Raw genomic sequence first — 144179 nt, forward strand, 5'->3', positions numbered from 1 at the left:
CTGGAGATAATGTAGCCCAAAAAACTAATTCTCTGTACAGCGAACTCACATTTCTCCAGCTTAGCAAAAAGCGAATTGTCCATTAATAACTGTAATACCTCACGCACGCTCCGCCAATGAGACTCCAGATCTGGCGAATAAATCAAAATGTCATCCAAATACACAACCACATTTTTACCGATCAAAGGTCTAAGGATGTCATTAATCAGATTCTGAAAAAATGCAGGAGCATTAGTAAGACCAAAAGGCATAACCAGATTCTCAAAATGACCCACAGGAGTGTTAAAAGCAGTCTTCCATTCATCACCCTCCTTCATGCGCAACAGATTGTATGCCCCCTTAAGGTCAATTTTAGAGAACCACTTGGCCCCCAATAACTGGTTAAACAGATCAGGAATCAATGGCAGTGGGTAAGGATTGCGTACCGTAATTTTGTTAATCTCACGAAAATCCAGACAAGGACGTAAACCGCCGTCCTTTTTTTTTACAAAAAAAAATCCAACCGCCACAGGAGACTTAGAGGGCCTAATGTGACCGGCGGCCAAACTTGTCTGTATGTATTCCTCCAAAGCCTTCCTCTCAGGAATAGTAAGGTTAAATAAACGACTTTTAGGAAGAGTCGCTCCAGGGACAAATTCAATAGAACAATCATAGTCTCTATGGGGAGGCAAAACCTGCGATTCTTTCTCAGAAAAAACTCTCCAAAAATCCTGAATAGGAACAGGCAATTCTCCCCTATCCAAAGCTGCAATACGCCCATTACAACACTTGTCATAACATTTATGGCTCCAGGATTTAATTTCACTGGTAGACCAATCCAGTACAGGATTGTGAAATTTTAACCAGGGCAAACCCAATATTACTGGAGAAGGCAAGTTATTCAACACTACCAAATCCAATTTCTCATGGTGAACACCATTAATAGTGAGAGGAAATTCACTGACCTTGAGAGTAATATTCTTCAAAGGGGAACCATCCACAGAAACCACAGCAATGGGGGATGATAAAGGTTCAGGTTTTAAATTGAGTTTTTCCACGAATCCCCCATCAATAACATTCAGTGTAGACCCGCAATCAACAAACACCCGAAATTCCATTAATTTTTCCTGAGCAATCGTGGAAGCAGCTAAAAATATACCCTTGGAATTTAAACAGGCAATACGGGCGTGACTGACCATTTTTTTTTCTTTCTTCATACGAAGCTCACAGCCTTTAATCAAATGACCAGATTTTCCACAATAGAAACACAAGCCTTCTGAAAAACGACGGTGTTTTTCTTGAGAGCGAGGTGCCACCGATCCAATCTCCATCGGTTCACCACTGTTAGTACACACATTATCATAACCAGAAACTGACATAGCAGAGGATTTGCTCTCATTAACCCTAGCACGCAGTCTTCTGTCCACCCGTATAGCTAATTGCATAGCCTGTTGCAAATCCTCAGGTGTAGGATAAGCAATTAGCAGGTCTTTAACCTTTTCACTGAGCCCAGCAAGAAATAGACTTTTCAGAGCAGAATCGTTCCACCCTGTTTGAGTGGACCAACGACGAAAATGTGTACAATATTTTTCCATATTACCTGATCCTTGTTTTAAACGTCTCAACTCAGTCTCAGCTGATGCCACACGGTCAGGATCATCATATAATAGTCCTAAAGCAGAAAAAAAACTATCCACTGATCTGAAGCATGTATCACTAGGTTGCAAAGAAAAGGCCCACTCCTGAGGCTCTTTGCGCAAAAGTGACATTATGAACCCTACGCGCTGGGATTCATCCCCAGAGGACTTGGGTCTCAAACGAAAATACAATAAGCAAGCATTTTTAAATGAAAAAAATTCTCGATGTTCACCAAAAAATAAATCCGGCAAACATACCTTAGGCTCCAAGAAATATGCTCCAGGACAGTTACTCACGTGCTGACGGAGCTCGGCCACTTCCAGAGAGAGTCCCTGCAGGTGTTTAGCCAAATCCTGAACCGACACCATGATGGAACCAAAAAAAAATCTTTCCTTAGAGAATTTACAGGCTGGACTTACTGTTATGTTCTGCTACCAAAGCTAAGGAAAGAGAGGAGATCTGTCCCTACTATAAGACTCAGCTGAATCCCTACGATGTAACAGGGAACCTGATCCTGCGATCAGACCTGCTAAAGTCCTAATCTAGTCTGTACGGAGACCTATAGATTTGGGGAGGGAATCCCTACAAGTACTAAGGACTGGGAGGAATATGGGACACCTCCAAACAGAAATAGCAGCAGACAGACGAACAAACAAAATAGATAGAACCTAGAGGTCCGTAGACCAAGCAAACTAACAGAGTTAGATACAGAGCACAGGCTAGCTAGAAAGTAGATATACAATGAAGTCCAGCAAAGCCAGAAGGGCGGAGCAGGATTAAATAGGCCAACAAGGTCATGTGACCAGCAAAGGAAAAAAAACCTAACAGCAAGGTTCTAACATCTGCAATGGAGTGACACAGCACAAAACTGAAAAGAGTGGCAGAATCAGGGGAGCTCAGGGATTTTTACAAGTTGTTTAATTCATTTTTTGGGGGAGCAAGTGACAAGTTCTCTTTAAGTCAATAAAAAACTATACAAGTTTGGTATTGCTGTAATCGTACTGATCTGAAGAATCATGTTACTGCTCATTTGAATCACACAATGATGTGGTAAGAGAGTGTGCTGTAGAACAGGGTTCCCCAACGCCAGTCCTCAAGGCCCACCAACAGGTCATGTTTTCAGGATTTCCTTAGTTTTGCTCAGGTGATGGAATTATTGCCTGTGCAGGTGATGGAATCACCTGTGCAATACTAAGGAAATCCTGAAAACATTGCCTGTTGGTGGGCCTTGAGGACTGGAGTTGGGGAACCCTGCTGTAGAAGATAAGATTCCCCAGTCCTGTGCGGCAATTGTGTCTGGAGACTGCCACCTATTGTCCAAGCAGAACCCTGTGGAACCAACAAGAAGGGGAAGAGTTTCGGGAAGGAGGAGTCTAGACGGAGCACTGGGTCAGGTGACCTTCGTGATGCAGTTCCTCAATATGAGACAAGAGTAACAAGGTGGGAAGAGATTTGGCTCCAACCAGTGAGACCAGCAGGATGTGTGCTGAGAGGGGCGCCGAGGCTGAGACACCGTGACATGCTAGGAAGGCCGAACCACCGGGTTGTTGTACGCCTACGAGCGGGATCCAGATGACACCAGTCAAGATCTGTGGACCAGACCTCGCCAGTCAAGGTCTGCAAACCAGACCAAGCTGGTCAAGACCTGAGGCCCAGACCCACGCCAGTCAAGGTCCACGAACCAGACCATGTCGGGCAAGACCCGAGGCCCAGCCCTCGTTCGACCAGGCCCGATAGACAACCATAACAGGTCAAGCACTGGAGACCTGGAGAGGGCCCCCATCGAGAGGAGGATGTCCGCAGCGGTGAAAAGGAGGCGTGAGTGACCTCCAGCACTGACGTAAGGTACAAGGTACAGTCTTGGGTGGTACAACAGACGAGATGGGGGCCAGCCAGTGTGAGAGAGGCCCAGAGAGCACTGCTTGACTTTGTCAGAAGGACTTGTGGCCTAGCGGGAAGAACCGGAGACCATCGCTAGGGTCTGTAATCTACAGGAGAGCATTGTAGTGACACCCTTAGTACTGTGACTATTGCCTTCATTAGGAATTTGCCAGAGAGGTAACTCGCTGCAAAAGTTAAAGTGTGTTTGATCACTTATTGTATATGGCACAATGCTCTTATAAGATCTACTTCCTGTCAACACAACCCCTTCTTACACCTGTGTTAGGAAAACAGTTACTTCCGCCTTGTCCTCGTCTGCGTGATGCATCCAGTAACCTGATTATAACGTCATAAACAAAATTTAAATAGAAAAAATGGCGGAATTGTGTTTTTTCGTTCACTATTTCACTCCAGTTGGAATTTTTTCCCTTCTTCCTTTTTTTTTTAGTACCATTTTATAAGATAAAATGAAGGATGTCATTCAAAACTACAACTCGTCTTGCATAAAACGAGCTATAACAGCACTGTGCTGATGGAAAGGTAAAAAGTCATGGCTCTTGGAAGAGGAGGAAAAACTTTAATAGAAAAAATAGAAATTGAATGCGTACTTAAGGGGTTAAAAACACTTTTTCCGGACTCTGAGCACCAAAGCCCTTGGAAGCAGATGATCTGCAGCGATCGCCGATGTGATAGTCATGGTCTGCAGTGTAGCTGCAATTTCACATTATACTTTGTACTTCAGTTCCTCACCATTTGCCAGATTTGCTCGTTCCCACTAAATACAACTCGCTATAAACTACCAGTTTACAAGCTGTCGCTAGGCAGCAGCCGAGAATCACAGAATGCAACACAATCTGATCGCAGCTGCCGATGACTGTCATCTGTCACCGATATCCGGCGACCAATCACCGCCTGTCACTAGCTCCAGAGCAGGAGAGACAGCCTACTTTGCATAAACATTACTATTGGCTACCACTTAGGGGGTGTGTTGCGGTTTAGTATTTCAATTGGTTATAAGTGACAGCGGTAATAACAAATAAGCGCCTCCTATTTTGTTTAGGTCACCTGACACAATTTGATCCAATCACAGTGAGCAACTTGTTCGGCACGTAGACGCCTGCGCCATTTTGTCGTAGCTTGTTTCCCCGCCGCAATGTGGTGACTCCAAGAAAATGTCTGGTGTAGTGGAGACACAATGGTGAAGAGTCATAAAGCGCTCAGGGGAGGGGCGCTGAGTGATGTCAGCGGGTGTCGGAAGTGTTGCAGTCAGTGAGTAGCAGGGCGGCCGGCCCCTCCATAGCTGCAGGTATCAGGTGCGTATCAGCGGCTCAGCCTCCCCCGCTGTATGTGTAGCATCGAGCTGCTGTTACCTGCAGGACGGAGCTCCTCCTGACAGAAGTGTCTGCATACGCTCTGCACAAGGCTCGCATGTTCCTATGTGTTTGCATTGTTGCACCATGATTCATTATTCTGGGACTTGTAGTACTTGACATACTCCCTAAAAGCCACCACTAACTCTAATATTCCAATATTTAAAGGGATTGTCGAAGATTGGAAAAATCACTTTAACTGAAATAAAGTGCCGCACACATCCCTGGTTGTTGTCCGTTATTTCAGCTCAGCTCCATTCACTGCACAGGAGTCGTGCTGCAATACCGGACACAACCTGTGGGGAGGGGTGGCGCTGTTTTTCTGATGCTTTGAAATCCCATCTGTTCCTGGGAAAGCTGGGTGACAGACCTGGCCGCCATTACAGCGCACATCCAGGTGTCGTCCTGCTTGTCTAGAATGCTGGATGCCATGCGATCTGATTATTGGAGGCGGGTGCCTGGACGATCCCATGTCAGGAGACGACTGATAGAAATGTTGGATGTCTTACTACATTACTGGAAAGCTCAGTGATTGGATAAACAGATTAGGACGACCCGGCGACTAATATTTAAGGGAATATTTGTAATTTTTGGAATAACTGCCCTTTAAGCAGTGGTCGCAGTGTTCAGCTCCCGCGTCTCGCATGTCAGCCTGATGAAGGTCAGGGTATGACGCTGCATCTGCCTAGAGCCGGGCATTGCGCTGACAGATCTGTCACTTTCCTAAAATAACCCCGCACTTTGATGCCTGAGCCGTGTAATACTACACCCCCAATCATACTACACCCCCAATCACAGATCACGCCGTCATTGCTGAGGACTAATGTGGCCGTACATACTGGATCGTTGTCTGAGCTCATGCACATATACATGCACACTCGCCTCAGCCGAGCGTCCATGTAAGTGGGGAGTAAGGCAGCGCTGGACTCTTCTCTTCTGTAAGAACAAGAGATTGAGCATGTTGAAAGCCAACAGCCCCATCCTACTTTCCTCCAACATCTATTGGAGATCGGGGGACCCCCACATACGCATTAATGATTGATTGCTCTCAGGCCTCGTTCAGACGTCCGTGTTGCATCATGTATGTGTTCAATTTGTGTTGTTGTTTTTTTTTAATTAAAAATCTATTTGTGCCCATTGTAATCTATACTGCTCGTCACACGTCTTGTTTTTTTCCTGGCAGCACAGATTAACAGTGCCAATACAAGTCTATTGGTCCATGAACATCACGGAGAGCACATAGATGATTCAGTGAGCGCTCCGTGATTAACACTGCATTTAATGCGAGAAGTTATCCAAACGTGAAAAACGCTGACGCTCAGATCCAAAACACTGATGACACCAATACAATTTTTATGCTTACGTGAAAAACAGACGTCTGAATGAGACTGTATGAGGGCTGCATTCACACACACGTGACAAAAACCTGTTCTGTCAGTTTTTTGTTTCTTTTATCGGACCGCAGACGGACCCCTAGTTTAATTGATCCATACACACGTTAAAAACGGATCCGTGAGACTCGGAGCAGGTTCTATTCTTGACCATTAAAGTCTATGGGGATCTGTGTAAAACGGATGAAACACGGAAGACAAACTGTACTTCAGTTTTCTATCGGAGTTTCATCCGTTTTTTTACTGATTTATTGGTAATAGTTAATTGATATAAAAAAAAGAAAAAAAAAAGTTCACACTGTCCACCTCTGCTTCAATGAGAAAAAAACAGATGCAACTGGCATGAGAAAAAGACCATTTCCTCCCGGCAATGGGGGTCTAAGTGCAGGCGCCGGGCAGATTCACAGCACTATTATCCCCATTTCTGTAGGTTAATAGCTTTTTTTTTAACGTGACAGGTTCCCTTTAAAAAGCTTGTGGTAGAAGCTGAGGAAAAGAAGGACGGAGCATGTTGGATTTCAACATGCCCAATTCTTGTAGGCAATATTCAATATGCAAATTGCCTCTTCAGAGAAAAAGAGGACTTGTACTCTATAGCGCCACCTATTGAAAGTAGCAATCCTACAAGTCACAATCAACCCTTTAACGTGCAATATGACTTAGGATAAAAGCCAAATCAGAATCTCAATTTGCAGACATGGTGTTTCGGGCTTTTGGCCCTCGTCAGTGCAAAGTATGAGAACTGATTTGGCTAGATGAGAGGCTCTGGACTGAGGTCTAAGGGGTAATGTTTCTCCTTGTGCAGAGTGACATATCGGCTCTGACACGTCAAGGTAAGGAGGCTTATTCGCCATGCAATGCTCCTCTGGGAAATTTAATATGCAAATTGCCTCTTCAGAGAAAGAGGACTTGTACTCTATAGCGCCACCTATTGACCTTAGACTTCAGTCCAGAGCCTCTCACCTAGCGAAATCAGTTCTCATACTTTGCACTGACGAGGGCCAACAGCCCGAAACACTGTCTGCAAAATGAGATTCTGTTTTGGCTTTTATCCCAAGTCATATTGCACGACTCGTTAAAGGGTTGGTTGTGACTTGTAGGATTGCTGCTTCCAATAGGTGGCGCTATAGAATACAAGTCCTCTTTTTCTCTGAAGAGGCAATTTGCATATTAAATTTCCCAGAGGAGCATTGCATGGCTAATGAGCCTCCTTACCTTGACGTGCCAAAGCTGGTGTCACTCTCCATTAGGAGAAACGCTACCCCTTAGGCAATATTCACACATTCATGTGTCCCCATCTGAGTGGAACTAAACAAATGTATTCTTCCTGTCAGCGTTCGGCTTCCAGTCATGGGGGTGATGCCAGCGTGGGTGCAGTCACTGCTCTGTGTATAGAGAGTGGCGGCTGTAGCTGCATCCCCAACATTGATAGTCGGCCCTAATGCTGCGCTGCTGTCAGTCAGTGCTGGGGGCACGATTACAGCCGCCGCTCTCCATACACAGAGCGGTGACTGAACCCCAAATACTGTCGCAGTGAATAAAGTTAATTTTGTCCCGACTAAGTGCAGGTGCCGGGCAGATTCAGAACAAGATTAGCTTGCAGATTAACCCCATATATGCAGGGTTGTGTATTTTCATGTGACAGGTTCCCTTTAAATTGTTGGGCAGTCCCAGTAGGTTTCTTCATCTGTCTATAGCCAACCTATAACTGCCTAGGAGTTGGCCGGTCGGCCAGCATGGACTCTCCTGACTCGCCCATTCCCCTGAATTGTACATGTATTTTGAATAGACAGGAGATGGCGGCTGCCAGACATCCCTGGCAGCAGCTTATCTACCCTGAAAATAAAAGGATCGGGTAACTTCTCTTAGAGAAGTCAGGAGGCCCCATTCACATCAGTTGATGGTCCGGTGGGTTTGTCCAACTTCCTTCTATATGGGTGATCTGAGCATTGGTGGGTCCGGACTGCTGCCCCTTTAATTCGTACAAGAGTAGGGGTTAACGTTGGGTACACCCGATGGGCGCAGCATTGTGCCCTTCCATGCTTTGTAAATACTGAAGCCATCTTTGCTTCCATTACCCAAGTTAAGGAACGGCTCCATCTGAACAGTCCTCTTGGCTAAGGACAGATACCCAATAAGTGCATAGCAGCTCATTATGGTTTAGGGGTCTTTGCCAACAGTGATCCAATGTGTCCAAGCCAGAGATGGGGGGGCTGTACTGTCAGGTTCCATAGTATGACTCTTCATTGAAGAGGTGATTCCAAATTTTCATTGATTTCCTCAAGAAAAAGTTTTTTCTCAGCTGTGTGAGATTCTGCTTTAATCTTTGTAGAAAAGGGTCAAAGTGAGTAACGCGACCTTCACTCCATAGGGACGAGAGCAGGACCTTGAGCTTTGTCCTACCTGATTATTGAAAAGTTGGGTGATGTTAATCAATGATCAATGCTGGTCCCATGGGTGGTCACCCAGCTTTTCCACATCCCACTGGAGGCAGATTTGCCTTTCAGGACTCCAGGAAAGCTGCAGTCTGTACAGGAGCTGTAGTACTGGTGGTCCCCCAGCTTCTCCTGCAGCTCTTGAGGTCGTGTGAAGGACACTTGCAGTCGCTGGTGGCTGTGCGATCCATGGTGGATGTGTGCTCTGCAATGTTGCTGTGTAGGAAGCCTCTGTGGCCTCCTCTGGCATGTGTGAGCCTGTGGTTGGCTGGTTGGCAGTGGGTGGCAGCTGGGATGGATCTGCAGGAGGCGGGCTGGATTTCCCCCATTACACTGGAATGCACTGGCCTTGCTGTGTACTGATCAGATGCAATGGAGGCTAGTGTATACCACCAGTGTGGTGCAGGGATGGTGTGTGCAGGACGTGAGTGTCCTCTGGGCTGTACAGTATACAGTGCATACATTACTCAGAGGAGGAGGAGGAGGAAGGACAGTACGTGCCCTGTGTGTCTATGGTCCTCTGGGCTGTCACATGCCATGTCAGGCACTCCCACTCCCATTGATGAAATGTGCATGTCGAGTGCTCAGCCCTGCACAGTGCATCATCACAGGAGCTGCACACACGGAGGGGGCACCGGTGCCAGTGAACTTTCCCTGCCTGCACCCCATCTGTGGGGGAGGAGAACATCCCCCGCTGTACAGGAATTTGTTTGCGTCTCCTCCTCCTTGGAAGCCAATATTAATGCCTGCTGATTGGTGCCACTTCCTAATTGACTCTAGTGTCAGCCGTCTACATTAGCCCTAACAGTGTCCGTACATTGCCCAAGATTATTACCACCATGTCGTCTCTGGCAAATGGTAAGTGCACTCTGCATTCACCTCCTAGGTAAGTGCTGCCTTGTGGTAGCTGAGGGGTTAACGGAATCTGCCAGGTAACCTGTGTATGGGGCTGGGGTCATTGGGAGAGGATAGGGCAGCGAGATGTGACAGCGGCGGCAGTGCATGGGGTTAATAATGTACAGTATTTTGGAGCCATTAACCTGTCGTAGTGCTGAGCTGGGGACATGGTCTGGATCTCCTGATTCCCGGCTTGTGAAATAGCAGGCACTAGTCCTCAGGATCTGGAGGTCGGAGCTGGAGCTGCATTGCTGTTACTGTGGGATCATGCATGTATGCACATGCTCTGCCTGCTCGCTGCCTGGGCACCCCATGCATCTCCTGGATGCCCACTGTCTGCCCTGGGCATGCATACTGAAGACCGGTCTTTACATGGACATTATAATCCTGCGATTCCAAAAGATTAGCATGAAAATAATATAAAACTGATTATTGTCATGCTAATGTATTGATATCGCAAGATTATAATGTCCACGTAAAGACCGGTGTTCAGTACAAACGCCCATGGCAGACAGCGTGCGTCCAGGAGATGCATATTATATTCAATTATCAATAATATTATGTTCTCGTTGATGGATTAATTATGACTGCGACTATATGATTACATGCTGTAAGCTGTGATGTGAGCCGGACATATATCTATGCGCAGGTCTGTAGCTGTAGTCACCCCATGACATTGAGACAGATTGCTGAGCGTAGAAATGTGGATCCTGCACAATCTCCTCCTGTGTCCAGTACAATGGTCGTCTCTTAGGTTCCTTGGATAACTTCAGGAACTTCTCTGTGGTTCTTGAAGGCATTTTTCATTCATATCTATAATCCACCATTAGAGGAGACCACCACCGCTCATGTACTGGAATCTCTGACACCGCTCTTCTTTGGAAGAATCATTTATTTTAGTGCTCTCTGGGTAGAAATCCTGGCTCCATAGATGTCACCAGTGCTATGTCGATCCATACAAAGCGACTCCTCCTTCCCCCAATACCTGTGCACATTCGCCAGAGGTCCGTGTACTCACTTAGCCCAATTCATCTTGATCTTAGAACCATTTTTACTCCTGGGGGGGAAAAAAGGTGGAAATTGTGAATTCATTATTTTCTCCTTATTCATTAATTAATTTGCACTTTTTTTATTTACTTTACTAGGTTTTGTCTTTTTTTTTGTAAGTGTTGTTGTGGTGTTTATTATCCATGGGATTTAGCCTAATTCATTATTTCTGACTTTTCAAAATGTCGCAAAAAATCTATCACAATTGTATATAGCTTTAGTGACATAGTATGTATAATTAGTGAAGAAAGGTTGAACTTGGTGGACCCGAGTCTTTTTTTTTTTTTTTTCTCAACCTATGTAATACAAAATCTGACTAAATTGTTATTTTTGCGCAGTGAAAAACTTTTGTGCAATATTTTAGAGGATCAAAGAAGTTGTTGCTCTGAAAAGAAAAAATTAATTGACACGCGTGTGCCGGTTTGGACAATTTGCACACAAAAAAATACTGCATCAGACACCACTGGACTAAAGAAAAATCATAAAAAAAACAGCAAATAATGAACAAATTGATCACACATGCTGAAATTCAATATGCCTGACCCCCTTATTTCCAAAAGCAAGTAGATTCCATTTGATTGGACCCACAGAAATTTGACTTCATAGTATCAGAATAATGAAAATGGCAGAAGTGCCAGATTCTTGCTTCTATGGACACCAGCAGAGCTGACAGACCCCATTGGTTATATCGGCGTTGTTCGGTATTCTGTTACGACAGCCTTCATTTTACTTGTCAAAGTAAAGCAATACGCTGTGATATTGGGTCTGGTATTTTTGGCGCGATCTGTGACTGAGGCTCAAAATGAAGTCTCTAGCTCAAATGTGAACAGTGACTAATGTGTATGGCCCCCTTGGCTGTCCTAAGTTCTGCTGATATGGAGCTTGTGACAAGTCTGCATTGTGATTTATTGACACATGGGGTCTAACTAATCTCTGGGTGCTCTGTCCAGCTACGTACACGGCCCTGGGGATCGGTTTCTGGTTTTCGGCACAATGTAGCCTTTTTCATTAGGCAATAACACTGTTAATACTGCAATTTTGATGAAGAAATCTGCTAGTGTTTAATTGCCCAACATAAGCCTTTTAGTAACCTGAGGCAAACGGAATATCAGGATTATTTCAGTCTTTCAAAAGCAAAATTCTGGGAGAAGAAATGAACCGGGCTGAAATTTTCAGGGCCATCCAATTCTCTCCCCATCAGTGGGATTTTCGGGCATGATATGAAACTAATGGCTTTATTCAGATCTTTGGCTTCGTCAGCCATCCATAAGGATAAGCCACATATTTCTAAAAGCCCTGAGAAAATAATCTTGTGGTCCTGGAAGAAATGGACGACCGTGACCATATGGCTTTGTCAACCCTTCTTACTGGCTGAGCCGGAGCCCCCTCTCTGGCCTCCATGTACTCTTAAGTAGGCATATGGACAGGGGTCAACATCGAGAGAGTAACTACCGTATTTGAATCTATTGAGTATTTACTGCTCGCACCCCCCCTTCCCCTTAACTACCCCCCCACCAAAAAAATGACTAAATAAAAAAAAAAAAAATTAAACTTTTATTTATTTTTTTTGCATAGGATAATCTTTCCAGTTGTGACGGAGCTGAGGGGAAATCTGAGTCGCGGATCCTTTACTATGGCTCTGTGTCCCTAAAGATTTGTATTGGAGTCCATGGGTACAACTGTGGGGCAGCACACGCTTTCCTAGAAACCACGCGTTTAGTAGAGCATACCTGTGCAATACAGCATGCAATGGTAAAAACACCTGCATGACTCCATGATGAGCACCAGGTTACAGACCATGTATATCATACAAGACAAACACTGGCCCATGGGCCAAATCTGGCCCACAGGGTGGTTATATTTGGCCCACGATACCAGAACCGCCACCCCTATGTGGGGGCCCATTATTCTGTGTGGGGGCCCATTATTCTGTACTAGATGGTGGCCCCGATTCTAGCGCATCGGGTATTCTAGAATATGTATGCAGCTGACTGGGCACGACTAATCAGCGAAGCAGTGTTTAAATGGGTTGTGCACTACTTTAAATTAACCCCCCAATGTATCCCCCGGGGCCCCTAATGAATTTTGTAATTAGGCTGCTGGTTGGGGTACTTCTGCTGCGAGCAGCCGGGAGATGACCGGCTAGCACCAGTCATCTCACGGCTGCGTCGCCGCTGATCTCCCGACGGTGGCCTGCGTGTTTCAAATCCGGCGCCAATTCGCGGCCGGGCTGCGCCAGTCGCTGATTGGTCGCGGCCAGCCGTGTTTTAAATTTCGCGCCAATATCGCTGATTCGTTGCGACCAATCAGCGAACCGTGTTAGTGAGGACCAGGGAGCGGCGCTGCCTGTGCGGGTACTTCCGCTGCGAGATGACAGGCTAGCGCCGGTCATCTCCCGGCTGCATCGCCGCTTACCTCCGTGAGGCAGATAAGCCGCTAACGGCCGCCATCTTGTTCTGAAATCCCGCGTTGCTGATTGGCCGCGGCCGGACCAATCGGCGACGCGGGATTTCCTGGACGGACAGACAGACTATGTGGGGGCCCATTATTCTATATGGAGGACTATGTGGGGGCCCATTATTCTATATGGAGGACTATGTGGGGGCCCATTATTCTATATGGAGGACTATGTGGGGGCCCATTATTCTATATGGAGGACTATGTGGGGGCCCATTATTCTATATGGAGGACTATGTGGGGGCCCATTATTCTATATGGAGGACTATGTGGGGGCCCATTATTCTATATGGAGGACTATGTGGGGGCCCATTATTCTGTATGGAGGACTATGTGGGGGCCCATTATTCTGTATGGAGGACTATGTGGGGGCCCATTATTCTGTATGGAGGACTGTGTGGGGGCCCATTATTCTGTATGGAGGACTGTGTGGGGGCCCATTATTCTGTATGGAGGACTGTGTGGGGGCCCATTATTCTGTATGGAGGACTGTGTGGGGGCCCATTATTCTGTATGGAGGACTGTGTGGGGGCCCATTATTCTGTATGGAGGACTGTGTGGGGGCCCATTATTCTGTATGGAGGACTATGTGGGGGCCCATTATTCTGTATGGAGGACTATGTGGGGGCCCATTATTCTGTATGGAGGACTATGTGGGGGCCCATTATTCTGTATGGAGGACTATGTGGGGGCCCACTATTACTCAAATGCATGTATTTTGGGTTAAAAATCATTTTTGCATCTGGGTTTAATTAAAGCTTATGCGCCATTTGGCTTTCACAGATTCTGTATTTCCCTGCACACCACCGACCACAGAATAAGTTAACGGAGAATCCCAGTCGATTTCTTCTGTTTGCAACTTTTATCTGTCCATTTTTCTGAGCGCCTATCAGCTGAACAAAGACCACATCAAAGTTCAACTCAACTTTGTGCTGAAGGAGTGTTGAAAAAGATGGATGAAAGCGTTTCACACTCACCTGTCAGAACGAGCTGACGGACTGATTCTTTCCAGTCACTGTGCAGGGCGCTGCAATCATCCGTTGTGAATTGGTCAGGAGAATTGGAGCTGACACTTATGAAATCCGGAGATCTACAGGCCTCCGTACACATTAGATTACAATTGACGGATAATCTAATGTGTATGGGAGCCTCTTAACAGATATTGATGGAGTAGAGAAGGATCGGGGAGTTGACGTTCCCACAACTTACTTTTGTCCTCGGAGTCTGGCAGCGACTTACTCCTCTCTCCCAATAGAGAACACTCGGATGAGCGGAGTGTGGTCTTGTCTGACTTTTCGGACCCCAGGGATCAAACATTTAGTACTTTAAGCCATATCACATTGACATCCTATAAATGTTGTGACAAAACCCCTCTTTATCTCCGTGATGGGATGAATTTTACAGAATTTAGAAACTCGCTAGATGAATCCGTGAACCAGAACCACAGTCTTGGTGGTCAACCACATGAGAACTTCAGAGACGTCAATGGAAAAACACATTTTCCATTGGTTTCTATTTCAATGTGCATTAATTTCCTGGTTCATATGACTGCACATACAGTGTTGAATTGATTAATGATATCCCGCTTAATGTACACAGCACCTATGCAGACTGGTGTCTCCTCGGTTATGGGCTACAAATGCACCTTGTTGTTTTCCTCCTCTTGCAGTCCCGGGCTGCCATGGATGGAGTTGTTCTAGTCTCGGCACTACAAGAGCAGTCTGATCAGCAGGAAGGGATTAATAATTTCCTGGTAGGAGTTTTATCCTTCCTGTAGAGTTTAGTAAGAATAATCAAGGTTCAGATCAATGTCTTTTGGCTTTTGGCCCAGGAAAAACCTTTCAAAACTACTGAGCCTACTGGATACATGGCACTTGTTTGCGGGCTGAGCACCAGGACACTTGTATGGCTGTATATTATCCATTGCCCTCATGGATTACTAACCCCCTCCACTCCTTGATAAGAGTATATACTTTTAGGAAAAAAAATCCCCGTGTAATACTGCTTTCTGACGAGCGTATCACACACCCCGTATGTGGACCTCAGTGTTCAGACCGGTTACTGGTCTCCTGCCCCGAACTACAGGCTTATGATGCCGATAGTTTGGGTCAGGATACCTGCGTACGGTCCGGCCATTGGGGTCCAGATATGGGGCGCGAAATGCGCTAGTCAGAAAGCGGTCTTACACGGGATACGTCTTATCGCAGCTACAAAGGGCTTGTATGAACCTAACCTACAGTTTTAAGGAGTTTTTTTCTAGAGTCAACATTTTCACCTATCCACAGATTAGGAAAAAAATGTCTCTAAATTGGGGACCCCCACCCAACATGAGAACTGGGGTTCTCTGTCCTCCATCCCTCCTCACCACATGACTATGGCTTGGCATAGAGGGCAGTCGACCATGTTTCCTGCTGCTCCATTCATATGCCTATGGGTCTGATGGGCCCCGCCGTTCCATAGACACTAGATGGAGCGGCGGTGGGTGTCTGCACTTGACCACCGCTCTATACAAACTTCCGTCTGTTTGCTATAACTGGGCACAGAGAATAGACCTCCTCCATTCCTTTTCTAGCTTTGTATCACTAATATAACCCCTTATAGGATACGGCCATGTTGTGGTCGTAGACCCTGAGGCTGTACATTGAGTTTGTAAGTCTGTTCTACTGACCAGTAGTCTTAGTAATGCATTTTGGGGGGAGAATAATCCCATAATCAGGCATACGATGGTCCATACCACTATCTGTGGCCTATGAATTAAGAAAAACCTTTTGTTCATGGACGTACGGAAGGCGATATAATAACGTTGACACATAACACTAATCCGTCACACTGCCATGTGCATGATGTTCTTCTAACCACTTCTCACTACCCATAAAGAATGACCTATGTGCGACCTACCCATATATATATTTCTTTTAATATATATTCTTTAATGACATTTTTCTTTAGTTTGTAAATTCCCCAGTGTAAAAATACATTTGCATGAAGACAGGATGGCCCCGTGTAACAAGTGTTCTTGCGACCTCTGGTATTTGTAGAGGAGGAGTAGTGTTACAGCGTGAAAGTACAATATGTCCCCGAGGGGATTTCACATTGTAGTTTAGGCTGCGGGGCTGATATGTCCAGTGCCCCCCCACAGCTAGATGTAGTCCTCTCCATAGCTTACTAGTAGGTATGGATTGTGTAGATTTTTGATAAGAAACATTTGTGTAAGGAGACTCTTATCAATGGCGCGGTTGTATCTCTGCACATGTGGATTTGGCCTCACTTCTACTGACTTAATTATCTAAAGTTAGCAAGCCTTCTCCAAAATTTGATTCTAATTGATTCTAAATGTCATGTCTCGAATTTTGGGTTTCTGTAAGAAAAAAAAAAAAGCATTGCATTGTCAATTTTCTGAAATTTTGGCTCCACGCACAAAAGCAATCTTCAGCCAGAGCCAAAGATTATAGCCGTTTTCTGAGAACCCTTGAGATTGAATACTCAGGGGGCGGCCAGTGAACTCAGTAGGTATCAGGTTGAAAAGTTTGAGATCAAGACTATTTGCTCGTTTTTGGGATTGCGCTATACACTTCTCCACTAGAAAAGGATAGAAAGGAACTGTGGATACTGATAAAGCTTTGGGGTAGTCATGTAAAACATGGATGACTGAAGACTGGCACTATCAAAAGGGACACCAGAAGGAGGAACACTTCCTTTTTTTTTTTAAAGACATTTTTATGTCTTAAAAAATCACCTTTGCTTGTGAGCCCCCACTGAGTCAGAGCGTAAAGCCCCTTTCTGTAGCACAACTGATTATGCAAACCTGCGGGCACATCTGGGAACAGTTGTGTTTTTTTTTTTATTTTTTTTTTATTTCTATTGCTTAATTACATGCATTTGGGGCTAAAATGACACTTGCAATTGGATTCATTAAACGTTTTGAATTGTTTAGCTGATAGTCATGGCAAATAGTGTTGGCACCCTTGAAATTGTTGCAGAAAATGAAGTATTTCTCCCAGAAAATAAAGGAAATACATGTGTATAACAAAACGTGTAATTGCAGTTGTGTGTATTGAAGCAACACAAAATATAGGGAAAAAAGGCAAATTGGACATTTCACACACAACCCTAAAAATGGGTCGGACAAAGTTGTGAGTAAACGACTTTGTTTCAAGCATGTGATGCTCGTTCAAACTCACCTGTGGCAAGTAACAGGTGAGGGCGATGATATGAAAATCACACCTGAAACCAGATAAAAAGGTGCGAAGTTGACTTAAACAGTGAAACAATTATCAGAATTCAATTTGTACACTTTATTAGCTGCCTAGCCCCTGATGAGTCAAGGCAATGACATAGTACTGATGAAACACATAGGGCTTTTAGTGGCATAGAGTACGAGTATGACCAAAACTTAAAAGGACACGGAGGCACTAAATAACAGTGCAACTCTATTATCAGTGTGAGTGATGGTCAGATAGACAACAGTTGGTGTACTCTATGCTGTATAGGTGATCAGTAGGAGGTGTTTACAGTATATAAAGTGATCCATTTGATTGGAACCTACTGAATAACAGAGTGGCAGATTTACAATTATTGGTAATATGACGACACGAAATTGAGTAAAGCTAGCAATCGCCAATTTCAGTAGCGATAAGTTAATTTAGAGAGGAGCACGATAATTGGTGCCGTTGTATATGACCATTTGATATTTTTAATAATTTACATATGTGGTTGTTTTTTTTATTATAAATAGATAATAAAAGTTATATTTCTCCAATTGGATTATACAGTGAATCTAGTTAATTATTTATTGGGGATACCTAGACCTATAACTGTGAACTAGGGTTGTCCACTACTGGTAATAATTGGCAATTGTATTTTCTCCTTCCCCCATGACGGCACCACGGAGAGAGGGGATCCGCCCTTCAAGGACCGGAAACATACAGATAAAAGGGCGATACCTCTCTCCCGCATCAGTTGGTTTCCTGTCCTTGACGGGATCCTACAGTTCCTGAGGAGGCATACCTGCGGGGTGCCAGAAGATGATTGTCGTGGGATTCCAGGCCCGACCAGTCCGATCCAGGCAGCGGGGGTTCCCTGCCTCGGCTGGTGCGGTGCCCTGATGCGCCACATCTGGGATCAGTGGGCCTCTAGGGTGTGCGGGGGGGTCCAGAAGAAGAGGACTGAGCCTGCCGGGGCCTGCTGAGGGAGGCCATTTCACTATCGTACTCCTCACGTGTAGAAGCTGCCCCGGAGAAACTGAAGGCCCACTCAACGAGAGCGGTGGCAGCCTCCTGGGCGGAGAAGGCCGGTGCTATGATAGAGCAGATATGTAGAGCGGCAACCTGGTCTTCCCCTCTACCTTCTTTAATCACTACCGGCTAGACTTAACCTCTTCTTCGGACCTTGCTTTCGGGAGAAGGGTTCTGGAAGCTGTGGTCCCTAACCCCCCCCCCACCCCCTAATAAGTCACTTCTCTGTAATTCTCTCTGTGGTGCAGTCATGGGGGAAGGAGAAAGACGCAGTTACTTACCGGTAACGGGATTTCTCAGAGCCCATGACGGCACCCGTACATTCCCTCCCTTCAAGTGTGGGTGCGCACACTTATTAGTTACTTATTGTAGCCACGTGGTGACTCTGACGAGTTCTTAATTTGTAAAATTTCGTGTTACTAACCTGGTGGTCCTCTCATGCTCTGTAAACAACTGATGCGGGAGAGAGGTACCGCCCTTTTATCTGTAGGTTTCCTGTCCTTGAAGGGCGGATCCCCTCTCTCCGTGGTGCCGTCATGGGCTCTGAGAAATCCCATTACCGGTAAGTAACTACGTCTTTTATGTTGAAAATAAGTATCTTTGTAAATACCTTGCTTTGCAGTTACTGCCTGTGAGCGGCGCTATCACGTGACCCCTGGCTGCGGCCGGCTCTGACATCCGCTGATGTCACGTCAAGTTCTGGCTACAGCCGGGGGTCCCTCTTCTGCATTCCAGGTGGATGCCAGGCTGTGGGCGGGGTTACCCCGCACGTCACACCCGGCATCCACCGCGCGCTCTGCCTCTCCTCATTCATTGGGAAAGCGTGCGGTGGATGCTGGGTATGACACGCGGGGTAACCCCGCCCAAAGCACAGCATCCACCGCTTGTACCGCGTCACTGATGTCATGCCTCACTTGACATAACATCAGTGGCGGGTCACGTGATGCCTGTGAGCGGCCAAGGATAGCGCCGCTCACAGGCAGTAGCTGCAAAGCAAGGTATCTACAAAGATACTTATTTTCAACATAAAAATAGAATGGCCAAATATTAAAAGTAGTGGACAATCCATTTAATCTTTTGCATTGTGTCTGTGTGCGCCACGCTAAGCTTAAACATGGAGAACAGAAAGCGGAGAAGAGAACTGTCTGAGGTCTTGAGAACTAAAATTGTTGAAAAATATCAACAATCTCAAGATTACAAGTCTGTCTCCAGAGATCTTGATGTTCCTTTGTCCACGGTGCACAACATAATCAAGACATTCACAACCCATGGCACTGTAGCTCTGCTCCTAGGATGTGGACGGCAGAGAAAAATTGATGAAAGGTTGCAATGAAGGATTGTCTGGTTTATGGATAAGCAGCCCCAATCAAGTTCCAAAGAAATTCAAGCTGTCCTTCAGGCTCAAGGTGCATCAGTGTCAGCGCAACCTATCTATCGACATTTGAATGAAATGCTATGGCAGGAGGATCCCACTGCTGACAGACAAAAAGCTAGACCGCAGTTTGCCAAAATCCTTCTGGGGAAGCATCTCGTGGACAGGTGAGACCAAGATAGAGCTTTTTGGTGAAGAACATCATTCTACTGTTTGCCGAAAACAGAATGAGGCCTACAAAGAAAAGAACACAGTACCTACGGTAAAATATGGTGGAGGTTCAAAGATGTTTTGGGTCGTTTTGTTGCCTCTGGCATTTGGTGCCTTGACTGTGTGCAAGTGGCGGACAAAATACAGTTCTTTTGTTTAGAGGCGACTTTTACGTTTCGGCCTGTTCCTGGGCCTTTCTCACATAGTCCCTCTGGGGAAGGCTGTGATGGTCCAAACCGTATGAGAGAAATCCCTGTGGGGATGTACATATAGTTGAATCCTTATGGGTAATGGTAGTAAGGGTGCAGGAGCACCCCTACTGCCAGATTTTTCTAAATATCATTAAACCTTTTGCATTGAATCTCCTGAGTGTGCGGTGAAAATTTCTATACTCTAGTGATTGTGGAGTCTGGAGCTTCCTTCCACCTGCAACTCGCTCTATAGCTGTGTGCACGCCATTTTTTTTAAATCTTTGACTGTGTGCAAGGCATCATGAAATCTGAAGATTGCCAAAGGATTTGGGGTCACAATGTAGTGCCCAGGGTCAGAAAGCTGGGTTTGCGTCTTAGGTCATGGGTCTTCCAGAAGGACAATGACCCCAAACATACTTCAAGAAGCTCCCAGAAATGGATGGAAACAAAGAGCTGGAGAGGTCTGAAGTGGCCAGTGATAAGTCCAGATCTAAATCCTATTGAACATCTGTGGAGAAATCTTAAAAATTGCTGTTTTGAGAAGGTGCCTCCAAATAGGAGAGACCGGGAGCAGTTTGCAAAAGAATAGTGGTCCAAATTCCAGTTGAGAGGTGTAAGAAGCTCGTTGATGGTTACAGGAAGAGATTGAAATTGCAATAATTTTCTGGGAGAAATACTTCATTTTCTGGAACAATTTCAAGGGTGCCAACACTTTCCGCCATGACTGTATCTCAGTAGTTAACATTAATTGGTGTTGTGTTATAAAGTCTCCATATAGCCCAGACGTTAGTGTTTGTGTATTGTGTGGTGTAATTTCACATTTCCCCCTTACAACCATACGTACATTTGTGGTTAGCAGATGACCGAGTTTTCATCCTGGAATGAGTGTATAAGATGAGACATCTCGCTTCTCCTTCAATAATATGCTGTAACTTGGGCTAAGGAGAAGTGGTAAGAACCAGGTCTATACATAATGTTTTTAATTTTTTTATTTTACGGACATCAGGTGGCGTCTTATCTCTGCTTGGTTACTATGGGAATATACCCTACTCAAAAAAATAAAGGGAACACTCAAATAACACATCCTAGATCTGAATGAATGAAATATTCTCATTGAATACTTTGTTCTGTACAAAGTTGAATGTGCTGACAACAAAATCACACAAAAATCATCAATGGAAATCAAATTTATTAAGCAATGGAGGCCTGGATTTGGAGTCGCCACCAAAATTACAGTGGAAAAACACACTACAGGCTGATCCAACTTTGATGTAATGTCCTTAAAACAAGTCAAAATGAGGCTCAGTATTGTGTGTGGCCTCCACGTGCCTGTATGACCTCCCTACAACGCCTGGGCATGCTCCTGATGAGGTTCCGGATGGTTTTCTGTGGGATCTCCTCCCAGACCTGGACTAAAGCATCCGCCAACTCCTGGACAGTCTGTGGTGCAACGTGACTTTGGTGGATGGAGCGAGACATGATGTCCCAGATGTGCTCAATCGGATTCAGGTCTGGGGAACGGGTAGGCCAGTCCATAGCTTCAATGCCTTCATCTTGCAGGAACTGCTGACACACTCCAGCCACATGAGGTCTGGCATTGTCCTGCATTAGGCGGAACCCAGGGCCAACCACACCAGCATATGGTCTCACAAGGGGTCTGAGGATCTCATCTCGGTACCTGATGGCGGTCAGGCTACCTCTGGCGAGCACGTGGAGGGCTGTGCGGCCCTCCAAAGAAATGCCACCCCACACCATTACTGACCCACTGCCAAACCGGTCATGCTGAAGGATGTTGCAGGCAGCAGATCGCTCTCCACGGCGTCTCCAGACTCTGTCACGTCTGTCACATGTGCTCAGTGTGAACCTGCTTTCATCTGTGAAGAGCACAGGGCGCCAGTGGCGACTTTGCCAATCCTGGTGTTCTGTGGCAAATGCCAAGTGTCCTGCACGGTGTTGGGCTGTGAGCACAACCCCCATCTGTGGACATCGGGCCCTCACACCACCCTCATGGAGTCGGTTTCTAACAGTTTGTGCCGACACATGCACATTTATGGCCTGCTGGAGGTCAGTTGCAGGGCTCTGGCAGTGCTCCTCCTGTTCCTCCTTGCACAAAGGCGGAGGTAGTGGTCCTGCTGCTGGGTTGTTGCCCTTCTACGGCCCCCTCCACGTCTCCTGGTGTACTGGCATGTCTCCTGGTAGCGCCTCCAGCCTCTGGACACTACTCTGACAGACACTGCAAACCTTCTTGCCACAGCTTGCATTGATGTGCCATCCTGGATGAGCTGCACTACCTGAGCAACTTCTGTGGGTTGTAGAGTCCGTCTCATGCTACCATGAGTGTGAAAGCACAACCAACATTCAAAAGTGACCAAAACATCAGCCAGAAAGCATTGGTACTGAGATGTGGTCTGTGGTCCCCACCTGCAGAACCACTCCTTTATTGAGTGGGTCTTGATAATTGCCAATAATTTCCATCTATTGTCTGTTCCATTTGCACAACAGCATGTGAAATTGATTGTCAATCAGTGTGGCTTCCTAAGTGGACAGTTTGATCTCACAGAAGTTTGATTTACTTGGAGTTATATTCTGTTGTTTAAGTGTTCCCTTTATTTTTTGAGCAGTGTATATCTAATGAGCCGTAATTAACCAAGCCAAAATGAAAGAAAAAAATACTTTTGATTTAGTTCGCAACAAATAAAATCAACACCGTGAAGAGGGTGTGAATCGTTTCTCGGTACCACGTCGCCTTAAAAGTTTTTAATTAGTGTGCCGAAAAACATCCCTGTGAACGAGATCCCTCGTTAGCAAGTCTGCAATTAAAATGATAAGCCACAGATTACAGGCAAAGACAAAATTTTCTTTAGTTACAGCATAACAAAATGAGTTCCAGTCACACATTCGGAGGCAGTTGAGAACGTGCGGAGCGGTCACACCAGCCTTCATTAGCGTTAAATGTAAGCCGAAAAATGCCTAATAAGTTCTGCATATAACGCTCGCTAATGTTTGTTTAAAGCGCTCTCCACCTTCATTGCAATTCTCGTGTTGGAGCAAACAAAAATCTTGGTAGGAAAGCTACTGAAATCCAAAAAGGGCAAGTTCACCTAGACTTTGAGTTTTTTGAATGGAGACTGAGTGGAAACACGAAGTTTTCGTGGAGGATTTCTTAATGAAAAAAAAAAAGTGTGCACATACCCTTAGGCAGGTTGCTCTATTTCTATTTTATCATCTATTGTAAAAAGTTTAATCTGAATTGACTTTACAACTATTTTTTGTTTGGGTTGCCTCATGATCATAAACAGGTAAATATTAGCAATTTTGCAAAAAAACAAACATTTTATTAAAATTCTCCATTCTCAATAAGAGGTGTTTGTTTACTGCTTGTTGCCTAGGTTACCAGCCACCTCTGCAGTCTTATCAGCAGTAGTTGGTCTCCTTGACAACATATACAGCGTTTACAAGCTCTTTACTATACAACTTGCAAGTGCTTCTTTGAGACATTTTAAAATGGTAAACTCGCTGGTAATTAATGGAATGATTGTCTGAAGCCCCCTGACAATCCTCTGTGTGGTGGGGTAACTAAGGCGATTTCCCTTCCTCTCTACCTCATTTAAACCCCCTTACAAGATGTTAATGTACTTTGAAATGGGGGGTGTATAATTAGGGGCTGTTGTAAAACTACAACTCACAGCATACCCTGGCAATCTCCAGCTGTCGTGCAATTACAAGTTAGAGATTGTTGCTTTAGTTTCCAAGAGATAAAAAAAAAAATTAAAGTCTATCTCAAAATAAATTAATACTAAGAAGTTTTGAGAATTCAGACCATATGTCTGCCCATCTGTCTATAGCTATTGAAGCTGCGATCAGACATCATTTATGGGGATAGGAGAAATCGTTATTTTGCAAAATTTCTCAGTTCTGGTAACTAAGCCCAAAAATATTAACACTTCTACATCTCCTGCTAAGATTGTCAAAAAAACATTGGCTCAATCATTTTTCTGTGTGTATTATATATGCGTGTGATATACATACATACATACATACATACATACATACATACATACATACATACATACATATTCAATCACTCACTCACTCCAAACGATAGCCGGCTCTCACATCTTCAAGAATTGCTTTATTGATCCAGCAGTATAAAATGCACAAAAAATGGTTGAACACAACAGCAACATGTTTCAGACCTGCATGGTCCTCGACAAAGGACCATGCAGATCTGAAACATGTTGCCTGGGAGCGCAGTGGATATTTTTCCGCCTTTTTGATTTTTTTGTGCTGTTGAGTTCAACCATTTTTTTGTGCCTTTTTTATACTACTGGATCAATAAAGCAATTCTTTGTGGAAGATGTGAGCGCCGGCTATCGTTTGGACTGTTATTACTTTGCCGTACACCTGGACAAGGGAGCTGTATGCTCCTTTTTCGTATGTATATGTGTGTGTGGAAAAGGAGCAATCAGATCCCTTGTCCAGGTGTACGGCAAAATAGTTCAGTAACAGTCCAAATATATATTTTATTTATATTAGATTTTATATTATATATCTCCCACTAGCTAAAAATGGTCTTGTCCGGCATGTTACATTTTCCTTATGTCCTTCCCTATGGAGACCTCTCGGGGCTTCTGGAGGTGACCCTGATGTATATGTGACCTTGGCAGTGAGTATTCTTAGCTGGCAGCTTTGTGTCCCGGATAGCCGAGCATATAGCATTGATGATCCGATGTCATTGTAGTTCTACTGATTAGCGCAGCTTGTAGATTCATTATAGTAATCTGGATGAAGCTATGGATTTAGGATGCATGATGGGGAAAATGTGGAGGAAATCTTGCAGTTTTCCTCAGCATTTTTTTTTTATTACATGTGCATATTTTACATAAATAGTGTCTTCAGATGAAGAATATTATAGTTGGAAATCGGCAAGCGAAAAATAGTGCCGCGTTTTCTTGAACGTTTTTTTTTTTTATTAGTTAATAAAGAATTCCTTCGGTTCTGTTCACACTATTGTCGTGACTTCCATTCCTTACACAACATGTTCTGAAGGAGCGAAGTTCAAATGACTGCTATTGACTTTTAACCAGGGGTTCTCAGGAATAGTTGTGCAGATTATTCTGTGACCCTTATCGAGACACAGGGCTAATGTGAACAGAGCCTTAGGCATTTTTCTCTTTCTAGAAACTTGGCAGATCCCTTTGGGCTCATTCAGATTCTTGTGTTTCAGTTCTGAGTGTTTTTCATGGACAGAACACGGACCCATTACAGTCTGTGGCATTTCACATGTGCATTTGATCCTTGTTAAAGATTAAACTCCCCCATTCAAGTCTATGGGTCGGGCTGCACACTGCTTTCTTGTCCTACAAAGTCATCAGCAATTTTTTTTTTTTAAGAGAAGAAAAAATAATGAAATATAAAACCTGCCCAAACACTGATGAAAATCTGATCCACAACACTGATGTAACTTTTTTTTTTTTCGACTACTTGCTCTCAGGGTGTGAACGGCGCCCAAGGATTACATTTTTTTTATTTTATATTTTTTTTAATTTGATTTGCTTTGTCTATTTTTTGCTTATTATAGGAAACCAATCTGCAGATTTTATATTTTTTTTATGTAATCTGACAGCAGCTTGGGTAGGGGCTGAGACCCTGATTCCAGCGGTGTATCACAAGGTACTGCAGCAAACACCACTAATTACGAGGGCACCATCTATTGTTCGGGATCTACCCCTAGCATATCAAAATATAGTACACATGTCAATGAAAGAAAAAAGGGAGATATGCTTACTAGCGGTGATCACCCAAATAATCAACAATGAATAATTTACCATAAATATATAGCAATTTATTCAAAACATATAAATCCTGACACACATATACAGAAGAATATACCGACCGACAATTTAAAACACCATAAAAAATAGTGGACAAAAGCCACTGCTAGGGGAGCCAGCTATAGCAAAGTACCTTCCTATATTTTGGTGGAATATAATGCATAGTACTGCACGTAAGTAAGTAAGAAATAGGATAACAATTGCACAGGCTGCAACGGGGTATCTGTGATGGTCAATATTCCCCAAACTCTATATTGCACATACCCAAATAGAAAATCTCATGAGGCATACAGAACACAAAAATGATTAGGTGAGAATATATAAATGTGTATACATAACCTCAGAAACCTATCGGTAGCTAGAGATGAGTCCCATATCATACGGGTGCTCGCCATGTGCCCTGTGAATATCGTGCCCTTGTAAAGAATTGCCATCCTTACATGTATGTTTTCTTCACAGTGTCTCTATATTGTGATGAGAGTCTAATCCAACTATTGTGCCTTTTTTTGGCAGATTGGAGTTGTTATTACATTGACCACTCTGTGTTAGATAAGGACATAAGGGGACGGACGGTGATACTCAAGAATTTTATTTGCGTTATGTTTGTGTGTGGCTTATGACACTCACACGTGGGCATGGGTCACTATGGGAACGTTTGACATTTTTCTTGTTTAGGGCACGTGGTATGATGATGTACTGTGTGTAGAGGGGAGGGCTTTGGTCTTCATCACATGCACTTCCGCTTCTCTTGTGTCTGCTGACACGCAGTGGTTCATCTGCTATCTGCGCATGCGCTGGTGATTCGGGTATGGGACGCCATAGCAACGCAGGATGCCGGTAACTCTATAGTTGCGTGCTTCCGGCTTTGCAGCGTGGACTTCCGCTTCACGATGAATGGAGCCCCGGTGTCTACAGACACGCAGCTGTCTCCTGGTAAATTTTACAATTATACAATTAAGCGGCTATTATATTAACTGACACGATGGACTATACCTCACATGCCCCTGATGAAGCCACCTTGAGTGGCGACACGCGTTGGGCACGGGAGCTTCAGCTATACCTTCCCATGCACAGGCTGTATCTTTGTAGCACTTATCTACCCTAGGTCTCAATGCATATTTGGTTGTCCTACAAGCTTCAGGGGCTGATTTAGCCACTGATATTGTACATATGTTTGCATTTGTGGGGTAAAAGGTGGGGCATGGGCAATATATATACTTTTCTATATTTATTGTTATTTGGTGCCCCATATATGATGATTCTCATCTCTAGCTACCGATAGGTTTCTGAGGTTATGTATACACATTTATATATTCTCACCTAATCATTTTTGTGTTCTGTATGCCTCATGAGATTTTCTATTTGGGTATGTGCAATATAGAGTTTGGGGAATATTGACCATCACAGATACCCCGTTTCAGCCTGTGCAATTGTTATCCTATTTCTTACTTACTTACGTGCAGTACTATGCATTATATTCCACCAAAATATAGGAAGGTACTTTGCTATAGCTGGCTCCCCTAGCAGTGGCTTTTGTCCACTATTTTTTATGGTGTTTTAAATTGTCGGTCGGTATATTCTTCTGTATATGTGTGTCAGGATTTATATGTTTTGAATAAATTGCTATATATTTATGGTAAATTATTCATTGTTGATTATTTGGGTGATCACCGCTAGTAAGCATATCTCCCTTTTTTCTTTCATTGACATGTGTATCACAAGGTACTGCAGTTATGAAACTCAGTTTTGTCAGCTGCAAAGCTCAATTGTTTTGTATATAACACTGCCCACTTCACAGCTTTGTGTACATTGTATAGTGACAGAGCTGCTAACCAGAGCTGGGGGTGTGATTGGACTAGGAAGCAGGAGACCAGTTGTCCTGTAGTGATAATCTCCTGCTGATAAAACACTGGTTGTATGGAAACAGCAAAACGCAGCTCAGTAAGTGATACATCTCAGTAATCAGGGTCTCAGTCCCTAACTCATGCGTATCTCAGATTACATGACAAAAACCTGCTGACAGATTCCCTTTTAAAATATGAATGACTTCTAGCAGAGAAGAGAAGACTAGCAAAAAGTTGGAGCTAAATTCCTGTTTTTCCCAGTACTTTTTTTTTTTTTTTTTTTTTCCTGCTACTGATTTCCACACCCTGCTTCATTGACTTGTGGACTTTTTTCCTTTGAGGGGGGATACAGTTAGAAACCAGCAGAAGTCGTACTGGATATCCAGATGGTGACTTTTAATAACTGTATAATTTGGTGGAATTTCTTAGCGATGCTGACACAATGGCTCCTTCTTTGAGAGATCCATCCTTCCTAGTATTTCTGATTTATGGCAGCAGTTTATTTGCTCACTACGTGTATAATCCAACTATTTGGCATCTCTCCTATGTAACTCCCTTACAGCAAAAATGTGGCTCCGTGTAGGACTAAGGGGCTATTTATGAGATCCCTCAAAAGTGTGTTGTGTACCAAAGGTGCATGTAGTAGTCAGATGGTTAGGAGGTGAATGGGGTGTACTGTAGTCCTACTTGTGACAGGTCGTCCTGTAATAACCGGTCTCACTCCAGAGACTCAAATGTACCCTCTGATCTAATAGTTAGAAGATACATGTCAAAATCTGGCCCGCCGGATGGTTTTATTTGGCTCCCGACACCAGAACCACCAACCCTATGTGAGAGGCCATTATTCTGTATGGAGGACTATGTGGGGCCCATTATACTGTATGGAGGACTATGTGGGGCCCATTATACTGTATGGAGCACTATGTGGGGCCATTATTCTGTATGGAGGACTGTATGTGGGCCCCATTATTCTGTATGGAGGACTATGTGGGGCCAATTATACTGTATGGAGGACTGTATGTGGGCCCCATTATACTGTATGGAGGACTGTATGTGGGCCCCATTATACTGTATGGAGGACTGTATGTGGGCCCCATTATACTGTATGGAGGACTGTATGTGGGCCCCATTATACTGTATGGAGGACTGTATGTGGGCCCCATTATTCTGTATGGAGGACTGTATGTGGGCCCCATTATTCTGTATGGAGGACTGTATGTGGGCCCCATTATTCTGTATGGAGGACTGTATGTGGGCCCCATTATTCTGTATGGAGGACTGTATGTGGGCCCCATTATTCTGTATGGAGGACTGTATGTGGGCCCCATTATTCTGTATGGAGGACTGTATGTGGGCCCCATTATTCTGTATGGAGGACTGTGTGGGGCCCCATTATTCTGTATGGAGGACTGTGTGGGGCCCCATTATTCTGTATGGAGGACTGTGTGGGGCCCCATTATTCTGTATGGAGGACTGTGTGGGGCCCCATTATTCTGTATGGAGGACTGTGTGGGGCCCCATTATTCTGTATACTGGTTAGCCTCTGATTTTGTCCAAGTTTTTCATTTTGGCCCTTTGTGTATTTGAGTTTGACATCCCTGAGTTAGAGCTAGGAATATATGGAGTAACAAAGCCATAATGGGCATGTAAGTGTATGATAAAAGGAAATCGTGAGTACATGTAAGGGGTTCTCCCCTTTGAACAAACCACAATTAGATGGGTCCCTTAGGCTGAATTCAGACTTTAGACCATGATGCACGGACTAGCATCAGGTCTCCTGACCCTATGGGCACAATCGGATGGCTATGTAACTCTGACGAGGATTGCAGCACAGTGCTTGGAGTGATCATCGGCTCTCCTGACATGAGCGTGACCTGAGCATGTATTTCTTTGCAGCTGTCAGGAGAGCCGCCAGCTAGACCGAGCACTGCATTGCGATCCTCATCCGAGTTATACGGCCGTCTGACTCTTCCCTAATAAACATATATGAGGCTGTCACGTTCCGGTCAGGAGACCTGCGGCCAGTCCGTGCAGCATGGTCCGACGCCTGAATTCAACCTTAGGGTTCTTTTACATATCCTGATATTTCTGGTACCGGAGATGTCCGTGTACACCTGTATGGCACACGTGTGCCACATCAGGAGCACATGTACTGGCGCCTGGGAATCCGCGATCAGCACCAGCAGGGAATAATAATGATGATGGTAGTAGCAGGGCTGTGGAGTCGACTCCTCAATTTCCATGACACCGGACTCCGACTCCCTCATCCATGGCTCATGTTTAAGTGATAAATTTACTGTAGCACAGATTCATCTCAGCTAAAAGTCTAGACCCTTAGATCAGAAATAGGACAGACATTTATAGGACATTTCATAACTTTCCCAAATTCTTATGAGTAAATTATTCCCCACACACTGCATTGAACTACTGTACCCGATTTATTATATATTTTAGGAGTTGGAGTCGTTCCATTTTATACCGATTCCGACTCCACCAAAATGGACACCGACTCCACAGCCCTGGGTAGTATTCTGCTCCCGGTGTCTCCACCTGTAAAAATAAGAATAAAATTAAAAAATCCTTTTACTCACCTGTCCCAAGTGTCCCCCGCTGTAATCCATGCAACCGATCACGCCGAGGGAGAGTGACTCGCTCCGGGGCTCGCTCGCTGCAGGAGTCATTCTCCCCCGGCTCCTCTTCGTGAGCAGTTAGATGGATTACAGCGGGGGACACTTGGGACAGGTGAGTATAAGGATTTTTTAATTTTATTCTTATTTTTAAAGGTGTGGACACCGGGATCAGACTATTACTATCATCATTATCCCTTGCTGGTGCTGATTGCAGCGCCGGCAGGGGACTATGATGAGGGCAGCATTCAGCACCCAGCACTTGGGAACAGCGCTAACTGTAGCGCTGATTCCCAGGCGCCGGTACGTGTCACACAGATGGCATCCGTGTGCCGTACGTGTTTACACAGACTCATTGACTTGAATGGGTCCTTGTGATCCGTGCTGCCCGCCAAAAGCGAACATGTCTACGTGTGTCAGTGTCACCACTTGTACTGGAGACATTGACGTGTGAAAGAGGCCTTACAATAGATGGATCACTGCCAGGACTTGCAGCGATCAGCTGTAATCTGCGGGGGAACCTGGCAGTAAGGGTATGTTCACACTAGGTCTCTTTCTGCAGAATAGTCCTCCGTGCAGAATAATGGGCCCCCACATAGTCCTCCGCCAAGAATAATGGGCCCCCACATAGTCCTCCGCCCAGAATAATGGGCCCCCACATTGGGGTGGCAGTTCTGATGTTGAGGGCCAAATAAAACCAGCCTTTGGGCCAGAGTTTCACACGTGTTGTCTAATGAAACTTTTTTCAAACTTTTTAGGCTTTGAAAGTCTAAGAAGTGACCTGCCTATTCTTCAGGTGTTTTCTGCTGGGAAGACCCTCAATTCCTTAAAATAGAAGTCGATGTGAAGTCTAAAAATTCACCCGGGCGTCTTTATTAGCGTCAAAAAATGGGAGCATTTTCCTTTTTTTTTTTTTAAATTGTTTAATACATAAAAAAAAAACATGTTTAGATAACTCCAATTAGCGCCCAAGAAATGCTGGAAAAAAAAAAAGCTGTCCAAAAAAAGCCGGCTGAAATGTCTTCTGCTTAAAAAATGAATGTTTTTGACTGTCTGAAAAACATGCAGTGTGAACATACCCTAAGTCAGGGGTCCCCAACCTGTAGCTCGAGAGCCACATGTGGCTCATGGGCCCATGATGTGTGGCTCGTGGCTGTCTGCTACATCTTGTGCTATTGCACCAAGCTGGTAAACTGCTATTAAAGGAGTTGTCTGGTCCAAATCGATAAGTCTGCAGTCACTCTTTGTGACTACAGACTTATGAATCCCCCCAGAGCACGCACTGTGCACTGCGGGGATTTGCCTTTTTCTGAGCCAGGAGGGTATGTAGCAGTCAAACATACTCCTGGCCAGTGCCCGTCTAGTGATGCAGTAAGTGTGGCAGACTACAGGGCGCGGCCTTACTCAATACAAGTGTATGTAAGCGAGGCTGTGCCCACTGGTCGGGAGTATGTATAGCTCATACATACCCTCCGATCCTGGGTCAGAAACCGGTGAATCCCCACAGTGCACTGGGAGGATGCTTAGGTCTGCAGACTTAATGATTTCCATCGGACAACCCCTTTAAGAGCAGATCTGTAGATGGTGACTTGCGTGCAGCCCGGCACAGAAGAGCAGATCGGAATGGGGGGGGGGGGGTAAGATGGGAAACCCTGGAGCTTGGCATTCTGCCTTGGTGGGATTTCAGTGGAAAAGCTTTGGCTGTCATTATACTGGTAATGGGGGCTCTGGGTGTCACTACTGTGAGTGGGGCTGGAGCTGGATGTGGCTCTCAAGGTCAGAAAGGTTGGGGACCTCTGCCCTAAGTGTTCAGTTTCCCTGCAGCACCACCACAGGAGAAATTAAGTATTGCATGATACTCTTTGTGACCACTCTTCTCTATCCAAGAGGATCGTACACAGTGGACCCTCCAGTAACTCAGAATTCAAAAGTAGCCCCCTCCCCCCTTTGGGCTTCAGCCCCCCGATTAGGCATGTATCAGAGGCTTCCCAGTCCACAGCATGGCGTGGGTCTCGTAGGTTATTAGTAGCCCTGTGTCTTGCCCTTTTTGTACCTCTGTATTTTTTGTGACTATGGAATGATCCTGTAGCGAGGGCTCGGTGCCAGCAGCGCTTGTAATTCTAAGACGCTGACATTATTCTACCACTTACAACATCAGAGAAGCATCGATAGCAGCTGTCTGGTTTTGGCTCTGTAAATATGGATGTGCTTTCATAGGAAGAAAAAAGTTTGAGAAAATGTAATATATTCTTGGCAGCTTGGATAACAATATCCAGAGGAGAGAAAAGGGGAATATTGTACTAAAATGTACAAAAAATACTTAAAGTAAACTGTTTACTTTATCTGCTCAATAATGAAGTCCGCACGCTCCAGTCCTAGTAGTGCACAACGTCCACCATTGTTATCATTGGTCGGTCCGAGGAGTGAGAAGGACAATAGTTACCTTAGGGGTTTCTAATAAATAACCTTTATGATATGTAAATCAGACAGTGTTTGGTCTCCACCAATTCCAAGAGCAAAAGGTCGGAATCTTGTTTATTTCATGTTTTTATAACCATAGGAGATCTAGTAAAAGCAAAGTCGGCCGTAAGGACAATGCCCCATCCTTTGTTTGATGCAGATAGGTATTGCCAAATATTTGCTCCCCTCCCTTCCTCCATAGATATGTTTGGCATGTTGTGGGGACAGGGTGGTGAAGTCTGTAAACTAGTTTTCCACCCTTGACTCCAGCCCAGACTACTCCTCCTTCATAAGTGGCTCAAACAGAATAATCAGTAACTACAAATTTACTATAGAGAATGTGGACCTGAGATTGATAGAACATACGATAAATTTTGCATTTAAAATTTCTCAACTTTTCCTATATATTTAATAAATTATGCAATTTTAAAGGGGCTTTCCAGCAAATCTTTTACGACCTGTAGTCCTGTTAAAGCCTCATTCCTCTGCCAGGCTTTCCATACTAGGCCCTAGGTATCTTGCTTCCGGTTTGGTGCTCAACACGGGACAGTGACTTAAGGGGACTTACTGACTGCTCATTTCCGTAATTAATTCAGACTTTTCTCTGTACGTCGGAAAAGGGGGCTGGCTCAACTAATATAACAAGAGTCGACTCGGTACATTTGATTACGCCAACGCGGGTGGGGAGATAAAGCTGTTGGTTGAATCCCCCTTAGCCGCCAACAGCTACAATGCGTTATGTCTGTGGATCTGCTTTACTGTAAAGAATACCTCCATGTATGGATGCTCAATGCACTTGAAGGGGTTTTCCCATGAACAAAAGTTTATTTTAATCAATAGATCTTGGAATAATAATCAGTTCCACAATTGGATGTGTTTAAATAAAATGTTCCTGTGCCGAGATAATCTTATAAATGTGCCCCTGCTGTGTACTGTGTAATCGCTGTGTCTGACCGTACAGGAACATAGTCTGATCATACCACATCTCCTGGGCGGGGGAGGAAGCAAAAGAGTATACAGACATTACAGCAGGGGATCACAGCTGATTCTTTATTTGAAGTAAAAGATTGTTTAAAAACAGGCAGTGAAATGTTTCCCCTCAAATAAAAAAAAAAAATTAGCTGTGATCCCCTGCTGTAATGTCTGTATACTCTTTCGCTCCCCCCTCTGCCCAGGAGCTGTGGTATGATCAGACTATGTTCTGTACACGGTCAGACACAGTCATTACACAGTACACAGCAGGGGCACATTTATAAGATTATCTCAGGAACATTTTATGTAAATACATTCAATTGTAGAAGTTATTCTTATTCCAAGATTTATTGATTTAAAATTAACTTTAGTTCGTGGGACAACATCTCTTAACTTTTCTGTCTGGATTCTCCTTTCTCCGACATCTCTGAGGCTTTTCCATTTGCACAGAATATCTGTTCTCTATTAAACTGTTGCAAAGTCAACTAAACCATGGCTGCGCAGAAGAGCACATAACTCCTCTCTTGTTACAGCTGGGCCTCTCGCCACTTCGGGGGCTTTACCGTCCGCCCCGATCCAGACACATGTGCATTAGGCGTACAGAGTGCTCCAGCCAGCACAGGGCAGCATTAGACTTCAGCCTTTCAGAAGTCCTGAGGGGTTTGTAATGGCTTATGTCTGGACTAGATGTAGAAGAGCGAGTGTCTCAGGTGCAATGTGCTGATATTGTCGTCAAATGCTGTCATCTTTTAACGATAAATATAACCGCGACGTACGAGGAATGTTGCTAAACTAGGTCGGCCGCCCCGTGCAGTTTTGTGGTTACTTTGCTGGTGTTGTTCTAACTCTGGGTCGCTGCCGCTTATCGGCCTAATCTGATGGGAATCAATCACAAGTTTGTTCTTGTATCTTATTCTTTATGTAGATCAAAGTTTACAAATGAGTTTTGTTACAAAGCAGAAGTAAAAGATGTCTAGGCCTCAGACTAATTTTGAGCTTACTGAGTATGTAAAGCGTCTCCTCCAAGAGGAAGGAAGCTTCTTTATAGCTTCTTCTAGAAGAGGCGGCTACCCTAAAAGTCAACGGACGAAGTTTAGTCAAGATATGTAGTCGTGTGGCAAGGCTCATTAAATGAGTTACACTTTCAGGGAAGAGGACCCCAAACCATGTAAAATACCTAGAAAAACAAACTGATTAGGTACTTGCCCTTCCCTGGTGCCAGGCCACCTTCCTGGGACCATTGCCGGCTCCCTGATGCTGTTTGGGTCTCGGTGTTTTGGTTACAGCGGTGATGTGACATCACTTTCTGAAAGTGGAAAAACCCTTTAAAATCGCTTTGTAGGGGTCTCAGTTGTGTCAGCCATTGACTCTTAGGGTAGCTGCCTTCTGTTAGTAGAATCAGAAAGCCACCTTTCTACTTCGAGGAGAGCTAATTTGCATCGCCTGGTCTTATGAGTCTTCCTTTGACAACTTGGCAGTCTCCACAAGGAGAAACACTACCCCATAGACTCTATGGCATAGAGTAATAATTCACAACTGTTAATCAAAAGATAGTTTGTCCTCTCATTTATTAGTAAGGTCAGGCTGAGGTCTCAGCTGAGGTCTATTCATACCCATAGGCACTCTTGTATTCTCCATTTGAAGCAATGCTACTTGAGGATGATACTTACGTTATAAATCAAGTTTGGGTCCACAGAAGTCTATGGGTAACATATTACTAACAACTCAGATTGTGCATACCAAGCGTAATATCTTAAAGTGGTTTTCTCAAATTTTGTGTTCAGGAGCACACTGCTCACCTGCCTCCCAGCTTCCTTCTTGCCGGGGGGAAAGTGTGCTCCTGATGATTCACAGTTTGTACCAGCAGTATGGGTCAGCTGCTGGCCTGAGTTTTGCTCTCTCCCATGCTGCAAACAGAGATATTTTACCACTGCAGGATCACAGGAGCCCAGGGACACTGAAGCTGGTTAAATCCAGCAATTCTACCATCTTCAGGGCATCGCTTTTGGAGACTGACTGCAACTGATAGACCGTACAGGTGACCAGTAAACGAAAGTAGTGAAAATTCATCTGCTCTTTAGTATTTTTAATAAAATGCAAATTGCAAAGTTCCTTATTTTTGCAAGCACTTTACAATTATACCCATTTAAGATGAGAAAATCCCTTTAACACGTCAAGGAATGATGCCGCAGTCTTATTTTACCACTTATCTTTGAACTTACCTAGTTTTGCTTTCCTTGACCGAACAACTTTAATTGGTTAGTAAGAATAGATACTGACCCATTTACTAAGCAGAACTCCCCCTGAGGATTCTGGAGAGAATTCTGGGATGCGTGAAGCACAATCTGATATCAGTAAGTTTTGTGATGTGAGCCTCCGTCCTCTGTTCTTCTGCGCCTTCTGAACAAACGTCAACCGATTTCACATGTCACAGCCCAATGTACACTAACTGCGGTAAAACTACTGGTAAGAATACACTTTTACAATGTTATATTTATGTGTACACATCTACATGCTTACATACATGTAAGTCTGTATATTTAGGAGTTTTAAACCGTGCCCCCAAAATATGACTTTTAGTTAAAATTTGCGTAAATCTTGCCCTTTTTGTGATCCAGTTTGTTCTCCTAAAATCAGGACTGTTGGCATATATGAAATTATAGACAGCTGGTATCAACGATTGCTTCTCTCTTCTGGTGCAAATTAATATGCAAACCTGGTCTAATGACCACATTGATAATCATTGGCCGTGGAGCAGGACCCCTGTGAATCGCCTCTTACCTGACTGCATCTGCATCTCCCATTTTTATTTGCCAGCCTGGCGCAGCGTTATCATTGCGCTATGACCCACATGTGATGTTGCGCCAGGCTGGCAAATCAAAAGAGCCGCGGACTATGACAGGAGGCTTTTCTCAGGGCTTCCATCTGGCGGCCAGACATTACTGACGTCGCTGCTGGACCAGATCCCGTGAACCGATTCACATCAACTCTAGAAGGACCTAAGGTCCAAGGACCTGATGTGACAGCACCCATAAAGTGTAAGTGTATAATAGTGGAATACCTGGACAAATCCCTGGCAACGAGTAGAAAATGTAGTGAGATTGCTTACTTTGTTGTCGTCAGTCATAAAGCTGTAAAATTCTTCACCATAAATATTACATTCATATTAATTAAACTTCTATTAGATTATGACTAAGCAACTTAATTAATATAAAACCGGCTGACCTTTACTCTCTGAAGAGCTGAGATGTCGCCATTAGAAAGTCTTCACATTCTGCAGTTTCATCTCTGAAGAAGGCAGAATTTTCCGAGAGCATCTGCTTCCTGAGTGATGAGCGGGGCTGGAATCTGTGCATTGCCCCGAGGGATTCTCCAGATGTAGAGCGCTTGCTTAGCTCCTGAACCGGTCCCTGGGTATTTCTAGTTTTTCCAGCTACACAGAAAAGGAAGGAGGCCTAACCTATGAAACAATCAATGGCGGAACAGCTCCACTAGCTCATAAATGTTTAGCCGAAAACGTATGAGTTTTTACAAATGATAGTGGAAGATAGGGCACATTCTCTCATCTGTATTCCCAGTCAATGTAGAATATACTAAAAAGTACAAAAATAAAATACATTTCATTTTCTTATCTGCTGTATGATAGTAGTGCACAATGTCCACCATTGTCATCGGTCGGGCTGTCCGAGGAGTGAGAGGCACCAGAAAGACAATAGTTATCTTTAGGGGTTTCTAATAAATAACCTTTATGATATGTAATCAGTGTTTGGTCTGCACCCAACTGCAAGATCAAAAGGTTCGCAATCTTGTTTCATTTATAAAACAATGGGAGATCTAGAAAAAGCAAAGTCGGCTGTGAGGACACTTGTCCCATCCTTTGTTTTAGGTAGATGGGTATTTCCAAATACTTGCTCCTCTCCCTTCCTCCATAGATATGGTATGTTTGTGTGTTATTGGGGCAGTGGGGGAGGCACAGTTTTGAAGTCTGTAAACCAACTTTCCACACTCTTGACTCGGGCCCAGACTACTCCTCCTCAAGTGGCTGATGCTAAATAATGAGTAACTACAAATTTACTATAGAGAATGTGGACCTGAGGTTGATGGAACATACTGTATATTTTGTACTTAAAATTCTTCAACTTTTAAAAATTCCTATATATTAAATTTTACATTGTCAAAGTTTCTTGCAAAATTTACTTATAGCTAAATAATCACTTGGATAATTAATTCTATAGTCTTGTTAGTCTCGTTCTTCTGCCAGGCTTTCCATACCGGGCCGCTTCCTGTCTGGTGCTCAACACTGGACAGTGACCCAAGACTGCTTGCTGACTGCTCATTTCTGTACATTGGAGAAGGGGGCTGGCTCCGCGACTATAACAAGGGTCGGTACATTTGACTCCTCGAATCTGACTCCACCATCATGGTTGGGGCGATAGCGGTCACTTGAATGCTCTTAGGCTGGCTCGTATATGTTTTTTTTTCTTGCCTAAAATAGGAGAACCTCTCAGATCTTAATCTGAAAGGGATGCTCAAATTTTGGGGAACACCTGTCTCCCCCCCACCTTCCCCGCTGCAGTTTGTTTAAAGAAAGAAAGAAACAAACTGCTTTACTTGCATTCCCGGGTCCAATGTTGAGTCTCTGCCGCTGCTCCCAATACCTGTTATTATTTGCAGTGCTGATGTCACATCGACAGCGCTGCAGCCAATCTGTGAGCTCAGCGGTTCAGTGATTTTGTGCCGCCAACTCGGGCAGAGCCACTGAACTCACAGATTGGCTTCCGTGCCCTCCATGTGATGTCAGTGCTGCAGACAATAACCGCCCCCGGAGCAGGGGCAGAGACTCAACAGTGGACCCAGAGGGGGTGAGTAAAAAAGATGTGTGGAGAGAAGTAGCCAGAGAAGCTGGCAGCCAAACTAGAGATGCAGAAGGGACTGTGAATTGGGGAATCTCCTTTTATAAAAAAAAATAAGGGGGGAACCAGGTATTTTATTTTTGCATTTTTAATTGTGAACCTGGAAAGTCACTTTTTTTTTTTTTTGCTACAATCTTGGAATTGTGTGTTCTGAGATCATAGACTTCACCAGTGTGATCTTCTCACATTGGCATATGATCTCTTACAACATAATGTGAACACTTCATATATTGTTACTGGATATTCTCTTAAAGGGACCCTGTCATGAGATTCCTAATGTCCTACATCAGCCAGGTATATTTTACTCAAAAACATACTTTAAAAAGTTGACCGGTAACTGTGTCTTGGCGGACTAGTCCGAGACAGGGAACCGGTGGCGCCTTCACTCACATATTTTTGTGCTTTCTTTTGTAGACACATACAGAGCTGTCAAGTCACCCGGGGCGGGGTGGGGAGAAGCTGCTGGGGGACCTGCCTCCGGCTTGTAATCCAGAACGGTCTCAAAATATGTTATAGCTAAAATATCTGGCTGCAGTCCTGCAGCAAGTGTCTGATCTTTCTGGGGCATTGTGTATCTAATGACTGGTTCCCTTTATAATTTACACTTCTTTTCAGTCCGTTTTTTTTTTTCCAATAGTAAAACGAGTTTTAGAAGTCTCGGTTTTTTTTACTTGTAGCGCAGCACATATGGTTTTCAAGAACCAGAAGTTATTGGGTAAATTCTCTAGAATTGGCCTGAAGAAGGAAAAAAACGATTCTATAATCCCCCGCAGTTCAGTCTAATGCCGGTCACCACGTGCAGTTACTGGCAGGATGACTGCTGGATTCTCCGCTGTATGAATTGCTGTGGAGTGCGATGTTAAAGGTAGCAGCCGGCATGGGGGGGCCGAATAGGATGCACTGAATTTCCTGTTCGGATCAGCTCATGTGTGACCAGGCGGAGACTCTCTTGCAATCTTATGATCCTGTCAGATAATGTCATGGTCTTTATGTTCTGTTTTATTTACAATAAACCTAATACATCTGCCATAATGGATTGCTATTCACATTGATCTCTAGTGTTGTCTGCAAACTGCTCATCCTCAGTGTTTTTTTTTAATCATGTAATGTTTGTTTTAATTCCAATCTGTATTTAAAAAAAAAATAAAATAAATAAAAAAATAATTAAATTCAGAATGCCTGTTATTGTCATAGACAAGATAGGATTTCAGTGATCGGTAACCCCTCTATAGACAGATGATGGCACACAATCCACCATTCACAAAAGCACTAAAGCTACATTTATACACCTCGATCGATGATTAGTGTCTGTTTAGTTTAATGGTTGTTCTGTCCGCATAGAATATCATTGTTCTCGGCAGCACAGGACGATGCCCTACAAGCTTAAAAATAATTTCTCCTGTGGGATACAGGCTGCCTGTTTACCCTGGCCGACTATCGTGAAATGAGCGTTCTTGGACCGCCGATCGCCAGTCATCTTATGGCCGCGGGTCGGCCGGTCTAAATGCACCATAAGAAGTGAGCAGTGGACCTTGGTCTTTACTCCACAAGGCAACTGTCGGTTTTGGATATTATCAGAAGTTATCACTGGGATTGTTTCTGAGTTATATATATATTTTTTTTCTTTTTGTGGGAACTGATTTTTTTTTTCTAACCCCCCCATGTTTCAGATTTAAGCAAAGCAATGTCTGGTGGAGGGATGTCCCAATTCCAGGAAGCCATCCGGCAGGAGCTGGAGGAGGCCATGAAGGTGGACCTTGAGAAAATCCTGTCTACAGCTCCGGAGTCTGAACTAGAGGTACACTCCCTTTATTCCCTTTGTGTATCGCCCATAATGGGACTGTATAACATTAGTAGCCTAAGATACAAAAAAGCACTGAATGCAGCAGCACAAATAACTGACCATACTTGGACCCGCAGATCACCAGGTCCATAAATCATAATGTGCTTACTATATAGACCAATTAGGAATGGCAGGCCATTCGGTAAGACACATGACAAGAAGAGAACCACCGAATGATAGGTCCAAAGAGACAAATTGATTTGTATAAATAACCACAACTTCATAATAAAGGTTAAGTGGCACTACATGTACAAGCATGACCGCACTATAGGGCCAAACATAATTTACAAACAATCATTATTATTACTAATGCACTACAGTCATGTGCTGGACTAAAGATCAAGGAGAATTGTAGAAAAGAGAAAAAAATGCAGGTAGGCAACAGGTAGATGGCCAAGATGGATAATCATGAATAGATGCTCTAAGAGCCAAAGCTTATAATGCACATATATTATAATTGAATAAATTAACTATTCATGTGTCACGTATGCCTGGGTGTTAGTGTTTGTGTTGGATCCATGGCATCATGCCCTGTAAAGAGAAGAAACTGTTCTATACCTGCATCAATAGTTCAGCTATATGAGTGGCACCGTGCGGCCTCAGCCTATAATTAAATTATAATTAATTTAATTATAATATATGTGTATTGTATTCTTTGGCTCTTAGAGCATCTATTCATGATTATCCATCTTGGCCATCTACCTGTTACCTACCTGCATTTTTTTCTCTTTTCTACAATTCTCCTTGATCTTTAGTCCAGCACATGACTGTAGTGCATTAGTAATAATAATGATTGTTTGTAAATTATGTTTGGCCCTATAGTGCGGTCATGCTTGTGCATGTAGTGCCACTTAACCAAAACTTCACAATAAAGGTTATTCTTTGGACCTATCATTCAGTGGTTCTCTTCTTGTAACATTAGTAGCCTGTGTAATAAATAGATACACCTATAATTGAAAATTATCCTGATCCCAATCTGAATGGAATGGGAGTTGCTCACAATCGACCTCCGCTCTATTCATTGTATATGGGACTGTCAGAGAAGACAGTACACCACTTGGCTATTTCTTGTAGTCCGATAGACCAGGGTTCCCCAACTCCAGTCCTCAAGGCCCACCAACAGGTCATGTTTTCAGGACTTCCTTACTATTGCCCTGGTGATAATTGTATCACCTACACAGGCAATAATTCCATCATCTGTGTAATACTAAGGAAATCCTGAAAACATGATCTGTTGGTGGGCCTTGAGGACTGGAGTTGGGGAACACTGTAGATAGACAATGAATAGAGAGGATGCAGAGCATGTGCACCTCCGCTCCATGCAGACCGGACTTCTTCTCAGGATCCAGTCCAGTAACTTCTTCATTATCGTGTGGATAGAGACTACCTAGAATATTTTTAATTGTGTTGTCCCCTTTAGTGTAAATTCACACAGTGCAGGTTTGTTGCAGAAATTTTTGAGACTGTCCCAGTCCTCTGAATTGGGCTTGCTGAAATCTTTTTTGGCTTGCAGCCAAAACATCTCTACTGGGATGACTGACAAGACTTTATGATAAAATTCGACCTGTGTTTGCACTAAACTCACCCGCACAAATCTGAGGCTAACCTTCAGATATCCACTACAGATTTGCAGTTCAAAGGGCCGCAGGCTCACATGTGGATAATTTTCATTCAAGGGGGCAAATCCACATTTTGGTGAGACGAACCTGTTTTATTGTAGCATCAATCAAGATCTACCGTTAGTCTTTGTGGGCGACCTTCATGTAGATTTTGGCAGAGGAAATTATAATAAAAAACCAACTCCATATGAACAGTCCCTAATTCTCGGAAATTAATGTAACAATACTCGAAACGCCAGAGCTTTAGCATAAGCGCTCACACTGGTGTATAACACGGCCGAGTGCTCTCTGTCTTATTGGATAACACTCGGCACAATATTATATTATGGGGCAGTGCAGATCTGCAATTTTTTTTTTCACCTGCCCCTCCTGATTTGGCATGAAAAACAATTGCACATGCTGCGTGTTACGATGATCGAATCATGCGCATACATACAAGTCTAGGGATGTGTGTGAAACATTGGACTGCACTCGTATGTCATCCAAATGTAGTCCTATTATCATGGACACAAAGACAATGGAGAAGATGGAGAAATTAAGTTCTCCATCTTCACACCTGTGCAATCTCTCATGCTAGAGAATCCTATCACACTAATGTGACACTCGGATCACTCTGACTGAGTTTGAGTCCAGTGTCACAAGCATAATCTGCCTGATTTTTTTTCTGTCAGCCATGACGGCACAACGAGACAGGGGATCCTCCCTTCAAGGACAGGAAACCTTCAAGATAAAAAGGGCGGCGCCTCTCTCCGCCTCAGTGGTTTCCTGTCCTTGATGGGGGACCTTCCTTCTCGTCGGCGGCGACAGCAGCAAGTTCAGCTTACCTGAGCCGGGGCCGGTCGGTGGTGGCCGGGCACAGTCTCTGCTGCGGCCGGTCTCGTGGTTCCTGGAAGCGCCACGGGGGGTGCCGACATGTGGTCTCCCCGCGTGCGGGCGGGGGTTTGCGGCACCTATACAGAATGGTAGCCGGTAAACCCTGCGTCCCGGATGTGACGTCACGGGGCGCGACCGGAAGTGACAAAACCGGAAGTCGCGCCCCGATGACGCGCGCCGGGACCTCTGACCCCCGGATGTAATTTTCGGGGGGGAGGTACCGGAAGCTGCGGGTACGCCGGCCGGTGATCTCCCTGGCACAATAAGGGTACTTAAAGGTAGATCACCGGCCAGGCTGGGGGCGCAGTGCACCGTAATGGCCTCACAGCAGCCCTCCCCACCGCATCAGCAGCAAGAGCAGCAGTCCATGCTGCAGCTGCAGCAGCCCGAGGAGATGTAGCGGCAGCCTCGGCGCCAGAAGCGCACCCAGGAGCAGCGTCCACCGCAGAGCAGGAGCAGTGGGCTTTATGGGACTCACAGCACCAGGGATTCAAGATCCAGCCGGCATAGCTCCTGCAGGATCGATGATTCCGCGGTCTCCCGAGAAGTATCGGATACCGTCCTGCCTCCCGTTCCGGTACCCTGTCTTTATCTACTGGGTGGTGAGTGAGCTACGTGAAATTCGAGGTATTAATGTAGACTTTTTTCTGTTTTGTCTCTCTTTCTCTCCCTTTCATTCCTCCTTTATATGGTCAGGATGTCCCTAAAAAATCTATGGAGAAATCCAAGTACAGAGTATGTGCCCTGTGTGAATGGAGTCTGACTAAACACTGGCCCAAAAGATTATGCCAGCCATGTATTGAGGAAACAATTTCAGAGGAAACAATTTCAGAGGGAACCCCGGATTTTTCTTCAAATCTTAAAACTCTTATTAGATCTGAGGTAGAAAAATCGTTTGTCGTTTTCCCAAGCATCCCAGGCCCATAGGGCAAAATCCTACCCACCCTTTGACTCTGAATCCGACGAGGGAATGCTGGATGTCTCCACTGACTCTTCTTCTTCGGATAGCTAGGCAGGCACAGGTCATTGTTTTCCCCTGGAAAGTGTGGATAGCTTAGTAAAAGGCGTCAGGTCCACAATGGGGTTAGTTGACCAGAAGTCAAAAAAATCTGTACAGGATATTATGTTCGGCACCTTGGATCGGAATAAACATAGTTTTCCTGATTAATGATAAGGTGCAGGGACTTATCAGGAAGGAGTGGGATAGGCCGGAGAAAAAGGGTCCCCTTCTATCCTCCTTCAAAAGGAAATATCCCTTTAGTGAGGAAGATACCGCTTCCTGGAATAAAGCCCCGAAGCTGGATGTTGCGGTATCCAAAGCTTCTAGAAGATCTTCTCTCCCTTTTGAAGACACAGGGATGTTGAAGGACCCACTGAACCATAAGGTAGAGATACCTTCCTTAAGGGTACTTGGGAATCATCAGCGGGGGCATTGAAACCAGCAATAGCAGCAACCTGTACCGCAAGATCCCTTATGGTTTGGTTAGACAGGTTAGAAAACCAGGTTAAGAACAACGAGTCACAGGACTCCATTCTGGCCTCTCAACCTGTATTGATAGGAGCAGCGGCCTTCTTATCGGACGCCTCTGCGGATTCTGACAGATTAGCAGCAAGATCTGCCGCCCTGTCTAATGCCGGCCGTAGAGCAGTCTGGCTGAAATGTTGCCCGGGGGACATACAAACGAAAGGAAAGCTATGTTCTCTTCTGTGTGAAGGAGATTTTCTTTTCGGTGCCTCTCTTGACACAATTCTGGAGAAAGCAGGTGACAACAAAAAAGGATTTCCTAAATCTTCCTTCTCAACTTTTAAGCAGTCTTTTTGGAGGAAGAAATTTGGCCGCAGAAGAATGTCCACAGAACAATCTAGATGGGAGGATCGTTCCAGGAAAGGGAAAGGGTTTTTGTTCGGTGGGCCCTCCCAGGATAGTCGCAAACCGCCAAAATGACACAGTATCCCAGGTGGGTGGGAGGCTCTCTCTCTTCCTTCCAGCCTGGGAAAGGATCTCTTCCAGCAAGTGGATCTTCAATTTAGTAAAATTAGGTTTAAAACTGGAATATCTGAGGATCCCACCAGAGAAATTTATCCCGACTGCCTTAAGATCCTCTCTACCAGAACAGCGGGCACTGGAGGAAGAGATTTCAGGTCTCCTGCAAAAGAACGTCTTGCTGGAGGTATCACCACAAGAAGAAAGAAGAGGGTTCTATTCCCCCTTGTTCCTTATAAAGAAGCCGGACAATTCATACAGAGTCATCCTCAACTTGAAAAGCCTAAACAAATTCCTGAGCATTCCATCATTCAAGATGGAAACCATAAAATCAACGATAAGCCTTCTATTCCCCGGCTGCTACATGGCAGTGTTTGGACCTAAAGGATGCGTATTACCATGTGCCAATCCATCACGACTTTCAAAAATAACTGTACAGGGAGTCGTCAAGCACTTCCAGTACAAAGCTCTTCCCTTCGGCCTAGCAGTGGCGCCCCGCATATTCACAAAACTTATAGCGGAGGTTACAGCTCATCTCGGGGAGAAAAAACGATCACTGCCTGGCCCAAGTGGATCAGGTGTGCACCATCTTAAAAAACTTGGGATGATGTTTAAACCTAGAAAAATCAAAACTGATACCGCATACAGCTCAGATCTTTTTAGGCTTTACTCTGGATTCTGTTCGACAGGAATGCCACCTGCCCAAGCAGAAAAGAGAGAAAATAAAAAATTTAGTCTCGACAGCCATAACAGACCCAGTAATGACTCTCAGGGGGGCCATGTCTCTGTTGGGGTCCCTCACCTCCTGCATCCCAGCGATATGCTGTGCCCAGTTTCATTCAAAAGAATTGCAATGGGACGTCCTAAAGATCGAAATCGTCCTCAGGGGACATCTGAAGGGCAGATTAACACTCCCACAAAATGTAATTCAGTCTCTGTATTGGTGGTTAGAGACCAACTCATTCCAGACAGGCGTCCCCTGGGTTCCCCAATTTACCAGAGTGATTACTACGGACGCCAGCCCCAGGGGGTGGGGGGCGCACCTAGACAACCACACAATACCGGGGACTTGGTCAGAGGAGGAGAGGCTAGTGCCTTCTCTACTGCTCGTAGTTCCCACATGTTGGAAGACTCCAATCAGCTTCTTACCCCTTCTACGAGGACATCACATAAAAATTCTGTCCGACAACCAGGTCACGGTGGCATATGTAAACCACCAGGGGGGAACTCGCTCAAAATCACTAATGCAGATTGCGGGGAGGATATTTTCTCTATAAAGACCCTTCATATCAGAGGAGAGGACAACACGAAGGCAGACTTTCTAAGTCGCAAGTCATTATTGCAGGGAGAATGGACTCTAAATCACTCAGTCTTCCGCCAGCTAGTGGCCATGTGGGGGTCTCCAGAGGTCGAGCTGTTTGCGACTCGTCAGAACAGCAAGTTAAAAAAGTTCTGCTCCCTGAATCCCACGGAACACCCTTTAGTAGTAGACGCCTTCCAGTGCAGATGGGACTTCAGTCTGGCCTATGCATTTCCCCCAACGTGCCTAATTCCAGCAGTGTTGAGGAAGATCCGGGAGGATCAGGCTCAAGTGGTCCTCATAGCCCCCTTCTGGCCCAAGAGACCGTGGTTCTTTTGGCTAAGGAGCATATCTGTCACGAACCCCTGGATTCTTCCAGAGATTCCCGACCTTCTTGCTCAAGGTCCTATATTCCATCCTCAGGTGAAAGGATTGCACTTAGCGGCCTGGAACTTGAGGTCATTGCTAGAGGGTCGGGGTTTCTCATCGAATCTAGTTACTACTCTTCTAGGTAGTAGGAAACCAATCACTACTAAAATTTACAGTAGAGTCTGGAAGGAGTTCTTGTCATCTCAGGGATTCTCCCTGGGGGGGGGGGGGAGGGGGTGGTTCCCATAACGGCCATTTTGGAATTTCTTCAAACAGGGCTGGAGAAAGGCCTAGTGGTTAGCACCTTTTAAAGGTCCAAATCTCTGCCTTAGGGGCCTTGTATAATTATAATCTGGCCGGTACCAAATGGATTTCCAGGTTCGTGAGGGCATGCAGTAGAGCCAATCCAGCCCCTATAATAAGGGTCCCTTCTTGGGATTTAAACTTAGCGCTAAACGCGTTAACAGGTTCTCCCTTTGAGCCCCTTAGCTCAGGGTCCATAAAATTACTCACCCTAAAAACAATACTTTGGTGGCCTTAACATCAGCATGGAGGGTTAGGGAGTTACAGGCTTTGTCTGCAGATCCACCTTTTTCCTTAGTGCTAGACAATAGGGTAGTTTTGAGACCAGACCCTGCTTTCCTTCCTAAGATTGTTTCTAAATTTCATATGTCTCAGGAGTTAGCCCTACCTTCCTTCTGTCCTGAACCAAAAAAATAGCAAGGAGGAAAGATTTCATACCTTGGATGTCAGGAGATGTCTTGTACATTATTTAGCATCCACAAGCTCATGGAGGAAGGGTAGGGCTCTATTTGTCTCCTTTCAGGGATCCCGAAAGGGATCAAAGGTCTCAAAAGGTCTCTATCTAGGTGGATCCGGGAAGCCATCACGATGGCCTATACGGGATCAGGCAGAGATCCTCCTAACAATCTGAAGGCCCACTCTACAAGGGCCATGGCTGCTTCCTGGGCAGAAAGAGCGGACGTGCCCATTGAGCAAATATGTAAGGCGGCCACGTGGTCATCTCTTTCCACTTTCTATAATCGCTATAGACTTGACCTTTCTGCCTCCTCTGATCTCGCATTTGGGAGAAGGGTTCTGCAGGCTGTGGTCCCTCCCTTACATACCTAGTTCTCTGTAATTCTCTCGTTGTGCCGTCATGGGTGACGGAAAACAAGTATATTACTTACCGGTAATGTGTTTTTTTCGGAACCCATGACGGCACCTTTACATTCCCTCCCTATCACTATGGTGTTCACCTTCCGGTTGGTGGGTGTTGAGTATTCACATGGGTGAAATTCGTTTATGGTTAATAAAATGATGTGCTCTAACCGGAGAGTCCTCTCATGCTCTGTAATCCACTGAGGCGGAGAGAGGTGCCGCCCTTTTTATCTTGAAGGTTTCCTGTCCTTGAAGGGCGGATCCCCTCTCTCGTTGTGCCGTCATGGGTTCCGAAAAAGCACATTACCGGTAAGTAATATACGTGTTTCTCGCATGAGAGAATCGACGGCTATGTGACCCCCAGCCTAAAACATACAGAGCTGCAATAACTTCCAGTATAATTCATACTGCTGCCTGTGGTTTGGGCAGCATAAATCCCCTGACCAGTTCCTTTTAAAGGTGGACACAGCAGGTATTGCTGCAGAAATTTCTGAGACTTGGAGGCTGTTCAGATGGAGTTTTTTTATTTTTATTTTCTTATTGTGTAGTTCATGCTGCCTGTGGTTTGGACAGCATTAATCTCTTGAATACTTTGAAAATCTCTGTGGGGACCGTGGGTCTCAGATGTCTAGTCCGATGCAGGTGCTTTTCTGCTTCTCCCTACCCCGACTCCCCTTGATTTGATATGTTTCTGCCCATGTATGTGTAGGGAGTGACCCGTCAGTCTAGGGGAAAGTGGCGGGGAGCAGAAGCCTGCCTTGGACTAGTCCTCTGAGACTCACATTGGCCGGCTTTTCCAAAAAATGTTTTCTCTGAAACTTTAGTGTTTCATAGTAAAACATACATTGCTGTAATAACGCAGACCACTTTGATTTGAGTCACAGTAATGCTGCGATTTCCAAACAGTACTGTGGACCTGTAGTCTAACTTCTGCAGTCCTTTTTTTTTTTTTTTTAATTTTGGTCTATACACTATACCTATAGTCTATAGCAGTTAGTGGACATTTACCTCCATAGCTTTCATAGACCAGGGACATCTAAACTCTGTCTTGATAAAGAGTAACAGATTAGCACCTGTAAGTAATGGGTTATGTGACCTAAATGAAATACATTTTATTTCTGATGGTCAGATATTTTATAAGGTAATGGTTTCTATACCATCGTACCCTGAATAGCTTCATTGCTGCATCGTGCCCTGTATAGTAATGATGGGACCAGAGGTGTAAGTCCTCTCATCATTTTTATTGGATTGCAGCCATGTTTAACTTGCCAAACAAGATTGTGCTCTATTCTAGTGAGAGGGCATTTATCAGCTTCCTGGTTAATGTTTCACTCCAGCCTCCTGTGCTGTTACATTGCATAGCTGCATGCCTCCTGTGCTGTTACATTGCAGAGCCGCTCATCCATAATGCTTCATCCATGCTTCTGATTATTCCAGAGGATGACTGATAATTTCTAGCTGTGCATCTTCTGTTTAGTGTTCATTTACATGGTTATCAGTCATTATGTGTGACTTCAGACTTCTGAATCCTGACTATGTGTGGCGTGCATACTGTCAGGATTCACCAGTATTGCCGGAGAGCCCGGGTGGTATGTGACAACAAATAACCGATTTCAAAGTAAGCGTGCCTGGTTTCTCTTAATACAAGTGAATTGAGAGAAGTCGGGCACATCTAGTCGGCAAATCGCATACTTACTGTCACATAACCAGCAATGTGTGTGAATCCTGACATTATAAGGACCATACACTACCATGGTTCAGTAGTCTGCAAAGTGACTGCAGACTTTTATCATAAGACCTGGCAACCCCCTTTTAGGCTATGTGCCCACGATGCAGAAATGAAGCAGAAAATTTCTGCAGCGTTTCTGCATCTCCCTTGCCAGAAAAAACGCATGCAGATTGTACATGCGTTTTTCCTGCAGAATACATGCGGATTCACATACGTTAACGCATGCGTTTCCGCATGTGGACTGACCAGCACTTTCCAGGCGATCGCATCACTTGGAAAGTGCTTGACAACTAGGTCAGGAGTTGAAGAGGGGCATGATAAATACAGGGACAAGAGACTTCCTGTTTCTACATAGAGCAGAATTATCTGGGTAGAAAGGCAAAATGAGCAATTGTAAGTACACAGTGCTATATAATATGATGACTGCAATATATTAAGAGGATAAAAACTTTGATGGGAGGAGGAGTTCTTTTTTAAATTGCACAAACTGAGAGAACATTTTTGTACTAGAGTACGGTAATTGACCACTTTTTTTATTCTCTGTTTAAGCCTTCATATACATCTTTTAAGTAATGTGCATATGTTTTCTCCTCTGCAGCATACTAAGAAAGACTTGGAAGGCTTCCAGAAGTTGTTTCATCGCTTCTTGCAAGAGAAAGGACCTTCTGTTGATTGGGGAAAGATCCAGAGACCCCCAGAGGATTCTGTGAGTTACTATATCATGTTACTCATTACAACACTGAGGCCTATGGATATAGGTTCTGCATGTTGTAAACTTACATTGTTGTACAGGTATTCCTTTGTTTGTTTTTTGGGGTTCTTTGTGTTTTGTTTTGTTTTTATGTCTGCAGCTTCCTTGAGACTGAGTGGGTAGTTTTACAGAAAGGCTTGTAGTTTCAAGTCCTACTCCATGAGTTTTTTTGGACTTGAGGGTAGATTAGGAGCTAGTTGTACGGTGCACCATCATAAAGACAATTATTTATTGCTTTAATTAACTACAGATTGCTGTCATGGAAAATGGTCATCTCTCTACCAGATACCTCCAAAATCACTCTTTTTGTCTTTTGGTATTCGTTCATGTGTTTCGCGTGTGGCTGACTAATTTTGCACAAAATAAAAAATGCGCTTTATTTTTAATTCATTTATTTATTTTTTTGGCTCAAATACTCAAGTTCCAATGAAGTTTTGCAAGATTTGCTCAAAAACGTCAGACGTACATGAAATCCTAAAATTACGGGGGGGTGAAACTTTGGAACTTTTTAAAAAATCACAATTGATAAATAAACTGAACACCTCTCAATGACTAACATATAGACAAAAAAGCAAAGGTTAACACACGTAAAATAGACTTTAAAAGAATAAGAGACAAATGGAAAAGAGGCAAAAAACACCAAATACTAGCCAAAAACCAAGGCAAAAGCAATAATAAATACCCAAACCACCTGATTGATGCGATCGGCACGACGCGCTGAGGGCGTCCTACACTCTGTAGTGGTGAATGGAGCAGAGATTTCTTACTTTGCAGCGTGCCATGAATCCACACTTGTTATACTTTAACTTGGATTTGTCTACATGGATAAAGGCCAACACTGGCATAATCCCAGGGAATAGCAAAGTGATAGGAAACACTGTGGCTCTTTTCCCAGGGTACAAGTAAGCTTTCTGTCTAGTCTAGTATAGTCCCTCACTACATTTCTCCCTTTTCTTTAAATGCGTTAAGTTCGCAAAGAAGATTTACATTTAAAGGCTTCGTACACTTTCAAACTTTTTTTTTATTTTTTTTTATTTTCATCGTTTGTTGACTTTTGATAGAGGAAGCAAATTAAGCAACTTTTTTTTTAAACATTCTTTATTTAAGTAAATAGAACAGAAACAAATAACATCAGTGCCGCATATGGAATTATAGACAAGGAAATTGAGATATCATAACAATATCAATAAAAACACAATAGTATCTCAATGGAACAAATCAAGGCACTTGAAACAATATATAACAAGACAAATACAAAGCTAAAGCTAGTATACCTAGACAACAAGAGACCTAAGCTAGGAAAATGAATAGTATCTGAATAAAGTATCAGAAAAGAATTAATACAAGGGAGCATAATGTATGAGCGACATCACATACCAAAACAAAGTTATGTGTGTTGTGGCGCGTTGGCAAAATTAATAAAGAACCTGAATGAGGTAGGAGATAAACAGTAATGGGAAGGAGCAGGAGGTGCTCAAGATATGACAGAATAAGTAGTTGTTGTTTTTAACCCAAAAAACTGCTAAACCGGCCGGGTAAGTTTCCAGAAAAACCAAACACCAAGAAAATGGGAATGCCGGGAATTCTCCCAACTAGTGAGCTCCTCCAACCGCCTAATCATGTCAACCTTATTCAACCACTCAACGTGAATGGGGGGTGTAACCTGCAACCAATGCAGAGGAATCGGGTATTTCGCCGCCCCGAACAGTAGAGGGAGCAGATCATGTTTTTTAGGTTTAAAATTTTGAGATGGACAGGATAGTAAGACTTCTTTCGGAGACAAGGGACCCCTTATCAAACCTAGGTCTTTCATCGTCTCCTCTATTTTAACCCAGAAAGGTCTAATATTAGGGCAGTACCAAAATATATGGGACATGTTCCCCACCCTTGCTTTACATCTCCAGCAAAGGTTCGAGTCAGACAATCCATAATGGCATAAAAGTTCTGCCGTTCTATACCACGACCTTAATATTTTGTACGAATTCTCTTGCAATGATAGGCACCTGGAGAATCCGTGAGAATTAGTAAGAATGGATTAGACTTCTTCATCCGCCAAAGAGATGTTAAGTTCCTTTTCCCAAGAGTATATAAAGGAAGGTTTTTGGAAGGACTGAGGCAGGATCATATGGTTATATGATATTCCTTTACGAAAAGGGAAATTAAGCAACTTTTTAATTAGTCTTCATTAACAACTTTCTACCATGTTAATGTGACTACAGTGTATACAGTCATGGCCAAAAGTATTGAGAATGAGACAAATAGTAATTTTTCCAAAGTTTACTGCTTCATTTTTTGTAATGGCAATTTGCATATACTCCTGAATGTCAGAGTGATCAGCTTAACTGCAATTACTGTACTTGCAAAGTCAATATTTGCCCAGAAAATGAACTTTAACCCCCAAAACACATTTCAACATCATTGCAGTCCTGCCTTAAAAGGAGCAGCTAACATCGTTTTAGTGATTGATCGCCAGCCCTGTCCTCATCAACACCCACATCTGTGTTAATGGATCAATCAGTCATGATTAAGTAAGAATGACATCACTGGACACTTTAAAAGGAGGCTGGTTCTTGGTATCATTGTTTCTCTTCAGTTAACCATGGTTATCTCTAAAGAAACACGTGCAGCCATCATTGCACTGCACAAAAATGGCCTAACAGGGAAGAGTATCGCAGCTACAAAGATTGCACCTCAGTCAACAATCTATCGCATCATCAAGAACTTCAAGGAGAGAGCTTCCATTGTTGTCAAAAAAGCTCCAGGGCGCCCAAGAAAGACCAGCAAGCGCCAGGACCGTATCTTAAAACTGTTTCAGCTGCGGGATCGGACTACCAGCAGTGCCGAGCTTGCTCAGGAATGGCAGCAGGCTGGTGTGAGTGCTTCTGCATGCACTGTGAGGCGGAGACTCTTTGAGCAAGGGCTGGTTTCAAGGAGGGCAGCAAAGAAGCCACTTCTCTCCAGAAAAACCATCAGGGACCGACTGATATTCTGCAAAAGGTACAGGGAGTGGACTGCTGAGGACTGGGGCAAAGTCATTTTCTCTGATGAATCCCCTTTTCGATTGTTTGGGACATCTGGAAAACAGCTTATTTGGAGAAGAAGAGGTGAGCGCTACCACCAGTCTTGTCTCATGCCAACTGTAAAGCATCCTGAAACCATTCATGTGTGGGGTTGCTTCTCAGCCAAGGGAATCGGCTCACTCACAGTCTTGCCTAAAAACACAGCTATGAATAAAGAATGGTACCAGAATGTCCTCCAAGACCTACTTCTCCCAAACGTCCAAGAGCAGTTTGGCGCCCAACAATGGCTTTTCCAGCATGATGGAGCACCTTGCCATAAAGCAAAGGTGAAAACTAAATGGCTCATGGAACAAAACATAGAGATTTTGGGTCCATGGCCTGGAAACTCCCCAGATCTTAATCCCATTGAGAACTTGTGGTCAATCAAGAGACGGGTGGACAAACAAAAACCAACAAATTCTGGCAAAATACAAGCATTGATTATGCAAGAATGGACTGCTATCAGTCAGGATTTGGTCCAAAAGTTGATTGAGAGCATGCCAGGGAGAATTACAGAGGTCTTGAAGAAGGGGCAACACTGCAAATATTGACTTGCTGCATTAACTCATTCTAACTGTCAGTATAACCTATTGGTACTCATAATATGATTGCAATTCTATTTCTGTAGGTGATATAAACATCAGACAAACACTAATAAAAACCAGAGGCCAGCAGATCATGTGAAAATATAATTTTGGTGTCATTCTCAAAACTTTTGGCCATGACTGTAGGTGACGGGCAGTACAAGTTCTTGTTATTTTACTGGCAGAGACTATCCCACCAGAGAGAAATCCTAAAACTTGGATCAGGCTGCAATCTGCATATTAGGGGTCTAAAAATGAAGATTGAAGACTGAAATTTTTATTAACTAAAGGCCACCACTGACATGTAAATCGTTTTTCTATGTCAAATGTGTCCATAGGTCTTCCTGGAAGGCTTACGGTGGCATTTGTCACCAATAGGTCTGACACTACTGGATGCCGCAGTATGGAAGAGCCCAATGCTATACAGCAAAAAAAGACTCTAACCCCTGCGTACAGTGCCGGCACTGGCCAGATCTGCCTTGATCTGTTCAATAGGGATCTGTAGTTGTATTTGGTGTTTTATGTGCAAGTAGAGATCCAGGAGCAAAGGGGCATTTACACTAACAAACACTCGCTGAACAGGACTAGAGAAAAGTTGCAGCCAATGCACACTACACGACCTACAGATCGCGTCTACCTGTGTATGCCAGCTCTTAAAGATCCGCCGGTCAGCAGTCTTTGTGCCACCCATCATTTAGTGTGAAAAAATTTTGGGATTAGAGTACCATTACTTTGGCACGCTTGATGAACTTTTTTTTTTGGGGTTCAAATTTTTGGCAAGAAATTTTCGCTCTCTGATCGAGACTCACGAAAATTAAAAAGTCATCTGTCCTAATGGCCACTCGTGTATAGAACAGGGATCCCCTCATCTCCTTTACACCAGACTCTCTATGCTTTGCCTTAGTTCTTGTTTTCCAAATAGGTGGGAGTACCCCTTTAAGCTTTGTAAATGTCGGGCAAACTTGACTGTACATTAATGTATATAGTCGTAAATATATATGTGGTTGAGGCTTTCCTTATGATAGGTCATCACTATCAAACCGGTTGGCATCCAATGCCCGGTGCTCCTACCGATTAACTGCTGCTGGTTCCCTTGGCAGCCTGAAGCAAAGCTGTTCATAGTCAGATAACCACAGTTCTGTACATGTTTAGTGACAGCTCTCAGGTTACTGTTCAGCTTTCATTGAAGTGAATGATACTACACCGTGAATGGTGCTGGGGTGTTTTGGCGCCATACGCAGTTTTGGTCAAGCCTTCATGGGACCTGTTTATTCCTAATTAGTGGGGTAGCTGACATCAGACCCCCACCAATCCAGTAATGATGTGTCCTACGAATAGGTCATTAATATGCAAGACCTAGACAATCCATATAATTTGGAGAGGTTTCTCCAGGTAGAACTAGAGGATGTGTCCCTTGCAATAAATATATATTAATTTATTTTTCAGTGGTGTAAATGCTGCTGTTCTCCTGAATCCGGCTGCGTTTATCTACTGTTCCTGTACCTTTCTGTTCCTGAGATATAGTCCCTTCTTCCCATTAAGTAAATATAGAACTTTTAACCAAGTGGGTGTTGTTTTAGGTTCTTTTGGACAATGCCCAGTTGTAAAAAAAATAAAAATAAATTGATTTTCATACAGGAAAGAGGAGGCTATATCACAGGAATGGAGAGGCACAGGCACAAAAGAAAAACATCATCTGATTCAGGAGAACAGTAACAATTACACCAGGTGATGAAAAATTATATTTATGACAAGTGACAGGTTCTCTGTAAAGGTAGTATACAATGTCCGTGTCAGGTAGGTTGTGACGAACCTGTATTTCATTACAGCTGGTTTCTCGCTCTTGTTTTTACTTGCATTTTTTAACAGAAGGAATTTTTTTCAGTTGATTTTTTTTTTTTTTAAGCTTCAGAAAATACAAATCTGGACAAATGATCCCGGCCTAAATTGCCTGGAGCTCCACAAATGTCAGCCGCTTGTTGCTGGTGGGTCATGAGTTAATGTGACACTGTAATTACTAGAGTATTATGCAGCAGTTGATTGTCATTTGTTCTAAGCCTTGTAGTTATGGATTTATACCATAGTGTTTGGATTAGTAATCATTGCTGGAAGTCACTCATGTCACACCACTTAGGCTACATTTCTACAATGATCTTTTATTGTGTTTTTTCCCTGCATCAACATCGCAGCGTCTTACAGTTCCTGCAAAGTGGATGGGATTTATAGAGATCTCCTGCCCGCTGTGCTTCCTTTTAACTCTGCTTAAACTGACCTGCGGTGCGTTTTTCAAATTCGCAGCATGTCAACTTCTCTTGTTGGTACGGAGTTTTCTGTACAGATTTTCCCCATAGACTTACATTAGATGCGGAAAACCCGCATGTAAAAAAAACGCTTGTAATCCGCACCTACACATGTCAGTAAGGTTCAGTGAAATCAAAATGCCAGAAAGTTTATAAAAAAAACCTCGCAAGTAACCTAATTTAACCGCATAAAGACCGCCGATACGCATTAAAATGGGAATAAGAAAATGGCGCCGCCTGGTGGTGGCAATTCCTGCAGGTGTCAGCCGTCTGTGACAGCTGACACCCTGCGTCCCGGCCGCTTTTGATGCTGATTAACCCCTTAAATACCGCTGTCAATCGTGACAGCGCTATTTAAGTGGTTACAAGGGGGTGGCAGGACCCCCTTAGTAACCATCGGACCCCTGCAATGAGAATCACGGGTCTCGATGGTTGCCGTGGTGCCCTGAGATCATGTGATGATTCCAGGGTATGGTGGCCTGTGAGATCCAGCAGTAAGCTGGGTCTCACAAGCACAGTCAGTGTCTCACTGACAGGTCTCATGCACTGCAGTACAGAAGGTACTACAGTGTATGAAACTAGCTATCAAAGTGAAAATTACACATGTACCACAGTGGGACTAAGTGGAAAAAGTAAAAAAAAGTGAAATAAAATATGTAAAAAAAACAAAACAAAGCGCACACCTCATTAAAAAAAATAAAAATAAGGACTATTTTTGTACTGCTTTCTATATCTTTCTTCAATTCTACCTCCCAAAAATTGGAATAAGGCTCGCCTCACATTTATCCTGCGCTCTCTGCTGAGCGCTTACGTTTGAGTTTCCGTGTAAATTCGACAAAACCCCCGGACGGAACAACTCACTTATGAGGCAGATGGAGTCTCATTGGATTGGTTGGTGTTCCAGCAGTGTCCCATCATTTTAGGCATCTTTTTAGCTCACAAGTGTGGGCGACCACAGATCAGTGCACATCTAAAAAGATGGAGACCACCAGAGCAGACGCCAAACAGACTCCAAAGTGTCTCCATCTGCCTCATTATGGTGGTTGGTTCCATTGGGGGTTTCGTCTGAATCGCATTTTTGTGGGATTTACACGGAAACCCCAACGTAAGTGCTCAGTGTAAAACAGAAGAAGGCGATCCAGCTTTATTCTGGAAGCGATTGAAAAATATTCTGTTCCCCAAAATGTTACCAATAAAACCCCTAATTTTATCCCACACAAAACCAACCCCCACTCAGGTCTGTCACTGGAACTATAGGGGGTCCCACGTTACTGGTAGAACAAAGACTTTGGAATAGTGACATGGCTCCCGTCCCCTCAAAATCCAGTGACTTCTGCGCTCCCAAATCCAAATACCCCACTGTGGCTAAACCGCAGTAAGCGGCCACATGTTTGGCATTATTGTACTGGGGAGAGAGCACTTAACAATTTATGTGAAGCTTATTGCCAGAAGCACAAGCTGGGCACAATGTATGGGGACGCTGCATTGTCTAGGGGCACAATGTATGGGCAAGAAACTGGCATATTTGCAATTCCCCAGAATAAAACCTGGCTTGGATGTTACAAAATAATCACTGCAGCTGTAGATTAATTCATTGAGAGGTGCAATTTCTACAATGGGGTCACTTTTGTTTTTTTTCTGCTGTTCTTGCACCTTCGGGTCTCCGCAAATGTCACCCACAAACTATTCTAGCAAAATCTGTGTTCCAAAAGCCAAATAGTGCTCCTTCCTTCTCAGCCCTGACATGTGGCCTAACAGTAATTTCGGATTACATATGGGGCATCACTGCGTTTGGGAGAAAATGCGCGATTAATTATGGCATCCAGTTTCACCTATTAACCCTTGTGTACCTAAAAAAAAAAAATAAAAAAAAAAATAAATAAATAAATAAATTGCAGCAAATACAGAAATTACATTTTTACCACTAAAATGTCATATTTCCACTTCTCAATGTTATAGAATTCTGTGAGGCACCTATGGGTTCAAAATACTCACTACACCGCTAGATGAATTCCTTAGGCTGTGAAGTTTTCAATATGGGGTCACCTGGGGGGATTTCTACTGTTCTGGCACCTCAGGAGCTCGACTAATGGAGCCCACAATCTATTCAAACGGAATCTGTGTTCTAAAAGCCAAGTAGCGCTTCTTCTCATCCGATCCCTGCCGTGTGCTCAAACAGTAGTTGTACAACCACATATGGGGTAGTGCCACATTCGGGAGACATTGCGTAACAAAATATGGGATCCGTTTTCACCTATTCATTGTGAAAATTACAAATTTGTGGCTAAAACAACATTTTTGTGAAAAAAATGAAAATTTTCCATATCATTACCTAATGTTATCAAATTCTGTGTAGTACCAGTGGGTTCAAAATGCTCACTATACCCCTGGATAAAATCCTTGAGTGGTCTAGTTTCCAAAATGGAGTCACTTGTTGGGGGTTTCCACTGTTTAGGCACATTAGGGGCTCTCCAAACGTGACATGGCGTCCTCTTTCAATTCCAGCCAATTTTGTGTTCAAAAGGTCAAATGGCGCTCCTTTCCTTCCGAGCCCTGCCGTGCGCCCAAACCGTAGTTTTCCCCCACATATGGGGTATCGGCGTACTCAGGAGAAATTGCACAACAAATTTTGTGGTCCATTTCTCTTGTTACCCTTATGAAAATAAAAAAAATTGGGTCTGAAGTAAATGTTTTTCTTCCATGTTGCTTTAGTTCCTGTGAAGCATGTGAAGGGTTAATAAACTTCTTGAATGTGGTTTTGAGCACCTTGAGGGGTGCAGTTTTTAGAATGGTGTCACTTTTAGGTATTTTCTGTCATATAGATCCCTCAGTCACGTCAAATGTGATGTGATCCCTAAAAAAAAAAAAAAAAAAAAAAAAAAAAAAAGCTTTGTAAATGTTGTTGGAAAAATGAGAAATCGCTGGTCAACTTTTAACTTCCTAATAAAAAAAATTGGTTCAGAAATTGTGCTGATGTAAAGTAGACATGCGGGAAATGTTATTTATTAACTATTTTATGACACATACATAGGAAAAAAATTTAAGCAAAAAATGTGGTCATGATGCCCTGTTATGGGGGATGGGGTCTGCTGCTGACACTGGTATTGGGGTAATGTCCCCCAATTCTGTTAATATCCTCCATCCTGGTATGTATGGCCCCTCCTTCCAGGTATAAGTGGTACCCCTTGATCCCCTATCCTGGTATGCATGGCACCCCTTTATCCCCCATCCTGATATGCATAGCACCCCTTTATCCCCCATCTTGGTATTCATGACACCCCTTTATACTCCATCTTGATATTCATGACACCCCTGTATACCCCATCCTGGTATGCATGGCACCCCTTGAGCCCCCATCCTGGTATACATGACCCCCCTTGAGCCCTCATCACGCTGCCTACAAAAAAAAAATAAACACTCATACTCGCCTCCTCTCTCCTCCAGCGCTGTCCCGCTCTGCTGCCGAGACTCTCACTGTGTGAGCCGCGCATGGCAGGGCGCGCATGGTGTCCCTGCCATGCGCCCTCACACAGTGTGAGACGCTGTGCTGGAATAGTCACTGCTCCCCACGCCGGGACTCTGTGTGTGGGGAGCCTTGACCATTCAGTCTGTTCAATAGCCGGCACAATGTACCGCAGCGTGGCTCCTGCTGCGCTCTGCGGTCTGTGTGCCCGCTATTAAAGACCATGGATATTCACTACAACCCATGGGAGTGGGTTGTAGGGAATATTCTTGAGCTTTAATAGCGGGCACGCAGACCGCAGAGCGGCAGCAGGAGCCGCGCTGCGGCTCCAGTGTGCCGGCTATTAAGAAAAATGAATATTCATTGCTCTCCACGCCCATGGGCGTGGGGAGCAGGGAGTGTTCATTTTGTTTAGTAGCGGGCACAGCGTAGGCTGCAGCAGGCGGCTGCTGCCTCCTGTGTCACGCTGATCCCCCCCGCTGCGCCGCTCCACCACCACACACAGCCATGTATATAGTATTCGGACTCTAAGACGCACCCCCCACTTTCCTTCAAAATTTTGGAGGAAAAAAGTGCGTTTCATAATCTGAAAAAAAAACGGTAACTCTCTCTGATTTAAGGGCATAAGAACTAGAAATTAGAAAATTGTAAAATTTTCAAAATTTTTGCAAATTGTTTCTTTAGAAAGGAAGAGGACTAGAACTCTAGTGCCACCTACAGGAAGAGGAAATCCTAAAAGTCAATAGTGACCTTTTAACGAGCCTTATCACATGTTTTGGGATAAAAGCCAATACCAGAAACTCAATTTACAGACACTGTGTTTCAGGGTACTGCCCCTCATCAGTGCAAAGTGTGAGTTCTGGTTTGGCTGGGTGAGAGGCGTCAGACCGGTATCTAGGGGTAATATTTCTCCTTGCGGAGAGTGACATGTTAAGCACGTCAGGTGAGGAGACTTTAAAAGCCGCAATGCTCCTCTGGGAAATATGCAAATTGTCTCTTCAGAGCGGAAGAGGACTGGAACCGTAGTGCCACCTACAGGAAGTAGCAATCCTAGAAGTCAATAGTCACCCTTTAACGAGCCTTATCACATGCCAAATTTCTGTGTTTTTTTTTCAGAAATAAATGCAAGTCCTAGCAAAGAAATTTTACCACTATCATGAAGTACAATATGTCACGAAAAACAATCTCAGAATCAGTGGGATCCGTTGAAGAGTTTCAGAGTTATTACCTCATAATGAGAATTTTACAATTCTGATCACTGTCACTTTAAGGTCAAAATTGGCTCTGTCACTAAGGGGTTAAATAGGGGCAGAAATTCTGCAACATAAAAAATATGCACCAAAAGCTTATTGTGGGAACGTAGCCTTATATATTCAATATCAAAGATGTAATTAAACATGTGGCCATTAATCTCTTGAATCCGGATCTGTTGTGTTCCTGAAATGCAGATGCTGAATTAATTCTAAAGACTTGTTTAGGAGACAGTATTTACATGTATTGTATATACACATTTTTTTTATTTTTTTTTTATTAAAATTCTCAGCAGATGTAAAATCTCTCATCTTTGTCATTATATTTTCATTATCCGTTTATTTTTAATATCCTGTTGCTGCATGGGAATAATTAGCACGGAGCCAGGCTGCTGTTACTAGTTGTTATTTTTTCCCACTGTGGTTTGCAATTTGACTAGATAAGTGTACCTTTCTGAATGAGGGGAGTCTAAGATGCTAAAACGTACATCCTCTGACTGAGTTAAACAAAAATGGTGGCATGCTTTAAATGCTCGCTGTACTTTCACCAGGGCTGTGGAGTTGGTAAACCAAACCTCCGACTCCTCAATTCCCATGACACCGACTGACTCCCTCATACATGGCTCATGTTTAAGTGATAAATTTACTGTAGCACAGATTCATCTCAGCTAAAAGTCTAGATCCTTAGATCAGGAATAGGACAGACATTTATAGGACATTTCAAAACTTTCCTAAATTCTTATGAAAAAATATTCCCCACAAACTGCATTGACCAACTGTACCCGATTTATTATATATTTTATACCGACTCCACCAAAATGAACACAGACTCCACGACTCCAACTTCACAGCCCTGACTTTCAGACCACTTGATCTTATTTGAGTATGTGAGAAGTTACAATGTGCAAGTTACCTTGTCTAAAAAATTATTTTATCTTTCCTCAAAAAAAACAAAACCACTCAAAGTGCTGATGACTTTCTGTGTACAGGAAGTAAAGACTATTCCTTTGCCTCTGGCCGGGAAGCTGGGGCGGCTCTCTGCCTCTGGCCGGGAAGCTGGGGCGGCTCTCTGCCTCTGGCCGGGAAGCTGGGGCGGCTCTCTGCCTCTGGCCGGGAAGCTGGGGCGGCTCTCTGCCTCTGGCCGGGAAGCTGGGGCGGCTCTCTGCCTCTGGCCGGGAAGCTGGGGCGGCTCTCTGCCTCTGGCCGGGAAGCTGGGGCGGCTCTCTGCCTCTGGCCGGGAAGCTGGGGCGGCTCTCTGCCTCTGGCCGGGAAGCTGGGGCGGCTCTCTGCCTCTGGCCGGGAAGCTGGGGCGGCTCTCTGCCTCTGGCCGGGAAGCTGGGGCGGCTCTGTGCCTCTGGCCGGGAAGCTGGGGCGGCTCTGTGCCTCTGGCCGGGAAGCTGGGGCGGCTCTCTGCCTCTGGCCGGGAAGCTGGGGCGGCTCTCTGCCTCTGGCCGGGAAGCTGGGGCGGCTCTCTGCCTCTGGCCGGGAAGCTGGGGCGGCTCTCTGCCTCTGGCCGGGAAGCTGGGGCGGCTCTCTGCCTCTGGCCGGGAAGCTGGGGCGGCTCTCTGCCTCTGGCCGGGAAGCTGGGGCGGCTCTCTGCCTCTGGCCGGGAAGCTGGGGCGGCTCTCTGCCTCTGGCCGGGAAGCTGGGGCGGCTCTCTGCCTCTGGCCGGGAAGCTGGGGCGGCTCTCTGCCTCTGGCCGGGAAGCTGGGGCGGCTCTGTGCCTCTGGCCGGGAAGCTGGGGCGGCTCTCTGCCTCTGGCCGGGAAGCTGGGGCGGCTCTCTGCCTCTGGCCTGGAAGTTGGGGCGGCTCTCTGCCTCTGGCCGGGAAGCTGGGGCGGCTCTCTGCCTCTGGCCTGGAAGTTGGGGCGGCTCTCTGCCTCTGGCCTGGAAGTTGGGGTTAGTAGTTGCTTGTTTTTATTCCTGCATGCAGGTATAATAGGCAGGCTTTCAGTTTAGGTCAAGCAAGCCATTAGACAGTGACAAGTGCAGAGCACTCTAGGAAGTAATTAAAAAGGAAGTTCATGCACCTATGGTGCTGGCAGAATTCTTATGAGGATAAACCTACCACTGAAAAAGTGGAAGACAAGTTACAGGGCTTGAAAATCAAGACAGCGTCTGGACATTTTGGATTGGTGTTTGCCCCATAATCCATTCTGTCTGTAGGTTTTGTGTGAAAGGACAATTTTGTTTTAACCTTACTTGGTGTTTTTGGTGCGTGCAGATTATTCTTTTGTTCCACTACACAGTAGTTCTTTTGATGCCATAATTTATTCTATACATACTACACTGTGCTCTATACTGAACACTGTGTATTGTAACAATGAGATCAGATTATTTTATCTCTTTTTGCTCAGTTGACTTCTACAGCCGGACACTTTATGTATTCTTTATTTTTTCAGACCCTTATTGTACCATTTACAAGGCGTATAGACGTTGGGCAGGCGGCAGCCATGCAAGTCACTCCTGGATTGTAAAGATTCATTGACAATTATTCTGAATTTATTTAAAAAAAAAAAAAAAAGTTCAGTATTAAAACATAATGTGCCTACATACTCCCATTCATAATTCTTGTGTCTTCCAGACTACAATGTTGTGATCAGTATTGTCATGTACAGCTCATGTGCTCACCCAGGAAAATGCACAGTTGTGGAGAATGAGAAACTCTACATATTGGAGCCGCCCTGCTTGTACACTGCTCAAAAAAATAAAGGGAACAGAATATAACTCCAAGTAAATCAAACTTCTGTGAAATCAAACTGTCCACTTAGGAAGCAACACTGATTGACAATCAGTTTCACATGATGTTGTGCAAATGGAATAGAGAATAGATGGAAATTATTGGCAATTATCAAGACACCCTCAATAAAGGAGTGGTTCTGCAGGTGGGGACCACAGACCACATCTCAGTACCAATGCTTTCTGGCTGATGTTTTGGTCACTTTTGAATGTTGGTTGTGCTTTCACACTTGTGGTAGCATGAGACGGACTCTACAGCCCACAGAAGTTGCTCAGGTAGTGCAGCTCATCCAGGATGGCACATCAATGCGAGCTGTGGCAAGAAGGTTTGCTGTGTCTGTCAGCGTAGTGTCCAGAGGCTGGAGGCGCTACCCGGAGACATGCCAGTACACCAAGAGACGTGGAGGGGGCCGTAGGAGGGCAACGACCCAGCAGCAGGACCATTACCTCTGCCTTTGTGCAAGGAGGAACAGGAGGAGCACTGCCAGAGCCCTGCAAAATGACCTCCAGCAGGCCACAAATGTGCATGTGTCTGCACAAACGCTTAGAAACCGACTCCATGAGGGTGGTGTGAGGGCCCGACGTCCACAGATGGGGATTGTGCTCACAGCCCAACACCGTGCAGGACGCTTGGCATTTGCCACAGAACACCAGGATTGGCAAAGTCGCCACTGGCGTCCTGTGCTCTTAACAGATGAAAGCAGGTTCACACTGAGCACATGTGACAGACGTGACAGAGTCTGGAGACGACATGGAGAGCGATCTGCTGCCTGCAACATCCTTCAGCATGACCGGTTTGGCCGTGGGTCAGTAATGGTGTGGGGTGGCATTTCTTTTGAGGGCCGCACAGCCCTTCATGTGCTCGCCAGAGGTAGCCTGACTGCCATTAGGTACCGAGATGAGATCCTCAGACCCCTTGTGAGACCATATGCTGGTGTGGTTGGCCCTGGGTTCCTCCTAATGCAGGACAATGCCAGACCTCATGTGGCTGGAGTGAGTCAGCAGTTCCTGCAAGATGAAGGCATTGAAGCTATGGACTGGCCCGCCCGTTCCCCAGACCTGAATCCGATTTAGCACATCTGGGACGTCCTGTCTCGCTCCATCCACCAATGTCACGTTGCACCACAGACTGTCCAGGAGCAGGCGGATGCTTTAGTCCAGGTCTGGGAGGAGATCCCACAGGAGACCATCCGGAACCTCATCAGGAGCATGCCCAGGCGTTGTAGGGAGGTCATACAGGCACGTGGAGGCCACACACAATACTGAGCCTCATTTTGACTTGTTTTAAGGACATTACATCAAGGTTGGATCAGCCTGTAGTGTGTTTTTCCACTTTAATTTTGGTGGTGACTCCAAATCCAGGCCTCCATTGCTTAATAAATTTGATTTCCATTGATGATTTTTGTGTGACTTTGTTGTCAGCACATTCAACTGTGTACAGAACAAAGTATTCAATGAGAATATTTCATTCATTCAGATCTAGGATGTGTTATTTGAGTGTTCCCTTTATTTTTTTTGAGCATTGTATTTTCTGGACACTGGGTGACGTGCAGTTGCACAATTTCACCACCAGTTTGCACATAGAGAGTGGCAGCTGTAACTGCCCTTGCACTGACTGACCCCAGGATCAGCATTAGGGCCGGCTGTCGGTCAGGTCAGGGGGCGTGGTTACAGCCGCTGCTCTCTATACACAGTGGTGACTGATAGCTCCTCAGTGTCCCTCCTCCCTGCTGCTGTGACATCTCTCACTGCTCAGTACAAACTGCTGGGTGGATGGGCAAAGACTGAATATACAGTTAGGTCCATATATATTTGGATAGAGACAACATTTTTCTAATTTTGTTTCTAGACATTACCACAATGAATTTTAAACAAAACCATTCAGATGCAGTTGAAGTTCAGACTTTCAGCTTTCATTTGAGGGTATCTACATTAAAATTGGATGAAAGGATTAGGAGTTTCAGCTCCTTAACATGTGCCACCCTGTTTTTAAAGGGACCAAAAGTAATTGGACAGATTAAATAATTGTAAATAAAATGTTAATTTCTAGTACTTGGTTGAAAACCCTTTGTTGGCAATGACTGCCTGAATTCTTGAACTCATGGACATCACCAGACGCTGTGTTTCCTCCTTTTTGATGCTCTGCCAGGCCTTCACTGCGGTGGTTTTCAGTTGCTGTTTGTTTGTGGGCCTTTCTGTCTGAAGTTTAGTCTTTAACAAGTGAAATGCATGCTCAATTGGGCTGAGATCAGGTGACTGACTTGGCCATTCAAGAATATTCCACTTCTTTGCTTTAATAAGCTCCTGGGTTGCTTTGGCTTTATGTTTTGGGTCATTGTCCATCTGTAGTATGAAACGACGACCAATCAGTTTGTCTGCATTTGGCTGGATCTGAGCACACAGTATGGCTCTGAATACATCAGAATTCATTGGGCTGCTTCTGTCCTGTGTCACATTATCAATAAACACTAGTGACCCAGTGCCACTGGCAGCCATGAATGCTCAAGCCATCACACTGCCTCCGCCGTGTTTTACAGATGATGTGGTATGCTTTGGATCATGAGCTGTACCACACCTTCGCCATACTTTTCTCTTTCCATCATTCTGGTAGAGGTTGATCTTGGTTTCATCTGTCCAAAGAATGTTCTTCCAGAACTGTGCTGCCTTTTTTTAGATGGTTTTTAGCATAGTCCAGTCTAGCCTTTTTATTCTTGATGTTTATGAGTGGCTTGCACCGTGCAGTGAACCCGCTGTATTTACTCTCATGCAGTCTTCTCTTTATGGTAGATTTGGATATTGATATGCCTACCTCCTGGAGAGTGTTGTTCTCTTGGTTGGCTGTTGTGAAGGGGTTTCTCTTAACCATGGAGATGATTCTGCGATCATCCACCACTGTTGTCTTCCGTGGGCGCCCAGGTCTTTTTGCATTGATGAGTTCACCAGTGCTTTCTTTCTTTTTCAGGATGTACCAAACTGTAGATTTTGCCACTCCTAATATTGTAGCAATTTCTCGGATGGGTTTTTTCTGTTTTTGCAGCTTAAGGATGGCTTGTTTCACCTGCATGGAGAGCTCCTTTGACCACATGTTTACTTCACAGCAAAACCTTCCAAATGCAAGCACCACACCTCAAATCAACTCCAGGCCTTTTATCTGCTTAATTGAGAATGACATAACGAAGGGATTGCCCACACCTGTCCATGAAATAGCCTTGGAGTCAATTGTCCAATTACTTTTGGTCCCTTTAAAAACAGGGTGGCACATGTTAAGGAGCTGAAACTCCTAAACCCTTCATCCAATTTTAATGTGGATAACCTCAAATGAAAGCTGAAAGTCTGAACTTCAACTGCATCTGAATTGTTTTGTTTAAAATTCATTGTGGTAATGTCTAGAACCAAAATTAGAAAAATTTTGTTTCGGTCCAAATATATATGGACCTAACTGTACATGCACTCATGAGAGCTCTCACTCTCTAGATGGACTACTTAAATACTCATTTTTCTATCCGTATTAAACAGCCATTCTGATTTGAAATTCTAGTGTAAGTACACCGGTCTCATTAGATCTAAGAGCTCTGTCTATTTATAGAGTTTGTATTGTGAAATCTGATGATGGATCCACTTTGAAATAATCCACTTATTGTTAAAAAGCGTGCTTTAGTGTTAACTTACCGACGATAGTTTTGCCCATGGACAAGGTTCATCAGGGCAGTAGGTGTAGCTGCTGGTATGGAGCCCCACAGTTAAGGAGGGCTAACTATACCAGAGGTAAGGGGCACTAGTTAAGGACGATGACTGATGCAAGATACACATGGAGAATTGAAAGTCTCCGAGCGTGCAAGAGCTTTCAATGGAAAAAGTGGAGTAAGCTGCTGCTGATCCTCCTCTCCCCCAGGACCTCCTGTTGGGGGACACTGGTGAGGCCTTCATACATATTAATGGTTGCCTGGTCCCTTTATTCGGCGAACAATAACTAAAAATGCAATGGGACCTAAAGCATCAACAATCCGCTTACAGGTGCATTAAAGAGTAACCAATGTTTTTCAATTTTTTTTTTTTTTTTTTCATAAGATATTTTACAGAGTATCAGATGATACATCTGCTTTTTTCTCCTCCTCGGCTGATCAGTCATTTTCAAAATTCTGATTTAACTGGTAAAATCTGTATTCAGTGAAGATAGATTTTTTACATTACTGAGACACAGTTGGTGCTCATAAAGTTATATGGAACTTGTAGCAGAATGTCTGCCTCTAGCTCCTCCCTCTCCATGGAATCTTATAAGCACCAACTATTATCTCCTATCTCAAGAACAGGTAAAATCTGTATTCAGTCGAGACAGATTTTCCCATGAATTGAGTGAAAGCTCAATCTAGGAGGAGAATGAAGCAGATTTTTCTGAAAAGATACATTACAAAGTTTCATATTTTCATGTGTCCTATTGATTTATGAAATACCGACTGTTACTCTTTAAATGAAGCGACAATCTGCAAGCAAAAACCTTTCTACTCAATTACTGTGACATGCCGGCAATCGCCCTACATAGTTCTGATTTTTCCTGCATTTTGGCTTGACGTTGCTCCCCTTGCCTGCCCCTGACTGTTATACTCTATAAATTTACATATATTCACTTTGGATGAGACATTTCATGAAAGACAGTGCATGTGCAGGGTCTAGATAAGGCTTTGTACTGATATGGCGGTGTAATTGTATGGCAATTTATCTTTACCAGGTCTGCACTTATTTAAGTTCTAATAATAATAATAATTTGCTTTCGACACACTTTTTTGTTTTTTTTCACGTCAAACTACATACAATGCAAAATAGAAACTGCTTTTATTGTGAGAGGCCCTTATGTGCCGTGAAAGGGAACCTATCAGAAACTTATATGTCCCCAAACTGTTTTTATGACACTGTAGCCCTCTAAAAGATAGAAGTTAATATATATATATATATATATATATATATATATATATATATATATATATATATATATATATATATATATATATATATATATATATATATATATATATATATATATATATATATATATATATATAATGTAATGTGTGTGTATAGATATATCTGCCTGGATATCTCTCCCTATCTGCCTATGTGTCGGGAAGTGCATTGGAGCTCGATGATACCCTTATAACTCTTCATCTTCCTCTGTATTCCCTGCCGTGTATCAGAGCCAATGACCTGTCAATCAACCAGAGGACACTGGCGATAGGCAGGGAATACAGTGAGGAGCTGGGAGTGCATCGTCACTCCCCAATGCACTTCCAGGCACTTGTATACAGAACTTCAAAATGTAATTTCCTGCACACGTTTGAAGTCATGAAGGGATCAGTTTACGCAGACATATAAATTGGTTTTGGGGTGTAGAAATTACACTCAGGTTCCTTTTTTTTTAAGTTTGTTTCCTCATTGTCACGGGGATATCGCGACAGAGGAGCCAGACGATTGCAGCGTCTGGTTTCATGAACTCCTGCACTGTTTAGAAATACTTAACCATCTTATTAAACAGTGCAGGTTTTTCCCTTGCTAGCAGTGCAAGGGTTAATCTGTTCAGTTGAAGCTCCTGGAGCTTTCCTATATGGATTGTCTCAGCTGTTCAGTGATAGCCACTCCCCTCTGCTATATATGCTTGCCTCTTGCACTTTGGGAATTGCCATTGTTAGTTCTTACTGCCTGGTTTGGAGTTGGAGGTGTAGTTTGTGGTTGGAGTTGGCTTTTGGAGATTTGTTCAGGAGATTGGTGCCTGGAGTTTTGTTTGTGTGCGCATCCTCATCCTCTCCTAATTGGTTTTTCCTTCCTTTAACTCCCCTGTGTTCCACTCTGTTGTTTGGTCAGTATATTTTGTATGATTGTTATTTTCATTTATCCCTTGTCCGTCTTCCCTTGTGTCTCATTAGTGTAATCCTGTACACTTCAGCTTCCCACCTCCCTGGGGACGAGACAGATAAGGGTTCATTTATAAACTTGGTTAATTTAATAAGGTTTGTGAACCCGGCGTCTCCACCTTCACGGGTAATCCGGGGGACAGAGAGAGACCAGAGCAACTATTTCTAGGGACCTGGTTAGCGCCCACAATCCCAAGGTACTGTGTGACAATCGTAGAGTAAAAGTGTGCAGACACTGTGTGCATAGATTGCAGTGTGTGCCGCTCATACATAGACTTAACTGTTTAGGTTAAGTTGTTATTCAGAGATCCATATGTGTATAAGGGTATGTGCCCACGATGCAGAAATGAAGCAGAACATTTCTGCAGCGTTTCTGCATGTTCTTGGCAGTCAAAAACGCTTGCGGATTGTACACGCGTTTTTGCAGCTTTTTACATGTGGATTTGACTTTCGTTTTTCAAATGTATTGGGACCTCAAATCCACATGCAGAAACGCACAAATAATGGACATGCTGAGGATTTTTCCGCAAGGAAAATCCGCTGCGGAAAACTCCGCAGCATGGGCACAGAACATGCAGATTTTCATTGGGGATCATGGGGCACGTATTACCAAGCGTTTTGCAAGCGTTTACGCTGTGGAAATTCCGCATCATAAACGCTTGAAAAACGCATAGTGGGCACAGAGCCTAAGACTGTGTTCAGTGTTTTGCTGCCCGTTCAGCAATCCTTGGGGGGGGGTTTCCTATCTTCATACCCAAAAAAACGGATTCTCACATGTTCGTTGAGCTAGACTGATTCTAAACTGCAAAGCTTTGGATCCATTTGACCCTTGTTATGGTGGCACCAGGCTTTTTAGGTGGACACAATAGTGTTGCCCACCATACTTTTTGTGTCTGACCCAAAAAACACAAACGGACACCGCCAGCAAAGAGGGTTAAACAAACAGAGTCCAAAGTTTCAGATTTTAGAATCGCTGAAGTCAACGGCGGCATCAGGGAAGGATCTTGATTCCGGTTTTCGGGAATTAACATGGAATCCCCAATGTGGGGCAGAAAGGAGACGGAAGTGGAGAAGAACATACCTTCCTGCAGCTATGTGCTGCTGTTTATAACCGTACTAGGCTCAGAGACGTCTGCTGAGCACTTATCACTCCTTAGTAGAGATTAATCTTGATCAATGGTAAATTCTTCACATTCTGCACTTTCTCTACAGATCGCTTTTACTCTGTGTCACTACCATGCTGTCGTCATTTATGACTAGTATTTTTATTGCACAATAACTTTTCTCAGTCTGTGGAGTGACACCCTGTTGCTACATATTTCCATTGCACATTTGCCTTGCCGTAGAATTCATGCTATTACACGGAGGCACACCCAAATCATTCACACTACAAGACACAGAACTGCTTCCTACCCCATTTAATGACATTTACAGAAAGTAATGCTCAGCGTGCTTTTAAAGGCCAATTATGTCATTACTACATACACGGGGAAGAGACGTTCAAAAATAACCTTTAAAAAAGTCCCCACCTTGTTAATACATGTTATGAGAATCACAGTATACACCTATGTCAGCTGTCAGTCATCCGGAGTAGCTCAGCTCGACCGGGTGTGCGTGTGTTTTCAATGGAGAGAGGGAAATAAGCCGTGGCCGTTCATGTCTGATAGTGATTTAATTTCACCAGACAATCCCTTTATCACTTATCCACAGATTGATGGCGTCTAACCGCACCGATCTGCAGAATGCTGAACTTTTATCTCTCCTTTACAAAATGGTACAGCACGTTTAGAACAGCGCTTCAGACTTACTTGCCCAATCTGAACACTAACTGGTCTAGATCAGCTTTTCCCTTGATAGGGATTCTTAAATCTCAGGGTTCTCAAGGTCTTATATCTAACTATTAATTTATATCTAATAACTATAAATTATATCTAATTTAGAAGCTTAGTAAGGCTTGTGAACCTTGCGTTTCCACCTTCAGGAGTAATCTGGGGGACATATCTATTATCGACTGGTCTGGATCTGAACCCATTAGTGGTGAAGGAGAGATGGAGATTCTTGATGGGGGAGGGAATTCTGGAGTCTTCTACTCTTGTTTCCCCCTCCCCCAGCAACAAAATGACTCCACTTTATATCATTCATTAGCCATATCTTACTCCTCTTGGGTTATTCCGAATAAGGCGATCTCCCACTTCAAGAGTGTCTACCCCAAATGCAGATTTTATACATATGATCTGGGCTCTCCCAATTGCTTCATCCTTTTGGAATGAGGTGACTTCTCTATTATCCTCCTTAATATCTATCCCTGTTCAATATGATCCATTAATTTGTTTGTTTGGGGTATTAGATGAAGATATCTGGGATCATTACATTAATATTTTTCTGTGTGAAACCTTGTTTTTGGCTAGGAAATTGCTGACGATGCGCTGGATGGGTAACTCACAACCTACACTGGAATCATGCATTGCATTAGTTAATTCAATAATCCCATATGAGAAAATAGTCAATAATCAAAATAGAGGTTGTCCGTTAATTTTCTAGAATTTGGGACTTCTGGAACTCTTCGCATCTTACGGTCTCTATACATGGATAGTGGTACAATTGGCTGAAATTTCTAAATTTAACAGGTGGACTGGATAGGAAACAAACTACTATGAAGATAAAGCAAATCTACGTATATGCTTGTACGTATATACATTATGTTAAAAGAAGGGCTTTAAAACTGGCAATTGCTGCGACTTGCACAGCTAGGTCTTTGATGATATGGCTAGATCAGCTGGAATCGCATTTAGAAAACAACACATCCAGGAAAGAGATCTTGTCTAGTATCCCACTCATGCAGGGAGCAGCAGCCTTCCTAACGGATGCTTCCGCGGACTCTGTTAAGTTAGCTGCTAGATCGGCCGCCATGTCTTGGCTCCAGTGTTGGCCGGGTGACATCCAGGCTAGAACTAGACTCTGTGCTATACCTTGCGAAGGGGAACATCTCTTCGGTCCAGTCCTGGATGAAATCCTAGACAAAGCAAGCGACAGGAAGAAAGGTTTCCCTAGCCTGTCCATGCCTGCCTATAAGCGGTCTTTTCGCAGTAGAAGATTTGTGCGTAAAAGGCCACAGAGAGACCAGGATAAATGGGAAGACTGTAAACCAAAAGGTAGAGGTCTTCTGTTCAGTATGTCTTCTTCCACTCAGGAGCCCCGGAAATCGAGTCAATGACTCGTAGCCCAGGTAGGGGGGAGGCTGACGGGCTTCTTACCTGCCTGGACAAAGATTTCAGCCAGTAACTGGATCCTTAATCTGATAGGTTCAGGTCTGAGATTCCAGTACCAAGCAGTTCCTCGTGGAAGGTTTATCTTGACCCCGGTCCATTCCTCTATACCAGAAAAACTCGCTCTTCAGGAAGAAGTACTGGACCTTGTTCAAAAAGCAGTCCTGGTGGAGGTCCCGGCGTCCGAAAGAGGGTTGGAATTTTACTCCCCTTTTTTTCTGGTCTCTAAGCCGGACGGTTCTTTCAGGTGTATTATAAATTTAAAAGCCCTGAATAAATTCCTGATAATCCCCACCTTCAAAATGGAATCGATAATGTCAACAATAAAATTGCTGTTTCCAGATTGTTACGTGGTAGTTTTGGATTTGAAAGACTCCTATTACCATGTACCTATCCATTCAGATTACCAGAAATATCTTAGAGTGGTTGTGGTTATAGATGGGGTCATCAAGCACTTTCAATATAGGGCCCTGCCGTTCGGTTTAGCCATAGCCCCCTGGGTATTTATCAAAATCGTGGCAGAGGTAAGGGCTGTTAGACAGCATGACATATTAATTATCCCTTATCTGGATGATTTCCTGATAGTTGGTAACTCGGCCCTTCAATGTAGGTAGCATCTAAAAATGGTGATCTCCATCTTAGAGAATCTGGGCTGGGTCCTCAATTTAAATAAATCTAGGTTAACGGCCACAAAAGTTCAGCAATTCTTAGGAGTTATGCTGGATTCAGATTCTCAGACATGTTACCTCCCTGAAGCCAAAAAACTAAGGATCAGGGATCAAGTAAGAAGGGCAGTGTCAAACCCAGTCATGTCCCTGAGAGCTGCGACGTCCCTGTTCGGTACCCTGACATCTTGCCTTCCTGGGGTTCTGTGGGCTCAATATTACTCCAGGGTTTTACAATGGGATGTACTGCATAATGAAGTTATGTTGAAGGGGCACTTGGAGGGGAGGTTTTCCTTGTCTTCCTGGTCAGTTGAATCCTTACAGTGGTGGAATAATGAAGTGAACTTATCCAGAGGAGTCCCCTGGGTTTTTACAACAACCCGAACAATTACTAACGATGCCAGTTCCAGTGGGTGGGGGGCCCGTCTGGGAGATATGGTAACCCAGGGGTCATGGTCTAATTCAGAAAAGAGTCTCTCCTCCAATGCTAAAGAGTTGCTAGCGATAGACAGGGCAGTCAATTATTTTCTAGTTTTTCTTCAAAATTGTGATGTAAAAGTTTTCTCTGATAATAAAATCGCGATAGCTTATGTGAACCACCGATCAAGATCTCTGATGAGAGTGGTGGGTCATCTCTTTCAGGTCTCGGAATGCCATCTTCATTCCCTAACAGCCCTTCATATAAAGGGAAAAGAAAATTCAAGGGCAGACTACTTAAGCCGCTATACCCTGAGACAGGGGGAATGGAAACTAAATCAGGACATTTTCTCCCAAATTGTCCAAAGATGGGGACCTCCAGTAGTGGACTTGTTTGCTACAAAGTTAAATCGGAAAACTACCAAGGTGTTAGGAAAGGCTCCAAAGTCAAAGTCTACCATAGCTAGATGGATCAGGGAGGCTATTTCCCTAGCTTATACATCCAGCGGTGAGGAAATACCACAAGAATTGAAGGCTCACTCCACCCGGGCAGTGACTACCTCCTGGGCGGAGAAGACTGGTGTCTCGATAGAAGACATATATGTAAGGCTGCTACCTGGTCTTCAGTCTACCTTCTATAGGAAATGCAACAGACACCAAGGATATAGCCACATATATAAAGGGTTTTTTCAGCAAGGACCAGTTGGTCAGTGTAAAATACCCATAGTATCACAAATTGTGTGCTATATGGACATACAATATGAATGGCAGACCATTCAGTTAAGACACACAGCAGCCAAGAGAATCACCGAACGTGTGGTCCAATAATGAACATGACTTTTTATGAATAAAAAACCTTTATTACAAAAAATGGTTACAATGGCACAACAAGCACAAGAATGCCCACATTCAGAATGGTAAATCAAGAACTAGTACATCAAATACCAAATGTGTATAAAAACATATCTATACAATGAATGAAAGAAATAGAAACGAGGACCGCCATCCCATATGTGATAAAGATGACCTATCATGTTACAACCTCATAGCAACAGATGTAAAAAAATTATTATATATAGATGAAAAGAGGTGCCAATTACGATGCGCACTAACTAGTACAGTGTGCCCACCTGATATGCAAGAAGATTATAATATACCAATAACATAAAATACAAAGCATGTGCTGGTGTTAGAGGACATGCACACAGGCGGACATAAGAATGATGTTGCTATGTTGCTAAATGCAAACGTACCTAAAATGGGGCCACCAAAAAAGTAGAGGGAAGTAGTGGTAAAGGTCTCATAATGGGAAAGAAGGAAATAATATACCTGATAGGCAGTCCAGAAACTGAATGTGGAGCGCTATAGGAAATATAGACTGGATTCGGGTGTTTTGTCTGATCTCACTTTCGCGAGAAGGGTGCTCCAAGCTGTAGTCCCTCCCTAAACTTCATCTCTGGAATTCTCTTGTGGTGCTGTCATGGTCGACCGATAAGTTACTTACCGGTAATGGGCACCCTTATATTCCCTCCCTTCACATTGGTGGGAGCACTCCTTGTTTATTAATTTTCACTCTTAAGTTGGTGATTTATAGAAATGTTGGTTTATCATGTTTTTCTATGTCTACTAACCTGGTAGTCCTCTCAATGCTCTGTAATCCAAAATGAGGCGAGAAGAGGGCCGCCCCTTTTAAGCCTGTAGGTTTCCTGTCCTTGGTGGGCGGATCCCCTCTCTCGTGGTGCTGCCATGGTCTCTGAAAAATCCCGTTACCGGTAAGTAACTTATGACTTTCACTTCATCCGTGGCCATGTTTAGTACTTGAGCTCTGTCCAAAAAGTAGAGACTTCTGTGCTAAAAACGAGGCTTAGGCTTTACTAAGGAGGACATATCCACTTTCATAGAAAAGCACCAATTTCCCTTTTGGATATTTGTGTCCTATCAAGAAGATATTCCATAAATGTCAGATGGGGCCGTACTTTCTAATAAGTATGTGTCCCGGAGGCAGGCCGCTTATCATACATTTATGGCATCACATAATGGGCCATATAGTCAATATAAAAAAGCTGTACCAAAGCATTTGATAAGATTTAAGGCATAATTTTCTGAAATTTCCTGAAATATGAAAATAATTTCTAACAGAAAAGACAAATCAGCTTTTCCATCCTTGAGTCATTTGCACTCAATGAACCCTATGATGACTATTTTAGTAATTATGAGATGTTTTCATGGAGAGCGACTCGCAAAACGAGCACTGTACTCCTGTGCCTGTAATAATATTGATTGATTGAGTTCCAAGCTTGCTGTCTGGCCGTGCCCGGAGGCTCATATGGTGTTGATGATTATCAAAAGGAAATCGTATTCTGCATCCTGAATGACAGTCAGTGATATGGATGCAGATTTGAGTTTTCATGACGCCGCTCACCTAAGCACAGGAGCAGAAGTGTTGCCATCAGAACACCACGAGGCAGATGTTCCTCAGTCACCGTGCTTAGAATGTCCATCAATTAGAGGGGTTATCCAGTTTCTACATATATGCAACATGGCTCTCTTCTATCCACTTGGGGGGTCAAGCACTTGTGCTCCACCATTGCTTCCAATCTGTGTGACTGTTGCAGCATATCAATAGCCACTACAGTCATGTCTTGTGCGGCAACACAGCATTTATTCTTAATTATGCCAGACGTATTTTAAAGTAGGTCAAGAGATGTAAGCCATTGTTCATATGAGCCATAACGCTGACTCTAATTGATGTTTGTTGAGTTAGTTGAATACTTGTCGATTACCTATTGTATCTGTTCTGCAGCTTATTCTGCTATCCTTGAGGGACAAAGATGCAGGTTAATTGAACAACTTGTTTGTTAATTTGGTTAATGCCTACTGAATACCTATTGTATCAGTCCATGCAGCCTCAAGGCCAGGGGACGAAAGCACCCACTGACCCTCGTGCCTCGCCCTGCAGGAGACAGAGGAGCAGTGCGCTCCTGAAGATAGGAGCTTGAGATGGAGTGGCAGGTTGGATGTCCGACTGCTGTGCCATTCATTCTTTGTAGGGCTACCCGGAAAAGCACAGAACTTGGCAGCTCCATAAAGAATTAATTGAGCAAGAGTCCAACATGTGCACTTCCGTTCAGCTGTGCTTGTGGGAAAAGGGTCTCCTGTCCTGCCAATCGGTGCAGGTCCCAAGGGTTGGACCCTCACCGATCTAAAAGTTAGTACCTATTCTCTGGATAGGTGATACCTTGTTGTCACCGAACAACCCATTTAAAGAGTCTCTAAACGTTTTGTTAACCTTTTTTATATACTGTTTTATTGCAAGCAGTAATTCCCCCTCACCTGATCGCTCAAAAACTGCCACGAGAAGAGCGCAGCTCCGGCACTTGGCTGTGCTCGTGCACATATCTGTGTATGGATGCGATGGAAAACGTATGATTTCTATTGCATCCATATTCCAGTCTATGTGCTCCGGTAAGGACTGTGCGTTCCTGTCTCAGGAGCTGCGCTCTTTTCATGGTGTTTTTGAGTGACTGATGGACCCAGGATCCTGTGAATTTTTTTGCTGAACTATAATTATGTATATCTAGTTTGCCAGCAGTAATAATAAATGTCCCAACTCCTCTTCTGACTAGTAGGCCCCACGATGTCATTAAATTGCACGCATAATGTCAAAGGGGGGCCTACTAGTTATTAGGGCCGGGGATGCTGCTTGTAGTAAGAGGCTGTAGGGCAATGATCTGGTGGCCATGGACTACTGACGTGGCCACTGATCCTGCAAATCTTTTACCTCTATTCTAGAATATATTTTGGTTTTGTGCGACTGAATAATCTAGGTATGACATTAATTTTGGTGGTTTATGATTAATCATGGCGCCCTAATGAGGTTCTGCTTTTGATGGTTACGCTTTTCTGCTTTTAATCAGCTGGTATAAGTGACACCTGCAGGTCTGTGGTTTTATTCTACGTGGCCACAAAGTGATATAAAGGAAGTAGGCTGCTTTTGACTTCTCTCCTCTATATTCATAACTTCTACTTCCCTGTAAGTGATCAGCGTATATACTTTTTTTTTCTCCTTACCCATGCTTCCTGGGCTTACAGATGTGGAAATGAGACAATGGAATGTTCTGTTTCAGGATATATACATTTTTTTGTTTGTTTCCTGCTCTGTTAACTTTTCTGTAAATCTTCAATACTGAATGGTGCATAGAATAAATGGCTCTAAGTTACTGTACTGTAAAAGTAGCTTCCTCACTCGAAGGAAGCCAATGGTAGAGCGGAGACATCTAGACGGCACGTGCAAAATCGGAAGGGTGTATGGGATTCTCTTTGTATGAATGTATGCGATGCTTATAAAGGCCAAAAAACGCCATCTCGTACTTGTAGTTGGCAGTTTATCGCAGAATACACCAAAAAAATGTCCGGTAGGTGCAGGTTCGACCTACCTCACGCAACTCTCGTATCTTTCCATAGCTCCCTTATTTTTTTATTAGAACAGACTGGGTACAAGAATAGATGAGACCCACACTTATTTTTGGCGTGTTTCGTAGATTTGCTATGAAGGAGTTGTCTCTACATGACAGGTAAGGAGTTCAGCACTTGCAAGCTGAACAGGATAGAGCTTGTATGTGCTGCTCTGAAGTTGGCCGCATTGCTGATGCTGGATCTGGTCAGCTTCAGACACCCGCAGGGAGCAGTGCGCCGCTTAAGATTGATTTTGAGAAAACATCTTTAACTGCTTACGTTAAGATATATGCATACCCCTTTAAGTTGATGATGTAGATTTCAACTTATAGTAAAAAAAAACAAACAACTTGTCAGGCAGCGTGTCTGTGCTTCATGTGTATTTCTACCTTTTGTAGAGATCAAGGTTTATCTATAAAATGCTCATCTCCATGAGTGCTGCTGGTTATTCATTAATTTATAGGAGTGAAAGGGAACGTATCACTATTGCAGCTACGGAAGGACTCGAAGTTATGATGAAAGGATTCACACCAGTTTGGCAGAAAAAAAATTAATTTTGTTGAACTTTTTTTTGTGCTTAGGAATTGGAAGTGAGCTTTTAATTTTTATGTTTTATAACCTTCGGATAAAAGTGTTTTTGGCTGGGCAATGCCTGCAATACCATTTGAGATATGCTTTACAGTAGCCAAGAAATGAATAGAGATGTTCATTGACTTCTATGAATGAGTGTTGTGGGTATGTCCTGTGATCTGTGCAGAGGTCATGGTAAAGAGAGGAGGGAGGAGGTGAGCATCGCCTATAGTAAATGGTGAATTCTGTGTTCTCTGTGTATAGTTGTCTTTATTGTAATCCTGCCTGTGATAGTAATTCAGTCATTGAAAACTAATCTGGAAGTGTCAGCCTCAAGCTGGACATGCACATTAGATACATTATACATATACATCATTTGGTTGACAGCTCTCTCTCCTGACTCCCTCATACTCAAACGACTGGCCAAACGCTCATGTGTCCTGAGCGAGCAGCTGACACTTTTTGTGGTGGGTTACCTCCCTGCCAAACAAAAGAACTCTTCTGTTGAGTTTCATCCCCCACGATCCTTATGTCTCCTGATATAATCGGTCACCGATAGTCAGGAAGCCTCATAAACATGAGACGTTTGATAGGCATCCCAAATTGTCAGATTTGGCTGACATTTATCTAATGTGTACGAGAGCCATAAAAAAGTTTTATCCCAATAAAAAAAATCTATTCCATCATATGTCTTAAGCATCTGTGGTGACATGGACAGTTAAAAAATAATATTCATATGATTACCAACATTTATTTGGACACCTTCCCCTTTAAAATGGGCAAAATAGGGCCCTTTAAAAGTTTGTCATCAGTGTCATGTGACCTCTGTTCTTCTCTCATTGGCTGTGAGCTCACCGATACGAGGGGCGTGTATGACCAATAGTTTTCTAGCCTGAACTACTTTGTTACAAAAGCTGTAATATATACTAAATATAGAGGGTTATCCTGGTGACAGATTACCTGAAAGGACATCTAATGGCAAAGTAATGCAAATATGTAGCGGGTTTATATTACTTTTGCACTCTAAAAGCAGAGGAGATTGCATTTTGAGGGATTTTAGATACTTTGATTATAATTTTTGGCTATATGGTTTGTAATATGTAATTGGATATTCTGTAGTAAGAGAACATAAAAAGTATCAGACACTTTCCATGAAGTACAGTGTCTTATTTGTTTTTGGTGCTGTAATTGAATGCACATAAATGACAAATACTCCAGGCTATTAATGGTGCGAGATTGGGGACAACCTTCCCAGATTCCTTCCGCATCCTGTTTATAAAACGAGATATAGTCGTTTACAAGAAGATTCCTGATTGTAATATACAAAAATGTCTGTTTTCCACTTTGGACTTTTCCAACAATCGAGCATTTGTTAACTTTTAGAATTGCTTACACATGTAGAGTAAAGCTATGTGCGTGTTAGTTCTGCAGGGCTGGTTTACCGTTTACGACACCCTAGGCTGAAATGAATTTGTGCGGTGCAATGGAAAGCGCATATCTTCCGATATCCGTGCCTCACTGCTCCATTGTTTGTTATAATCAGCAATTGTCACAAATCAAAGACTCAATAAAGGAGGAGGACAAAATAATAATACAGCCCTTCAGACAGCCGTAAGCCTTGTTCCACCTGAGGGTGCAGGGAAAACCTGACGTCGCCAGAAAGCTCACAGTCAATTACATATTATTGCACAATACATTTCATAGAAAGTGCCGGCTGTCCTAGCGCCAGCATGATGAGTTTCTATACGAAAAGACCCTCCAGGTCCTAATAACTGTCAGGTTTGATCTATACACAGGAGTGTACATAGAACTTACAGGGCCCCATATTCCAAATTGCCAAATTCTCCCCTGAAGTCTCCCCCCCCCCAAAAAAAAAAAAAGAAAAAATAAATTTGCAGAATAGTCAAAACATTGGCACACCCACAGAGATTGTTCCCACATTTTGATGCCCCACAGTTCCTCCACAAGTGCTGGCTGACGAAAAATAACTATTCCTTGCCCTGTTCACCCGATGCGCTGGACGGTCCGAATATAATATTCCTTGGTTTGGATTTTGGGAGCAGTTCTCTGGGACAGATTCCACCAGTTTTTACCTTTTTTTTTTTTTTTTTTTTTTCCCTCCAAATAACATTTACATTGTAGTATTGAGTGTTATGCCAGTTGCTCTCTAAATATTACTGTTAATTTGGGTGATTTTCCGTTGATGGTCCATTGTTAAGTTAAACATTGTGTATTAACGAGGTTTTCCAGTGGAGAAACCTTTTTTATTCTTTTTGGGCGAAGAGATTAATTATAAAATGAAGAAAAAATTCTCATTCTCACTGGTGCTCCACGGCTCTCCTGGTCTGACGATTGCTGGTTCAGCGCTGGTCTTTACTTCTATGTCCCCTCTTGACACAAGCCAATCATTGGTGCACCAGTGACCTGAATCAACCACTGATTGGCTATATGGACACTACCTTTTTTTCCCCTGTATGCAACCTCTTAAAAATGGGGGTCAAACCTCCAGGACGACCACCTATCAGTAGAACCTCGTTGAGTTACCTTCCGAAGCTCTGCCTCGCCTGTCTGTAAGGCGGCATACTCTGGCCAGTGCCATGGCCCCTTCGTTCTAGATTGTTTTCCAGTCTTCCCTTTCGTCTAGTTACCTGTTCAGCTGTGTAGGGCATACTTCCCTTGCCCTGATATGGCATTTTACTAAGCAGATCTAGGCTTCTAATGTTGTCAAAGTTGGTTTTCAACGAGCTTTCCTGGGAAATGGAGTACTGGAAAATTTTGCAGAAGTAGGAATCTCCATAGATAAAGTAAAACTTTATCTGTGGTTAATGGGTGCACGTTATTCTCTAATTAAAAAATGATGGCTACTTGGAAATATTCTCCTTTTCAGGTCCTGCCTGTGTTGGCACAGCTGTCAGGTGAAGTCACAAGCGCCAGCAACGCCTAAATGGTGTACACAAATTATGATATGGAGCAAATGATGATTACATCTCATTCTGTGCCAAGTGACTTAATAGCTTCCTGGAAAAAAAAGTAAAAGTGCATTTATCGAGCATTGTGTCTCTGTATCTACATACAGTATAAATGGCTGTCCTAGTGATGCCCCCTAAAGGTCTAGAAATCCAGATAATCCTGTGTGCAACAGCCATTCTCATGCAGTTAAGCACTTGCCCATTGTGCACAGACAGATGGCCGGACCACTTTGCTTCCCACTCCTATGTTGGATCTTCAGGAACTTGGACAGTTCCTGCATACAGCAGCCAATATCTGTTTCATGTATCCCTGTAAGTTTAATTACAGGAGATTAGGGGTATTGTTAAAAAAAAATAGAATAAAAATCCAACTTTTTTTTATTTTTTTTTTCATTTCATGGAGATGGTGGCACTATAGTACTTGTTCAGTATAGTCATTGTGATGACACTCAGGTATCGGGATGTGTCTTCTGAATTGGAGTAAGATTTCAGGAGAGAGTCGACACATTTATCATGGGAAAATGTCAAATCTATACATTCAGAAATGTCAAGATCAGACTGGTGGTTTATAGACTTGTGTTGACTGGAAGATATGAGGAAGTGTCAAGCTTTTAGAATAAACTATGCAAGGGAGAGGCGCTTTATGACTACTTGGGGCTAGGAAGACATCAGTCGAAGATGTCACCATTGTTTCTTAAAAACATCATGCAGATCGGACGCAGCCGGAGCGGTGCATTCACTGGTTGAGGATGGTGGAGGTAAACATTTAGTGTTGTAGATCAGAATAATCCTAGAAATTGTATTCAGTTTCTGTAGATGGTTCTCAGTTTTATGTATGGTTTGGTTCTCTTAATATTTGCCTGTTCTTTATAGTTTTTGGAAGATTTGCAGTAAAGTATTTTCTGTGTTGTATACAACAAACTCTGAGCTGCTGCCGGGGCTGCTGCTGCCGTCGCTGTCTGTCGGGGCTGCCGTCGCTGTCTGTCGGGGCAGCCGTTTCTGGCGGAACATCCACTATCCTTTTCAAAAATATTTTAACATTTTTGTATTTGTTCCATGCTGTCTTAAGGCATACACCACACATCTCTGCACATACCACACATCTCGGCACATATAATGCTAACATTGATTCTCAAATACAGTTTCCTGGAACTGTGACAAAAGAGGTGATCTTTACAGGTCACTCACGCATGGAGGGACCTCTGTGTGTAGCCCACACGTAGTCTGTGGAGGTCACCTATGGGCATGTGGCGCCCCTGCGGGTTCAGTCGCCACAGAGGTACTGCATCTCATCTAGAGGTGTGGTATCCCACTCTCAGGTAAGGATGGAGTACTGCCCGGGACCCACCCACTTGCATCCATTAGACTCAACTTCAGAGGGAAGGGCGAGATTGCTCCTAAGGGAGAACACAGTCCCTGGTCCCTAGCTGGAGGGTGGAACCATGTAGTGGGTGTGGGTGGAGGAAGAAGGACAGGGGAGCACTTGAGAAGGAGAGTATAAAAAAGGGAACCATCTTGAAATGACAGATCAGTCTGAGAGGAGAAGTAGTGGGAGCAGGAGCTCTGTAGGACCTCTGCTCAGGAGGAGGAAAGGAGGAAGGAGCGGGCCTAGTTGAGAGGTCCAGGCTTGACTGAGGGAAGAGGACTAGAGCAGAGGAAGGCTCCAGAAGTGAGGGGATCCCAGGGGCACAGGAAGTGCGGATGCCACCCGTGCGCCCGAATCTGCAGGAACGTGGAGGGATCAGGCCGCAAAGGGGACCGGCCCCTAACTAGTGGAGAACTACAAGGCTCAGCTAGAAACCGAGGCTTCTATACTTTCAGGGTGCAGTCGCTCACTGCCGTTGCTATATCGCCAAAAAGGTAGCCATATAGGATACAGGGGATTTCAGGTCGCCCGCCAAGATCCCAGGTTACCGGCTTGGGACACTGGTTGCGAGGCGCAGGGCAGGAGGGTGAGAGCCAGCGCAGGAAGGCACACAGAATGGGGTCCCGTTAAGTACTCCTGAAATACCTGAGGGATTGCTGAACCCCTTCCTTGGTGAACACAGGACGACGTGGGAGGTTACATACCGGTACTGGTGACCTGGAGTCTAACAACTGTGAGTAAACCTTGAAGACTGCACCTCACTGTGTCCTAGCATTATTATCTGTGCCATCCCTGCACTACACTGCACAACAACATCTACCTCATCTATAATCACCACAGCACCGCCCTTGAGCTTAGCTCTACCTGTGGAGAGCAGAACCAACTCTGCTGCATTACCAACAGCTCCAGAGGACTGCTCCGCATCAGCTCCAGCTCCACAGGTGGCATCACGAACATATTCTATAAAAACTATATTCCCTTTTGTTTATTCCCCTTTAATTGACCGCCCTGGGTCACGGACTGGGTCACTGCCACTGTGACATCCCCCAGCATCGACTGGCCCGGCTACCGAGTACCCCACGGCCCAGGGGGCGCATCAGGTACATGTCAAGTCCACATAATCCCAGACTAATTTTACAATTCACATGTAGAGGTGTGAGCACTAAATGTATTTTAAGTTTTTTGGGGGGTTGTTTTGTTGTTGATTTCAACCTCTTTATTAGTTTCCTAAATCAGGCGTATGTATAGGTATATGTGTAAATTAATAATTACCCTTGGAGAATGGTAATTTATCAGTGTGCGGCACGTAGTTGGGAACATGTGAATTTTATAGCCAGTAACCATAAATTATCAATTGTCACTTTTTTTTTGTTGCAGGGATTGCTGTAAATAACCATTGTATTTTTCATTATTGGTTTTGATTAAATATTCTGTGTAATTATTACATCGCATACGATTTCCAAACTGTCAGCGTAAAACCTGCTGCAAGAAGTCATCTGTCTGGAGGTTAAATGTGGTTTTCATGGCTCTTCTGTGTAAACGACGGTCAAGGTTTAACTTGTTAATTATTGTTTAGAAATGTTTTGTAAGTGGGTCAATACTAAAATGATAGATATGAAGTGAGTCTGCATCTCCAGGATCAAATACGTTGTTACATGAGCACCGAGAAGAGATGTCCAAACTTGAAAATGTTTTACACGTTGTGTAACATGCAGTGTGCTGATAAATTGGTGCCTTGGTCATTGACCGTTAAATGGTTTGCCAAGCCTGCTCCGAATGTTGTCCATACCCTAATGGGGAATATATGTGGACCGGGGTTATCCTAATGTGAGATTCTGAAATATTCTGCATTATTGTATGGTCATACAGAGATGTATACAAGTTACTTGTAAAGGGTCGTGAATCTACAAGATGAGACCTCGCTGTAAAACCAATTTGGTGTCCTCACGTTGTTGTCATGTTCAGACACATCTCCGTCTTCTGGTTCCACGTTGTCTTGTGCACTTAGTTAATTATGTGGAAAAATCGGCATTTTGGGAGTCCGATACATGGTTAAAGGAATGGACCAATGCATAAGGGAAAAATTGAGAGGAAAAAGAAAATCTAGCTCAATCACCCCCCAAGAGGAGGAATGGCAGAAATTGGGGCCATGGATCCATATAGGCAAAATAATCCAATAGTGGATTGATGGGCAATCACGTGGAGTGGGGAGCATCGGAGTGGTGCTCTCACTTTATATTTATGATTTTTTTTTTTTAATTAATTTTTTCTACTCCACTCTTATTCACTTCCAGCAAGTAATTGATAGAAGGTAAATTGCTTCTACCACTTGCAATGGATGTTAAATCGACCTAATTTTATTTTCTCCAGTTCTAATTTGTTTTCTGAGCGGACAGAATATACAGAAAATCCCAGCACTGTGATTTCTCATCCTGGCTGCAGACAAATAGACTTACTTTGAAGATTTAAAGCTCCAGTGTCTGTACAGACTGACATGGCAATATGTATTTCTCCGCCTCCAAAGTATATAATATATACACACACTCGCTGGAGGCTGAGCAATGCCAATTGCCTTATATAACCAAATTCATATATATATATATATATATATATATATATGTCAAAAAAATTTATATATTTATATTTATTTTAAAGCGTGTGCATGCATACAATCAATATATTTATATTCTAGTATGTGGAAATTTGTATTTCTTAGACTCAGGTGTATATATACAGTACAGACCAAAAGTTTGGACACACCTCATTTAAAGATTTTTCTTTGTTTTCATGACTATGAAAATTGTACATTCACACTGAAGGATTCAAAACTATGAATTAACACATGTGGAATTATATAGTTAACAAAAAAGTGTGAAACAACTGAAAATATGTCTTATATTCTAGGTTCTTCAAAGTAGCCACCTTTTGCTCTGATGACTGCTTTGCACACTCTTGGCATTCTCTTGATGAGCTTCAAGAGGTAGTCACCGGAAATGGTCTTCCAACAATCTTGAAGGAGTTCCCAGAGATGCTTAGCACTTGTTGGCCCTTTTGCCTTCACTCTGCGGTCCAGCTCACCCCAAACCATCTCGATTGGGTTCAGGTCTGGTGACTGTGGAGGCCAGGTCATCTGGCGTAGCACCCCATCACTCTCCTCCTTGGTCAAATAGCCCTTAAACAGCCTGGAGGTGTGTTTGGGGTCATTGTCCTGTTGAAAAATAAATGATGGTCCAACTAAACGCAAACCGGATGGAATAGCATGCCGCTGCAAGATGCTGTGGTAGCCATGCTGGTTCAGTATGCCTTCAATTTTGAATAAATCCCCAACAGTGTCACCAGCAAAGCACCCCCACACCATCACACCACCTCCTCCATGCTTCACAGTGGGAACCAGGCATGTAGAGTCCATCCGTTCACCTTTTCTGCGTCGCACAAAGACACGGTGGTTGGAACTAAAGATCTCAAATTTGGACACATCAGACCAAAGCATAGATTTCCACTGGTCTAATGTCCATTCCTTGTGTTCTTTAGCCCAAACAAGTCTCTTCTGCTTGTTGCCTGTCCTTAGCAGTGGTTTCCTAGCAGCTATTTTACCATGAAGGCCTGCTGCACAAAGTCTCCTCTTAACAGTTGTTGTAGAGATGTGTCTGCTGCTAGAACTCCGTGTGGCATTGACCTGGTCTCTAATCTGAGCTGCTGTTAACCTGCGATTTCTGAGGCTGGTGACTCGAATAAACTTATCCTCAGAAGCAGAGGTGACTCTTGGTCTTCCTTTCCTGGGGCGGTCCTCATGTGAGCCAGTTTCTTTGTAGCGCTTGCTGGTTTTTGCAACTGCACTTGGGGACACTTTCAAAGTTTTCCCAATTTTTCGCACTGACTGACCTTCATTTCTTAAAGTAATGATGGCCACTCGTTTTTCTTTACTTAGCTGCTTTTTTCTTGCCATAATACAAATTCTAACAGTCTATTCAGTAGGACTATCAGCTGTGTATCCACCAGACTTCTGCACAACACAACTGATGGTCCCAAACCCATTTTTAAGGCAAGAAATCCCACTTATTAAACCTGACAGGGCACACCTGTGAAGTGAAAACCATTTCCGGTGACTACCTCTTGAAGCTCATCAAGAGAATGCCAAGAGTGTGCAAAGCAGTCATCAAAGCAAAAGGTGGCTACTTTGAAGAACCTAGAATATAAGACATATTTTCAGTTGTTTCACACTTTTTTGGTAAGTATATAATTCCACATGTGTTAATTCATAGTTTTGATGCCTTCAGTGTGAATGTACAATTTTCATAGTCATGAAAATACACAAAAATCTTTAAATGAGAAGGTGTGTCCAAACTTTTGGTCTGTACTGTATGTATATAAAATTATCTGCAAAATAATAGCAGTGTGTTTAAACTTACTGAGAAACATCTCAATCCTCATAATAGCATTCATTTCCATATACACAAAGGCACTGGGAACTGTACATTCAATGAAAATATGAACAAAATATAAATTTTTAAACTAAAAAATGAAGAAAAAGGAATAATAGGCTGCTCAAAAAAGTAGCATTGTCTGCATTTCCATTAACAAAGTGGAATATTTATATATATTTCCAGACTTCGGTTTTCTGTTAATCACTGGAGTAATATTTAGTTGTATAACCTATATTTCTTATATCTGCTTAATATCTGTGTGGTATGGAGTCAACTAACATCTGACACCTGCGGACAGATATCCCTGCCCAAGCTGACTGCATTACATTCCACAGTTCTTTTGAATTCTTAGGTTTTTTATCAAAAGCGGCACAATCTCCACAAATTCTCAATTGCATTGGAGTCTGGGGATTGGGGTGGACACTTCATAACATCAGTCTTGTTGGTCTGGAACCAGGATGTTGCCCGCTTGATGGAGTGTTTGGGGTCGCTGTCCAGCTGAAACCCTCATTTCAAGGGCATTTCTTCTTCAGCGTAAGGCAACATGATCTCTTCCAGTATTTTCATATATTCAAACTGGTCCATGGTGCCCAGTATGCGATAACAGGGCCCAACTCCATAGTATGAGAAACCTCCCCAAACCATTCTGCTTGCACCTCCATGTTTTACTGTGGCTTGAATTCAGTGTTTGAGTCGTCTGACAAACTGTCTGCGGCCTTTAGACCCAATAAGAACAATCTTGCTCTCATCTGTCCCTAGAATGTTGCACCACTCCTCTTTAGGCCGGTCAATATGTTCTTTGGCAATCTATAACCTTTTCAACACCTCTTCTTTTCAGCAATGGTACTTTACAAGGATTTCTTCCAAATAGTTTGGCTTCATGTAGGCTTCTTCTGATGGTTGCAGGACTCACAGGTAACTGAAGATCTTCTTTGATCTCCCTGGAGATGATCATTGGATGTTTCTTTACCATTCTTGTGATTCTATAATCTATGCGGATGGTAGTATTTCGTTTCTTACCACGTTTCGGGTTTTGTTTGCCATTTTAAAGCATTGGAAATCTTTTTAGCTGAGCAGCCAATTCTTTTCTGCACTTCTTTGTGTTTTCCCCTCTCCACTCAACATCAACTTCTTGATCAAAACTCTTTCTCCTTCAGTACAATGTCTGGAACGACCCATTTTACTCACTGAACAAGGGCTAAAGCCAGCTGGTACAACATTTGCGGCCCTAGTCTTTAAATAAGGGCCATAATTGAAACCTATTTTTTTCACAGAATGAATGACCTCACTAATTGAACTCTGCACTGCTATTAATTAGGACACCCCCTTTTATTAAATGAGTCAATTATACCCAATTAGCAGCTTTGTGTTTAATTACTGTTTTGATAGAAAAGCTGATACAGCATGAGAAAAAAATCGTGACCTGGCTAAGTACAAATTGCCGTTTCAGCCTGTACGAACATACAATTTATTATACAGAAGTCACTGGATATAAAATTTTGCAAAATGTTTAGTATTGAATCAGGAAATTAAATCCTTCTGTTCTTAGACTTGAGGGTTTTTTTTTATTACTAGACCCAGGCACAATTTTTCATATTTATTTTTTTATCAAGAACGTTTGTACATTATTACATTTATTATTCCATATGGAAGCTGTTAGCATCCATATGTAAATCTGGTTTAAGGCCCTCCTTGATAGGAAAACAAGGAAAGTGGTAGCAGTCTGCACACATTGGCCCCACATGTAGCCACATTGCCTTTTCTTGAACACATTTACTTTATAAAATTGGTGTGTGTTGGGCCCACCCAGGGAAATGATGGAGTAGTCCTCATCCTCTGTACAGAAGTTGGACATTTTTTCCATTAACATTGAAACTTCTGCTGTTACTACAAACACTGGTCATGTCATTAATAAAGTCGTCTACAGTGTTCCCCCAACCCGGCCCTTGGCTCAGGAGCCACATATCGCTCATGGACCCCCTGCATGTTTCTCCCAGGCTGCTCTAAAACATTGTCAAAACTGTACGAGAGTAAAAGCCATATCCCTAGGTCCTATATTTAATAGGATTGCCCCCCTTTTCAATTCATTGGGATAAACAAGATCTAACATATTTATAACAATCTCGCGACCTACTAAAGTTCGGGGACCGCTAGTCTAAAAGGCTGTGAATGATAAAGAACATGATGATCCCCAGTGGGAAGTGATCGGTTTCAGAGTCTTCTTCAGGATGGTCTGTTAACGTCATAGCCATTTATGTCAGTCCCTGGCCCTCTGGATGTGGACCGGTGTCACTATTAATTGTTTGAAAATGCCCTGTACAACACTTTTCTATATGCCCTTTCAGAGTATTTGGGCCCATTTAGGCAACAGTGTGTTTGGGGGTTCCATCTGAAAACCCCTAAAAACAGGACTCCTATCACCGACAGGGCCATAGACTGCAATGACACAAACAAAGCTCAAATGAACTGTATTTTTTTTCTGACCTTGTCCAGTTGTTCAGATCGGCTGAGAAACCTGACACGCTATTTCTATGCCCGTCTGAACAAATGGACAGGGTCAGAAATAAGAATACCAACTTCCCCATCGTTGGTCCATCTGAAACCTGTTCATAGGGGGTTTCAAACAAAGCCCCATAATGCCCTGCAGAAAAAGCAGTGTGAACAGGGCCTTGGGTTTGGGTGGCTTTTGTGAGTCGGAAAGGAGAGCTACTTTGAAGAATGGTCCCATCAGCCGTGAATGACCTGATCGGCCGGTGGCTTGAATTGGTGCCATGTGATACCACGTTTCACTTTTGGAGATTAGAAAAGCCAGAGCCGCATGTTGGGGGTCAGTTTAAGAGGCCATGTCCTCTAATTTCTGCTAAGGTAAAAACGTATTGCCCTCTGTATGAAGTCACATCTACAGATTATGGGATGTCTGACGACTTTGAGGTTGTCCAAGTTGTCCTGTAGCTGATCGCGTCCCTGTGCCGTCCTAGAGCGGCTGGACAGGACATTTTACATGTCGTTGTAAATGGGGTGAGGAACTTTCTGGAGACATTACTTAATTTTGCTGCCTATTAAGTAGTTAGGAATTGGTAGAATTGTGCAATACTTCAGACTTTAGTCATCATTCTCTAGTAAATCGAGTGGAAACCTGGCAGCAGTGATTTATGGCGGGGACAGTAATGCGGTGGATGATGTTTTTCCCGGGTCCTTTGAGTAATGGAATGAGTTAGATCAGGTTTTGGGAGTTACTCCCTGTCCTACGGTTACAATTACTTATTCTTCATTTCCTAATTTTTGTGCTGACTCATCGTTTTGACTTTTTTTGTGTTCGTCAGAAATTTGCTACTAGAGGGTGAGAAGTTTACAGGTTGTGAAGGCAGAATTCCTATAATGTGGGGGGAGAGTCCTCGTACACCGTGTACAGAACATCACTGTACGGCACGCCTGCTTCCCACATACTTTACTGAAAATTTGCCATTTATGGGACTTTTTCATTGTCTTCCTGACAGATGATGTCAGAGGAGGTAAGGATTGGACATGTTGAATTTCAGTGCTCAATCCTTCTTGCTCAGTAGATTAACTGCTGCCACTTACTTTCCTGTCCGCACACATTACACTTGTGCGTGCTCAGAGTGCATGTGTACGGGGGATTGGGAGATATACAGGTAGCTGTCAGTATATGGCCACCATGAATATGACGCTCCATTTCCCACTACATTCCCCACGTCTAAGTTATGCTCATAGAGGTCAAGTTGCAATAGATTTGGGGTTCAAAAGACTAGTCTAGCTGTGCTCGTGTCTAGATTTTCAGAGACTCCTCAGTTATTCATTATTTCATTTATTTTAATCTCGCAATATTTATATTGGCTATTGATCACCTGTTGCCCCTTCCATTTAGGTAGTATGATTCCTGCTGCCACCACTGGAGAAAATTAGACATTACACAGCGCCACCACTGGAGAAAATTAGACATTACACAATGCAGGGTCCTCCAGAGTGAGGAATCTTCCCATATAGCCTCAATTTATTCTGTAAATTGCTGACTTAAATCCATGCGTGGATATGGTTCCCACTGGGCATACATGGAGCAGATTTCCAGTTGGATTGGCAGCATTGTATATGAGATCTCACAAAATCACCTTTACCCTAGCCACTAATGGATGCATGTAAGGATATGTATTACACAAGTACAATGGGTGCTATGTACGGTGACTGGTGGGTCGCTCATCATCACATTGTCCAGGTGCAGATGACACCCAGGTTTATGTGACATACCATTCTGTTCAATAAAGTGACATTTGCATGTTATATAGTAATTCAGAGACAATGAAAAGTTACCATCCCTACAGCTTTAGTGTCATGTACATTTTCTCAGAACTCCACCTATAAGTCAGCATCAAAATAAACTTGAATGCATGTTGCTTAATGTTTTGTGACCCTGGGCGCTCCTTTTAAGTATTTGGTCTTAAACAGTTTTCTGGTTTCTGGCTAGTTTGTATATATGAAAAAACAAACAAACAAACAAAAAAGTTCCTTTACACACTCTCCCCAGGTCCAATGCTTAGTTTCTCAGTCACATTGACAGCGCTTTAGCCAATCAGTGAACACAGCAGCCTGTGCCGCTAACACTGGCCGAGCCGCTGCACTTAGTGATCGGCTACAGCACTATCGGCTTGATGTTAACACCACAAACAATAACAGACACTGATCACAGGTGGTGACTCTGTGTTGGACCAGGGGAGGGTGTGTAAAGTAAAATTTTGACTTTAAAAAAAAAAAAAAAAATACTGCTGGTTGAGAGGGTTTTTCAGAAAGCCGAGAACCCCTTTAACCTGTGTGCAAATGGCTATGTGTTTCTATGAACAGGAAGTAGTTGTCTATAAAGTGTCCTTTTCTATTACAGATTCAGCCGTATGAGAAGATAAAGGCTAAAGGTCTGCCGGATAACATCTCGTCTGTCCTCAACAAGCTGGTCGTCGTCAAGCTCAATGGAGGTTTGGGAACTAGTATGGGATGTAAAGGCCCGAAAAGTCTGATAGGAGTTCGTAATGAGAACACCTTCCTCGATCTCACTGTGAAACAAATAGAGGTGAGCACATCATGTGCGGGGTGGGGTGGGCCCCCGAGGGTCAGTGCCGTCTTGGAACTAATGACCCCTTCATTGGAAACCAGTTGACTTATTTCCAGGGTGAAAGATAATGAGGCCAACTGGGGATATTCAGTGGTGGGAAATGCAGCATCAAACAGGGTGGTTGGGACATTGAGATATAGCACTAACATATTACACAACGCTTCATAGACTTTGCCATCACTGTCCCCATTGGGGCTCACGATCTACATTCCCTATCATTATGTCTTTGAGTGTGGGAGTAAACCGGAGAACCTGGAGGAAACCCACACAAACACTGGGAGAACATACAAACTCCTTGCAGGGATATTGTTGCGTGGTCTTGGTGTGCTCGGGATGTTTGTGTTTATTTGATGGTTTATTAGTGATCCCTAATCTTTTGTACTTTTTGGTTGCCATTTTAGCACTTGAACAAAACGTACAACACTGATGTTCCTCTCGTGTTGATGAATTCCTTCAATACTGATGAAGACACCAAGAAAATCCTACAGAAGTACAGCCACTGCCGGGTGAAGATCTACACTTTCAACCAGAGCAGGTGCAGTATAGCGGCGCTGATGCTTTAGATGACGGGTTTAGTGTTTTCTTATAGCACTTTGGGAAAGATTTATTCCATTGGTTTGCAAATAAAATGTAACAAAAAAGACTGTACATGGTTAAAGATTTTCCATGATAGCATTCCTTGGCATAAGTACCATAATTAAAATACTGTCTATAAAGCTGAGCTGTTTACTGCCATTGTGCGGAAACACCTGACACATCCTGGTTTCTGTCTCGTTATACTACTTTTATACAATGGGGATCTGCTACATAAAGGGCAGCATAAAATATATGACTGATCATAGCCAGGCTTTTTCACTCATTTGTGGCGTTTGTAGTTATAATAATGTTTTCCGGACCAAGAAGAAAATAATCAAGAACTTAACGCTTGCCTCTGGTGAGAAATTAAATCTTGACAGTGCCCTCTGATCCTGCTTTGTCGCCACGATTTTCAGAGCTATATGGTTTGTGCTGCTGACCCCTTTCTTTAATAACACAAAGTTATCCTTGACTACAGTAGAGCTGCAGTCCGGTCATGGTCACTTTACCCGTAAATCTGCAAAATTGCATCATACTTACCACTCTTCGACCTCTGTAGTGTCAGTGTGCTCTGCTGTTCGTACCCCTCTAACTCTGCGGAGAGAGAGAGAGTACGGTTGGGTTTCAACCGTACTATCAAATGATTTTATAAACTAGCAAGTTCACGTAGAGACTCACAAATGGCCAGTAATGACCTGTGTGTAAGAGATTCAAGATCTATTGGCTATATATGTGCTACAGCAGCAGAATTAGTCAGGGAGGAAGTAAAGGGCTGCAGTAATTCAAGTCTTCTTGTTCTCCCCCAAATTGAGGAGTATTTACAGCTAATAAACAGCGTAAATCATCTATTTTTAATTCTAAAACTTAGTTTTGCCTCTTAATGGTTTAAGTATGCCACTGGAGGTAGACATTCAATGGTCACTGTCATTTTAACAAATTTTACATAAATCAATAGTACAAGAAATTATAATAAACTGCAATATATCTTAGCAGAGAATTCAGCTTCTTTCTCCACTTCTCCCCACTCTGAAAAACAGCTATAATTAATCTTGGTCAAAACATAATGCACCTCTCATGGAATCCGTTTACTGCTGCCTATTGAGGTCTATGGAGAGGGAGGAGCAGAGAGAGAGGCAGAGACATACACAGAGCGTGCTGCTTTCTAGTAAGTGTTTCTCATCCCAGAGCAAACCCTGCTCCCTTTTGCTGTGCAGTGTCCTCCATGTTGCTGCTTCTTCACATAGAGATAGTTGAGCAGGACTCCCCCATAATGGGAGACACAGCGGCTCTTCTCCACCCACTAATTCAGGGACAACTGAAAATTAGCAGTCGTGTAAAGGGGGAAACAGGTGAAAAATCCAGTAAATGGAGTACATACTCATGTCAGCTTATTCTGATAATTACTGTTTTATCACCCTTGTAAAGTTTTATACTGCAGTCACTAAGCGACGTGGGAGGCCAGAAAGTACTAATGTTCCCCGAGGCACCAATAAATGTATGATGACGTGATTTTCTCACGTACACTAAAAATAAAGTAGACCATTTTAAGTACAAATATACTGTAAATCAGGAACTCAAGTAATCAAGATGGAGCTTTCATTCCTTTATGGGGTGGGTTTCCAAATGTCTGCAGCAAACGCGTCCTTCCTATGACATTCTCCCACCATGTCCATCTGGAGATCCGGGGCCTGCGTATTGTACTGCTTCCAGCTCTGGGGGCCTCGGAGGATACTGTATACTCCGTACTGACCGGTGTCCTGAATATTTTCCTAGAAACCTCAAAAGAGTAAATTAGGAACAGATCCCGGGAGTGAGCGTCTCCCCTCGCGCTGCGCTAACCAGCAAGGAATGCTTGAGAAGAAGAATCTGCTTGTGTTCGCAGTGAAGCTGGTCTCAGGCGTTCTGTCACTTTGCGTAGAGCCCATGAAATATTAATTTTTCCTGTTTGTTCTTGATTTCAAGCGGATGTCCTTCTGCAAATCAGCAAATCTGTCAATGTGTCATGCTATGAAATATTTTTATAGAACTTTTTAATGAAATTCCTTTTCTTAAGCTCCAACTTTTAGATCAGGAGATGATGATGATGATGGTTCTAATTATGGTTTCTTCGTACATTAGTTTTGCCTCTTTCATAATCGTGAGTGACCTTATAGAAGAGGGGCACTAATGCGCATGTGATACATAAGCCGTTTTATACTTTCATCCTTTTTTCTTTTTCCTGTCCCATAACACTATTATATCCCTTTTCTTCTCGCTGTACGACCACAGGACAGCGGTGGTCACACATGCTCCCTCCTGCGTCACTCAGGGTCTATGGGGCGGATGGAAGCGGCTTCAGACTTTGGATAAAGGGCGTTGTCCACTTTGTGCTCCGTTACCCTTTCCTACAATGCTATGTATCGCAGAGGGAATCGTTCCCTAAACATCTACTTTCTCTTACAGGTATCCAAGAGTGAATAAGGAATCTCTATTACCCATAGCCAAGGACCTGTCCTATTCCGTGGAGAATGCTGAAGCCTGGTACCCTCCCGGACATGGAGACATCTATGCCAGCTTTTACAATTCAGGACTTTTGGACACACTTATAGATGAAGGAAAAGAATATATTTTTGTCTCTAATATTGATAATCTCGGGGCTACTGTAGACCTCTACATCCTCAATCACCTCATGAATCCGCCAAATGGAAAGCGCTGTGAATTTGTCATGGAGGTTACAGACAAGACGAGGGCCGATGTCAAGGTGAATGTTGTAGCTGATGGAATCATCCATCTGGCGATGACTTGTACCCTAGGAAAAAGTGCAAGCGTGACAGAGAGGGATGCATGTATTCATATTATTATTCATCGTAACACACATTAATCATTTGTTTCTTTGCACCATATTGCAAAGGGCATGGGGTAAGGTATTGTCCCTTCTTCCTCTAAAAGATCCCTCCTGGGGATCTCTAGATCCTGCCAACTTTGGAAAGCGACAGGTAGTGATGGGCATTGTGCTATTACAGTACAGTGACACTCAGGGGCGTACATAGAAATCATGGGGCACACACACACACACACACACACACACACACACACACACACACACACACACACACACACACACACACACACACACACACACACACACACACACACACACACACACTAAATAAATAATTGTCGGGGTCACAGAAGAGCAGATCTCACAACTTTCCAGCCTTTACATAGTAATTTTCCTCCTGCTGAAGTCCTAGATTCCTCTTTCATTGCCTCCATAAAGTATGATGCCAATGAAAGTGTCCCTCAAACACAGTATGATAGCCCCATGGTGAATTCCTCCACATGCACAGCATAATGACCCTATTGTACCCCATCTCAACTCCCAAGGCAAAGTATGGTGACCCCCAACACAGTATAATCCCCCAATTGTGACTCCACACAGCCCTCCATACAGTATAATGTGCCTACATGCAGTATAATGGCCCGCACTAGCCCTCCAAACAATATGATGGACCCCACACAAACCTTCACACTGTGTAATGGCCCTCACTAGCCCTCCAAACAGTATAATGGCCCCACACAGCCCTCCAAACAGTATGATGGAGCCCACACAAACCTTCACACCGTATAATTGCTTTCATACAGTATAATGGCCCCACACATAGCCCTCAAAATATTATAATGGCCCCACATAGCCTTCCATATAGTATAATGCTCCCCCCCCCCCCCCCCGTAATCCTCAATATAGTATAATGAACTTCCCATGGTCCTCCATAGAATATAATGCACTCCCCATAGTCCTCCATACAGTATATTACACACCCCTTAGGGTAAAATGCAGCCCCCATATAGTATAATGCACCCCACTGTCCTGCAGTATTATGGGCACCACGTACTCACTGATTTTAAAATACCGTATATTTTAAGTAAACCGACCCGAGTATAAGCCGAGGCCCCTAATTTTACCACACAAAACTGGGAAAACGTATTGACTCGAGTATAAGCCTAGGGTGGGAAATGCAGCAGCTACTGGTAAATTTCCTCCTCCTGGTATGCATTCCTCCCTCATCCCCAATCCTGGTACGTATGACCCCCTCACCCCCCCCCCCCCCCAAACCTAGTACTTATGGCACCCTTTTTTTGTGCTAGGAAATCCCCCTTTTGTCATGTGTTTGCGGCAAACAAAATAATTTTTTCAATTGGATTTAATAAAAAATGTTGCACTGTGTGGCTTTTAACTGCTTTTTTTTTTACCACACGACATTCAACAAAGAGATAGTCTGTGGTCAAATCAGTTGAATGGCGCTCAGAAAAAAAAAAAAAATAGCTGACAGGGTTGAACTCTCCAGATACTGTCAGAACAGCTCACTGACTGACACTCCGTTAACTCATTCTGTAGTCAGCAATATAGAAAGCAAATGGTGCAAAGTTTTTAATGAAACCTAATTGCAAAAATTATTTTTAGTCCCAAATACATGCATTTAAGTTGAATTAAAAATAATAGTGGGCCAAATACTCTTTTATGGACAGATTTGTTTTGGACCTCACTAACAGGGTCGACTATATGGGCAGCGCTGCTGTGCTGTTGTCTTGCCTTCCTTTTTGTGTTAGCTCTTCTTTTTCTGCAGTTGTTGAATGTTTGCTTTGTTATACTGACGTCCAGCACATGTTCTCCGCTCTTCCCCTCCTGTAGGGAGGTACGCTCACTCAGTACGAAGGGAAGCTGCGACTGGTAGAAATCGCTCAGGTGCCCAAGCCTCACGTGGATGAGTTTAAATCGGTGTCAAAATTTAAGATCTTCAACACAAATAACCTGTGGATCTCCTTGTCTGCGATCAAGAGACTGCAAGAAGCCAACGACCTAGACATGGAAATCATCGTTAATCCCAAGGTAAGTTTACAAGTTTTTTTGCACACAACGTTAGAAGTTGTGTCCATGCTGCTGTGGTGCAAATAAAATATCCCCTGGTGCCAATGTCCTCGCAGACCCTGGATGGAGGACTGAACGTCATTCAGCTGGAGACCGCCGTCGGAGCCGCTGTGAAGAGCTTTGATAATTCACTGGGCATCAATGTTCCTCGAAGCCGCTTCCTGCCTGTGAAGACCACGTCTGACCTGCTCCTGGTCATGTCCAACCTGTACAGCCTTAATGCAGGATCACTGACCATGAGCGAAAAGCGGGAATTCCCCACCGTGCCTCTCACCAAGCTGGGAAGCTCCTTCACCAAGGTGAGGCAGTGTCCATGTCCATGGTCATACATGGGTCGCCTTTATTGTGTTGTCATGAACTCCACCGCTCTCCTCCTAGAAGAAGTGCTTAGATAAAGTGACATCAGACCTAGAAAATAACGAGGACATTAAGCCAGACATTCTGTCTTTACCGCCTTTTATTCTGCAGCAGTTACTGCATGATCCCGAGGTAGCCAGTATTGTGGAAATCCTGCAGATAATAGATCACTTCAGATTTTGGCTGATGGACAGTGTGTCCTGCCACCATATTTTTTTTATCACCTGCAGACTTTCCTCATAGAGGTTAGCTTTATGGGGAAAGCCCGTATGCGAACCCGCCAGAGAAATTGACTTGCTGCGGTCTGGAAAGTCAGTTTCCGCGGGTGAGCCGCAGACGCATAGTGGACATGGGATTTCTACAAATCCCATCCACTATGCTGTAACACCTGGTCGTTGCGGTTTGACGCTGCATAACACACAGCTTCCAAACTGCAGCGGCTCCTGACCGCGAGCACATACCCGAAGGCAACTAAGCAAAGTGATAAGTATAATAAAAACACCACCCGTGTCCCCAGGAAAAAAAAAAGTTTTAAAAGTAAAGTTTATCACCACATTCGTGAAAGTCTGTTTAACCTGTACGTTAAATGTTGTATAAAAAAAACTATATTGCTTTTTGTTTTTTGTTACTGAACCTCCCATAAAAAGTGATAATTTTGGTATGTGCTCCAAAATAGTGCAGTTAAAAAAAAAAAAATTACAGCTCAGCACACAAAAAACAAGCCCTAATACAACTCCATCAATATTATTATTTTTATCAAGAAACTGAAATGAAACCCCCTCCCCCAATATTTTTTTACCAGCCCCATAGATGTGTGGAGTTTGGTGGGGTCTACGCATCTGCTCTAGTTGGGACGAGGTTATCCTGATGGCCCCCATCATATGCATTGGGCGCATGTCATTATTACAGATTAGATCAGCAGCTGCCAGACAACCTTCCCACCTCTTATCACCTTGGACAGTAGTGAGGTAGAATCCTTGTTGCCCCCTGTACGTGGGCCGGGCCTCATGGTTATTAGGTAATTATCAGATGTGCCGCCCACGATATAAAGCCCTCGGAGCGCTTTAATGACATTTGTTATGATCCTGTTATATTGGCCGGTGCCCATACATCCTTACACCTGTCACACCGTCACTCCTCTCCCCTCCGGGCGCGAGCTGTCAGCTGTAACATCACTAATGTTCCATGTCGCTGGGCGTTCGAGACAGGACATCTGGTAAGGCATCGCCGTGCTCCGTCCTGAGACGAGTGTGTTATTTCCACCGTGCTGTGACATTCGCACCCAGTGACTTCACCTCTTTCTTTATTTTTAGGTGCAGGACTACTTGAAGAGGTTTGAGAGTATTCCAGATATGCTGGAGCTGGATCATCTCACAGTGTCTGGAGACGTGACCTTCGGGAAAAATGTAGTGTTAAAGGTGCATATGGAGCGTCTTCGCTCCACTTCTCATCATAATGTTAGGTGCTATTGTTGTATCGTGCGATGTCCATGATGACAAATGGTGACGTTGCTCCTCCAGGACAATGGAGGTGGAATGACAGGCTGAAAAGCAAACAAGACGTGATTGTTTAAGGCTCAGCATTGTTGTACTGGGCAGTATTACAGCTGCTCCGTAAGGAAGTAACCACACAATCCAGCTATTGTAGGAAGATTTCAGTACTGTGTGTGTGGCACCGGACCTGGTACTGTGTGTGGCACCGGACCTGGTACTGTGTGTGTTGGTGGCACCGGACCTGGCACTGTGTGTGGGTGGCACCGGACCTGGTACTGTGTGTGTGTGTGTGTGTGGCTCCGTCTTTAGGCATCAAAATTAAATAAGCAGACTTTTTAGTAGTTTTATTTTCTTACAGTATTGTTTTGTTTTTTTTGTATACATCAGGACAAAATTTTTGTTTTCTACATCCACAAAAACAAATATTTTATCAGTCTGCAATTTGCAGATTCATGATCCCGCACTTCCAAGTTCTCATTTATCACAAGGCAGCTGAAATCCTGCTCTCTCGACTGCAAAACCTCTCGTGCCGCCCGCACACTGCACTTATGGATTTATCAGTACAGGGGCGATAAGTGCCAATCATATTTCACCGTAGGGGAGGGCGGAGCTGCCAGGAATCCGGCACTTGGTGTAATTTTTAGCCAATGACTGTGTGCTTTTCATGGGTGATAGTTGACACGTTTTGTAGCATGTGAAGCATGCGTCTTTTTATGTGAGGTTTGTATATGAGCGCTGCACAGATAGGTGAGAGGTGAGTTGATATTTTTACTGCACATTCACAATGGGATATATAATTTCTCTTTTAAAATGGCACTCCAGCAAGTTTTGCACATTCAATGCAAAACCACCAGCAATATTCTACCTGTGCTGTAATGTGTTACATACTTTATTCCCGTTTTGTTATGGTCCGCTCGGTCATGTGATCTCCGTCTAACCAACAGTCCAGTATATACTCTGTTGTGTAGACAGGGGCTCTGTCTCCGTGAACTGTTTCCTCCTGGCCGCTCTCAGCCCCATGTAACTACACCCTCCTTATTCTTCTGTATGTCCCTCCTTGCTATTAAAGTCATTATTTCTGCATTAAGTAAGAGAGCAGTGCTATAGTAAAAGCCACCCCTTTTGCTTTTTGAAACTGACAGGGAGAAACCTATTACAAGCAGGGTGCAGGGAGGCAGACTGAAGCTGAAAAATTGCTATCCCCTGCCTTGAGCTGTATTCCATGTCATTAAGCCATTACTGCTTCCATCAGAGGATCCAGCAGAGCATGTGCAGCGTGACCAGACACCACCGTCCTCTGTAAATTTAGAAGCATCATTGGGACTGTAGACTGCAATTGGGCAACCATATAAGAAGGAATGAAAGGATCAGCATGGCAAGCATCCTAGACATGGCAGATACACAAGCAGAAAACAAGAGTTTCTTTATAACTCTTACCTTACGCTACACTATATAAAGTGCTGCTTTAGGGTTTGAAAAGTTGTTTTTTTTCTTTATCTGAGGAGGAATATGACGCTGAGATGCAACAAATATTACAGGCAATTCCTGTGCCATGCTCTGCCCCCTTAGAATAACTCTCTATAACGCACACATTGTTATAATGCAAAAGTATCAGATGGTTGATAACCCTTTTAAAGCAATAAGTTCAAAACACACAGAAAAAAAAGTTTTTATTTTTTTTTTTTTATTAGAATTTACAAAACTGTATCAACATACAATATAGACTGGTCAGAAACTTGGCCTGACACCAAGCAAAATGCAAAATAAACCTTCCATTTTGATTACTTTCTTGGGCCGGCATGTGCCTTGAGATGTGCTCTAACATGGCTGGCTGCTTGACTAAGTTTTTTTTTTTGTTTTTTTTTTTGTTTTTTTTTTACTTCATCCAGCTTTCCTCTCCATCATTTGGTTTGCAAAGTCAGAGAAGAGGGCTGGCTTAGCTAGTGAGCTGAGCCACACAGCCAGCCTCCTTCATGCAGATCACTAGTCACGAGCCAACACTGGGAGCTGGAAGGAATCTTTGTATCTGAATAAACGCAGAGGCAATGGGACTGAAAAAAAAAAAATGATGATCCATGCAAATCTGATCACTTATTAATGAGCGAACCTCCTACCTGCTCCAAGCTTAGATTTTGGAGTCCCTATAACAAACTTTCCCTTTCTTCTCTTCTAGGGCACAGTCATAATTATTGCAAATCATGGAGACCGGATCGACATCCCGCCGGGTGCAGTATTAGAGAACAAAATAGTGTCTGGAAACCTTCGGATCCTGGATCACTGAACGCGTCACTGCACAAACTTACTTCTTCCAAGTTGTGTACAGTAACTCTTAACACGGATGGCTGGTTACTATCTGATCTGAGCGCTGTGGTCTCCACTGTGCTGTCAGTATTGTAGTTCTGTGTTCTCTGTAGTCTTTATTTAAGAAAAAAGCCCAATTATATTTGGAAGCAATAAATAAAATATTTAGTAATGTAATAAAATAAATATATCCTGGTAATGTGCAATACCGTCCCGAATTGTGAAAAATAAAAGGACAAACCTAACCTTGTGTACGACTTTTTTTTTTTCTTTTTTTTTTTGGAAGTTTGTGACTTCTCATAAAATTCTAATAAATATATATATATATCTCAATGTTCTCAGTTCTATCAAATGTATCTATATTCTTTATGCTTGAAATTGGCATGTCTAAAAAATAAATATAATAAAAATGTTACATTACAATGTACATTAGCAGCAATAGATTGATTCAGACCCAGACTTTTGTATGGGCGCATCTAATGAGCGTGTGCAGAGGTCATTGTGAAGGGAGCAGGGGCAACTGTATCATCTATTGTGAATGGTGGGGTTCTGTTATCAGCTGAGTATGGAGGTGTTACCAGCCATTGTAATCCTGCCTCTGATGATAAGGAAACTTCTGTAAAATCTAAATTGTCCCTGTTGGCCAATATGAAAATTTTCAAGATTTTATTTTTATTTGGTAAGGTTTCATATCACTATCTTAAGATACTGATATGAAATATTACCAAATAAAAAAAAAATGCATGTAACACAAAAACCTGATTTAAACAATAGATAATTTTTTGATGATACATTCCCTTCAAAAAATCATGGTAATGTTTTTGCTGATTGTTTTCTTGCTATGTTTAGTTTCATCTGTACACCACACACCAATTCTACTCGTACTTTGCTTCATACTTAAATTAATGCTTCAGCCCTTTACGTCCTCCCTGCTGAAGTCTGCAGTAAAATCAGATTGAGATTAAAGGGGTTGTTGACTAGTGTTCAACAGTTTTATTAATGGACTTAGGGTGATATAAAAGTTAAAAAATCATGCTTTCCTAGTAGACCAGCTCCTGTCCTGTCTTCTGCTGTGATTCCAGGTCGGGCTCTTGGCTTCTTCTTCCAGTGGGTCATTATGTGACCCTTTCCTCTGACTTTGGCTGCCGCCTGTGACATTCTGTCCATCATTGGCTGCTAATTGTAGCGGTCGTGTGACTCCTCCCTGCTATAAGAGGAACCTTGATGCCCGGTGGGGGGATGCTTGCAGCAAAAGAGAGGAGCAGCAGCAGTCCAGACGGTGATTTTGTTGTATTTTTTTTTTACCTTTAATTTTACTTGGAAGCCAAAATGGGCCAAAGAAATGTCTCTGTATATACTTCTGCAGAGGTATGAACCTGGGGACCTCTCTGCAATTGATGAATATTGTGACATTTATTAGTGTCTAATCTCCACATTTCTCTTGCAGTTTCCGCCCATAGACAGAGTGTGTAATAGTTTCAGTTATTTTTAAGATTTCACCATTACATTGAGATCTGTGCTGTGATATTAGGTGTGGCACCGGCCTATTCATTACACTGGAATCTGACGACAATGCCTTCTCAGAATAAGAGGGGTGCGACGGAAAGTCAATGAGTTACGCTCCTTGCTATTACTTTTATTATGATAGGTGAAACAGCCGAGTTATGCAATATACCTCTTTCTGATGTCGGCAGCTGAGGAAAGTTTCCAGCTGGCAGAAAAGCGTCTTTCGTCATTAACAGCGTTGCATCAATCCGGCAGTCTCTTAACAAATCGTAGACTTATCAGGCCTTCCGAGTATAGACTTGTTCACAAACTGGCAGAACAGGAAGGTACAAAATTCTTTAAATCCCAGTGAAAAACCTCACGGAGTAAATACCTTCCAGGTTACATGGAATTTCTATCTAGCAATGCCTTTCCAGCAATAATGCTGATCCCAGTGGTACTAAGATCAGGAAGGACCAGGCAGGAGTAGTCCTGATAGCCCCATCCTGACCCAAAAGACCGTGATTTTCATGGATGAGGTTAATGTCGATCTCCAATCCACTGATCTTATCAGAGATCCTGGATCTACTCATCCAAGGTCCAGTGGGGCTTCCCTTCATTCAGAGAGGGTTTAATATCCACTAGCATGCTTAGGCCACGACCCCACTATCAGTATTTGGTCAGTATTTTTTCTCAGGAGTGGGAGCCAAAACCAGGTGAGGAACAATCAGAGAAAAGGTATAATAGAAACAAGTCACCAATTCTGCATTTATCACCCACTCCTGGTTTTGGCTCCCACTCCTGAGAAAAAATACTGACTGAATACTGATAGTGGGGCCGTGGCCTTTAAGTGCAGGTCTTGACCTTAGGAGCATTGTATAACTGAGACTTGGCCGGCAACAGATGGATAAGTAGATTTATTAAAGCATGTGATGAAGACCAATTCCTAGTCCAAAGATTCCACCTTGGGCTCTGAACCTGGTGCTGGAGGCGTTAACCATCATCCCCATTGACCCGTTAGAGGTCTCATAATTATTTTTTTTGTATGGTTAACAAGACAGCCATCCAGTGTGGATTGTTCACCGATCCAGTTAACGAAGAAAAAAATGTATCTGTGCCTGATGAAAATAGCATTAAATGGGATGCTTTACCATTTTCCAGTCCTATGGATGAATTGGATGCCCAAAGTGCCTCCTACCACAAAAAACTGCTTTCATTGAGGCCTCGTTCTCATGTCTGTGTTTAAACACATACATGAAAACATGGTACCGTTATCACCAGTGTCGTTTTTGTTACCAGTAGTGTGTCACCAGTGTTTTTTCACAGATGGATAAAGAAATAAATAAATTACAAAGCGTCTCCTATACTTTGCAATGTTAAGCACAGATGGCACATGAATGTCATCCATGTCCTGTGTTTTTCACTGACCCATAGACTTGTATAGGCCCTTTTCATCAATGCTGCCAGAAGAATCGGACATATAAATAGCATCATAGATTATTATGGGTATGTGTGGTATACTTGGTCAGGGGGAGGGGGCTGATACCACACTTGCGTGCCATAGGAATGTCTGAATGAGGCCTTACGCAGTATAGTCGCCAATGCTAAACTGTATCAACAACACGTGATCCAACAAGATATATTGCGCCATCTAGTGACTAAACATACTTTAATATAGAAAAAAATAGTTGAATGTTTCAAACCTACTAAATACTCATTCTCGATTTAATTGGCTTGTGCAGACTTTGTTGCTGATTTCACACTTCACCTGTGAGAGACAGAATCTAACAATAAAGTACAGTATGTCACATTATGATTTTAAAATAATTAAATTGCATTTTATTACATAAAATAAGTACTTGATCACTTATCAACCAGCAAGAACTCTGGCTCTCACAGACCTGTTAGTTTTTCTTTAATAAGACATAGTAACATAGTTTTTAAGGTTGAAGGAAGACTAAGTCCATCTAGTTCAACCCATAGCCTAACATGTTGATCCAGAGGAAGGCAAAAAAAAACCATGTGGCAAACACTAAGCTCCACATTGGGGAAAAAAATTCCTTCCCGACTCCATACGACAATCAGACTAGTTCCCTGGATCAACGCCCTATCAAGGAATCTAGTATATATAACCTGTAATATTATACTTTTCTAGAAAGGCATCCATGCCCTTCTTAAATTTTAATAGTGAATCACTCATTACAACATCATGCGGCAGAGAGTCCCATAGTCTCACTGCTCTTACAGTAAAGAATCCGCGTCTGTGATTATGATTAAACCTTCTTTCCTCCAGACGTAGAAGATGCCCCCTTGTCCCCGTCTCAGGCCTCAGAGTAAAAAGATCAGTAGAAAGGTCTTTGTACTGTCCCCTCATATACTTGTACATAGTAATAAGATCACCCCTAAGCCTTCTTTTTTCCACAGTAAATAATCCCAAGTGTAATAACCTGTCTTAGTATTGCAGACCCCCCAGTCCTCTAATAACCTTGGTCGCTCTTCTCTGCACCCGCTCTAGTTCAGCTATGTCTTATACACCGGATACCAGAACTGTACACAGTATTCTAAGTGTGGTCGCACTAGTGACTTGTATAGAGGTAAAATTATGTTCTCCTCATGAGCATCTATGCCTCTTTTAATGCATCCCATTATTTTATTTGCCTTTGCAGCAGCTGCCTGACACTGGCCACTAAACGTGAGCTTGTCGTCCACCAATACACTCAGGTCTTTTTCAGTTACAGTTTTGCCCAGTTTTTTACAATTAAGCATATAATTATACATTTTATTTCCTCTGCCCAAGTGCATTACCTTACATTTATCCCCATTAAAGCTCATTTGCCATTTATCAGCCCAAGCTTCTAGTTTACATAGATCCTCCTGTAATATAAAAAAGACATCCTACTCTGCACTCATTACCTGTATTAATTGCACCTGTTTGAAGTCGTTATCTCTATAAAAGACACCTGTCCACACACTCAATCACACTTCAACCTCTCCACCATGGCCAAGACCAAAGATCTGTCTAAGGACACAAGGGACAAAATTGTAGACCTGCACAAGGATGGGATGGGCTACAGGACAATAGGCAAGCAGCTTAGTGAGAAGGCAACAACTGATGGTGTAGTTATAAGAAAATGGAAGAAACACAAGATAACTGCCAATCTTCCTCGGTCTGGGGCTCCATCCAAGATCTCGCCTAGTGGGGTAAGGATGATTCTGAGAAAGGTCAAGAATCAACCCAGAACTACACGGGAGGACTTGGTCAATGACCTGAAGAGAGCTGGGACCACAGTCTCAAACATTACCATTAGTAACACACTACCCAGTCATGGATTAAAATCCTGCAGGGCATGTAAGGTCCCTTTGCTCAACAGCACATGTCCAGGCCCGTTTGAAGTTCGCTAATTACCATCTGGATGATCCAGAGGAGGCATAAGAGAAGGTCATGTGTGCAGTGGAACAAATAAGAAAATATAACTTTTAATGATATATAAAATTGCAATACACTCAATCCACCGTGCTTGTGTGCAGTCTACCCAAGTGTGCCTGCAGAAGCAGGACACACCATGGATATTAATAGACCTAAAAAGGACAACGAAGTGTCCAGAATCAGCTCATAACATATAGAGGTACTAAACTCACTAATCTCACCACCTATTTCAAATCCCAAGCTGAAGGAAGAGGGCATAAAAAAGTAAACCAAAAGGGAGAACACCCCCTTCATAAAGTGCAATCAGTTATACACTGCTCAAAAAAATAAAGGGAACACTCAAATAACACATCCTAGATCTGAATGAATGAAATATTCTCATTGAATACTTTGTTCTATACAAAGTTGAATGTGCTGACAACAAAATCACACAAAAATCATCAATGGAAATCAAATTTATTAACCAATGGAGGCCTGGATTTGGAGTCACCCCCAAAATTAAAGTGGAAAAACACACTACAGGCTGATCCAACTTTGATGTAATGTCCTTAAAACAAGTCAAAATGAGGCTCAGTATTGTGTGTGGCCTCCACGTGCCTGGATGACCTCCCTACAATGCCTGGGCATGCTCCTGATGAGGTTGCGGATGGTCTCCTGTGGGATCTCCTCCCAGACCTGGACTAAAGCATCCGCCAACTCCTGGACAGTCTGTGGTGCAACGTGACGTTGGTGGATGGAGCGAGACATGATGTCCCAGATGTGCTCAATCGGATTCAGGTCTGGGGAACGGGTGGGCCAGTCCATAGCTTCAATGCCTTCATCTTGCAGGAACTGCTGATACACTCCAGCCACATGAGGTCTGACATTGTCCTGCATTAGGAGGAACCCAGGGCCAACCACACCAGCATATGGTCTCACAAGGGGTCTGAGGATCTCACCTCGGTACCTAATGGCAGTCAGGCTACCTCTGGCGAGCACATGGAGGGCTGTGCGGCCCTCCAAAGAAAAGCCACCCACACCATTACTGACCCACTGCCAAACTGGTCATGCTGAAGGATGTTGCAGGCACCAGATCGCTCTCCACGGCATCTCCAGAATCTGTCACACGTGCTCAGTGTGAACCTGCTTTCATCTGTGAAGAGCACAGGGCGCCAGTGGCGACTTTGCCAATCCTGGTGTTCTGTGGCAAATGGCAAGTGTCCTGTACGGTGTTGGGCTGTCAGCACAACCCCCATCTTTGGACGTCGGGCCCTCATACCACCCTCATGGAATCGGTTTCTAACCGTTTGTGCAGACACATGCACATTTGTGGCCTGCTGGAGGTCATTTTGCAGGGCTTTGGCAGTGCTCCTCCTGTTCCTCCTTGCACAAAGGCGGAGGTAGCGGTCCTGCTGCTGGGTTGTTGCCCTCCTACGGCCCCCTCCACGTCTCCTGGTGTACTGGCCTGTCTCCTGGTAGCGCCTCCAGCCTCTGGACACTACACTGACAGACACAGCAAACCTTATTGCCACAGCTCGCATTGATGTGCCATCCTGGATGAGCTGCACTACCTGAGCATCTTCTGTGGGTTGTAGAGTTCGTCTCGTGCTACCACAAGTGTGAAAGCACAACTGCACAACCAACATGCAAAAGTGACCAAAACAGCCATAAAGCATTGGTACTGAGATGTGGTCTGTGATCCCCACCTGTAGAACCACTCCTTTACTGAGGGTGTCTTGATAATTGCCAATAATTTCCATCTATTGTCTATTCCATTTGCACAACAGCATGTGAAATGGATTGTCAATCAGTGTTGCTTCCTAAGTGGACAGTTTGATTTCACAGAAGTTTGATTTACTTGGAGTTATATTCTGTTCCCTTTATTTTTTTGAGCAGTGTATATTGCACAATAGCCCAAGTGCCTATCACAGAGCTCTCTATTATAACCCTCATTCACCCAGAGCACCTTAAGGCTATGTGCCCACGATGCAGAAATGCTCCGGATTTTTCCTGAGCGTTTCTGCATCTCCCTGGCAGAAAAAACACATGCGTATTGTACATGCCAGGGGCAAGCAGAAGTGAAGCGTTCTTCACTTGCATTTCCGCATGCGGGTTGACAAGCGCTTTCCAAGCGATTTTAGCATCACTTGGAAAGTGGTTGACAACTTGGTCACACTATATCAATCCATGCAAACGGCATGGATTTATATAGTGTGACCCCAAAGAATGTCAAAAAATAAAAAAATAAATCTATACTTACCTTCCGATGGCCCCCGGAGTCTTGCTTCGCTCCGTCCTGGCTTGCCGGCAGCTCGCTGTACACTACACTGAAGGACCTGCCGTCACATGACTAAATGACTTCAGCGCAGGTCCTTCAGTCCACCGCGAGCTGCCGGCAAGCGAAGACAAGCAGACCGGGGGCCATCAGAAGGTAAATATAATATTATTTTTATTTTTTTTTACAGGTTCTATGGTACCCGGGTACCATCCGCACATTGAAACACTTGGATTCCCCATGTAAAGATGCAGTGATGCGGAATCCATGCGTTCCAATGAAAGTCAATGGCGGCGAAAACGCAGCGCTTCCGCAAAATAATTGGTAGTGTTGCGTTTTTTTTCCGCAATGATAATCCGCAGCGGAAATTTCCGCAGCATGTGCACAGCACATGCGGATTATCATTGTGGAACATGGCAGGCCTTCTACCATGCGTTTTTAAGCGTTTCTGCAGCGTTTTTGCCGCTGCGGAAATGCTTAAAAAACGCATCGTGGGCACACAGCCTAAAGTTTACTGCAGGTGACTCCCTCAGATATTATAGTCTATACCACAGATTACTGCCTGGAAAATAGATACTAGCTCCTTAATTTCACTGCTTCATTGGTAGCCAGCGAATAATAGTATAGCTCACACTGCTTCATTCATACCAGGGGAGCACATTCATATCAAACCTCGACGCGTTTCATCCCTTTTTATTGCTCATAGGGATACATCAGGAGGCTTATTAGAATATGGTGCATTTATGTGTGCACCGGAGCTACAAATGTACCGGCCACGATATGAGCCGCACGCAGCGGCACGGACACCCGACATTTATAAAGAATACTCCGCCCCAAGCAGATGACGCACGCTCACGCCGGCCAATCCAATGCTTCGTCCCACAAGACCAATAAGCAGTGGCCACATCAGGCGCAGACGTCATAGCGCCATCCCGGAAGCGGAGGTATCCTAGATGCGAACGAGAAACAAACAATGGATAGCGGAGAGGAATATAAAATAGGTAAGTCTGCGCTTACATAACATACCCATTACTTATATCACCACAATATAATATAGAAAGCTCTGATAAAAGTCATGTGGGCAGATGAGACCAAAATGGAACTTTTTGGTATCCATTCCACTTGCCATGTTTGAAGGAAGAAGAAGAAGGATGAGTACAACCCCAAGAACACCATCCCAACTGTGAAGCATGCTGGGGGAAACCTCATACATTTGGGGGGGGGGGGGTGACAGTGTATCAAATACTTATTTTCCCCACTGTATTTCTGTATTCATTTCCTGTATAAGGCTTTGTTCACATGTAGCATTTTTGCTGCTTTTTTGGATATTTCTAGGATATTTCAGAAAGCTCATGCACACATTTGATTTTTTGTGTTTTTTTTTTTTTTTTACAATTTGAGAACTGCAGCATTTTTTTAAATCTGCAGCATGTAAGTCCTTTCATCGTTTCTGAAGGTTTTTTTCACCCATAGAAAGCAATGAGAGCGTGAAACAATGCTGCAAAAAAATTACAACAAACTTTTTTTTGCGGCGTTTTCAGTGAATAAATCAAGGTTTATTAAACATGTACTGTAGACAAAGCACACATATAATCCGCACCCAAAAAAAACAGACAAAATGTGGCAAAATGGACATTTTGAATGCAATTTTGCTGCCAAGAGAGACTGTTTTGGCTGCAGAAAAAAAAAATGTACCAAAAACGCTGCATGTGAATATAGCCTAATTACTGTAGATATGTAATGAACGGCTTTTCACAGAAAAATGTAACAAAACCGAGTAATATATTACGCAAAACACTACCCAACACTTGGTATGTGGATTACTCCAAAACTTCTCAGCACCAAGGTCAAACTATCACTGATGCTTTGGACTTTATAGCTCTGTGTCTTGCTCCAAGCTAGGTAAACCAATAAAAGCACCAATAACTGCTGTTTCGAAAAAAGTTGGAATCTCAACTCCATGAGTCGCATGCAATGATAATAAAGTATGTCTGCAGTATGGGGAAAGCACAGATGAAAACAAAGCAAACCGCTAAAACAGCTGAAAAATATAAAATAATTAAATGCAAATAAAAATCCAATCGCTATCTAAATATTACTAATTATTACTGTTACTACAGTACTGTATTTCAGTTTTTAACTTTTTTAGTTTAATGTTGAAACTTTTTTCATCTGTTCCCTTTCACACTCGGTGAGGCCTGTCACTATGTGCACTGGGCTGTTAGTGATTGTACTTGTTCTGCTCCTTCTGCTTTTTTTTTACCTGACATTTTAATTTTCTTTTGTTAAACATGTCGGCTTCATTTATAAAAGTGTCCAAAAGGTAACAAAGCACAGTAAGAGCTGCCAAGAATGCGGAGGCAGAAGTTTTATAATGCATGTTTCTGGAAAATGTACTGACAGCTTTTTATGACCCCAGTGGACATATTTTGTGTGGTTAATATTTTAATTAGTGTGAATCTTACATTTATAGGTATCCAGCCAAGAAATGCCGAGTATTTTCAATAAAGTTCCAGCTCCTCTTTTGTACACTGCTCAAAAAAATAAAGGGAGCACTAAAATACCACATCCTAAATATCACTGAATGAAATATTACAGTTGTAAATCTTTATTCATTACATAGTGGAATGTGTTCAGAACAATAAAACATAAAATCAAAATGATCAATGTAAATCAAAATTAATATACCATGGAGGCCTGGATTTGGAATGATACTCAAAATGAAAGTGGAAAATCAAATTACAGGCTGATCCAACTTCTGTGGAAATGTCTCAAGACAAGGAAATGATGCTCAGTATTGTGTGTGGCCTCCACGTGCCTGTATGACCTCCCTACAATGCCTGGGCATGCTCCTGATGAGGTTGCGGATGGTCTCCTGTGGGATCTCCTCCCAGACCTGGACTAAAGCATCAGTCAACTCCTGGACAGTCTGTGGTGTAATGTGGCGTTGGTGGACGGAACGAGACATGATGTCCCAGATGTTCTCGATTGGATTCAGGTCTGGGGAATGGGCGGGCCAGTCCAAAGCATCAATGCCTTCATCATGCAGGAACTGCTAACACACTTCAGCCTTATGAGGCCTAGCATTGTCATGCATCAGAAGGAACCCAGGGCCAACCGCACCAGCATATGGTCTCACAATGGGTCTGAGGATCTCATCCTGGAACCTAATGGCAGTCAGGCTACCTCTGGAGAGCACATGGAGGGCTGTGCGGCCCTCCAAAGAAATGCCACCCCACACCACTACTGACCCTGGAGGATGTTGCAGGCAGCAGAACATTCTTCACAGTGTCTACAGACTGTCACGTCTGTCATATCTGCCAATTTTGGTGATTTCTGGTAAATGCCAATTGCCCTGCACGGTGTTGGGCTGTAAGCTCAACACCCACTTGTGGACGTCGAGCCTCATACCACCCTCATGGAGTCTGTTTCTGACAGTTTGAGCAGACACATGGATGTTAGTGTTTTGCTGGAGGTCATTTTGCAGGGCTCTGCCACTGCTCCTCCTATTCCTCCTTGCACAAAGGAGGAGGTAGCGGTCCTGCTGCTGGGTTGCTGCCCTCCTACGGCCTCTCCACAACTCCTGGTGTACTGACCTGTCTCCTGGTACCTGCTCCATGCTCTGGACACTGTTCTGACAGGCACAGCTACCCTTATTGCCACAGCTCGCATTGATGTGCCATCCTGGATGAGCTGCACTACCTGAGCAACTTCTGTGGGTTGTAGAGTCCGTCTCATGATACCACGACAACATTCAAAAGTGACCAAAACATCAGCCAGAAAGCATTGGTACTGAGATGTGGTCTGTGGTCCCTTTATTGAGTGTGTCTTGATAATTGCCAATAATTTCCATCTATTGTCTATTCCATTTGCACAACAGCATGTGAAATTGATCATCAATCATTGTTGCTTCCTAAGTGGACAGTTTGATTTCACAGAAGTTTGATTTACTTGGAGTTATATTCTGCTGTTTAAGTGTTACCTTGCGAGCTGTGGCAAGAAGGTTTGCTGTGTCTGTCAGCATAGTGTCCAGAGGCTGGAGGCGCTACCAGGAGACAGGCCAGTACACCAGGAAACGTGGAGGGGGCCGTAGGAGGGCAACAACTCACCAGCAGGACCGCTACCTCCGCCTTTGTGCAAGGAGGAACAGGGGGAGCACTGCCAGAGCCCTGCAAAATGACCTCCAGCAGGCCACAAATGTGCATGTGTCTGCTCAAATGGCTAGAAACCGACTCCATGAGGGTGGTATGAGAACCCGATGTCCACAGATGCGGGTTGTGCTCACAGCCTCTTGTGAGACCATATGCTGGTGCGGTTGGCCCTGGGTTCCTCCTAATGCAGGACAGTGCCAGACCTCATGTGGCTGGAGTGTGTCAGCAGTTCCTGCAAGATGAAGGCATTGAAGCTATGGACTGGCCCGCCCGTTCCCCAGACCTGAATCCAATTGAGCACATCTGGGACATCATGTCTCGCTCCATCCACCAGCGTCACGTTGCACCACAGGCTGTCCAGGAGTAGGCGGATGCTTTAGTCCAGGTCTGGGAGGAGATCCCACAGGAGACCATCCGCAACCTCATCAGGAGCATGCCCAGGCGTTGTAGGGAGGTCATACAGGCACGTGGAGGCCACACACAATACTGAGCCTCATTTTGACTTGTTTTAAGGACATTACATCAAGGTTGGATCAGCCTGCAGTGTGTTTTTCCACTTTAATTTTGGGGGTGACTCCAAATCCAGGCCTCCATTGCTTAATAAATTTGATTTCCATTGATGATTTTTGTGTGATTTTGTTGTCAGCACATTCTACTTTGTACAGAACAAAGTATTCGTTGAGAATATTTCATTCATTCAGATCTAGGATGTGTTATTTGAGTGTTCCCTTTATTTTTTTGAGCAGTGTATATGGTAACTACAACAAAACCCAACAATATTAGTAAATAGGGTTTGTCGAGCATCAGTGGTATCTAGCTTAGTGTGGATCTGGCAGTTTTGTGGGTTCCCTTATAAACGGAAGTCCCACTGGTAGGTCTTAGGAAGAGTCTCAAACTTGGCCGGGACAATGGACCACATATAGAAAAATCTGAAGTTGATGGGCTGTATTCTTTGCAGGACGAGGTGACATTTTTTTTCGATGACTTTTTAATCACTTTTTGTTACATTTTTTTGTGTCAGTTACATTTTTGGAGCTTTTTTTTTTCACGATGTTCTTCATATGGGTTATGGTGCAGTTTTTTAGCTTCGGTCATTCCAGATTTGGCAATTCTAAATGTTTACTTTTGTTTGTTTGCTTTTGTTTTCCATAGCACAGCATTTTTAGTATCAAAATATATTTTTCATTTTGATTTTGATTTTTTTTTCCTGTGGTTTGTTAGATTATAACAAACCACACCTGAAAAAAAATTCCTCCTCTCCATATTCGCCTACCACCAGCGATCCAGCAGTGCAGGAAAGGGACGCCTCCGCTCTGACACTCTCTTCTCCAGCATAACGTTACTAGAGGAGCCGCTCCTCCTTTGGTCGGCTCTCTGCTGTTTGTATTTCTTAATTTTCCATATTTTGATGTAAATATTTAATGTGATTAATGGCCCTCTGTGCACAGAAGAGTTAACAGTTATCCAGCCCTGCAGATGGAAACTAACAAATCGTGCTTTACTCCACCTTCCCGGGTCCAGTGCTAATTTTCCATCCCAGCTCCCAGTGTCTGTTACTGTCTGCAGCACTGGACCTGGGGAGAGGGAGTAAGTAAAGAACAGTTTGTCTCTTAAAAACCAAACTGAAGCTGTTGGACTTATTTTCCTGAAACCTCAAGGCTAATCTATTTTTCTCCCCAGCTCTGTGCACCGTCCTGCGGTGCCGTTACACTGCTCAAAGTCACCGACCACTGGGCTCGAGAACTGGACCAAAGCTGAGCATCAAACCTGTTCTCAGCACAAATTAGGACCCAGTGGATCCTCGTTATGTAACTTATCTGGTAAATGTGTAAAGATATAGAAACTTCACCTACGTGGATGCTGGTGTGAATATTCCTTACAGAGATGTAGGGATGGATAATTCCAGGTGCTGGGTAAAATAGTTTGGGTAGTGATGAGGTACAGGTCCTCTCTTTAGGATATATTTCTGCACAAGCTTTGGCTTCCATATGCGAGTTATACATATGTATCCTTGGTTCCACAGTATACTGCATATATACAGTACAAACCAAAAGTTTGGACACACCTTCTCATTTAAAGATTTTTCTGAATTTTCATGACTATAAAAATTGTACATTCACATTAAAGGCATCACAACTATGAATTAACACATGTGGAATTATAGGACTTAACAAAAAAGTGTGAAACAACTGAAAATATGTCTTATATTCTAGGTTCTTCAAAGTAGCCACCTAATCAAAATTATGTTAACTAAATACCCTTTATTATTTATCATTATTTTTATGCACTTGTGATTTATCCATTTACTTCCAGTTATTTGGGCATTTTGCTTGTCTTTGACCCCAAAACTCTGCATTCAAGCCACAGTACACAATGAAGCATGGTGCAAGTGACTCGCCCCCTGGGCCGTGGGGCACTCGGATCCGGGCAACAGGGCAATAATGGGGGTAGTAGTGGCAACCCGGTCCGTGGCTCAGGGTGGTCAGACCAGTGGCAGTCTTCTATATGTTTTGCAATGTCCGACTACGCCACCCGTGGATTGCGGTCAGGGTTAACCGCCGCTGCAGTGCAGACCGCTGGGGAAAATGTAGATGTGCAGCACTGAATAGTACAACTACCCACGGGAGGAGTATGGCCCCAGGGCAGTATATAATGGATGATGGAGGGGATGATTCCGACAGCAATAGCCAGGAAACGGAGGCCTCTTAAACAGTTCAGGGTCTTTATTAGAACAGGTGAAACGACCCAAAAACAGGCCCAGCTAGGAGGGGGCCTGGATGTCTGAGAACAAGTGGGAAGCTGGCCCTGATCAGGGTGAGAGTGTAGGCCTACCGTGCTCTCTGTGCTCTCTCTGTCTATTTCCCTCCTCGTGGTGTAATAGCCCACGTTCCTGAGCTCACCGTGTCTTCTCGCCCGTATGACTGGCGACTTGGGTCCCTTTTTACTCTTGGCCTGGTGTGGCTTCACCGGTCCCTTCTGCTGTGGCGGAACCTCCGGGCTTCTTAGGCCAAAGGACATACAGTCCCCTGCGGACTGGTTATTTGCTGTAGGACTTGGAATCCTAACAGCCTCGGACACCAAAGTCCGGTAGATTAGCTTTTCTATCTGCCAGGACAGGCTCGCTTCGCCTCTTGCCCGTGGCTCTCCTACTGCCACACGGCCTCTTAGGCTGCAACACAACTGTCTGTCCCTGCTCTGGGACACCTCTCAATCCAGAGACAGGTTGTCCAGTTCTCCTGTAACCCTGCCCCCAGTTCCAGCTTTTATAGGGGCAGCCTGCTACCCCTACTGGCCTGGGACAGGAGGTATTGCATGCTAATGGTCCACCCCCTTGCTCTCAGACACAGCTTTATTATACATTTGTGGCATCCAGGCCAGGGTGACACATTTCCCCCTAGTAAAATTTAGTACTCCGGGACTAAACAAGAAACAAGAATAATATGCATGACCATAAAACATTAGTAGACAAACGACGCACAGGTTGAGTTCTTAAGGTCACAGTGTGGTCTGTGACCGGGTGTCCATTTCACCAACACAACGGGGAGCCTTAACCAGGTGGGGGTCTGTCCTAGCCCCAAGTTCTTTAGAGTCTTAGTTCATTCCTTGGTTAGGCTCCAAACGCAGTCCATACAAAGTCCCAGTTATTAAAAGTTCATAACCTTTTAGTCCGTACGGCAACTGTAAGAAACTGAAATACACAATTACTAATCACGCATGTAACTTTGCAAACATTTCAACACTTGGCAACAGGGTTATTTACAGTTTTAGTGCACCCTATATTTTCCAGCGAGCGGGTATCTGCCCCTTTGTGCTCCTGGTTGACCTGCGTAACCCACTGTCTGGTGGTGGTCTAACCTGGTTTTCTTCACTACCATTTAGGGTACGGTCACTGGCTAGACTTACAGGCAGGGCAGGCAGCTGTCTGCGGGTCCTCTGGCTTACCGCAGGCATGGCAGGCTCACTGTCAGCAGAGGGTTGATTCTCCTGGGCTGCTGGTACAGGCTCTTCTGCCTCTGGAACTGCTTGTTCTTCTTCACTTTCCTGCCCTGGTGTAGGTTGTTGCCGAGTTGGTTGCAGGAAATGCAGGACGGGTACCACTATGGCATTGTTTATTCGAGTCCAGGATTGAGGGAACTCTCTGAGAACGGTGCTGATCATTTCTTCCTTGTCCTCTGCGGGTTCAAGGTCTCTTTGATCCTCTTCTGCATTCCGTAGTTGCTCGGGGCACCTTTTTAGATGGTCTCTGGAGACAGTACTACTGGTTTCTCCTCCATTCTTAGTGACCACGCATACCTTCGGGTTGTCGTGATCAGACTGCAGTACTGTGTAGGGTTCCCTTTCCCACTGGTCATCCAGCTTGTGTAGCCTTCTCTTTCGCTTCAGGACCTGCTCACCAGGTTCTAGGGGACCAGCAGGGGCGTGTTGGTTGAAGAGTCTCTCTTGCCTTTCTCTCACTGGGGCCAGGCTCTTCTCCACACTCTCCTGTACCTTCTTGTACTGCAGTCGCCTTTCCGTATCCCAGTCCGCATCTGGGGAGGTGTCCTTGGGTGTTAGGACTCCCATCTCCAGGTCTATGGGCAGCTTACCTGGTCTGGCTCGCATCAGGTAAGCCGGGGTGCAATTTGTAGCATTCACTGGGATATGGTTGTATAAGTCTATCAGGTCCGGTAGTTTTTCTGGCCACAGGCTGCGTTCCTCCAGGGGCAATGTCTTCAGGAGATCAATGACTATATTGTTCATTTTCTCACACATCCCGTTGGTTCGTGGGTGGTAAGGCGTTGTCTGAATCTTCTTACAGCCATAGAGGTTGCAGAACTCTTGGAAGATTTCAGCCTCGAACGCTGGACCCTGGTCTGTCAGGACTTGTTCCGGATACCCGTGTGGGCGGCAGAAGTATTGCTGGAAGGCTCTGGCCGCCGTTTGAGCTGTCAAGTCTTTTACAGGGACCACCACTAGAAATCGGGAATAGTGGTCCACAATTGTCAGGGCATAAACGTATCCCGACCGGCTTGGAGCCAATTTGACGTGGTCCAGAGCTACCAGCTCAAGAGGCTGCGTGGTGACGATGGGTCTCAAGGGTGTCTTCTGGCTGGTGCGGTCCTTCCTCCTTAGGTTTCAAGGGCCACAGTCTCTGCACCACTTTTCTACAGCCCCTCTCATGCCGACCCAAAAGAACCGTCCTCTTAGCAGGAACACCAGTTTCTTCCAGCCGAAGTGCCCCGCTCTGTCATGGTAAGCCCCCAGGACCATAGCTGTATCCCGCCTTGGGACCATGACTTGCCAGGTCAGCTCGTGTGTCCGGTGGGTGACAAGTCTTCTGCACAGCTTGCCTTCATAGAGGAACAGCTTGCTCTTCTCTTTCCATAGCTGCTTGGCTTCCTCTGGAGCATCCGGATGTAAGCGGGCATCTTCCTGGGTCAGCAGGTCTTTCACCATGCTTATTGCAGGGTCACTATCTTGGGTCTCGGCCCAGCTGTGGTGAGGTAGGGGATTGATCATAACGGTTGTTAAATCTTCCTCCTTCAGGCGGTGGGAGTATTGAGCGGCTCCATACCGGTGAAACGCAGGGGGTTCTACCTCCTCCAGCTCTTCTGGGTCTTCGTCACCTTCAGGTAAGTGAGGCATTCTCGATAGGGCGTCAGCGTTGGCATTGGTTTTGCCTGCCCGGTACTTGATCACGAAGTCATAATTCGAGAGTCGCGCCATCCACCGCTGTTCTAGGGCACCTAGCCTTGCATTGTCCAGGTGTGTCAACGGGTTGTTGTCCGTGTACACGGTGAACTTTGCGGAGGCCAGGTAATGCTTAAACCGTTCGGTGATGGCCCACACCACTGCCAAGAATTCTATCTTGAAGGAGCTGTAATTCTCCGGGTTCCTTTCAGTGGGCCTCAGCTTCCGGCTGGCATACGCGATCACCGTTTCTTTGCCCTGTTGGTTTTGCGACAGTACTGCTCCCAGCCCCACATTACTGGCGTCTGTGTGGAGAATAAAAGGCTGGCCATAATCGGGGTAGGCCAGGATCTCATCCCCCGTGAGGGCCATCTTCAACTGGTGGAAGGACTCCTCTTCCGGCTTGTCCCACTTGAAGGGTGGCTTTTGACTTCTGGACTTAGACTGTCCTATCAGGAGGTCCTGCATAGGGGCTGCCATCTTAGTGAACCCGGGGATGAACCTTCGGTAGTAGCCTACCAACCAGAGAAATTGCCTCACTTCTTTGATGTTTGAGGGGCTTGGCCAGCTCTTGATTACTGTGACCTTGTCAGGGTCGGAGGCTACTCCTTCTGCACTTACCACGTGCCCTAGGTACTGGACCTTCGGTTTCAACAAGTGACACTTTGATGGTTTCACCTTCAGGCCATAGCCTGCCAGGGCCTCGAACACCTCTGCCAGGTGTTTTAGATGGTCCTCGTAGGTCTTCGAATAGACGATCACGTCGTCCAGGTAAAGTAGGACCGTCTCGAAGTTTCGGTGCCCTAGACAGCATTCCATCAGCCTCTGGAAGGTCCCTAGTGCGTTGCAGAGCCCGAAGGGCATACAGTTGAACTCGCTCAGTCCCATCGGGGTGGTGAAGGCGGTCTTCTCCTTGTCAGCCTCTGCCACAGGAACCTGCCAGTACCCGCTAGTAAGGTCCAAAGTAGAAAAGAAGTTAGCTGATTTTAGTGCGGCTAAAGACTCCTCTATTCTAGGCAGCGGGTATGCGTCTTTGTGGGTGATACGGTTGATTTGTCTATAGTCCACGCACATTCTCATGGTGCCGTCTTTCTTTTTTACCAGAACCAAGGGGGCTGCCCAGGGGCTACAGCTATCTCTAATGACCCCAGCTTCTTTCATTTCTCTTAGCATGCCCTTTGTGTTCTGATAATGTGCAGGGGGTACAGGTCTGTGCCTCTCTTTTATTGGTGGGTGGCTCCCCGTGGGGATGTGGTGTTCTACCCCTTTCACTCTGCCGAAGTCCAGCGGGTGCTTACTAAAGATTCTTTCGTACTCCTGAACCACCCGGTAGACTCCTTGTTTTTGGTGCAGCGGAGTGGAGTCAGCACCCACATGGAGTTTCTGGCACCAGTCCTCCTTTTGTTTCTGGGAGCCATTACCCTCCGCCTGTGGAGATGGAGGCAAAGGCTCCACGGCCCTGATAGCTTTGTGTTCGACAGCAAACAGTTTGGCAAGTGTAGCGTACCTGGGTAAGTGTACCTCCTTCTCCCCAATGTTGAGAATGCGGACGGGCACCCTCCCATGACGGACATCAACCACCCCCCGGGCTGTCAAAATGGTGGGCCTGCTGTCTGAGTACACGGGTTCTACCATGGCTTGGTAGTCTCTACCTCTCAACCTGATTGCAGTCCAACACCAGATCATCATTTCACTTTTGGGAGGCATGGAAATGGGGAATGGGTCACTCATTCTTACGCTACCGATCTCACCACCAGACAGTTCTACCTGCTGCCGTCTCATCAGGGCTTTTATCTCTTTGTTGAGGACTCTCTGTTGGCTGGAACTAGCATTCACCGCCACCTGTTGTAGAATTACAATTACCTCTGAAAGACAATTTTCAATCACGTTAGTACCCACAGTTATTTTAGGGTGACTTTCACGACGGTCAATGTCCACAATAATCACTCCCTGTGCTGGCAGTTCAACTTTACCAATCTTAATGGTCATCTCCTTGAACCCCATCTGCGGCACGGGAAAGCCATTACTTGCGATGATGCTCAAGTCACTGGATACCATGTTATATCAGCATCAGTCCAATACTGCTTAAAAAGTACATAAGAGATAGTAGCTACTTGCGACCCGGTATCCAACAAGGCGCTCATGGGGATACCGTCCAGCACCACGGGTAAAACCGGGCGCCCCCCAATGTACTTATTACGCCAATTGTAAGGGCCTGGTGATCTTATGCCTGGGGGTTGGCCCTCTGCCCCAGGTTGGACCCGTTTAAATTACAGTACCTGGAAATGTGTCCGGGCTGGTTGCATCGACGGCAAATGGGCTTTCCATCCTCTGCGTAGCGGTCTGTGGGCCTCCCTCGGAACGACGGGATCCTCCTCTGTCGACACCACGGGACATCCTCCAGACTTGAAGCCAACTCGATGGGTCTTGACGGGTCCACTTGTAAAGCCTGGACGGTCCTGGTCAATGCCGCGACGCTCCTGGTCAGCTCCTGGACTTGGTGGTGCAGATCTTTCAACGGGGCTTGGTTCAGGGCCTGTGCATCGGCCCCCACAGAGTCCATAGAGGAGGGCGCTGCCTCCTGGTGATAGGTGAGAGCAGGGCGCCGGGAGTTTATAGCGCCACTTGTTGCGGGTTCACGGAGCACCCTTATGGCCCTGTCCTTGAATTGGGCAAAGGTCAGATCAGAGTTCTGAAAGAACATGAGGCGCAGCTGGGTCCTGTGGGCGATAGACAGCAGACCTTCTATGAACTGTTCTGTTAGTAGCTTATCCATATCCTGCACGCTGCCAGGGTCAGCTTGTTTGATGGCTCTCAAGGCTTCCTGCAAATTTAGGGCATAGCCTCTGATGCTGTCCTGTGCCTGCTGCTTACATCCGTAGAACCGCATTTTAATTTCAGCGGAGGTACGTGTCTCAAAGGTACCCCGCAGCCGGGCCAGAATGTCCTTGACGGTTCTTTTCTCCTCAGCGGGCCATGACTTTACCTCCCGCTGGGCTGCGCCAGTTAACTGCCCTGTCAGTATGCTGATCTTCTGTTCCTCTGTCAGGGGGTAAACTTGGAACAAACTGTACAGCCTTTCCTTAAAGTCAGTTAGTGCATGGGGCTCTCCTGAATACTTTGGCAGCCAGGCCGCTCCAGGGATGTAAGGCAGGGAAAATGGCATCACCGCTGCTGCAGCGGCGCTGGTGGTAGAAGGTCCCTCCGTGTCCGTCATCTTCCTCCCCCCTAGTTAAGCGTGGCCTACCTTCCGACGATCCTCTTCTGTAGGCCGCGGCTCCGCTGGTGCTGCTCCGGTTGAGGACCTTGCGTCGCGTCCTGGTGACGTCAGCGTCGCTCTCTCTCCCTTCCAGGACCTTGCGCAGCGTCGGTGCATAGGGCGGAGCTTCAGGTCTCGCGCGGTTTGGACGTCCACACCCCTCTTCTTCCCGCGCGGCGTCTTGCAGATGGCGTCCGATGGCGGGAAAACGGCTGAAGATGTTGGGAAGCTGCTGAAGATGGCGGGAGGCGGCTGAAAATGGCGGGAAACGGCTCCGGATGGCTGGAAACCTCTTTTTAAGGTACGTGTACAGTCTTTTTCAGGCGCGCAATACCCGTTTGTGGCGGGTTGGTCACAATCCTGCCGACTACGCCAAAGCGGACTCGCCCCCTAGGCCGTGGGGCACTCGGATTCGGGCAACAGGGCAATAATGGGGGTAGTAGTGGCAACCCGGTCCGTGGCTCAGGGTGGTCAGACCAGTGGCAGTCTTCTATATGTTTTGCAATGTCCGACTACGCCACCCGTGGATTGCGGTCAGGGTTAACCGCCGCTGCAGTGCAGACCGCTGGGGCAGATGTAGATGTGCAGCACTGAATAGTACAACTCCCCACGGGAGGAGTATGGCCCCAGGGCAGTATATAATGGATGATGGAGGGGATGATTCCGACAGCAATAGCCAGGAAACGGAGGCCTCTTAAACAGTTCAGGGTCTTTATTAGAACAGGTGAAACGACCCAAAAACAGGCCCAGCTAGGAGGGGGCCTGGATGTCTGAGAACAAGTGGGAAGCTGGCCCTGATCAGGGTGAGGGTGTAGGCCTACCGTGCTCTCTACGCTCTCTCTGGCTATTTCCCTCCTCGTGGTGTAATAGCCCACGTTCCTGAGCTCATCGTGTCTTCTCGCCCGTATGGCTGGCGACTTGGGTCCCTTTTTACTCTTGGCCTGGTGTGGCTTCACCGGTCCCTTCTGCTGTGGCGGAACCTCCGGGCTTCTTAGGCCAAAGGACATACAGTCCCCTGCGGACTGGTTATTTGCTGTAGGACTTGGAATCCTAACAGCCTCGGACACCAAAGTCCGGTAGATTAGCTTCTCTATCTGCCAGGACAGGCTCGCTTCGCCTCTTGCCCGTGGCTCTCCTACTGCCACACGGCCTCTTAGGCTGCAACACAACTGTCTGTCCCTGCTCTGGGACACCTCTCAATCCAGAGACAGGTTGTCCAGTTCTCCTGTAACCCTGCCCCCAGTTCCAGCTTTTATAGGGACAGCCTGCTCCCCCTACTGGCCTGGGACAGGAGTTATTGCATGCTAATGGTCCTTGACCAGAGAACCTCCCCCTTGCTCTCAGACACCGCTTTATTATACATTTGTGACATCCAGGCCAGGGTGGCACACAAGCATCATGATTTGGGCATGTTTCTCTTACTATGGTGCCGGACCTATTTACTGCATACCAGGGATCATGGACCAGTTTGCATATATTAAAATACTTGAAGAGGTCATGTTGCCTTACGCTGAAGAGGATATGCCCTTTAAATGGGTGTTTCAACAAGACAACGACCCTAAACACACCAGTATACTAGCAGTTTATTGGTTCCAATCCAACAAAATTGAGGTTATGGAGTGGCCAGCCCAATCCCCGGACATTAATCCGATAGAACACTTGTAGGGGACATCAAAAATGCCATATCTGAGGCAAAGCCAACAAATGGCAAAAAATTGTGGGATGTAGTCAAAGCATCCTGGCTGGAATAACAGTTGACAGGTGCCAGAAGTTGGTTTACTCTATACAACATAGATGTGAAGCAGTTCTAAAAAAAACCTGTGGGTATACAACTAAATATTAGGTTAGTGGTTCACAGGAATGCTAAATCCTAAAAGAAAAGTATATATTAAGAGTTTGTAAAGACAAATGCAAACACTGATATATTTTTTTTAGAACAGCCCAATGTTCATTTTTTGTTATTTTCTGTAAAGTATTTAAAAATTATATACATTTCTCTTCATGTTTTGAATTCGAAAACAGTGTGCAATGTTCCCAATGCATAAAACCTAGTATAAAGATTTTGTGCTTAACTCATGTTTTTGAACACACTGCTATTATTGTGAACACTACTGTATATAGCGCTGTACATAAGGGAAACATTTGCTCTGTCATTTTCCATCTACAGATGTGCACCTGTGTGTTACTCACATGACCTATCCCATGATCTATCAAAGGTGATCAATGTGACATGTGACAAAGTCACTGGCAGAATACTGGGGCTCTGAGAGTTTTTGCTTCAGTGAGGTAAAACATGGAGGTTTCTCCTGCACATTAGGTGCAGAGAGGGTTAATAGCCAGAGTTACAATGGTATGCTTTACAGGTGGATGGCTAAGTGCTGGGATGGAAGCTATACACCCTATCTCCACTCCAGGGGCTATAAAAAGCCAGCCTTTTGACTCAGGTGATGTTTTAGTATCTGGAGGCCAGCTCCAGAGAGAGGAACGTGTGTTGGTTTCTGCCAAACCTGAACCGTATGGTTTTTGCTAACCCTGAGTGACCGGACCCCGGCTGGTGCAAGAACTTTGCTGGACTCTTTGCTTATTTTGTTTTGCCGTTAGGCAGGATGGGCTATGTTTATTTTTCATGAACTTTTCATTGGTTTATGCTGCTGAAAAAAACAACTGAAAATTTAAAGAGACAGTGTTCCGTTTATACCTCAATGCATAGCCGAGTGAGCCGATCTACCACAGTTGGTGTTAGAAGTGCGGGCAGCATTCCCAGCGAACACGTGTGACTGTTATAAGAGGCGCTGCATATCCTGGGTGAAGGCGGCCGTAAGCCAGCAAGTAATGCCGGACAAAATGGAGGACCTGCTTAAGCATTTGTTTCAGGGGCAGCACCAGCAGAACATACAGCAGCAGCAATGGGAGCAGCAGCAGTAGACAAACTACTGATGCAACAGATCCAACAATAACAGCAGCAGCAGCAACAGCAACAAGACCAGTTCCGTCAACAGCAGCAGTATCAACAAGACCAATTCTGACAGCAGCAGCAGATTGAGCTACTTGCAGACTCGGTTAGTGGGAGGCCGGCAGCCCCTCACCCAACTCCAGGTGATAGTTCGTACGTCCGGAAAGCGGTAAGACAGGTCATGCAGAAAATGACCCCGCGGGATGATGTAGAAGCCTTTCTGACAGTCTTTGAGAGGGTGGCTGATGGGGAGAGACTTTCACCAGAACAGTAGGCAGAGGTTCTGGCTCCATATTTGTCAGGTGAACCCCGAAAGGCATATTATGACTTAGCACTGCAGGATGCCAAAGAATACGCCAACCTAAAGACAGAAATCTTGACACGTCTGGGAGTGAATATGGCAATGAGAGCCCAACAAGTCCACCACTGGGCGTATGCTGGCGACAAACCCCCCTTGGTCGCAGATGTTTGACCTGCTGCATCTCGTTCAGAAGTGGTTGCAGCCGGACTCTTCTACTCCTGCCCAGATGGTCGAGCTGATTGTGATTGATAGGATCATACACTCCCTTCCTAAGTCGGTACAGACTTGGGTTACCCAGCTGCGAACCTCCGTTTACCATCCGCAGACAGACGGCCTAGTAGAGCGCTTTAATAAAACCCTAAAACTGATGCTCAAGAAGGTCGTAGAGAAGGATGGACGAGACTGGGACTACCTGCTGCTGTTCCTGCTCTTCTCGATAAGGAAGGTTCCGCAAGCCTCCACTGGCTTTTTCCCGTTTGAATTACTGTATGGACGACATCCGCGAAGGCTCCTGGATATCGCTAAGGAAACCTGGGAAGCCGAGGTTATGCCACATTGGAGCATCATTGAACATGTCTCCCAGATGCTGGAAAGATTGGCGAAAGTGATGCCTATTGTGAAGGCACATCTCCTCCAGGCACAGGAGACCCAGGCAAGGGTTTATAACGGATCGGCGAGGCCGAGGCAGTTCCAGCCTGGGGACCGTGTTTTGGTCCTAATGCCTACCGTTGAGAGCAAGTTCCTGGCCAAATGGCAAGGCCCGTACGAGGTGGTGGAGAAAATCAGTGAAGTTAATTATAAAGTCCACCAACATGGCCGAAAAAGGTGACATCAAGTGTACCATGTGAACCTGCTCAAGCAAGACCGGGAACCTGTGGAAGCTCCTTGCCTGGGAGCCACTCCCGGAGGCAAGGTGGAAAAGGTCAGAAATGACCACACAAACAAGCGAGGGGGGTGTGTGTGTTTATATGTAAAATCATCCTTAAAACCCATCTTACGTGAGAATATATGTGAGTCTAATGAAAATGTAGAGTCCCTGTGGGTGAAGATAAGGGGAGGGGGGAAAAAATAATAAATTACTGATAGGGGTTTGTTATAAGTCTCCAAAAATAATGGAAGCAGCGGAGAATATCCTCATAAAGCAAACAGATGAAGCAGCGACTGAAGGAGAAGTCATTATTATGGGGGACTTTAACTATCATGAAATACATTGGGGAACAGAAACCTGTAGTTCAAGCAAAGGTAATAGGTTTTTGACAACTATGAGAGACAAATACCTTTCACAACTGGTTCGGGACCCAACAAGAAGGGGGGCACTGCTAGCCTTATATCAACCAACAGGCCAGACCGCATATCAAATATACGAGTTGGGGGTCACTTGGGTAATAGTGATCACAAAATAATAAGTTTTCAATAAGATGTGTAGTAGAGGGGTTACAAGGACACTAAACTTCAGGAAGGCAAATTTCCAACAGTTGAGAGATGATCTGGGACGATAGCCTGAGACATAAAACTACACAAAGCAAATGGGAGACATTTATTAGCATCCTGAATAGGACCTGTGCACAATATATACCCTATGGGAATAAACATGCTAGAAGTAGGAGGAAACCACTATGGCTAAATAGAGCTGTAAGGGGCGCAATAAGTGTCAAAAATAAAGCATTTGGAGAACTAAAGCAAGTAGGTAGTGATGAGGTATTAAATAAATAAATAAAATTAAATAAATTCTGTAAAAACCAAATCAAGGCAGCAAAGATTGAGACAGAGAGACTCATTGCCAGAGAAAGTAAAATTAATCCCAAAACATTCTTTAACTACATAAATAGTAAAAAACTAAAAATGATAGTGTTGGCCCCCTTAAAAATAGTATGGGTGAAATGGTGGATGAGGAAAAAGCCAATATGCTAAATGGTTTTTTTTCAACCGTATTTACACAAGAAAATCAAATGACAGAAAACATGATCAGTGATAACAAAAATTCTCCATTATATGTCACTTGCTTAACCCAGAAGGAAGTACGGCGGCGTCTAAAAATCACTAAAGTTGACAAATCCCCGGGCCCGGATGGGATACACCCGCGAGTACTGCAGGAATTAAGTAACGTCATAGATAGACCATTATTTTTAATCTTTAAAGATTCCATAATAACAGGGTCTGTACCACAGGACTGGCGTATAGCAAATGTGGTGCCAATATTCAAAAAGGGGACAAAAACTGAACTTGGAAATTATAGGGCAGTAAGCTTAACCTCTACTGTGGGTAAAATCCTGGAGGGTTTCCTAAGAGATGCTATACTAGAGTATCTGAAGAAGAATAACCTCATAACCTCATAACCCAATATCAACATGGGTTTACGAGGGACCGTTCCTGTCAAACTAATCTGATCAGCTTTTATGAGGAGGCAAGTTCCAGACTGGACCAAGGAAATGCAGTGGATGTTGTGTATATGGACTTTTCAAAAGCTTTTGATACGGTTACACACAAAAGGTTGATACATAAAATGAGAACAATGGGGATAGGGGAAAATATATGTATGTGGGTTAAGAATTGGCTCAGTGATAGGAAACAAAGGGTGGTTATTAATGGAAAACACTCAGACTGGGTCACAGTTAACAGTGGGGTACCACAGGGGTCAGTATTGGGCCCTCTTCTTTTTAACATATTTATTAATGACCTTGTAGGGGGCATACAGAGTAATATTTCAATATTTGCAGATGACACTAAACTCTGCAGGGCAATCAATACAGAGGACAATTTTATATTACAGGAGGATCTATGTAAACTAGAAGCTTGGGCTGATAAATGGCAAATGAGCTTTAATGGGGATAAATGTAAGATAATGCACTTGGGCAGAGGAAATAAAATGTATAATTATATGCTTAATTGTAAAACACTGGGCAAAGCTGTAACTGAAAAAGACCTGGGTGTATTGGTGGACGACAATATTTGTCTGAAAAGGTTTAAAATGTTAGGTACATTCTGATTTGTGGTGACTTAACATTGTGTTATAGATGTGATACCTATCTATGTGGTATCTGTGCCAGAGTCTCATTTGGTGCACAGTGAAGTAACAAATATTATGTATCTGTGTTGATCCATTACTGTGCTGCATATGTGATATTCATTTGGGTGGGATTTGGCACCAGAGCTTTTTGGGTGCATGGCTAAGAAGCTAATAATACATATGATATGTACATGCTGCATCACGATTCTAATCATTGCGGAGTATGTGTCTATAAACTGATTGATCCGGCTATAAACTGATTAATCCAGCTATGCTAAAATAAAATGTTACTCCTAAATCTTTGAGCACTGGTATATACCCTATTGTATAGATTTGGCCTTCTATAATCATTCAATAAGGATTATTGGCTTCTTAACTTATACGTTCACTTTTTTCTACCCTTTCTCACCATTGTGGTTTTGTTAATATTAAGATAAGGGTCTTTGTAGGGACATAAGGGACACCGATGTGGAGCGGGGGCGCCACGAAGTACAAATTAGGGTGCCAACCTCCGCTGTCAGGAAGGGAGAGGAATTAGGGATAAAATAGGGACAGGATTAATCTGTATTCCCTTCCTGTCAGTGTACTACCTGACTTTGGTGTCCTACCATTAGGAGTATCATTGTTGTTTATGGATTGTTTCAGTCCTTTTCAGATTAAATTATTAAAAGTTATTTTTTAGGGGACTTTTCTCTTTATGGTTGTCGTTGTTTATTAGGCCCCTCATATAATTTTTGTTTAGGTCTTTAAATGGTGGGATATTACCGGAGGTTTATCCCAAATTTTGCCATGATGGCCGCACCGCTCACAGATCAGCAACGATGAAATGGATGGAGGAAACAGAGACGGTGTTCCAACGGTTGAAGCTAGCACTGTGTAAGCAGCCGGTCCTGGTTGCACCAGACTTTGAGAAAGAGTTCGTGGTCCAGACAGAGGCTTCAGAAGTTGGTCTAGGAGCCGTACTCTCTCAAGAGATAAATGGGGAAGAACATCCCATTCTCTATCTGAGCCAGAAGCTCTCATCCTGCGAGAAAAACTACACGATAGTAGAAAAAGAGTGCTTAGCCATAAAATGGGCTGTAAATACACTGAGATACTACCTACTAGGCCGGAAGTTTATACTGGTATCAGACCATGCCCCGTTGAGATGGTTGAGAGAAAAGAGGTAAAAATGCCCGGGTAACTAGGTGGTTCCTAGCACTATAAGACTTTAATTTTCATGTAGAGCATAGGCCCGGAAAACTACATGGAAATGCCGATACCCTCTCTAGAATTCCCTGTCTGGTGTCTGAACGTGCCCAAACCCCCGGCTTTGGGCAGAGGGGGGGAATATGTGACAAAGTCACTGGCAGAATACTGGAGGGGAGATACGTGTCTACGAGACTTTTTGCTTCAGTGATGTAAAACATGGAGGTTTCTCCTGCACATTAAGTGCAGAGAGGGTTAATAGCCAGAGTTAAAAGGGCATGCTTTACAGGTGGATAGCTAAGTGCTGGGAGGGAAGCTATCCACCCTATCTACCGCCAAGCGCCGGAATACACACACACAAATATAAAAAAAATATGTAAAAATGCTTGGCCTTGTGTGCAGCTGGACAGGGCTTGAGTCCTTCACTGTTTATTATGGTTTCTATGCACTAGGAAAAACTGCAACATTATGCTGACATTATTTCTCCTGGCCGTAGTGTCAGTTCTAGAGAGCAGCCTTGTCAGGTAGATGTCATCTTTTCCTGTTATCTCCTTCTTGCTTATGAATTTCATAAACACAATTCTATTTTCCCAGCAATGATTGTTTCTGCAGATTCTATTCGTGCTCTCTCGAAGTCTACAACATGACCCACTTTTATATTACTACTATTAGTATTATATATTTTATAGCACCTTTAATTTCCAGGTGATCTAAATATGGAAAAGTTAAAAACAGGAACAAATATGTGCATAACATACATATAAGTAACAACAAATATAAATAACATAAAAGTAGAAAACAAGTATTTTAAAAGTGTAAAAATGATTGGTGACTAGTAGAAAGTATTCTACCCCCGAGCACTTACAATATGCAGCAATTGGGGAAGGAGACCAAAGTTGAGGATAGAAGCTGCCGACATAGCAATGTGGTGACAGCGAGGTTATTATAGGTTGTAGGCTGGAGTTAAAGGGAACCAGTCAGGTCCCCCATGCCCTCCTACCCAGCAGCATTCACTTATGTATGAGCAAATTCCCTGCTTAATCAGCCCTGTATAACGTTATTGAGTGAAAACAAGGTATAAAAAAAGCATTTATAATGTTCCCGTTTCTTATGCTAATGAGGGCTTTGACTAGCTGATGGGGTGTTATTTGCCCCAGACCAGTCAGCTCTCTTTTCCATGTTATCACGCCCCTGTGTGCGTGATAACATAATTTTCACCAGGGGCATCATTGCAAATCTCGCACATGCGCGCCGCTCATTCCAGCAGCGTCATTGTGTCTCTGCAGCTGGGGGTAAGCTTCCCGGCTTCAGAGGTGCACTGCGTATGACTGAAAGTTTAGAAGATAGCTTCCGGACATGCGCAGTGCGCACTTCTGAAGCCGGGAAGCGTACACCTGGTTTCAGAGACGCAGTGACGCTGCCAGAATGAGTAGTGCACATGTGCGAGATTTGCATGAGTGGCAATAACACCACTCTTGTAAACAGGGCTATGGAGTCGGTAAGCCAAACCTACAACTCCGACTCCTCAATTTCCATGACACCGACTTCAACTCCGACTCCACGACTCCCTCATACATGGCTCATTTTTAAGTGATAACTTTACTGTAGCACAGATTCATCTCAGCTAAAAGTCTAGACCCTTAGATCAGGAATAGGACAGACATTTATAGGACATTTCATAACTTTCCCAAATTCTTATGAAAAAAATATTCACCACAAACTGCATTGAACTACTGTACCCAATTTATTATATATTTGAGGAGTTGGAGTCGGTCCATTTTATACAGACTCCGATTCCGACTCCACCAAAATGGACCCCAACTCCACAGCCCTGCTTGTAAATTATGTTATCACACCCCAAGGGGCATGATAACATGGAAAGAGGGCTGGCTAGTCTGAGGCAACTAACGCCCCATTGACTAGTCAAAGACCTCATTAGCATAGCAAACGGGGACATTATAAATGCTTTTTTTATACCTCATTTTCACTCAATAACATTATACAGGGCTGGTTAGGCAGGGAACATAATCATACATAGGTGAATGCTGCAGGTCAATAGGAACCTGACAGGTTCCCTTTAAAGTTGATATTCAGTTTGGTTTTGTTGTTACATTTTTAAAAGTAGAGAAAAATCTGGGGGAGCGAGTTCTAGATTATGGAGGATGGTTGAATAGAGAGCAGAGACGGAGATGTTACGAGGGCCTGAGGTTATGCAGTGGCTTGTGAAAGTATTCACCTCCCTTGGCACTTTTCTTGTTTAGCTACCTCACAACCTGAAATTTTTAATTTTTTTTTTACGGTTTGCATCAGTTCATGTAAAGAACATATGTACAACTGTGAACATTTGGTTTTATTTTAATTGTGATGAAAACAACAAATAGGACAAAATAACTGAATACTTCAGTGTGCATAACTATTCACCCCCCTAAACTCAGTACTTTGTAGAGCCTCCTTTTGCGGCAATTACAGCTGCAAGTCGCTTTTGATAAGTCTCTCTGAGCTTTCCAAATCTGGCCACTGGGATTTTTGCCCATTCCTCACGACAAAACTGCTCCTTCAAGTTTGCTGAAGGAAACTATTAGTGATGATGAGTGAGCATGTTCTGTTAACCCTTTCGGCAAGCATGCTTGGGTGCTCGCCGAGTGTCTTCAGCGTGCTCGGGTGTTATGTTTTCGTCACTCCGTGCTCATGATTTGCGACTGTTTGACAGCTTTAATACATGTGAGGAATGCCTAAGAAATAGCTCATCACTAGAAACTATCTTCAAGTCTGACCACAGATTCTCAATTGGATCAAGGTCTGGGCTTTGACTAGGCCACTCCAAAACATTTACACATTTCCACTTAAACCACTAGGGTTTTGCTTTAACAGTATGCTTTGGGTCATTGTCTTGGTGGAAGGTGAACCTTCGTCCCAGTCTCAAATGAATGACAAACAGTTTTTTTGCACCATCCATCTTCCTTTCGACTTGGACCATTTTCCCGGTCCCTGCTGCCGAAAAACATCCCCACAGCATGATGCCACCATCATGTTTTACTGTGGGGATGGTGTTCTTGGGGTGAAGAACTGTTTTTGTTTGGCACCAAAAAGTTACATTTTGGTCTCATCTGACCATGTCACCTTCCTCCATGCATTCGAGGAGTCTCCCACATGTCTTTTGGCAAACTCAAAACAAGCCTTAAAATTTTGTGTGTGGAAGTAAAGGCTTTTTTTCTGCCCATTCTTCCATAAAGGCCACCTTTATGGAGTGTACTGCTTATTGTGGTCATATGGACAAATGCTCCAGTGTCTGCTTGGGAACTCTGCAGCTACTTCAGGGTTAATCTTTGGTCTCTCTGCTGCCTCTCTGATTTATGCCCTCCTTGCCCGTGCTGAGCGTTTTGGTGGGCGGCCCTCTCTTGGCAGGTTTGTTGTGGTGCCATTTTCTTTCTATTTCATGATAATGGATTTGATGGTGCTCCGGGAAATAATCAGAGATTGGGTGGGATATACACTACCGTTCAAAAGTTTAGGGTCATTTAGAAATTTCATTATTTTTGAAAGAAAAGCACATTTTTTTTCAATGACGCTAACATTAAATGAATCAGAAATACACTCTATACATTGTTAATGTGGTAAATGACTATTCTAGCTGCAAACGTCTTGTTTTTATTGCAATATCTATATAGGTGTATAGAGGCCCATTTCCAACAACCACCACTCCAGTGTTTTAATGGTACATTTTGTTTGCTAACTGTGTAAGAAGGCTAATGGATGTTTAGAAAACCCTAGAAAACCCTTGCACAAGTATGTTAGCCCTGATGAAAATGGTTTGGCTGATTTGAGAAGCTATAAAATTTACCTTCCTTTGAGCTAGTTGAGAATCTGCAGCATTACATTTGTTTGTTCTATGAAACTCTCAAAATGGCAAGAAAAAGAGAACTTTCATGTGAAACTCGACAGTCTATTCTTGTTCTTAGAAATGAAGGCTATTCCATGCGAGAAGTTGCCAAGAAACTGAAGATTTCCTACAACAGTGTGTACTACTCCCTTCAGAGGAGAGCACAAACAGGCTCTAACCAGAGTAGAAAGAAGTGGGAGGCCCCGCTGCACAACTGAGCAACAAGACAAGTACATTAGAGTCTCTCGTTTGAGAAATTGTACAAGGTAAAAGGGATTTTGAATAAGGAAGGCTATCACTCCATTTTGCAATGCCATGCCATACCCTGTGGACAGCGCTTGATTGGAGCCAATTTCACCCTATAACAGGACAATGACCCAAAGCACACCTCCAAATTATATATGAACTATTTAGGGAAGAAGCAGGCAGCTGGTATTCTATCTGTAATGGAGTGGCCAGCGCAGTCACCAGATCTCAACCCCATTGAGCTGTTGTGGGACCAGCTTGACCGTATGTTACGCAAAAAGTGCCCATCAAGCCAATCCAACTTGTGGGAGGGGCTTCAGGAACATGGGGTGAAATTTCTCAAGATTACCTCAGCAAATTAACAGCTAGAATGCCAAAGGTCTGCAATGCTGGAATTGCTGCAAAGGGAGCATTCATTGACGAAAGTAAAGTTTGAAGGAGAAAATTATTCTTTCTAATAAAAATCATTATTTCTAACCTTGTCAATGTCTGGACTATATTTTCTAATCATTTTTGCAACACATTTGATAAATAAAAGTATGAGTTTTCATGGAAAACACAAAATTATCTGGGTGACCCCAAACTTTTGAACGTTATATGTATATATATATATTTATATTTTTATAACCCAACCCTAACTTGTACAAAAATATTTAAACAGGCTGTATGGTAACAAAATAGGTAAAAAGCCAAGGAAGGAGTGAATACTTTCGCAAGCCACAGTATTTGTGGAGGTGCCAAGAGATTAAGCCAGAAATGTACAAAGGCTACAGATTGTGGATGGTCTTGTAAATCATTGTTAGTATTTTGAACAGAATTATCTGGGCAATGGAAAGCCAGGTAAGGGATTAGCAGAGGGGAGAGGAGTAAGAGAGAGGTGGATTCATTGGGCAACAGAGTTGACAATAGATTTGAGGCATGCAAGTTGGAGGCCACAGAGCACTGTGGATATTGCAATAATCTTGCTATGAGATATTGAAAGAATGTTTGAGCATTTTTGTTGCCTTAACATTGAGGAAAAATATGTTCTAGATGATGGCAGGAGAGATGGTGGTAAGGGCGTGGATATGCAATTTGAAATAAAGGGCAAAGTTCAAGGTTACCCCAAGGCAGCAGAACCGTGAGACTGTGGAAAGTGTGTTCAACCAGCTTGAACTTTTCTGAAGAATCTGGCACATTTTAAAACGGTCTAGTCTAAAAGTACAGTCTACAATTGTCCCAATTAATTCAGTTTTCCCCAGGGTAAGTTTTAGAAAGCTGGAGAAGAAGAAAGAGTATATATCTGTATCGCTGAAGAGGTAACTTTGAGAGTCATCATGGTAAAAATGGTACTGAACTTCCCCAGGACAAAGGTGCAGATGCTGTGTGACCTTAGGCAATGAGCCATTAGTCAAGCAGCAGGAATGTTTAGTATGGCTCATGATGAATGGACCAGCCACGGGTCTACTGACCCTAACTTGACAACCTCATAGGCATATACAGTTATGTGCAAAATAATAGCAGTGTGTTTAAAACAACTAAGAAAAAGCTCCATACTCATAATAGCATTTATTTCCATATACACAAAGCTGGAAGCTGTATGCACATTCAATTCCAAATGAAAACATGAACAAAGTATCAATTTTTAAACTGAAAATGAATAAAAAGGAATAATAGACTGCTCAAAAAACAGCAGTGTCTGCATTTTCATTTACAAAATTTCTGTTAATCACTGAACTAATACTGGCACCTGCGGACAGATATCCCTGCTCAAGCTGATTGGCCTACATTCCGCAGTTCTTTTGCATTCTTAGGTTTTGTATCAAAAACAGCATTTTTGATGTCACTTCACAAATTCTCAATCGAATTGAGGTCTGGGGATTGGGGTGGACACTTCATAACATCAGTCTTGTTGGTCTGGAACCAGGATGTTGCCCGCTTGCTGGTGTGTTTGGGGTCGTTGTGCTGCTGTAAGGGTATGTGCACACGATGCAGAAATGAAGCAGAAAATTTCTGCATCTCCCTGGCAGAAAAAACGCATGCAGATTATGCATGCGTTTTTCCTGCAGAATACATGCGGATCCACATGCAGATTCACATGCGTTTCCGCATGCAGATTGACAAGCGCTTTCCAGGCGATTTTAGCATCACCTGGAAAGTGCTTGACAACTAGGTCACACTATATAAATCCATGCAAACAGCATGGATTTATATAGTGTGACCCGAGAGAGTGTATATACTTACCTCTGATGGCCCGCGCTGTCCTGCTTTACAAAGTTCCCGGCTGCCGGCAACTTTGAATTGAAAGACCTGCCGACGTCAGCGTCACGTGACCCGTCACATGACTCTGACGTCACCGCAGGTCCTACAACTCACTGCAAGTGCCGGGAACCAAGCGGGAGCGCTGCGCGGGCCGACAGAAGGTAAGAATACATTTATTTTTTATTTTATTCTTTTTTTACAGCTTTTTTAATGCTACCTCGGTGTAGATGAGACTCTCCTCTCCTCTACACCCGGGTACCATCCGCATATTAGAACGCGCCAATAACGCAAGTACAAATGCTGTCTTGCGGAATTGGCATGTTCTAATGCAAGTCAATGGCGGCGAAATCGCCGCGTTTCCGCAAAATTAATTGACATGCTGCGGATTTTTGACCGCAGCGTTAACGCTGCGGAAAAATCCGCATCATGGGCACAGCACATGCGGATTTCCATTGGGGAACATTGCTTCCCTTCTACCATGCGTTTTTCATGCGTTTCCGCGGCGTTTACGCAACTGCAAAAACGCCGCGGAAACGCATGAAATACGCATCGTGTGAACTCAGCCAAACACTTATTTCAAGGGCATTTCTTCTTCAGTGTAAGGCAACATGATCTCTTCCAGTATTTTCATATATTCAAACTGGTCCATGGTGCGTGGTATGCAATAAACGGGCCAAACTCCATAGTAAAAACATCCTCAAACAATTCTGTTTGCACCTCCATGTTTTACAGTCTTCACAGTGTACTGTGGCTTGAATTCAGTGTTTATGGGTCATCTTACAAACTGTCTGAGGCCTTTAGACCCAATAACAATCTTGTTTTCATCTATCCATAGAATGTTGCGCCACTCCTCTTTAGGCCGGTCCATGTGTTCTTTGGCAAACTATAACCTCTTCAACACATGCCTTTTTCAGAAATGGTACTTTACAAGGATTTCTTGCAAATAGTTTGGATGTCCCCATAGTATCCCCATGGTGTTACAAAGGTCCGGACATTTGTGTTAAAAATCGCTGATTGGTCGCGGGCGCTGCCCGCGACCAATCACCGATTTGGCCGCCAAATTTAAATATCAGCCGCGACCAATCACCGATCTTGGCTCCACATATCAACACCGCTGTACTGATTGGTCACGGACGCTATTTAAATGTGGCGCCCAGCGTCGGCGACCAATCAGCACAGCGGTGTTTAAATGTGGAGCCAAGATCGGTGATTGGTCGCGGCCCATATTTAAATGTGGCGCCCAAATCGGTGATTGGTCGCGGGCAGCGCCCGCGACCAATCAGCGATTTTTAACACAAATGTCCGGACCTTTGGAACACCATGCCGATACTGTGGGGACATCAGCGGCTAGGGTGTGAAGGGAGGACCGGGGAGCAGCGTTGCGGGTCCGGATACTTCTGCTGCGAGTGCCCGCTCATGTCCCGGCTTCTCGGAGCGTAAGTAGCCGTACAGGCAGCGGCGCTGACATCCATGCGGAAGGGAGGACCGGGGAGCGGAGCTGACATCCATGCGGCTAGCGTGTGTAGGGAGGACCGGGGAGCGGCGCTGCGGGTCCGGATACTTCTGCTGCGAGCGCCCGCTCATGTCCCGGCTTCTCGGAGCGGAAGTAGCTGCACAGGCAGCAGCTCCTCGGTCCTCACCAATACGATACGCTGATTGGTCACGCCCTCCTGACGCAACCAATAAGAGATTTGAATGCTGAATTCAAACACACTGTCCGCTGCTTAGGAACACGGCGCGCGACATTTAAAACCTGCTTCTATGATTGGTCGCGGGCAGATTTCCGCGCCAAATTTAAACACGCTCTCCGGCCAATTACCGCAACATTTCAAATATCTACGCCACCTTCGGGATATAGCATGGCTAACTCCGCCCATGTGGTCATGTGACTCACAAAATGCTCATAACGTACTGAGCAGGTTTTCTCAGTCACACTGTGCGAGGGACTTCAGTCAGGCCGTGCGAGGGACTTCAGTCAGGCCGTGCGAGGGACTTCAGTCAGGCCGTGCGAGGGACTTCAGTCAGGCCGTGCGAGGGACTTCAGTCAGGCCGTGCGAGGGACTTCAGTCAGGCCGTGCGAGGGACTTCAGTCAGGCCGTGCGAGGGACTTCAGTCAGGCCGTGCGAGGGACTTCAGCCACGCCGTGCGAGGGACTTCAGCCACGCCGTGCGAGGGACTTCAGCCACGCCGTGCGAGGGACTTCAGCCACACCGTGCGAGGGACTTCAGCCACACCGTGCGAGGGACTTCAGCCACACCGTGCGAGGGACTTCAGCCACACCGTGCGAGGGACTTCTGTCACACCGTGCGAGGGACTTCTGTCACACCGTGCGAGGGACTTCTGTCACACCGTGCGAGGGACTTCTGCCACACCGTGCGAGGGACTTCTGCCACACCGTGCGAGGGACTTCTGCCACACCGTGCGAGGGACTTCTGCCACACCGTGCGAGGGACTTCTGCCACACCGTGCGAGGGATTTCTGCCACACCGTGCGAGGGACTTCTGCCACACTGTGCGAGGGACTTCTGCCACACTGTGCGAGGGACTTCTGCCACACTGTGCGAGGGACTTCTGCCACACTGTGCGAGGGACTTCTGCCACACTGTGCGAGGGACTTCAGTCAGACTGTGCGAGGGACTTCAGTCAGACTGTGCGAGGGACTTCAGTCAGACTGTGCGAGGGAATTCAGTCAGACTGTGCGAGGGACTTCAGTCAGACTGTGCGAGGGACTTCAGTCACACTGTGCGAGGGACTTCTGTCACACTGTGCGAGGGACTTCAGTCACACTGAGCGAGGGCCTTCAGTCACACTGTGCGAGGGACTTCTGTCAGGTTTACTGAACACGTTCTGCCAGTGACAACGCCCAGGATGCGGAAGCTCACCAAAAATGCCGGGAACAGGAGACACCGCAACACACTGCCACCAGACAAGCCCAGGATGCGGAAGCTCAACAAAAACGCTGGGAACAGGAAACACCGCAACAAACTGCTGCAAGACAAGCCCAGGATGCGGAAGCTCAACAAAAACGCCGGGAACAGGAGACACCGCAACACACTGCCGCCAGACAAGCTCAGGATGCCTAATCTCACAAAAAACGCCGGGAACAGGAGACACCACATCACACTGCCGCCAGACAAGCCCAGGATGCCGAATCTCAACAAAAATGCCGGGAACAGGAGACACCGCAACACACTGCCGCAAGACAAGCCCAGGATGCGGAAGTTCAAAAAAACCGCCGGGAACAGGAGACACCGAAACACACTGCCGCCAGACAAGCCCAGGATGCGGAAGCTCACCAAAAACGCCGGGAACAGGAGACACCGCAACACACTGTCGCCAGACAAGCCCAGGATGCGGAATCTCACAGACAACATCGGAAACAGGAGACACCGCAACACACTGTCGCCAGACAAGCCCAGGATGCGGAATCTCACAGACAACATCGGAAACAGGAGACACCACAACACACTGTCGCCAGACAAGCCCAGGATGCGGAATCTCACAGACAACGTCGGAAACAGGAGACACCACAAGACACTGCCGCCAGACAAACACAGGATGCGGAATCTCACAGACAACGTCGGGAACATGAAACACCGCAACACACTGCGGCTAGACACGAACACGATGCAGAATCCCATAGACAATGTCGTCTGAATGAATCTCCAGAATCCAGGACAAACCGAGAACAACACGATCCACAAATATATCAAAAAAGAATGCTCTACCAACTAAGGCAAACCCAGCAGAACATTCAACAACTTGCACGTTACGTAACAGACAATGAAACTATCATTATTCAACACTACTGTGGGAAGATGAATGTAGTTTGTTCAAAATGCGAATCTATGAATTTTATCGAGGAAAAACCATCTGACAATCAGTTTACTCAATGCTGCCAAAAAGGAAAAGTGATGCTACCAAGATGTCACTACTCAGATCTGTTTGAGCAGTTAATGAAAGGAACGCATGAACACAGTAGAAATTTTATGGAAAATATCAGAAGTATCAACAGTTCTCATGCGTTTGCTTCATTTGGTGCCAAAATTGCACCGCCCCCTGGATTCGGACCGTATTGTTTTAAAATTCATGGCCAGATCTACCACCGTACTGGAACACTTCACCCAGAACTAGGACAACCACCAACATTTGCACAATTATACATCTTTGATCCAAATGAGGCTACAGAACAAAGGATGAACCGAAAAGAAAATGAAAAGTGTAATGCAGAACTGATGAACCTAATTGCCGTACATTTACAAACAATCAGCCCATTTGCTGCCGCATATCGCATGCTAAAAGACGTTGAAGCTGAGGAGGAACAGAGAGCTATACAAAATGGGACGGAAATGCCTTCTATTATCATGGCCATTAAACAAGAACGTCAACAAGATCCCCAATGTTACAACAAACCACGTGTAAGTGAGGTCGCAGTTGTTTTTCAAAACGATGATGGAGAGCCTCCTTTTCAAAGAGATATATTAGTCCATCTTTAGCCAGACAAAAACAACCCTTTCGTTCCTAAAACACAACGGATTAGCATTTTGCACAGCAACCTTGATGCTCTCCTGTATCCGCTATTCTTTCCAAGCGGTGATCAAGGGTGGCATGAAAACCTACACCAGCAAGGAACTTCAAGAAGAATTATACAACTACAGTACTACAGTTTTCTTCTGTCTGTGCGAAATTACTTCAATCCTATTTTAAACGGTGGGAAACTGACACAACAGTACTTAGTAGACGCATACGTTAAAATTGAAGCAAATCTGCTCAATTTCATACGAAGGAATCAAAAACAACTTAAAGTTGAAGACTACTGCGTTCTTCAAGAACATTTGCAAAAACAATCCATTCAAAAAGGAATTCCAATTGGAAAAACAGTAATTCTCCCGTCGTCCTTTGAAGGTAGCCCCCGCAACATGCAACAGCATTATCAAGATGCAATGGCAATAGTAACAAAGTATGGAAGACCTGACATTTTTTTTAACAATGACCTGTAATCCTAAATGGCCGGAAATTACAGAAAATCTACAACCCTGGCAGCAAGTTGAACACAGGCCGGACTTAGTTGCATGCGTACTTCGACTAAAACTCAGCAGCCTTTTTGAAGACATCAAAAAAGGCCTTTTTGGAACAGTCGTAGCAATGGTACACGTCATAGTTTCAGAAACGATGTCTCCCACATGCGCATATACTAATTATTTTAGACGCGGATTCCAAGTTTCGCACGGAGGATGAAATTGACAACATAGTGTGGGCTGAAATTCCTAACCAAGAAAAGTATCCTGAACTGTATAATATTGTAATCTGTAATATGGTTCATGGCCCATGCGGTGTAGCAAATCCAAAAAGTCCATGCATGGAAAACGGAAAGTGTACAAAAGGGTTTCCAAAGCAGTTGAAACAGCACACTGTTAAAGATTTGGACGGCTACCCATCCTACCGGAGACAACTGATTGATAACATTGTACACAACAAAAAGATTATAAATAACTCATGGATAGTTCCATACAACCCGTACTTATTAAAACGCTACAACTGTCACATCAACGTTGAAATCTGCGCTTCAATAAAACGTGTTAAATATCTTTTCAAGTACATCTACAAGGGGCATGACAAAGCTAACGTCGAAATCCAACAAAAAACAGTCAATCACGATGAATCATCACGGTTTGTTGACTCAAGATATGTCAGTGCTCCAGAAGCTGCTTGGAGAATATTTGCATTTCCAATGCATTCACAGTCCCATGCCATTATACGTTTTGCTATTCATTTACCAAATCAACAGCAGCTTTATTTCTTTGAAAATGCTCAAGTTGAAGATGTCTCCAAAACTTTAAGCACAACGTCAACATTAATGGAATGGTTTTTGCTGAACCAACGTGACGAAAACGCAAGACAGTATTTGTATCGAGAGATTCCAGAGCATTACGTTTGGAATAAAACTTGGAAGCCAAGACAACGAGGACTTAGCAGAATAATTGGACGCATGTATACTGTTAGTGTCAAGGATCAAGAAAGATATTGCCTTCGGCTGTTACTACTGCATGTCAAAGGAGCTAGAAGTTACAAAGATTTGAAAACAGTTAATGGAGTATTGCACGATACATTTAAAGCTGCAGCTTTGGCTTTAGGACTTCTATTGAATGATACTATGTGGACACTTACTTTAGAAGACGCAGTTACTCTACATATGCCTAAGAAACTTCGTGAATTGTTTGCCTACATTTGTGTCTTTGGACCGCCTACAAATCCGGCTCAACTTTGGACAAATTTCAAAGAACATATAATTGAAGATTACTGCTTACGTCTTCACAACAAAAGTGGAAATTGTCACAATTGCGAATCTTATGCCATGCAAGATGTCCAAAATATCCTACTACTGCATGGAAAAACGTTTTCAGACTTTAATTTGCCACAGCCTGCAAGTCAAGTTGCACAAATTCAAGAGTATGTCGAAGCTTATGAATTATTGTTGGCAACAGAGAAGAAAAACTCCTTAAATCAAGAACAACGGATTGCATATGACACTATTGTGAGCGCTGTAGAAAACCAAGCCGATCCAACGCCAAAATGTTTCTTTATTGACGGTCCTGGAGGCAGCGGTAAAACATACCTCTATGAAGTTTTAATGCATCACGTTAGAGGATTAGGAAAAGTCGTATTGCCATCGGCTACAACAGGTATTGCAGCAAACCTTTTACGAGGAGGTCGCACTATGCATTCACTCTTTGGGATACCAGTTCCGGTCAATGAAATCTCCGTTTCCAGAATCAAACAAGACACATTTGCAGGAAAACAGTTGAACAGTGCAAATCTTTTGATACTTGATGAGTGCACCATGGCGCCCAAATGTGCTTTGAGCTTAATTGACCGACTTCTGCGTGAAGTTATGACTACAAATATTGCTGAAAAAAATGAAATTCCTTTTGGAGGTAAAGTTTTTGTCCTTGGCGGAGATTTTAGGCAATGCCTTCCAGTTGTACCGAATGGAACAAGAACAAATATTATCGAGTCAACCTTAAAAATGTCAGACCTTTGGAAAGAGTTTAATAAACTACAACTAATTAACAACATGCGATCTTCTGACCCAGAGTACAGCAACTGGCTTCTTAAACTTGGTAATGGTGAACTGAGCAATGAATATAACCTTGGAGAAGACATTATTGAAATACCAGAAGACATGGTGTGCACTGACTGCATCGTAAGTGATGTTTTTGGACAACGCGTTGAAATAGATGTAAACGACCAAAGCAGTGTTGAGAGGGCCTCTTCCTATGCAATTCTCTGTCCCAAGAACGATGACGTAGCTCTGCTAAATTCCCGTGTGATGGATAGAATGCCTGGAGAGTATAAATTATACAAAAGTGATGATTCGGTGGATGTCGACAATGAAGATGAACGAGAGCATTATCCAGTTGAATTTTTAAATAGTGTTACGCCATCAGGAATGCCATCCCACAGACTACAACTTAAAGTTGGAGCAATCGTAATGTTGCTTCGGAATCTAAACACAAGAAATGGTCTATGTAATGGAACTCGCCTTATTGTTA

At 44.1% G+C, this 144179-nt stretch overlaps 1 protein-coding gene across 2 annotated transcripts; it reads left to right on the forward strand.

Annotated features, from left to right (window-relative positions):
- Nucleotides 1-4656: 4656 nt before the first annotated feature.
- On the forward strand, nucleotides 4657-102810 carry UGP2 (UDP-glucose pyrophosphorylase 2). Of its 2 annotated transcripts, none has more exons than XM_073672150.1 (10): nucleotides 4657-4811; nucleotides 40423-40550; nucleotides 50229-50336; nucleotides 92702-92887; nucleotides 93331-93464; nucleotides 95948-96245; nucleotides 98178-98375; nucleotides 98471-98713; nucleotides 100085-100189; nucleotides 102438-102810. In XM_073672150.1, exons 2-10 carry the CDS (start codon nucleotides 40437-40439, stop codon nucleotides 102543-102545), a joined length of 1494 nt encoding a protein of 497 aa, XP_073528251.1. In that variant the 5' UTR covers nucleotides 4657-4811; nucleotides 40423-40436; the 3' UTR covers nucleotides 102546-102810. The 2 variants fall into 2 exon arrangements, with proteins under 2 accessions (XP_073528251.1, XP_073528250.1); XM_073672149.1 differs by lacking the exon at nucleotides 4657-4811 and adding an exon at nucleotides 9236-9552.
- The last annotated feature ends 41369 nt before the right edge of the window (nucleotides 102811-144179 follow it).

The sequence above is a fragment of the Phyllobates terribilis genome, unplaced genomic scaffold, assembly GCF_046119375.1.
Source record: "Phyllobates terribilis strain yellow unplaced genomic scaffold, ASM4611937v1 Scaffold_3__8_contigs__length_932513732, whole genome shotgun sequence".
NCBI lineage: Eukaryota > Metazoa > Chordata > Amphibia > Anura > Dendrobatidae > Phyllobates > Phyllobates terribilis.

Coding starts and splice junctions, on each gene's coding strand:
- UGP2 (XM_073672149.1), top strand. Junction 93,465..95,947: donor TACACTTTCAACCAGAGCAG/GTGCAGTATAGC, acceptor TTTCTCTTACAG/GTATCCAAGAGTGAATAAGG. Junction 98,376..98,470: donor AAATCATCGTTAATCCCAAG/GTAAGTTTACAA, acceptor ATGTCCTCGCAG/ACCCTGGATGGAGGACTGAA.